Consider the following 144179-nt stretch of genomic DNA (forward strand, 5'->3'; position numbering starts at 1 on the left):
TTCGAATATCGAATGATATTCTAATTATATATATAGAATATCTATACATACTTCCAAAGATTCCGTGAATTACGGAGAAAATTAAGGAAACGTGTCAGATAAAGTCTACAGTGACAGGTACGCTAAGATATGGATTTTTTTTGTCTATACACTATTCATGCAATCATTGCAGTAAGATGTGTCTAGACTAAGAATGATAAGCAGGTAATTTCCTAAGGATGATAAGCTGATGATTTTCGACAAAAACGATAAGCACAACTTTTGACATGCAGACACGGTCAAAGTCCAGACTCACTAATGCATCCTAACGACTTATCAGTTAGACACACTAATGCAGACCCGGTTCGCTAAGACCACCGCTCTGATACCAACTGAAGCGACCCGTCCTAATCCATTCGGACGAAGTCTATATCGATTATTAACGATTCACAACAGTTGATTACATTGCGAGGTACTTGACCTCTATATGATACATTTTACAAACATTGCATCCGTTTTTGAAAAGACAATCTTTCATTACATCGAAGGTTGACAGCATGCATACCATTGAATAATATATCTAACTATAATTGATTCAATAATAATCTTGATGAACTCAACGACTCGAATGCAACGTATTTTGAAATATGTCATGAATGATTCCAAATAATATCTTTAAAATGAGCAAATGCTCAGCGGAAGATTTCTTTCGTACCTGAGAATAAACATGCTTTCAAGTGTTAACCAAAAAGTTGGTGAGTTCATTAGTTTAACATAAATAATCATTTCATAATTTTAATAGACCACAAGATTTCATATTTTCATTTCTCATAAACATACGTCCCATGCATAGAGGCAAAAATATCATTCATATGGATTGAACACCTGGTAACCGACATTCACAATTTGTATATAAGAATATCCCCATCATTCCGGGATCCTCCTTCGGACATGATAGAAATTTCGAAGTACTAAAGCATCCGGTACTTTGGATGGGGCTTGTTGGGCCCGATAGATCTATCTTTAGAGTTCGCGTCAATTAGGGTGTCTGTTCCCTAATTCTTAGATTACCAGACTTAATAAAAAGGGGCATATTCGATTTCGATAATTCAACCATAGAATGTAGTTTCGATCACTTGTGTCTATTTCGTAAAGCATTTATAAAAGCAGCGCATGTATTCTCAGTCCCAAAAATATATATTGCAAAAGCATTTAAAAAGGGAGCAAATGAAACTCACCTAATGTATTTTGTAGTAAAAATACATATGAGTATATTGAACAATGCAGGTTTGGCCTCGGATTCACGAACCTATAACATTTGTATATTTATTAAGACATTTAATCGTAATTGAACAAGTTCAAATCATATATCTTCTCATTATATTTTATATATATTTAGTTTGTGTGTTTATTTAATTTGATTAGTATTTATATTGTTATATTAATATATATGTTTGATTGGTATTATATTAAAACTACTTAATTTGTTATATATAAATATTTATATAGAAACTGTTAATATGTTTAATACATACATATATGTAATATTACTTTTGAGTGTATTTTTATATACAACATACTTATTTGGTAATATAATATTAATAATAATGATAAAAGTTGTTTTTGATAGTAATGATAGTATTAAATATCACAATACAGAAAATAATAATAATTATAGTAATATTAATAGTAATAATAATAATAATGATACTAATATTTATAAAGTGACACCGATACAAACATTTATGAAAATAATAATTTGTATTATGCTCAAACTGATAATAATAATAAACATATCCATGATAATAATATTATAGTTTTAAATTTAATAATAATATCATAATTAATACTTATAATTATAATAATAGATACAATACTTATAATTATAATAATAACATTTATGATTCTTATAATATTAATTTTAATACCAATTATAATACAAATTCTAACAATAATAAAGATTATAATGATAACCATAATAATTATTTTTATAATGCTTAATAACATAATAATAATCATAATAAATACTACTAATAATAATAGTAATAAAAAAATGAAATTTAGAATGCATACCCTTTTAAAGTATTTTCCAAAAAGGATTGTGCGAGATGAGACTTGAACTCTAGACCTCCTGCTCACACCCCAACACCCTTAACCATCAAACCATGTCTGTGTTTCAGACTTATAATCATACCTATATTTAATTAACCCATTATTAATCTGTTTTTCCTTCTCCTACAACACAGCTCATCCTACTTGCGATTATCATTATCGTCTGGCCTGATCAAAAAAACTAAGCAGGCCCTCGGCCCAAGCTGCGTTAATAGTTCACTAGTACAAGTGGCCCAATATAGGTCCAACAGAAAAAAAAATACGGCCCAAGTGAAAAGGGGTATCGGTTTAATTTCCTATTTGTAGTAAAGTATCATCATAACTTGTATGTATCTTTATCATTAAAAAAAAATTATCCAGCATGCCTTTACACTACATTTGGTCTGCCACATACTTGTGTCTTATTCCCTTTTACCTAATTTGTCTTCATATTTGATTATGTGATATATTTAATATTCACAACATCCAATTTGACAAACCACAAACTGTGAACGTCTTCTTCTCATTAATTTGTTCGAACAAGAAACATCAACGATGATGGTATTGCGGTATTCGAACGTGGGTTTAATGAAGGTGGTGGTTCAAGTTGTCATTTGAATATGTATATGTATTTTATATAGAAAGGTGGTGATTTAAAGTGGTGGTGGCTTTTGGGTTCACAAAAATAGCAGCAAGTAAGGTGGTGGTTTGTCAGATGGTTGTGATGAAACGAACCAGAAAACGCGGTAGTAGTTGCATTAGAATGAATGGAAAAGTGTTGCAGCAAGTTTCGAGATCAAGAAGTTAATATTAAATGGGTTTCAAAATAAAAGAGTGTCGTGCATAGTGACTGTAGTAGTAACAAAATTGTATTGGGTTGTCGATGGGTTTGTCTATAATGATGTTGGTGATCTTGATGGTCTCAGTTAATATCAATCACAAACAAGAAATGAAACTAGTGGTTTTCGAATGAACAATAATGGGTGGTGGTTTAATGGTTTTGGTTGTAGGTTGATCAAAATGGGTTGTTCATCGTACAAGAAAAAAAAATAAGATCCAAGGTATAGTTTGATTGTGTTGTTGTTTACATAATAAATATGATAGCGGTAGTAGCAAGTTAACAAGTGATCAAATGGGTTTGGTTTCAACAGAATTTAGTCATGTCCTTGGGGAAGTGATCATGGTGGAGGTCGATGCTTTTGCTACGGTTTAAGGGTGGTGGTTGTTTTGGTCTTGCATTTTAATTCATATAAGAAGTGAAAATGTTAACCAAGCAACAATGGTGAAGTAGATGGGTTTCGATGGTGGTTGTTGTAGTAGAGTGGTGGTGATGATTAAAGTGTAATGGTCTCATTGTTTAAAGATGTATGTATATATCTATATCATAGATAGATGAAGACAATTACATAAAAAGGGACAGTGATAGATATGGATTGATAACAGAAAGTGAGTAATCCATCTTGTTTGTATATATAAATATAGCATCTAGTACATAATAGATAGATAGTGGAATGGCCTCTAAACAAAAGCAATGACAGAATGGATTTGACAGGAAACAAGAAAAGGAGAAAGAGAATATTGTGGGGTTCATAAATCGAATAGAAAACAGTAATATGATATGAATTACATGGGTGATGACAAGTGAGCTTCATATATTTTGCCAGATGTATATGAGTAATATAGAATAGGTAGTGGAAGAGGATATAGATAAACACAGTAATATAACAAATAAATATCACGGAAGTAATATGCTCTGCCGACATTTTAACTTCACAGACAAGAACTAAAAGAAGAAAATATAACAGAATATATAAAAGTTGATCATGATTGATAATTATTACAGATAAATATAAATAAAATAATAATAATAATAATAATAATATTGATAACAATGTTAATAATTAATAGTGATAATGTTAATAAAAATTTTATTAATGATAATTGTGTTATTTTTATATTAATAATAATATTGATATATAGATAATGATTTTTAATGGTAATAATTTTATCTAATGATAATACTAGTAATAATATTAATATAATAAATTACATGTATTAAATCTTATATCTATAAATTATATATATTTATATTTATTTATATACAGGTGTGTACATATTTATTTACCAACAATGGTTTGTGAATCGTCGGGAATAGGTACAGGATAATTTATTATATGAACATGGTTCCATAAATTTCGAGACTCAACATTACAGACTTTGCTTATCGTGTCAAAATCATTCAAAGATTAAGTTTAAATTTGGTCGGAAATTTCCGGGTCACTACAATATTATATATTAAATAAATCGAGCAGCCCACATTTTAAATAAATGATTGAGTCTGGACAGCCTGTCCATGCGATCGTATGGCAGATGCAAAGGAAACCCATGCGATCGCATGGCCCCAAAAGCCTGGCTACATCTATAAATTCAGCAATTTTCGGACGAGTTTAGTACACCTTCATCATACATCTCTCTGATCACTCTCTCAATTATATTTATATTTATTTTATAATTATAATTTTAATATTACGTTAATAATAATAAGGTTATAATAGCTAATGTTTTAGGTTTGTAATTCGAAACTCTGTCCATGTAACACTATGCGATTAATACTTATTGTAAGTTATGTTCAACCTTTTTAAATTAATGTCTCATAGCTAAATTATTATTATGCTTATTTAAGCCGAAGTAATCGTGATGTTGGACAAAATATTAAGACTAGGTTATTGGACTTTGGACCATAATTGGGGTTTGGACAAAAGATCGACACTTGTGGAAATTGGACTATAGGCTATTAATGGGCTTTATATTTGTTTAAATGAATGATAGTTCGTTAATTTAATATAGAGATTTACAATTTGAGGTAATTATAAATAACCACATACACTCGATCGGACACGATGGGCGGGATATTTATAAATACTAATAATCGTTCATTTAATCGGACACGAGAATGGATTAATAGTCAATGGGCTCGTTAAAACAGGGGTGGATTACATACAAGGACACTTGGTGTAATTGTTAACAACGTATTAAAACCTTGGGTTACACGCAGTCGATAACCTGGTGTAATCATTAACAAAGTATTAAGACCTTGTTACAGTTTAAGTCCCCAATTAGTTGGAATATTTGACTTCGGGTATAAGGGTAATTTGATGAGGACACTCGCACTTTATATTTATGGCCGATGGACTATTATGGACAAAAAACCAGATGGACGTATCGAATAATCCAGGACAAAGGACAATTAACCCATGGTAATAAATTAAAATCAACACGTCAAACATCATGATTATGGAAGTTTAAATAAGCATAATTCATTTAATTTATATCTCATCGTACTATTATTTACCGTCATTTTATTTATCGTCATTTTAATTATCGTACTTTTAATTATCGCACTTTTATTTATCGTCATTTACTTTACGCTTTAAATTAAGTTATATTTATATTTAATATTTTACATTAGGTTTTAATTGTAATTTAAGACATAAAATCGACAAACCGGTCATTAAACGGTAAAAACCCCCTTTAATAATAATAATACTTATATATATATATATATATATATATATATATATATATATATATATATATATATATATATATATATATATATATATATACACAAATATAGTTTAAAATATATATAGCGTTAAACTTAGCCAGCTCCCTGTGGAACGAACCGGACTTACTAAAAACTACACTACTCTACGATTAGGTACACTACCTATAAGTGTTGTAGCAAGGTTTAGGTATATTCATTCAATAAATAAATAACTTGTGTAAAATTGTATCGTATTTAATAGTATTTCGTAGTAAAAAATAATAGTGTTACGTACCCCTTCGCTTTAACATCACCGGGTATACACTGTTATATAGTAATAGTGATACTTATTATTATTATATCAATATCAATGATATTCAAAGGTAATTGATTTAAAATTATGAGCATTTGCTAAATATCTTTCGGTTCTTAAGTAGCTTTTAATGTAGCATTAAAAAAAGATGTTACTTTTTCCTTTAACTTATTTTCTAACTTTTTTTAATCATATAAATATTACTGTACGTACTTGAATTCTATTCTCCTTATAGTGAGTAATGACTATGATGAGTTTAAGATTTATTTTGAAAACAAATACGAGTATATGATACTCCTATATTATCGTAAAGGAAAGGATAACTGTATATCAAGTCAAAGTATATATCATGTAAAAGAATCCTTATACGTACACAATTCTACCTATATATATATATATATATAGTCAACAAGTACGGTTAAAAGTGAAAACAAACCCTAACGAAAATTATTGAAAAAATTAGTAAAACAATGGCGAAAGAAAGTGGAAACGGCAACGTTTCAGCGATTGGGATTGATCTCGGAACAACGTATTCATGTGTTGGTGCATGGAAAGATGATCACATTGAGATCATACCTAATGAACAAGGAAACAGAACGACACCGTCTTGTGTTGCTTTCAATGATTCTCAACGTTGCCGCTAAAAACCAATCTCTTATCAACTCTTCTAACACCATATTTGGTAATTACTATTCCATCTCATACCATACTTCATTAATTTTTAGCTTATATATAATATCTGATCAATCATTAAATATAGGGTTTATAGTTTGATTATTATCAGAAACTGTCCCGGAATAATTAGACAGCCATTAATGCAGCGTGATCGAGCTTGTTTTGCTCCCATCACGCCCCCATAGCGCCGCTATGGGGCGCAATCGTTTATTTTTTTTTTGGTGGCGTGATTCGAGCTTCACGGTGGGTGATGGTGGGGAGTTGCGAATGACAAAGGGACACGTGGGGCATGGTGCAGGAAGGGTTGCATCTTCTATTTTATTTTCATTTTCTATTTTACGTAATTGAAATGAAAAATGAAGATCCGGTGAGTGGTGCGATGGTGAATTTCAAATACAGTACAGAATAAAATTGAAGAAGATGAAGTATTTAGAATATTTACAAATTAGTCCCTAGACTATGTATTGATTTATATAAATAGATTGTTTATTTGTAGTTTAGTCCATAAAGTTTTATTTTTGTAAGTATATAATTTTATAATTTATTAATTTTATATATTTGTGTATTTAAATTTACTCATATTTTATATAACTTATTTAAATATTAATTACAGTAATAAAAGAAAAATAAATAATATAACTTATTTAAAAAATGAAAAAGAAAATAAAAATGTGGGACCAATTACTCCATCACCCAACCATCACGCTATCCTACTACAAACTTTATCACGTCATCACACCATCACATTTGCCAAATCACCACTATACCCCACAAAAACACCCACACCCCATCACGCCCATCACCACTAAATAAGGTCTTAACAAAAGTAACTATTCATTGATAAACAAGAACAAGAATATTTAAGTTTAATATTTTGATGAACAAAGGCAAACATAGTAAATATTTTATACAGTATAAAGATCTTTAATTTGAACCCTGCTTCTGTTTGTCAGGGAATTGATATCTTTGTTACTTGTTTAGTTTTGTTTATTTATGTTTCCGCATGTTAATATAAAATCTTAACGATTAAGTCAACTAAAAGTTGTTTTAGAATATTGTTAGGCTCATTAACGTTAAACATTATTGTTAATCTTGAGCTACAGATAACACTTACCGTTACTTAAGTATTAGCAAAAGTAGCTTTAATTCCATAAGATATTTACTAGTGATATACTTGATGTTTAAGATGTCACATGTTCAAACCACATTATGAGCATTTTACCTGTGATATATGAGTGAATTGATATGTTACTTTAGCATCTTAACGATCAACTTTAGTTTTTCTTCCAGTATTTTCTCAAGAATTTAACTTTTTATCAGGGAAAAAAAAATCCCAAGTGGGTGTTTGTTAGGCTCATTTATAACCATGTTAAAAATTGTTAATTTAGACCCAAAGATAACATTTACAGTAAGTTAAGTATCAACAAAAGTGTAGCTTCAATTTACTTGTGATATACTTGATGTTTAAGATGCCAAGTTTACATACAGACATCATTATTAACATCTTACTTGTGATATACTTTATGTTAAAGCTACATACAACGAAAATATTAATCGTTGAGTTGGCTATTTTTATAAAAAAATTGTTACTTTTTCAGATGCAAAGAGGCTAATTGGAAGGAATTTCAGTGATCCCAAGGTGCAGGAAGACATAAAGTTGTGGCCTTTTAAGGTTACAGGAGGGTTAGGCGATACACCAACGATTGTCGTCACGTACAAAGGTCAAAAGAAGGAATTTGTGGCTGAAGAAATTTCGTCAATGATTCTTGCAAAGATGAAAGAAAGTGCCGAGGCTTATCTTGGATCTGATGTAAAAAATGTGTGACAACTGTCCCTGCTTATTTTAACGATTCACAACGTCAGGCTACAAAAGATGCAGGCACCATTGCTGGATTAAACGTTGTTCGTATGATCAACGAGCCTACTGCTGCTGCAATTGCATATGGTTTAGATAATAAGTCTTCTATTCATGGGAAGATAAATGTGCTCGTGTTTGATTTGGGTGGTGGTACTTTTGATGTTTCCGTAATGACCGTTGAGAAAGGTGATATTTTTGAGGTGAAAGGTGTTGCTGGTGACACTCATTTAGGAGGTGAGGATTTTGATAACCGAATGGTGGAACATTGTGTTGAGGAATTCAAAAGGAAATCGAATATGGATTTAACGGGGAATGAAAAAGCATTGGGGAGGTTGAGATTTGCTTGTGAGAAGGCTAAAAGGATTCTTTCGTCTACTACTCAAACATCAATCGATTTGGACTGTTTACACGAGGGGACTGATTTTTCTATGAAATTTTCTAGAGCGAAATTTGAAGAGCTGAATAGTAATTTCTTTAAAAAGTGCATCAATACTGTTGAGAATTGTTTAAACGATGCAAAGATGGAGAAGTCGTGTGTAGATGAGATAATTCATGTTGGTGGGTTGACTAGGATACCGAAAGTCCAACAAATGTTGCAAGACTTTTTTGATGGTAAGCAGCTATGCAAAACTCTGAACCCTGATGAAGCTGTTGCGTATGGTGCAGCCGTTATGGCTGCAAAGTTAAGCGGTATGGGTAATAGAAGTGTTCAAAATGTGGTGTTATCAGATGTAACTCCTTTATCGCTTGGTTTAAATACACTGGGAACAAATTTTTTAATTTTGATTCCACGAAACACACCAATTCCAACAAGTGATGCTCATATTTTCTATACAACCGTTGACAACCAAATTTCCGCAAGTATTGACATATATCAAGGCGAAAGATCGAAATCTACGGATAATCACTTTTTGGGCAAGCTTATAATTGAAGGAATACCACCTGCTCCTAAAGGAGTCTCTATAGGTAAGGTATACTTTGAGATAGATGCTAATGGTATCCTTACTGTTACTGCTGGGGTAGAAGCTACTGGTAAGACGAAGAAAATTACAATAAACAGTGAACAAAGATGGCTCTCTAGCGACAAGATTGAGAAGATGATAAGAGAGGCTGGGGAGTACAAATTTGAGGACATAGAATTTAAGAAGAAAGCGGATGCTCATTATGAATTAGAGGATTACTTATACGAGATGAGGAATAAAATCAACGATGGAAATGTTAAGAAGAAGTTGTCCGCTGAGCTGTTGAAGGCTATGGAGAATGCGATTGTTGATGCAACCAAGTGGCTTAAGAACAACCATGATGCACCTTTGTCTGAGCTTGAACTCAAGAAGGTTCACCTAAAGTTTGTTTGCAAACTACTTTAACAACATTTAGGCTTTTGTTTATAGTTTGGTATAATATGTTGATGACTTATGCTTTGAAAACATTTAGGCTTTTGTTTATTGTGTGGTATGATATGATATGATGACTTATGCTTTTAGCTTTATGGAGCTGTATTTTGAAGATTTTGATTTGTAGCTTTCTGGATTTGATGGTGTGACACTAGTGAACATATAAGAGTTTCCAAATTTTTGTTCATATCTACATGATTTCATAAAAAAGGTAGTCGATTCTTCATTCAAGGGCAGAGAATCGTCTTGACCTTTGATTTCATCTATCTAGAATAAAAAACCAACTTTAAGTTATAGACAACATGTCAAGTTCGATGGAACTAGAATAACCATTAGCATTAATTTCCTTAACTACTGCAAGATACAGCTAATTGGGACCACGGAAACCAACTTTGTTTCCTTGTATCAGTGTCTTTTTTGGAAAGTAAAGTGAGTTTATCAGCATTAGCAACGGCCCAGCTGTTGAAATCTGGTGAGCGCACCAGATTTTCAAGTGCTTTCTTGGTTGACTTTTTTGTGAACTCGTCCCATTCAACTTTCGATTAGTGTTTTCTTTCAGTTGTGCCGTGGAAGGTCGAGAAGAATGTGTTTGAATCTGATAGCTTGTGAAATTTAGGTTTATCTTCATAATAAGAATCTTCCACGGGTGAATAAACTGGTTTAATTATACGCTTTCCTTTTAAACGAGATTCTGGATATAGAAGATGAATTAACATTAAATGCTCTATGCTAATTAGTTCATAAGCTTATGGGCTAACTACCATTAGTAACAAATATACAATCGCCAATATACTTTAACTGCAGGCAATTCAACCCATCTATATAATAATGGGTCGTCGATATACTTCAACGTTAAGATCAAAATGAAATAGTGGTATTCATATGCGATCACTAGCAAGCACGGACATAAAATTATATTTTTTTTCTTGAGAGAATAAGTCAAAGTTGTACCTCTTTCTGGTCCTGTTAGATGACCCCAAAATACCTTCAATATTAACATGGATTTATTTAAATTTAATTTAATATTTTTTAAAATTTTAATTAATTTTAATTCAGATTTATTTAATATACATCATGGGAGCACCCTAATTTTTTTTTTTTTTTTTTTTTTTTTTTGTGATTTTGGCCCTAGTATAGAAAAAAGGAAGAAAAAAGAATATGATTTGATTGATACACGAAAGTGATGTGATCTCACATACTTCGCTTGATAAGGTGTAAATTCGCTTCAACGTGCTAGAAAAACAGCATGTATAATGTATAAATACGCTAAACTCACTTTCAGATTGTTAGTTTTGTATGATCGTGTAAACAGGATTAAACGATCAATACTTCAATATCGAGTGCGGAATAACTCGATATTGAGTTTATATCAAACAAACACTTAAAATAAAGATCTAAACTCGTTATTATGACTTTAGGATGTGTTAGATCGAACCATAAGAGTGCTAATACGTCTGAATCTTAGATACAAGGGTTGGAGTGGTTTAGAGTTCGTAACCTTAACAATGAACCCGAGATTAACATTAAATACTACCAGCACGTGCAACCGTGCGGTTGCAAAATGCAACCGTGCGGTTGACCGTTGAACCCATATGGATGCATGCTGCATCCGTGCGGTTGCACAACCAGTGTGTAAATTAAACAATAAACATATATTAACTCGAATACTATAACACACCGCATATTAACTATGATATAACTCCTATAATGAACTTGGGACTAACGTTATGCACCAACAAACTCCCCTAGGACCTAGTTCATTATCTAAACGATAAAATCAACATTAACCTGCATTAGTTAAACAAACACGCATTCAAATATTTCAAATAACGAATAGTTCACACGTTTAAGTCTAGTTATTACAACCAAATCAAAAGTAAAAGAAACGTTTAAATCCAAAGTTCACAAGTTCAAAATGTAAAGTGAAACATTAAGTGCAAAGAGCATATGCATAGCAAGTACGAACAGCCCTGTTGAACTGGATGGCTTGTTCCATGTTTTGTAACTCATGAAAGATCGGGTGTCGTCGCAACACCTTTATATCAGCCCTGCATAAGTTTCTGATCCACCTTGTATCGAAAATCCTAATCTGGTCCAAATCAACCCCAGATTCTAACAGAATTACCACCTCCTCGGTTCGCCCATCATAATACCACCACTTAAACCTTTTACCGAAGTTTTGTGGCATCTTGCGAACAGAAGCAAACTTCATCGTCTTTGCACGTTTATACTTAACAACCTTAACCCTCCTTCCAGTTTCTTTGTCGATTCGATTTGATGTCTTTGGAAACTGCGGAGCCAGGACTGACCATCCATACTTGAATTCTTTCTTAATCTTAAACTGCATCCACTGACCCCAACCATCAGTCTCATGGTAAAGTGGCCAACTCCATCATTTCAAAGTAAGGGAGAGACTTCATATCAACCGCATGCTTGAAATAGTCAACACCATTTTCCCTTCTTACCGCAAAACAATTAAGATCCTTGAGATACGCCCAGCTAAGAATCTTACCACCAGTAACCTTTGCCGTTCTATCATAAAACATTATATACTTCGGCTCCAGCGGTAGTTTCTTAAACCAGGACTTGGTTGTTTTCTGATATTCTCTCCATTCTTGATTCTTTTGTTTATTTACCGTATTAAGATTCTCACCATCCTTCTTTACACCCGAAGACTCACCCTCCTTAGCAGTTCGAATCTCATCAACCTTTCTATTCAAAACTTCATCACTTTGTTGTTTAAACAGATCGGCAAACTCTGGCAAGTCTTCCTCTTCCGCCTCATTTACAGAACCCACTTCATCAGAAGCATCTTCAATGATGATTTAACGACCCGTCAAAGTACACTTGACGACCATCGTTATCTTGGTCCCACAGCTTGATCATAACTCTATATGAATTTAATAAATAACCTTGCATTCTTTATTTAAAAATGATTTCCTATAAAGGAAACCTATCAAAATATGTAAGTTTAGAAAAAAACCATATATTATTACTAATCCAAAAGTTGACCAAAACAAAGTCAACAGCATCCACTATTAAATGTATCAAAAGAGAATGCTAGTTATTGTTTAACAAAAACTGCCATCATAAATATGCAGACTCTCTAAGCACAGCGGAAGCAATCAATCATGAACCTGAGAATAAAACATGCGAGTAACTGTCAACAAAAATGTTGAGTGAATTATAGGTTTAATATTGCAAACAATATTTAATTTAAACCGTAAAAATTTATGTTTGAAAACATAAAAACTCCTTTTTGGACCACAAAATTATATGCTAGAAAACATATAATAAAACATTATTCCATTTTTCGTGAGCCACCTGGTAACCACTTAACCATTTATTTACCCTTGCCAAACACAATAAATAATATACACCGAACAAGTGTATCTTCAACTAAATACGAAGTACTAAACATTCCGATTATAAATTGCTAGCGCGACTAGCTCGAAATGGGGTTGTCAAACCCGATAGATCTATCCGTAGGATTCGCGTTCACCAGTAGAAACCAGTGATTACAGTTACCAGACTAGGGAATATTTTTGTTCAACTCACAATGAATAATTTAACCAACTTTCACTTGTGTCCAAAATATAAATAAATTGCATGTATTCTCATCCCAAAAGATTTAAAATAGAAAAATGGGACTATAACTCACCTTAATAGCAACGAAGTAACCACACAAATATGCGAACAGCAAATGAAGTAAAGTGATCAGGAATGATCACAACGCCGACCTATAAATAAAGCAGGTCGATATAAATAACTAACTTAGGTCAAGTCTTAGTATGATAGCAATTGTACATGTTGCAAGTAGACATAGAACAACACTCAACATGCATCGGTTTGATCGAAACAGCTTACGGACACACACTTTCTATTTTTAGAAAGTTTCTATTTTTAGCAGGTTTCCATTTTTGGAAAGTTTCTATTTTTGAAAAGTTTCTATTTTTGGAAAGTTTCTATTTTTAGAAAGTTTTAAGTTAGGAAAGTTTCCTTATTTAGAAAGTCAACAAAAGTCAACTGAAAGTCAAAGTCAACCGAAAGTCAACTCAAAAGTCAACCTTGGTCAAACATAGTCAACGTTAATTTTAAAAGTGTAAGTTATAATAATAATGTAAGTTATAACGTTTAATAAAGTTAGATATGTCTAATCATGTCATAACATAAGTTTAATTAAATTAAAATAAATTATTAAAGTTAATATAAGTTTAAATGATATAATTAATATAACATAAGTATTTAATTAATTAATTAAATATTAGTCATAATGTAAGTATTATTAATTAATAATAAATTTTAAATCATATCATAAGTATTATTAATTAATAATGAATTATTAATCATATCATAAGTTTCTAATTATAATTATTAAATCATAAGTATTTAATAATTAAATTATAATTAAATAATAACTAAGCCTTATAATAATTAAATAATTAATTAATCCTTATTATAAGTCTTATAATAGTAGTATCATAATATAAGTTTAATACTTATCATAAGTATTTTCCATTAATAATGAAGTATCATTAATCATATGTTAATTAAATCATAAGTATTAATTAAATGATATAACAAATATATATCATAAGTTGTAAATAATAATAATTTTTTTTTTCATAAGTAATTAAATGATAATGAAATCCATTATTTATATCATAAGTTTAATAATTAATCACAAGTTTTAAATCAAAAGTTCATCGGGTCGTATCCTGAGCCCCGGGTGTCGGTTTTCGGCGAGCCTTACATATATCTCCGCCTAAGCAAACCACCCGACACTTTGGTACACTCAAGAACACAAAATGAACAGCTCACAAGTCGTGATGTACAGCCAATTCACTACTTGGAACTTCAATTCAACCAAAATCGTGTTTTAGACGCAACGGGTGATTCGTGGCTCGGATTGAGATGACCCGAACATGAAAGTTCGCCCCACCATCAGTCCTAACACACTAAAACACCCTAAAGTCACCAAATATGGTCACAAAGTCGGACCAAACCTGGTTCATACCAAAATCACATTTCAATCTTAACAAAATACCACTTTGATCATATTTAGGGCTCCGGGAATCGAAACGACATGAATCCGGAGTCTAAAATTAATGTCTTAATGAGAGGAACTCATCTAGATACTTTAATTTCACTTTTATATCAGTTTCATAATCAGAAATGAACGAATATGCTGCTGTCCCAAATTAATCAAACCGAAAACATGAGTTAACGAGCATTTCTACGCATACAATCAACAATACAATAACATATAAGTATCATACTATCAATATAACATATAAAAACAGAAAAATAATTGAAAAATTGAAAATCTAGGGTTAGGGTTTATACCCTAATCAACAATCAAGTAATATGAACGCGTAGAGATCGTTGTGTAGAATCCGATAATGATAAAAGCCCCAAATCTTCAAGATGAAAATCAAAAGATGATGATGATGATGTGTTGTGTAGGTGACGGCTCAAAAAAAGAAAAAGGGAGGAAGAAATAAGAGAAAAATGAAGTGAGAGGTTTTAGGTCTTGAATTAGAAAATGGGAAAAATTAATAAAATGAAAGTGAAATGGAAAATGAAAAATGGGATGGTGTATGGCCAAGTTCAGCCGAAAATTTGTTGGGTGGGCCCCTTAGTGGGCCAATTTCATAAAATGTGTAATTGCTTTTAGCCCGAACGCCCGATCGAAGCCCGAAACGCGAAAACGCTACTACGCGATTGATTTTTCGGAGAGATAACAAATACGCGACGAATAAAATATATAAACACTAAATATAATCATATGACATCAAAATATCATATTTAAAATAAATTGGATTTAAAAAGCCCAAAAGCTTGACCGTTGGTTTGAAAACCGAAAAGATTCGCCGGATAGAAATCCGCGACACGTAGAAACGTACAATTAAAGATATGAATACAAATATTCATATAACACATAATAATTAATATATTATTACAAAAATAATAATATAGGTCATAGAAATGACGTGGCACAAATAACAGTTAACGGTCGTTAAATAATTAACGGTAAAAGATAATGGAAAAAAGTAGGGTCGTTACAGTACCTTCCCGTTACGGAAATTTCGTCCCGAAATTTAAGCAGGTGCAGGGGTTTCCTCGTCATTTGGGAACAAATGCGGGTACTTCTGCCTCATCTGACCTTCACGCTCCCAAGTGAACTCGGGATCGCGTCTGACGTTCCATCTAACTTGAACAATAGGAATTCTACTCTGCTTAAGAGTCTTAACCTCTCGATCCATAATTTCAACAGGTTCCTCAATAAAATATAGTTGCTTATCAACACGAAGTTCCTCCAGAGGAATAGTCTTATCAGCCTCGGCCAAACACTTCTTCAAATTCGATACATGATAAACGTCATGAACAGCATTGAGTTCTTGTGGCAATTTCAAACGATAAGTCACGGGTCCAACTCTCTCAATAATCTCAAACGGTCCAACAAAACTAGGATTCAACTTTCCTCTCTTACCAAATTGTACCACACCCTTCCAGAGTGATACCTTTAACACGAAAAGATCACCAACTTGAAATCCTAAATCTTTTCTTCTAAACTCGGCATAACTCTTTTGTCGACTCCTGGAGATTCTTAACCTTCCTTTGATCTATACGATCTTCTCGGTAGTCTCATGAATAATTTCTGGACCTGTGAGTTGAGCATCCCCAACCTCATTCCAACAGATAGGAGACCTACACTTTCTACCATACAGAGCATCAAACGGTGCGGCTATAATACTTGCATGATAACTGTTGTTATAAAAAAATTTAGCTAGCGGCAAATATCTATCCCACCCATTACCAAAATCAATAAGACACGCTCGTAACATGTCTTCTAACGTTTGAATGGTCCTTTCACTCTAACCATCTGACTGTGGATGATAAGCGGTGCTCATATCCAAACTTTGTTCTCAAAGCTTCCTGTAAGGATTGCCAAAACCTCTATGTAAATCGACTGTCTCGGTCTGGAATAGTATATACAGGAACACCCTGTCTTGAAACAATTCCCTTCAAATACAAACGAGTAAGCTTCTCCATCGAATCTGTTTCCTTAATCGGAAAGAAATGAGCTAACTTTATGAGTCGGTCAACAATAACCCAAATGGTATCATAACCACCCACAGCTCCCGGTAGTTTCGTAATAAAATCCGTAGTAATACCTTCCCACTTCCACTCGGGAATTTCAGGTTGCACCAAAAGTCCTGACGGTTCTGATGTTCAGCTTTAACCTTAGCACAGGTCAAACACTTAGCCACATACGTAGCCACATCAGCCTTCAAATAAGGCCACCAATACAGCTCCTTAAGATCATGATACATTTTTCCTGAATCAGGATGAATAGAGTACCTAGACTTATGAGCCTCCTCTAGAACAAGTTGTCGCAGATCACCAAACTTCGGAACCCAAAGGCGTCCCGTAAAATACCTAGTACCATCGGTTCGTACCTCTAACTGTTTACTCAAGCCTCGGACCTTCCCGTTATAAAATTCTCCTCCTTCAAGGCTTCTTATTGAGCTGCAAGAATCTGCCTTGCAAGGTTTGTTCGAATGGTCATATTTAAGGCCCTAAACCTATGAGGTTCAGTCCTCTCTTTACGACTTAATGTATCGGCCACAACATTAGCCTTCCCCGGATGATATAAAAGTTCACAATCATAATCGTTCAACGTCTCAATCCATCTTCGTTGCCTCATATTCGACTGTTTCTGATCAAGGATATGTTGAAGACTTTTTTGATTAGTGTACACAGTACATTTGCCTCTATATAAGTAATGTCTCCAATTCTTAAGTGCAAACACAACAGCTCCAAATTCTAAATCATGGGTTGTATAATTTTGTTCATGGATCTTCAACTGACGTGACGCATAAGCGATGACTTTCTTTCGTTGCATCAAAACACAACCAAAGCCTTGACGCGAAGCATCACAATAAAAAAAACAAAATCATCATTATCATCAGGTAGTATCAATATCGGAGCAGTAGTCAACTTAATCTTCTAAATCTGAAAAGCAGTCTCTTGTTCATCCTTCCACTTATACTTGTTCCCCTTGTGCGTTAAAGCAGTCAGAGGTTTCGCTATACGAGAGAAATCTTGAATGAACCTTCTATAGTAACCTGCCAACCCTAGAAACTGACGAATCTGAGTAGGAGTTTTCGGAATTTTCCACCTTTCAATCACCTTAATTTTAGCAGGATCAACTTGTATTCCCTGTTCACTAACAATATGTCCAAGGAATTGAACTTCTCTTAACTAGAAAGCACACTTAGAGAACTTAGCGTACAACTCTTCTTTTCTCAATAAATCAAGCAGTAACTTCAAATGTTCTTCGTGCTCTTCATCATTCTTAGAATAAATAGGGATGTCGTCGATGAAAACAATAACGAATTTATCCAGATAGGGTCTACACACACAATTCATGAGGTCCATGAACACAGCAGGTGCATTTGTCAATCTGAACGGCATAACAAGGAATTCAAAGTGACCATAACGGGTGCGAAAAGCAGTTTTCGGAACATCAGATTCTTTAACACGCAACTGATGATAGCCGGAACGAAGATCAATCTTAGAATAAACAGACGAACCTTGAAGCTGATCGAATAGATCATCGATTCTCGGAAGAGGGTAACAGTTTTTAACAGTAAGCTTGTTCAATTCACGATAATCAATACACCATCGGAACGATCCACTCTTCTTCTTAACAAACAAAACAGAAGCTCCCCAAGGGGACGAACTGGGATGAATGAAATATAGTTGCAACAATGAAGGAAGAAATATATGGAGTAGTCACATAAGTGGCATAGATATTTAAGGCAATTCTCTCAAAGGAGATAACGAGGATCATGGATTTCAAAGTAAATTTTCATTACATTTCCGAAAGGAAGACGTACGAAAGGTGTGATATTTCAACGAGAGTGTACTTCCTTGTACAATGAGCGAGGAAATCTAGGATTCATCCATATTCTTAAATTTATGTGCGGATAAAAAGAACGCGAATCATGGGTTATAAATAATGGCCGCCTCCAGGTGAGATGAATCTCCAAAAATAATTTCGTGCACCTCAAAGTATTGAATCCTAGGATTGATGTTTATGAGGGTGTTGTGGTTGACAGTGAATATTGAGAGTAGAAACTCCTCAAACGGTCTAGTGAAATATATATCCATGATACCCACTATAACAACAGTTGGGGTAGAAACCCACCTAGCGCCTTTTCTACAATAGGATGACCACCGAATGCACCCCAGAAAATTGATTTATCGGTCTGCGTTTCGGCCATGTCCAATCTTAATAGGGGAAAATTTTATGAGCGCAAAGACTTTCCTACAAATTTTGTAAAACCGGAATCCAAAGTGGTGTAAGAGTTTCTATCAATGAACTCAAGGGTAAGTTTCATCCTTAAACGGAGGATGAGAAAAACTGTGATCCAAACACTCTGTAGGGTAATGCGAAAATTTGATAAAATCAATCAAAGGAGTTTTGAAAAAGCTTTAAATGTTTGATGTGACAACATAAACGAAACGAAGTTCTTAGTAAATTTAGAAGTATGTACAACGTGTACCATTTTATATAAAACAAATTGACTTAGTTAAAACAGCTCAATAAATGAGTGGTCTTAAAATAATTTTGTAGGTATAATTTAGTATATACTAGCCAAAATAGGTAAGGGTAAATTTATTCATTTGAATCCATATATACATATATGATTTTTATAAATTGTATACATGACGAAATATTTCATTACTTCTATTCACCCATAAATCCCGTGAGAACCGCCCAATTAAACAAATGTGTAAAACTCCCGATGATAAACAGAGTATCTGTGTATTTCAGAGGTTACAAGTTGAAGTAAGATTGTGAAAGATCGAGTAAATGACCTGAATCGTCGTGCGACATTTGACCAACAAATGTTACGAGGTCATGAAAACCAATGAGTTAAATGTTGTTTTGACTATTATCAGGACATAAGTCCTTGAGCCAAAACTGTTCCCGAGCGAAGCTATTGCTAACAAGCGAGTTATGAAAGGGTAGAGCATGAGATAGATTATCTAGTTAAGACGCGCTCCTCGTATATCAACAAATAAGATAATGAATATCTTCCCTACCCATGTAATACATTGGAATTTCTGAATGAGTAGTGTAAAAATTTTCTTTGACTTGCTTTCTATTCCTCATGTCACAATATTGGGACTTCTTTATGAATTAACGTAATATAATCACGTTGGCCTGACGCCATTATATTTCACTTATTCATATCTCCATTCCAATAGCACTACATAAGGTCAGGACACGCGATCAATCTTGGATTTCCACAAAATTTCTCTAAAACATTTTCTTAAACAACGTGCTAAGGATAGTACAAGAGACAAAACATCATAAGTAACAAATAGGAGTAACGATGACATAGAAATGTCTTCGAAGTGCTAAAAATCTCTAAAAGTCAAGAATGACGTCTTCCGGTTCAAAAACCATAGCACATAGGCACAACGGCACAAAGGCACGTAATATAACAAGAATGTTATATACCTAAACATAATAGCTGACATTGAAATGTCGAGCATTTAGAAGTCAAGAATGACATCTCGCGTAATATAACTCAAACGGTATATACATAACCATAATAGATGACATAGAAATGTCGAGAATTCCAGAAGTCAAGAATGACATCCCTCGGTTTCACCAACCGAGGTGTTTTTATAAAGATAAACTCGCATGAGTCGGAGAATACGTTTAAATCAGAATGGGAGTTCCTCCCTGATTCAGAACTTAACAGAGATGTATGTATGATAACAATATACATACCAATACGATACAAATAATCACATATAATAATATATAATAGGTCGGGCTGTAGATTAGACTCACTAATGCACCCTATTGACTCGGGTAACGACATCAATGCAGCCTAATTCCCTACAACCAGAGCTCTGATACCAACTTTAACGACCCGTCAAAGTACACTTGACGACCATCGTTATCTTGATCCCACAGCTTCTATATGAATTTAATAAATAACCTTGCATTCTTTATTTAAAAATGATTTCCTATAAAGGAAACCTATCAAAATATGTAAGTTTAGAAAAAAACCATATATTATTACTAATCCAAAAGTTGACCAAAACAAAGTCAACAGCATCCACTATTAAATGTATCAAAAGAGAATGCTAGTTATTGTTTAACAAAAACTACCATCATAAATATGCAGACTCTCTAAGCACAGCGGAAGCAATCAATCATGAACCTGAGAATAAAACATGCGAGTAACTGTCAACAAAAATGTTGAGTGAATTATAGGTTTAATACTGCAAACAATATTTAATTTAAACCGTAAAAATTTATGTTTGAAAACATAAAAACTCCTTTTTGGACCACAAAATTATATGCTAGAAAACATATAATAAAACATTATTCCATTTTTCGTGAGCCACCTGGTAACCACTTAACCATTTATTTACCCTTGCCAAACACAATAAATAATATACACCGAACAAGTGTATCTTCAACTAAATACAAAGTACTAAACATTCCGATTATAAATTGCTAGCGCGACTAGCTCGAAATGGGGTTGTCAAACCCGATAGATCTATCCGTAGGATTCGCGTTCACCAGTAGAAACCAGTGATTACAGTTACCAGACTAGGGAATATTTTTGTTCAACTCACAATGAATAATTTAACCAACTTTCACTTGTGTCCAAAATATAAATAAATTGCATGTATTCTAATCCCAAAAGATTTAAAATAGAAAAATGGGACTATAACTCACCTTAATAGCAACGAAGTAACCACACAAATATGCGAACAGCAAATGAAGTAAAGTGATCAGGAATGATCACAACGCCGACCTATAAATAAAGCAGGTCGATATAAATAACTAACTTAGGTCAAGTCTTAGTATGATAGCAATTGTACATGTTGCAAGTAGACATAGAACAACACTCAACATGCATTGGTTTGATCGAAACAGCTTACGGACACACACTTTCTATTTTTAGAAAGTTTCTATTTTTAGCAGGTTTCCATTTTTGGAAAGTTTCTATTTTTGAAAAGTTTCTATTTTTGAAAGTTTCTATTTTTAGAAAGTTTTAAGTTAGGAAAGTTTCCTTATTTAGAAAGTCAACAAAAGTCAACTGAAAGTCAAAGTCAACTGAAAGTCAACTCAAAAGTCAACCTTGGTCAAACATAGTCAACGTTAATTTTAAAAGTGTAAGTTATAATAATAATGTAAGTTATAACGTTTAATAAAGTTAGATATGTCTAATCATGTCATAACATAAGTTTAATTAAATTAAAATAAATTATTAAAGTTAATATAAGTTTAAATGATATAATTAATATAACATAAGTATTTAATTAATTAATTAAATATTAGTCATAATGTAAGTATTATTAATTAATAATAAATTTTAAATCATATCATAAGTATTATTAATTAATAATGAATTATTAATCATATCATAAGTTTCTAATTATAATTATTAAATCATAAGTATTTAATAATTAAATTATAATTAAATAATAACTAAGCCTTATAATAATTAAATAATTAATTAATCCTTATTATAAGTCTTATAATAGTAGTATCATAATATAAGTTTAATACTTATCATAAGTATTTTCCATTAATAATGAAGTATGATTAATCATATGTTTAATTAAAATGTTAATTAAATCATAAGTATTAATTAAATGATATAACAAATATATATCATAAGTTGTAAATAATAATAATTATTTTTTTTTCATAAGTAATTAAATGATAATGAAATCCATTATTTATATCATAAGTTTAATAATTAATCACAAGTTTTAAATCAAAAGTTCATCGGGTCGTATCCTGAGCCCCGGGTGTCGGTTTTCGGCGAGCCTTACATATATCTCCGCCTAAGCAAACCACCTGACACTTTGGTACACTCAAGAACACACCATGAACAGCCCACAAGTCGTGATGTACAGCCAATTCACTACTTGGAACTTCAATTCAACCAAAATCGTGTTTTAGACGCAACGGGTGATTCGTGGCTCGGATTGAGATGACCCGAACATGAAAGTTCGCCCCACCATCAGTCCTAACACACTAAAACACCCTAAAGTCACCAAATATGGTCACAAAGTCGGACCAAACCTGGTTCATACCAAAATCACATTTCAATCTTAACAAAATACCACTTTGATCATATTTAGGGCTCCGGGAATCGAAACGACATGAATCCGGAGTCTAAAATTAATGTCTTGATGAGAGGAACTCATCTAGATACTTTAATTTCACTTTTATATCAGTTTCATAATCAGAAATGAACGAATATGCTGCTGTCCCAAATTAATCAAACCGAAAACATGAGTTAACGAGCATTTCTACGCATACAATCAACAATACAATAACATATAAGTATCATACTATCAATATAACATATAAAAACAGAAAAATAATTGAAAAATTGAAAATCTAGGGTTAGGGTTTATACCCTAATCAACAATCAAGTAATATGAACGCGTAGAGATCGTTGTGTAGAATCCGATAATGATAAAAGCCCCAAATCTTCAAGATGAAAATCAAAAGATGATGATGATGATGTGTTGTGTAGGTGACGGCTCAAAAAAAGAAAAAGGGAGGAAGAAATAAGAGAAAAATGAAGTGAGAGGTTTTAGGTCTTGAATTAGAAAATGGGAAAAATTAATAAAATGAAAGTGAAATGGAAAATGAAAAATGGGATGGTGTATGGCCAAGTTCAGCCGAAAATTTGTTGGGTGGGCCCCTTTGTGGGCCAATTTCATAAAATGTGTAATTGCTTTTAGCCCGAACGCCCGATCGAAGCCCGAAACGCGAAAACGCTACTACGCGATTGATTTTTCGGAGAGATAACAAATACGCGACGAATAAAATATATAAACACTAAATATAATCATATGACATCAAAATATCATATTTAAAATAAATTGGATTTAAAAAGCCCAAACGCTTGACCGTTGGTTTGAAAACCGAAAAGATTCGCCGGATAGAAATCCGCGACACGTAGAAACGTAAAATTAAAGATATGAATACAAATATTCATATAACACATAATAATTAATATATTATTACAAAAATAATAATATAGGTCATAGAAATGACGTGGCACGAATAACAGTTAACGGTCGTTAAATAATTAACGGTAAAAGATAATGGAAAAAAGTAGGGTCGTTACAGATGACTTCCTCGGCATTATCATCCCATGTATGTCTATGTTCATGTGTTCCCGCATGATTAGGCGTTCTCTCGCAAGCAATCAACTGCTCAACCTCGATACCAAACATTCTAGGTACCTCCCCATCACTCATCGTATGTACAATTTCTCCCTCTTCGACATCCTAGTTAAGCGAGCTGATCACGATACCTTGATTGTTTAGAAAATAAGTTAACTTATGAATATCAAAAGATAGAGGTTTACTGACATGTACCTCACGAATTTGACTTACGTTCTCAGGACCATCAGAAGATGAGTCCGGGGAGAATTCACTTTCAGTGGAGACCATATCATCCCCAATGTGCTCAGGCTTTTGAGGAATGGTATTATCTTGAGGAACTGCCTCCAGTTTATTCTTAAAGTTACGATCACGACGATCCATGCGTCTGATCCTTCTAGCTTGTTTCTCGGTTAAAGCTTTCAAATCAGCAGCCTCCTTCCTCGACTTCTCAAGCTCAGTGGTCAAAGAATTCACCTTCGCTTCCAACTCACCAACCACCTTATTTTTCTCCTTATTCTGAGATTTTATCTTATCATACTTATCCACCAGACTCAGCACGGTAGCCTGAAGTCTCACCAAATCAGGATTGTTCAGTTGTGGAACGGATAGAGCTGTCGAGCTGCCAGCCTGAGTTGGTACTATCGGTGGTGGTGGAACCTGTTGTGTCTTCTGTTGAGTTGGTTGAACTGGAGGTGCTTGTGAGTTTTTAGTGGGTTGAACCGCAGGTCTCAGTGTAGTTGATTGAGTATTAGGAGCAGCAGCACCGGATGAAGACACATCGGTCCTGTTAACGTGATACCTTGTCCTCTTCAACCTACCTCTTATCGGTTCATCATCAGCAACCTCTCTCCATTTCAAAGAGAGCAAAATATCTCCACTTTCATTAACTTCAACTTCATCATTCAAGCTAAAGTTTTCCATATCATCAACAGTCCGAGCTGAGTGAAACCAGCTTCTTGATCATCCTCTTTATCTTCAGACTCAGTTAAAACCAGAGCAACATCCTCCTTACCAAAGTCACTATCCTCATTCCTCCATATTCTCGGGTTTCGAGCCACATAATCGGCTTTCAGCAGATGTCCAAACAACATACGGTTCGGAGGAGCAGACTTTCCCTTATAAAACATCATGCGTCTGACGACCTCATCGGTCATTTTGTTCAACTTGATGAGATCCTGATCATCCTTAACAAGTTCATCTTGTTGAGAGTTGATGATGAGCTGAAGAAAGCGAGGATACAGCAAATACGGATCAGACTTGAACTTCATGTTCTCCACCATGTAGTCAAAGATCATGCTGGAGAAATTGAACGGAAGATTCAGAATCAGTACGAGTATGAGAGATTGCATGACCGTATTCAGCTCATCATGTCCTTCTCTCCTTGAGCTCAAACAATGCATAACCACATGAGCCAAATATCTAAATGTCGGACAGAATCCCGACTTTAGCACCTTTGACTTCAACCCATATTCAACCTGCTACGCATATCAGCAGCATCATTAAAGTTCCACAGCCTTCAGATATACCCCTCAGTAACAACAATGGGCTTCCCTTGCACCTTACTAGTAATCACATCAATCCAATGATCACCTTCCATTGTCTTTGACAGTGTAGCGTATTTCTAGAATTCACACTAGTGCGAGATGTATAAAGGCACATCGGATGAGATAGCCTTGTAGATTCGGGACTGAGTCAGAAAGTCCATAATCTCATGATAGTCAGGCAAGTAGTTAGACTTGTTCAGATTAGCTAGCATGTTGTTGTTGCCACCCACCTAAAGCTCGTTGTTGTGCTCAATAGCTTTCTTAGATCGAGACTTGGTCACACGTTTCGATTTCGATATTTTCTCCGAACCAGCTCGTCATCTACCGGAACTAGAGCCAGTACCCTTAGTAGTAGGAACAGTAGAAGGAGGAGTTCCAGACATCTTTAATCTGAAAAATATGTAAAATTTTGCAAACACGAGTATTAAAAACACAAAATCAAAAATTAAGGTTTCTGTTGTGCATCCGTACGGTTACATGAAGATCATACACGGTTGCAGTTGTAACTGTATGGGTGGATTGCCAAATCACACGGATACACTTTAAAATTTAAAAATTTGAAAGAGGTGTGTAACCGTGCGGTCGCACGAAATATTAACCTGGATGCAAGTTCAACCGTGCGGTTGCTGGGTGCAACTGATGTGTGCAGCGATGTATATGAAATACGATGAAATATTACACAAGTTTTATTAATTTACGGATGGGATATACCTAAACCTTGCTACAACACTATAGGCAGTGTACGTAATCGTAGAGTAGTGTAGGTTTTAGTAAGTCCGGTTCATTCCACAGAGACTGCTAAGCGGTTATTTATTTATAATATAAATTTATTATATATATATATATATATATATATATATATATATATATATATATATATATAATATCGTAGTATTATTATTATTATAAAAAAGGGGTTTTACCGTTTAATGACCGGTTTGTCTTTTTAGCTTTTCTTTTTAATTTAAACAACAAGATAATAAATTTAAACTAGATTATAGCAATGAAGTAAATAAAATTACTGCGGTAAATAAATATTACTTTAACTAAACTAGATGAAGATACAATGAAAGAGTATTATGCTTATTTAACTTCCGTAGTTACGATGTTTGACTTTTACTTTTTTTTTTTATCCTGGGTTAATTTTCCTTGCACCCGTAGAATATTTAAGATGTCTACCTGGAGTTGTCCAGCGCAGTCCTATAATTACAAGCATCAAATGCGAGTGTCCTCGTCATTCTATCTTGTAACCACAGTTAAATATTCTAACTAATTACTATTTAGATGGTTTGACGCGGTTGTCACGTATGTCAATAATTACACCAGTTGTCACTGAATGTAACCCACCTTAATTTTAACTAGTCTTTTAACCATTAATCCATTCACGTGTCCGTTTCAATGAATAATTTACCATATATATAAATAACCCGTCTTCCGTGTCCAGTCAACGTATGTGATTATTTATACATATAGTAAATTATAAATAGTGGTAATTTAACAAGTTGTCACTTAATTATTTTACCAAACCCATTAATAGTTAAAACCTCAATCTCCCTTAAGGTCGTTCTTTATCTAAATATTAATCGTTATACAAATTAAATCAACCCATTTTCTATTTTTAGTCAAACATAAGAACTACTTGGGTTAAATAAGCATAATAACAAATTAGTTAACAAACATAATTAAAAAGGAGAAATATCTTACAGCGTTCATTAATTGCGGAGTGTTACACGGATAGAACTTCGACTTTTAAACCCGTAACTCAAGCGTTACAATAACCCAAACTAACTAATATACTACTAATATATACTACTAATTATTACTACAGAGAAAGATTGATAGAATTGATTGTGAAGGTGTGTTTTGAATTAAGTTTTGGTGTTGTATTTATAGTAGATGAAAAGCACTATTCCCATTTTGAATTGTAGATTGAAAGTTTGTTGTAGCTTGAAAGTTTGTTGTACTTTGAAATTTGGATGACTTGTTTAGGTTGATTGTACTTTGTGCTTGTTGACTTATACACTTACATTTATGCATTAAGGAACTTTGTACATCTTGGAGTATCACTTGTACGTTGAGCGTTTTACATAGCAGCACGTAATCAGGCATATCAGTTACAGCAGCCTAGATCGTTTACAGCAGCACGTAGCATGGCAATGGTAACAGTATCATGCCGAAGTAACATGCTAAAAGCAGATAGTAGCATGCAGTAGCGAGAGTAAGCAAAAGCATACAACGAGTTTACATAGCAGTAAAAGGAAACGGTAGCATGCAGTAAGTTCATACATCAGTAGAAGTAAGCAGTGGCATGCAGTAGTGAATCACAGTAGTATGCAGCAGGTTCCGCAGAAACAAGTAAACTAGCAAGTTGTAGATTAGTCCTATTAGTGAATCCTACTCGGGTCGGTCTTAGACTCACTAATGCAACCTAATTCCCTACAACCTAGCTCTGATACCAAATGTGATGCCCCATACTAAATCAACATGTACGGACCATCGACAACAGGATCATTACAAGGTCAAACACTATATGCTGTTTCAAAAGAGTTTGCATTCATAATAAAAGTGATGTCTTAACCAACATCAAATGTTTAACAACCCAAAAGTATGCTTCTACGAATAGCAAGCATAAGTAATAGTACGTGACCCATAGGTCGTTACAAATATATCGTTCAAAAGTATCATGTTTGAATGCAAAATAACGTTTCATGCGGTGACCTCTCTAATAAACGCAGTGGGTGTCTACAAAGCATGACTAGTACAGCGGAAGCAAGCAAACCTTAAGCACCTGAGAAAAACATGCTTAAAAACGTCAACACGAATGTTGGTGAGCTATAGTTTAAGTATAACAGTAATGTAAGGTAGGCCACGAGATTTTAGTGCTACAAATAGCGTTTCAAAACAGTATGATAAAGTATATGTTCAACCGTGGGCACTCGGTAACTAACTTAACGTTTAATAATATATCACCCCCTGAAAGTACACTTGGCAAGTGCGTATATTTGCGAAGTATTAAACACTCGTTAAATGCTAGCGCGACTAGCCCGAGTGGGGATGTCAAACCCTATGGATCCATATCTAAGATTCGCGTTCACCGGTTCAAAAACCAATGACTAAACGTTACCGAGCTAAAGGGAATGTTTATGCCGTTGTATAACCCACGCATATATAAGTTTAAGTACTCGTGCCTAGTATGTAAAACGTAAAATGTGCATGTATTCTCAGTTCCCAAAATAGTTAAAGTAAAAGGGGATGCTATAACTCACAGTTATAAAGTAGTAGTAAAGTCGAGTCGGGAAGTAAGCAAGTATGTAGGTCCGGAACGTCCTCAACCTAAGTCAAATATTACTAAGTTAGTAAATCTTCCCAATAGGTTTAAATGTATGTAAATTAGGTCTTAAGGGTCATCATCATTCATCATCAAACAAAAGGTGTAAAGTAAGTTTCATTCTAGAAAAGAGTTTAAAACAAAGGCTGATTCAATCAGTCACCACGGCCTCTATACATACTGAAATAAGGTGATACCAGTGGCCATGGCTCCGTATATGAGTCCTCTAATTGTGGTAAAAATTCCAGAAGCAAACTCGTCTTCGTTTGACCGTGGCGACGGTCTAAGTGCGAGTAGGTCAGAATTTTCAGCACAACGTTAAAAGGACATAGTGACGATCGGAGGGCCATAAATCCTAAACCGTAACTCGGATTAAGATGAGTCTTACACGAAAAATTATCTAATCGAACAGAGCTAACTGAAAATATACTTTACAGTAGCCCAGGTATTCGGGTCTGTTCCAGAAAACAGTAAACAGTAGGTTCCGGTGGGTTCTTGGTGCTCGACGCTTATCACGGTTCTCATCCTTGATGCATATAGCTTCAAGTGTACAACTCGTTGATGTGTTTGCATCATCTCAACCAAGGTTTGACCATCATAATACTTGTGTAAGTCTAAGACATGTAGCACAACTCATTTAAGTGTTGCAAGTAGCTTGATGAACCAAAGTTACATCAAAATCTTAGATCCGACACATACATGAACTATAAAGGTAATATTGAACTACAAACTTGAAAGTAAACTAACTAATCAAGATCTTAAGATGTAGAATATAGTTCTTAGTTAGATCTTGAAGATCCAAGACCTAAAGGTCTAGATCTAAAGTTATTAAGTTAAATCCTAAGTAATAATACTTGAATCTTTACTTTAATGAAACCATAAGCTACAAAACTTAGATTTTCATCTTGCAAAGTGTATGTAAGCTTACAAGCTTTTGTTTATAACAAAATAAGTAGACCATAAGCTATAGAACTTAGATCCATCACAAGCATATGAAGTTATAACTAGAAAGTTATACTTCCATGTTCTTGAAATCATAAAGTTAACTTTAGTTCAAGAAATATGAGATCAAGATTAACTAGTAATACTTGACCAAATCACAACTTTAAAGTACATAAAATGAAGAAATAAGTTAAATCTACAAGTAACAAGTTCATGGTTGTTCATACTTTAAAGATTCAAGCCAAGGCTTTGATCTTTAAGAATGTAAACTTTAAGTTTACAAACTTGAATCACAAGTATGATTATAACTCATGAACTTTCTTTAACAAGTTTTATGGAAGAATCAAAACATAAACTTGATTCTCTTAGGTTCTTTGTGTTTTTGATTAAACAAGATGGATTGAAGAATAAACTAGAAAGTTTGATTCTTTCAACTAGCAAGTAAGTAACAACTAAGAACAAGTAACCAAAACAACAAAGAACAAGTATTAAAACAAGCAAATGATGATGATTATGGGTGCATATGTTACGGTTTTTAAACAAGAAAAAGGAGGAAGAAAAGCCTTGAAAGAACTCACAATATGAGAGAAAACCTGAGAGAAAATGAGAAGTAAAGTGAAGTGCGTGAAAAATGAGGAAGTATCACTTGTAATTATTTAAAAAAAAAAGAACTCTCCCACCCATCCCATAAACCTACGGTTTCCAAGGGAGTCAAGGGAGGGAAAACCCCACTAGTTCCTTTCATGTATTTGTCTCAAAATGGTAATAAAGTGAGTGTGCATGGGAAAGAGTTGTAATGGAACAAGTAACTAGTCTTTCCTTTATCAACTAAACTAGTTTATTCCTTAATGTAATACTTATATGAAAGATGGGCTAATTAGTCCATTAAGTGTGTAGGGTGGGCTTCTAAGTCCATTAACATTAATAAAAGCCCAAGTTCAAGTAATTAACAAATTAATCCAATAAAGTCCAAGTAATTAACTAGTAACCTTAGTTAATTAAAATGATTAATAAAAATTAATCATGAATGCAAATAATATCCGAAATATTATTCGTGAAAAGTTCGTGTGTCACAAAGACGTGTCGGGCAATCAAAAGTCATGTATGATAACAAGTAAATGTATAGAAATACATTCATTAACACGCAAGCATTAATAATAATCATTATTAATTAAAGATGGAAAAACCAGGGTCGTTACATTACCCACCTGTTAAAGAAAATTTCGTCCCGAAATTTTAAGGAGTAACCAACAATGGTACCGCATATAAATAAGGAGGAGCGTATCAAAGTTCCATGAGTCTCGTGGCTCAGAAGTGAGTTATTTACCTTGAAAAGTACTTCGGCGTATGAAAGTGAGAACAGGTATATGCCGTTAATTAAGTCTCTTGTCCTAAGAGGTCAACAAATTGATTTCGTTTCTGATTAACAGGAATATGTCATCTGAATGTATATCCACAAAAGGAAAGATGGTGTGTTTAGCCTCACAGGCACCTTCAGTAAGCTGGATGCATGAAATGTATCATGAATGTTTCTAAGCTCATCTAAAACATCGAGCGCTTATGTCGTAATACAAAGCTGACAGGTAGGATGGAAAACATGGTGATCACAACCATGCGATTTGATGTCTGGATAGTGTTAGCCACGGATTTTACTAACCCCTTGATTTCGGAAGGAGACCTGATAATGCTAAAAACGAACATATATTTCATAGCATTATTCCTCAAGAAAGACAAGCTTTTAGTTGCAATTGTTCTATTTACAAGTGATATTCGTTTAAATAATAAAAGGTGAAGACAAAAGACAGATTCGACGAATTGAAGACGCAAACGACCAAAAAGCTCAAAAGTACAAAAGACAATCAAAAAGATTCCAATTATTGATAAGAAACGTCTCGAAATTACAAGAGTACAAGATTCAAAACGCAAAGTACAAGATATTAAATTGTACGCAAGGACGTTCGAAAATCCGGAACCGGGACCAGAGTCAACTCTCAACACTCGACGCAACGGACTAAAAATTACAAGTTAACTATGTATATAAATATAATATAATATATAATTAATTATATTAATTATATATATATTATATTTATAAATAAAAACCGTCGGCAGAGAAAGACTCCAAAGTGTGAGCTGGAATTTCAAACTCCGCGACTCGCGGAGTTTGAAGGCCAAAATGGCCGCGAGTCGCGGAGCCCCAAATTCAGAAACCCCCTATAAAGCTCGCGCATTCTGATCGTAAAATATCATCTTTTTTCTCCTCATTCATACGATATATTTATATTTATAATTTATATTTTAATTTTAATTTTAATTTTAATTATAATTCTAATAATAAGGGTATGTTAGCGATTATTGTAAGGGTGTAAGTCGAAATTCTGTCCGTGTAACGCTACGCTATTTTTAATCATTGTAAGTTATGTTCAACCTTTTTACATTAATGTCTCGTAGCTAAGTTATTATTATGCTTATTTAAAACGAAGTAATCATGATGTTGGGCTAATTACTAAAATTGGGTAATTGGGCTTTGTACCATAATTGGGGTTTGGACAAAAGAACGACACTTGTGGAAATTAGACTATGGGCTATTAATGGGCTTTATATTTGTTTAACTAAATGATAGTTTGTTAATGTTAATATAAAGATTTACAATTGGGCGTCCCTATAAATTACCATATACACTCAATCGGACACGATGGGCGGGGTATTTATATGTACGAATAATCGTTCATTTAACCGGACACGGGAATGGATTAATAGCCACTAGAATAATTAAAATAGGGGTGAAATTACATTCAAGGGTAATTGGTGTAATTGTTAACAAAGTAGTAAAACCTTGGTTTACACGCAGTCGATAACCTGGTGTATTCATTAAACAAAGTATTAAAACCTTGTTACAATTCGAATCCCCAATTAGTTGGAATATTTAACTTCGGGTATAAGAATAATTTGATGAGGACACTCACTTTATATTTATGACTGATGGACTGTTATGGACAAAAACCAGACGGACATATTAAATAATCCAGGACAAAGGACAATTAACCCATGGGCATAAAACTAAAATCAACACGTCGAACATCATGATTACGGAAGTTTAAATAAGCATAATTCTTTTATTTCATATTTAATTTCCTTTATTTTATATTTAATTGCACTTCTAATTATCGTACTTTTATTTATTGTTATTTAATCGCACTTTTAATTATCGTACTTTTTAATTATCGCAAGTTTATTTTATCGCACTTTTATTATTCGCAATTTCATTATCGTTATTTACTTTAAGTTTTAATTTAAGTCTTTTATTTATTTAATATTTTACATTAGGTTTTAACTGCGACTAAAGTTTTAAAATCGACAAACCGGTCATTAAACGGCAAAACCCCCCTTTATAATAATAATATTACTTATATATATGTTTGTATTTTTATAAAAGTAAACTAATATAGCGTTGAGCTTTGTTTAAAAAAGATTCCCTGTGAAACGAACCGGACTTACTAAAAACTACACTACTGTACGATTAGGTACACTGCCTATAAGTGTTGTAGCAAGGTTTAAGTATATCCATTCTCTAAATAAATAAATATCTTGTGTAAAATTGTATCGTATTTAATAGTTTTTCCTAGTAAAATATAAACTATTTCGTATACCTTAGCTTTGACATCAAGTATTTTTGGCGCCGCTGCCGGGGAAATCTCTTAAAAGCCGGAAGCGGAACGCTAATATAAAAAAAAGAAAAAAAAAGATTTTTATTTTACTTTTATTAAAAGTCGCTTTTGTAAAAATACGTTTTAAAAATTCGAAAATATAAAAAGAAAAACAAAAATTTATATATTTTTAAGAGTTTGTTAAAAGTTTTATAAGTTTCTTTATTTTTATTTTAGTTTATAAAAAAATATAAGTTTTATTTAAATATCTTTTATTTATATAAAAAACAGAAAAAAAAAATAAATAAATAAATAAAGAAAAACGCGTTGAAATTATAAGCTGTCATCTGAATTTCTGAACCCCGCGACTCGCGGGGTTTTCTTTATAAATTACCGCAACTCGCGGAGCTGCTCTGACACGCGAACAGGAAGCCCTAATCCTGCATTAATTACGAATAATTATTAATTATTATTATTATTTAACCCTAATAATTATTATTATTATTATTAGTTTTATTTTAACTTTTACTTTTTAATTAATTTGTATTTAGTATTAATTAGTTTAATTAAATTGTAAAATTAGTAGTTTTATTAAATAAATAATATAAAAATAATATTTTTATAAAAATTGTAATTTTTACAACTTTTTGTATATTTTTATATTTTGTCCCTTTTTAATCGTTGTAGCATAATATTTGTATTTTTCGCTCATATTTAATTTTAAACTTAGTTTTTGCTATAGTTATTTTTACTCCTAGATTTTTAGGCTTTGCCGTAGAATTCCTTAAGTGCTTTTTCTTTAGACTAAGATTTAGGTACTTTAAAATTTTGCGACGCCTTTTTAAGTTTTAGTTTCTTTTTAAGTTATTTCCATTTGGGATTTAGTTTTTCTTGTAAGCTTTAATATTTTTAGACGACTTTTTACCTATGTATCAATTATCATTCCAATTAGTAATTTTAATTTTCGATTATAATTTTAAGTTAGTTGTAGTAATAAGGTTAGGTTAGTCAAGTATTTTTAAGTTTTATAAGTTTCTTTTATTTTTCCGTCACCTTTTATTTTTCAACCATTTTTCTTTTTCAACCTTTTTCGACGAACTCTTTTTCTTTCTTATTTCTCGCTATTCTAGTTTTAGGACATAGATTTTTATTCTACTTCTTATCTAAATTTCTTAAAATTACGAAAATTTATTTTAAGTGGTTAAATTAATAGACATCAAAATTTTCTGGTTCGTAGTAATAGTTGGATTTGTACGTGGACCGGGTTATTGGAGCCAAACAGTCCTCAATTATATTGAGACCAAACGAATCCTGCCCCTCTGCTGCATCTTTTGGCTATTCGAAACGTGGGCAAAATCAGAAAAGTCTATTGGTTGGATAACTTATTATAATTTTTCTTTCCTTTTTAAAACTAATAGGATATTCAGTGAATGCACCGAGCAAGACGTTCACCACCTTTTGTACGTTCACCACCTGTAACTAGATCAAGACATTTAGCAAATATAACCGCCGTTGATTTTTCTTTAGAATCGTCATCCAGTCGACCAAGTACTTCAGTTCAAATTTCCGATAATCCATTTTTTGAACCCGACCTCACAATTGAGAATCCGGAGAATATTCAGGAACGGTTCGTAGATCCTGAACCATTAAACTTTCCTCCGGAGCCACCAATCATTCAAACAGAGATTGTTGAGGAACGAACCATTAAATCAGAATCATCTAGTGATACCGATTCAACAAATTCAATTATGGAGAATCTGGAACCTTTAAGTATGGAAGACCGAATGAGAGCTAAACGCACTGGCCAAGGTCACGCAATTGCTCATGCAGACATTAATGCGCCAGATTATGAAATCAAAGGACAAATTCTACACATGGTGACTAATCAATGTCAATTTAGTGGTGCGCCGAAGGAAGATCCAAATGAACATCTACGTACCTTTAATAGGATCTGCACACTATTTAAAATCCGAGAAGTGGAGGATGAACAGATATATCTCATGTTATTTCCCTGGACTTTAAAGGGGGAAGCCAAAGATTGGTTAGAATCGTTACCTGAAGGGGCGATTGATACATGGGATGTTTTAGTTGACAAATTTCTTAAACAATTCTTTCCTGCATCTAAAGCCGTAAGACTTCAAGCAGAAATTGTTACGTTCACACAGAAACCGAATGAAACTCTATATGAGGCATGGACAAGATATGGAAAGTTGTTAAGAGGATGTCCGCAACATGGTTTAGACACCTGTCAAATAGTACAAATATTCTACCAAGGATGCGACATCACTACAAGAAAAGACATAGATATAGCAGCTGGTGGTTCTATTATGAAGAAAACCGAAACTGATGCTTACAAAATTATTGATAATACTGCTTCCCACTCACATGAGTGGCACCAAGAAAAAGACATCATTAGATCATCTAAAGCAGCTAGAGCCGATTCTAGCCATGACTTAGATTCCATTTCCGCAAAGATAGATGCTGTAGAGAGACGAATGGAAAAGATGACTAAAGATATTCACTCAATACGAATTAGTTGTGAGCAGTGTGGAGGACCACATTTGACAAAAGATTGTCTCAGTATTGAATTAACAATGGAACAAAGAGAGAATATTTCATACATAAACCAAAGGCCTGGAAATAATTATCAGAATAATTATCAACCGCCAAGACCGATTTACAATCAAAACCAGAATTATAACCGAAATATTCCATACAACAACCAACAAGGTCCTAGCAATCAACAAGTATCCAATAATACTTACAATCAGCAAAGACCTAATTTTCAAAACAAACCACCACAACAAACCGATGATAAAAAGCCGAATTTAGAAGATATGATGACAAAGCTAGTTGAAACTCAAACACAGTTTTTCACATCTCAGAAACAAACCAATGAACAAAATGCTCAAGCATTTAGAAATCAACAAGCTTCTATTCAAAATCTGGAACAAGAAGTGAGTAACCTAGCAAGGTTAATAGGTGAAAGAAAACCGGGAAGTCTACCTAGTGATACAAATGCTAACTCCCGGAATGAAACAGCTAAAGCCATTACCACAAGAAGTGGTACAACACTTAAACCACCTGAAATACCTGTAACTTCTGATGAAACTATTCCTACTCCACAAGAACCACAACCTGATCAAGATAAGGAAAAAGAACCAGTAGTTGAGAAGGTTAATGAAGATAACAAAGTTAAGGATAAACCTTATGTTTAACCATACCAACCACCACTTCCTTACCCGAGTAAAATGAAGAAAGAGAAACTTGAAGCCGAGCAATCCAAATTTTTGGATATGTTTAAACAGATAAATGAAATCTTCCTTTCATTGATGTGATTTCAGGAATGCCAAGATATGCTAAATTCTTGAAAGATCTAATCTCAAATAGAAAGAAAATGGAAGAACTCTCGGCTGTTACTATGAATGCTAATTGTTCAGCAGTGCTGTTGAATAAGATACCAGAAAAACTATCTGATCCAGGAAGTTTCACAATTCCATGTTTTCTGGGTAGTCTTAGTTCAATAGAAGCATTGGCAGACTTAGGTGCTAGTATAAATCTAATGCCGTATTCACTATACGCTAAACTAGACCTTGGAGAATTGAAACCAACCAGAATAAGCATACAACTAGCCGATAGATCAATAAAATATCCTAGAGGGATAATGGAGAACATGCTAGTTAAAGTTGGTACTTTAGTATTTCCAGTAGATTTTGTTGTTTTGAACATGGAAGAAGATTCTCAAGTTCCTCTCATATTAGGAAGACCATTCTTAAACACGGCTAAAGCAATGATAGACGTGTTCGGTAAGAAACTGACCCTAAGTATAGAGGATGAGAGTGTTACCTTTTCAGTTGATAGAGCAATGCTACAACCACAATATGCAGATGATACATGTTATTATATTCAAACTATAGATGCACATGCAGAATTATTAGAAGAATTTCCAGAATTACAAGGAATAGGAGAATGTTCTTTAGGAGAAGGTAATGAACCAATTGATGAAGCTGAAATGTTAGCTACACTTATAGCTAATGGATATGAACCAACAACAGAAGAAATTCAAATGCTAAAAGAAGAAGACAGATATCGATATAAATCATCGATAGAAGAACCTCCGAAATTAGAGTTAAAGCCACTTCCAAACCATTTGGAATACGCTTATTTACATGGTGAATCTGAATTACCTGTAATAATATCGTCTTCTCTTACTGAAAATGAGAAATCACAACTCATTTCTGTGTTAAAAGCTCATAAACCAGCCATTGCATGGAAGATTCATGATATTAAAGGAATAAGTCCTTCGTATTGCACACATAAAATCCTTATGGAAGAAGGTCATAAAACGTATGTGCAACGCCAACGAAGACTAAATCCTAATATGCAAGATGTAGTTAAGAAAGAGATTATTAAACTGCTAGATGCAGGTTTGATATATCCAATTTCTGATAGTCCATGGGTAAGCCCAGTTCAATGCGTGCCTAAGAAGGGTGGCATGACTGTCATTACAAATGAGAAAAATGAGCTTATTCCTACTAGAACTGTAACAGGATGGCGTGTATGTATTGATTATAGAAAATTAAATGATGCCACCAGAAAAGATCACTTTCCCTTACCTTTCATAGATCAAATGTTGGAAAGATTAGCCGGAAATAGTTACTATTGTTTTCTAGATGGATTTTCCGGATATTTTCAAATTCCAATAGCACCCGAGGATCAAGAGAAAACCACATTCACGTGCCCTTATGGTACTTTTGCTTACAAACGCATGCCATTTGGACTTTGTAACGCCCCTGCAACCTTTCAAAGGTGCATGATGGCGATTTTTCACGACATGATAGAAGAATGCATGGAAGTATTCATGGATGACTTTTCAGTCTTCGGTGATACATTTAAATCATGTCTAGTTAATCTAGAACGAATGCTAATTAGATGCGAACAATCAAATCTAGTACTTAATTGGGAGAAATGCCATTTCATGGTTAAAGAAGGCATCGTTCTTGGACATAAAATTTCAAAAGAAGGAATTGAAGTGGATAGAGCTAAAGTAGATGTAATTGCTAAACTTCCACATTCCACCAATGTTAGAGGAGTTAGGAGTTTTCTAGGGCATGCCGGTTTTTACCGACGTTTCATAAAAGATTTTTCAAAAATTGCCACTCCTATGAATAAACTCCTAGAAAAGGATGCTCCATTCATCTTTTCAGATGAGTGTATCAAATCTTTTAATATTCTTAAAGAGAAACTCACTAATGCACCGATCATGATAACACCAAATTGGAATCTACCATTTGAACTAATGTGCGATGCAAGTGATTTTGCAATGGGAGCCGTTTTAGGACAAAGGATTGAAAAACGATTTCAACCTATATATTATGCTAGTAAGACGTTACAAGGAGCACAAACGAACTATACAACTACTGAAAAAGAACTCCTTGCTATTGTCTTTGCTTTTGACAAATTTCGTTCATATCTCGTTCTAGCAAAAACGGTGGTCTATACCGACCATTCTGCTCTTAGATACCTATTTTCAAAACAAGATGCTAAACCAAGATTAATCCGTTGGATCTTACTCTTACAAGAGTTTGATATTGAAATCCGAGATAAAAGAGGAGCAGAAAATCTCGCCGCTGATCATCTTTCTCGTCTTGAAAATCCCGAATTAGAAGTTCTGAATGAATCGGCCATACAAGACAACTTTCCTGATGAATATCTATTGAAGATAGATTATAAAGAAATCCCATGGTTTGCAGACTATGCAAACTACTTAGTTTGTGGATTCCTTGAAAAAGGATTATCGTACCAAAGACGAAAGAAATTCTTCAGTGATATAAAACACTATTTCTGGGAAGATCCACATCTGTTTAAAAGTTGTCCCGATGGAATAATACGCCGATGTGTATTTGGAGATGAAGCTAGTAAAATTTTAAACCATTGTCACACAGGACCAACAGGAGGGCATTATGGGCCTCAACTAACAGCAAGAAAAGTTTATGAAGCTGGATTCTATTGGCCTACAATTTACAAAGACGCACACCTTCTTTGCAAATCCTGTGATGCATGTCAAAGGGCCGGAAAAATAAGTCAACGTGATGAAATGCCACAAAATGTCATCCAAGTATGTGAAGTATTTGACATTTGGGGTATTGACTTTATGGGTCCATTTCCAAAATCTCATAATAATCTATATATACTCGTAGCCATTGATTATGTATCTAAATGGGCGGAAGCACAAGCTCTCCCAACTAACGATGCACGAGTTGTAGTCAACTTTTTAAAACGTCTTTTTGCAAGGTTTGGAACACCGAAAGCTTTAATAAGTGATCGGGGTACTCATTTCTGTAATAATCAACTTGAGAAAGTTCTTAAAAGATATGGAGTAACTCATAAAATCTCCACCGCATATCATCCACAAACAAGTGGACAAGTTGAAAATACCAACCGAGCTTTAAAACGTATTCTAGAGAAAACCGTAGGATCAAATCCGAAGGAATGGTCCATTAAATTGGAGGATGCACTCTGGGCTTTTAGAACAGCCTACAAAACTCCAATTGGAACCACACCTTTTAGACTTGTTTATGGAAAAACATGTCATCTTCCAGTAGAAATTGAACACAAAGCATTTTGGGCTTTGAAGACATGTAATCTTGATTTACATGAAGCTGGACGTCTACGATTAAGTCAACTAAACGAATTAGAAGAATTAAGACATGAAGCATACGAAAATTCGTTAATCTATAAAGAAAGAACGAAGAAATGGCATGTTAAAAGAATCAGAAGTTCAAAAGAATTTAAAGAAGGAGACAGAGTTCTTCTTTTCAATTCACGATTCAAGCTATTTCCTGGAAAATTGAAATCAAGATGGTCTGGACCATTCATAGTCAAAAGAGTTTTCCCATACGGAACGATAGAATTAATAAATTCAAATGGGATTGAATTTAAAGTTAATGGTCACAGAGTTAAACATTACATACATGGTCCGATAGAAGTCGACAACGAAGTTAATCACAATTTCGACACCACAGCTAACTAAGTGTGGGGAGAATCAAGTCTTTAAAAGATAATATGTATTTCTGTTAGAGTTAGATTGTCTGTTTTCGTGTAGTTCTCGAAAATGGAACCCGAATGGTCTTTCCCTAGCAGACCCTAAAGAACTAGTCTTCTCCCCCCATTCTGAATTTTTATTTTTTTTTAGGTTTTTACAAAATGAAGACTGCCTGTGAGCTAAACCATGGTCTAATGCTACACGCTTTGATCACTAAACGTAATAATGACATACTACCGAGTGAAATAGTATCAGTAATCAGAGAAAGAATGGACGGAGTTAGAAAAGAATCCAGATGCGAAGATAATAAGTTACAATTTGGTAAAGGAAAATCAAAATCCGCAGCGAAAAGAAGAGCACGACACCTAGAAAGATGTCACAAATGCGGAAAATGGTCACATGGAGGTAAATGTTCAAATAATCAAACCTATTCAAATACCGAATTTGTTACTTTATGCAGAGACGGACCGTTCATATGTTTAAAAGAAAAGACACTGAATGCTCGAGGTTACGCCTATGTAGCCATGGAAAATCAATTAAACCGACTATCTTATGAATGGGATAGATCATATAACTAAGAAATCTATTCCACAGGTATGTCTGTACAGTTTTTATTTTTATTTTTATTTTTAACCTTTTGATAATAAACGCTAATTTGTTCGCTAAAAAGTATTAAATTGGTATTAAATAAAATTAGGTTTGGCGACCGAAATTATTGATATCATTCAAAAATTTATTACATCACTGCGAAATTTAACGTTTATTCTTAAGGTATAAATATCTTTAATCAATCAACACAAAATATTTCAAAAATTCGTCATGAGTTAAATTAAGTCTTGGAACCGAAATTACTTTACCGAAAAGAGGGGCGCATATTTTTGATAATATTTGATTGATTAAAGTGGGATAAAAAGACAAAAAGATTTTTAATTTTATTTTTACCATGTTTTTTTTAAAAAAAATTAATATTTGAACCCTTTATAAATATTGTAAACTTTGTAAAATCAATATTTTTAAAATTGTAAATATTTGAAAAAATTAATATAAGTTTGGTGTGAATTTATAATATGAATTTTTAAATTAATATTGGTGTGAACTTTTAATTTTTAAAATATGAATTTTTAATTTTATGCATTTCAAATTTTGAGTTTGGTGTGAATTTTTAATATTAATTTTGAATTTTATATTTAAGTTGTGTGAATTTAAAAACAAAAATTTACTTTATCTCATTAAGTTAAGAATATGATTTTTAAAATTCATCGTAAGTTGAAGACTAGGTCTTTGAACCGAAATTGCTTTACCCGAGGGAGGGACGAGAACTTTTAATATCATTATTTTTAATCTTATTGAATTAAAGTATGCCAAAAACATTGAAAAAACCCAAAAATCTTAGCTTTTAAAACAATCGCTACAAAAAGACAAATTTTAAAATTTTGTCGAAGGACGGACTAGGACATCGATCCGAAACGACCTCGTCCTAAATAACAAGGGAAACAAAATTTTAAAATTAATTACTTAATTGTTTTAATAAGTTAATGATTATAAAAAAAAAAAAAAATACCAAACTCCGCGAGTCGCGGAGTTTGGAGGGTTAATCCCCGCGACTCGCGGGAGAGTCGGATTACAGAAAAAAAATAAAGAGCTGCAACAGCTCAGTTTCACACACCCAAAACAGAAAATAGCTGCGAAATACTCCGAAAATACCCGAGAAAAAACCCCCAAAATCACAATTTTTAACCGTTAATCACCAAATCTTTTGCTAAAATCATGTTGAGAAGGATGCTATCTAAGAATTACTCAAGAAAAATGGTAAATTTCTACACCTAAACACCATTTAATCCGAAATTTGGTGTTCTTGAGTCATTTTTTTCCCAATTTGATTTTGATGCTTTTTAGTGTAATTAAACTTAAATTGTTTATGTATTATGCTTGTATAACTTAGATTGATGCTGTTTAACATAATTAGAAGCCTTAAACTTCAAATTTTGAGTAATCTAGGGTTTGTGTTCTTGAGCAAATTTGGGGCTTTTTGATATAAACAGGTTATGGCCGATTTTTGTCATGAATTGTTGCTAAAATAAGTAGTGTAACATGTCTAGGTAGTTGAATGATCCAAACTTTGAGCCTAAACATGATTTTGAGAATTAAAGTGGACTTTTTCAAGTCTAAAATTCATGAACTTGATTTTTGAAAGATAATGCCATTTGAAACTTGTTTAATTGCTAGTAATGATTATTTTGACATGTTATTTGAGTTGAATGATTATGAACTTGGCGAACATTTTCGTATATGCTTATTTGAAAAAGTGTAGATTTGATGAAAATATGAAAATGAGCTTAAGTTTGATATAAATTGATAATGTCATTGTAATTATTTTGATTGATGATTTTGCTGAAACTAATGCATATTTGGATGCACAAAAAATTGTGTTTGATGTGTTTTGCAGAATGAAAGGGGTGAATCTTCATCCCAAGCCCGCAATGCTCCTGCTGAGAATTTGGAACAACAGGAGGTGGATAACTACTACAAGCAGGATATACCTCATCCAGTCATGACCTTTTCCGATATGCACTTGGAAGAGTTGCACCCGAACCTGAGATTTGACAGACTTTGGATAGATTATCCAAAATATCAACGGGGTTTGCATACTCTTCATTCTAAGGTTGTTGAGGTAACGAGGGTCATAGAATGGGGACCCTTAGAAGCTGTAGAATTGGCCGGGCCAATTAGGGAATTACTTGTACAGAGGTATGGTAATTCTTCTTTTAATGACTGGGTACGTTTATTCACCATGCATAGACCTGTATATAAAGTATGGTGTGAAGAATTGTTATGTAGTATAGAGTTGAATGATCGGGTAGCTAGTTTAACCGATCGTTCTTTTATTAGATTTTTGTTAGGCGGTTCGATGCGCCACATGTCTTTACTGGACATGGCTCAGGCTTTACGTATATATACGCCTGAGGAGTTAGCGTCTGCCGATTGTAGAGGATTGATACTAAACGGTAGAAAGATAGATGAAAATTTTGATACACACGGTGTGTGGAGTCAAATGACAAGCCATCACCGTTTCAAAGGGGGAAATTACTCTTATTTGGATATAGATAGAGCCGAATTAAGAGTGATACATAGGTTTTTAGCTAATTTGATTACACAAAGGGGTAAAAACAAGGAAAAGGTAAATGAACAGGATTTGTTTTACCATATGTGTATTCGAGACCCACAAAGCGCTGTAAGTATACCATATTGTGTGGGTTATTATTTATCAGCTATGGTTCGGGGGATGCGACCGCATAGCATAATAGGAGGTGGTATTTTTATTACTTTGATTGGTGAATATCTCGGTGTGGATATAAGTCGGGGGCGATTATTAGTAGAAGAACCAGAACCCCGCGATACTATAGGTTTAAATGTATACCATGGTGCGAAAGTTTTGAAAAGGCGAAATAACGCCGCAGTACGATACCATGGTAGACATCCACAGGTGGAGAGAAACCAACAACAAGGTAATGTAGGAGGGGGGAATGAGATGCAAGAAATGCATAGGTTTATAGCTTCTCAGGAATACGAAAATGCTAGACAGAGAGCATTTGAAGATTGGCAAGTTCATCAGAACCAGATCATAGCTCATTGCCAACATATAGGTAGAAACTATATTCCTACACCGAAACCCATCTTCCCTCCTTGGTCTATAGAGATGCAGCCACCATATCCTACGTATGACCCTGCCGAAGCATTCTATAGCACCTATGGTTATGCCTGGAACCCCTATTGGTACCAATATCATCCTTAGTTTACTTATTATTTTTTTTTATTTTGTAATTTGTAATTATTGATACGTTTAATACTTTTGTTAATATTGTAATCATTTTTATAATTATCTAACTTTTATTCTTAGATTTTAATAATTTTTGAATGTGGGGTAATATACCAAACTTCAAAAATATGTATATATGTTTGCAGTTTATCTTATGTACACAACAGGGTAAAACAACGCATTTTCAAAGACTGGCATTAAGTTCAGCAAAAGCAACTAATTTTGACGACAAGATGCAAAATATATGTGAAATAACAACAAGACGGAATGAACAAATGATGTGCACCATTTATCATTCAGCAAACAAACGCCAATATATTTGGAAACTTTGGTAAAAATTTAATCATTTTCACACAAATCACCCTCAATAATTTAAATTGTTACTGATTTCTTGCAAATGAGGGCATTGCAAGATCTTAAGTGTGGGAAGGGGTTAAATTCTTTCGGATTTTAAAATTTTTATCTTAAACACTTGGTTACCATTAAAAATACTAGTAAAGCAGTAGTTGTATTAGAATCTAGTGCTCTCTGATAATAAAGAACAGCCCTGGTCTTATATACTGACTACCCAATTCTAGTAAAAATTTTTCAAAATTTTCAATTAAATGAACTCAAAATCATGTTTATACATATTTATGAACGATAAAACTAGGTTTTAACACGAAATTATTGTAACCTCGGAAAGGACATAAATTGAGAAACAAACCAAAATGTTAAAATTCATTTAAAATGGAATAGAGGACGATAAAAAGGAAAATAAAAGCCAAGTGTGGGAAAATTCTCCAAGTTATTCAAAACATATATCACATATATCTGTAACAAATAACTGAAAATACTTTTGCTTTGGACTAAACTAAACTGTTTTACCCGATGAAAGAAAAGAAGATATGGATCTACACGATGAATCAATTCCATCATTAAAAGGAAGTAAAGTCTTCCGAAAAAGACACGCGCTTCTTGATTTAGGTCATGAAGTTGTCGTCCAGACCAGCTGTAGGTTGACGAAAAATCTAGAAAAGTCATCACTAAAATCAGCAGGAAATCCACGGACCTCAGCATTAAACAGGGTCGCCAAGTGGTCAGATTTATCCTAACCATGAGAAGGATTTATCTCGTACAATGGGGGGGCACCATGCAAATTAGCTGGATAAGACTAATGAATCAGATCCCCAGAAAGGATAATCTCCTTAAAGATTAAAAATCAGCTTTTAAGACTGATATTACTCAATCCTAGAGATTGACCTTAAAGATTGAGAATTACAAACTCATGGAATTCAATGATATCTAAACTCGAGCTTGAACGAGAAAATATTTTGATCAAAATTACAAACCGATTTGTTTTCTGAAAACCCTATTTTCAATGCGTTCATTACAATTGAACGTAAAATCCTAGTAATTCACCTGGAATTCATTAGGTCACCTGAACCAAATCGGGTGTCAACCGTAAGAACGGTGGTTGCATAGCATGGTCAAAGACAGGACCTTGTGCCATACCGAAAAATTATAAGGGTGAGCTTTACTATTGCTCCTACCAAGGATAGTAATTGCGTCCGACACGTTATAGACCATAATTAAAAGCATGTCAGGGGACATTTCCTTAACAGTTGCTTGTTCAACGCTTTCCTTTACAACCGGACGGTAGTTTATCGAAAGGTAATATACGGGACAAGTAAACTGGACGTGTTGCTTTCCAAATACAAGGTTAGCAAGTGGGTGACACAAAACAGCAAGTTTTGAGCTAAAATTTTCAATTCTGAAACCCACCAAACCCACAAAAATATTTTGCAAACACCGGTAAAGGGTTATCCCGGAAAACTTATCTAGGGTAAAAACTAGATTTAATTTTCAAAAGATCAAATGTTTTCATAAAGATCCAATTTCCTTAATGGATCTAAATTTTTATAGTCATGTGGGACTGTAAACCATATCGTTACTACCATTGTTTATACCGCCGTATAGAAAATCACTGATGTACAAAGTGTGAAGAATAAAGAAGTGATTCTAGTATTTCAAAACGATATTGCTTGAGGACAAGCAACGCTCAAGTGTGGGAATATTTGATAATGCTAAAAACGAACATATATTTCATAGCATTATTCCTCAAGAAAGACAAGCTTTTAGTTGCAATTGTTCTATTTACAAGTGATATTCGTTTAAATAATAAAAGGTGAAGACAAAAGACAGATTCGATGAATTGAAGACGCAAACGACCAAAAAGCTCAAAAGTACAAAAGACAATCAAAAAGATTCCAATTATTGATAAGAAACGTCTCGAAATTACAAGAGTACAAGATTCAAAACGCAAAGTACAAGATATTAAATTGTACGCAAGGACGTTCAAAAATCCGGAACCGGGACCAGAGTCAACTCTCAACGCTCGACGCAACGGACTAAAAATTACAAGTTAACTATGTATATAAATATAATATAATATATAATTAATTATATTAATTATATATATATTATATTTATAAATAAAAACCGTCGGCAGAGAAAGACTCCAAAGTGTGAGCTGGAATTCCAAACTCCGCGACTCGCGGAGTTTGAAGGCCAAAATGGCCGCGAGTCGCGGAGCCCCAAATTCAGAAACCCCCTATAAAGCTCGCGCATTCTGATCGTAAAATATCATCTTTTTTCTCCTCATTCATACGATATATTTATATTTATAATTTATATTTTAATTTTAATTTTAATTTTAATTATAATTCTAATAATAAGGGTATGTTAGCGATTATTGTAAGGGTGTAAGTCGAAATTCTGTCCGTGTAACACTACGCTATTTTTAATCATTGTAAGTTATGTTCAACCTTTTTACATTAATGTCTCGTAGCTAAGTTATTATTATGCTTATTTAAAACGAAGTAATCATGATGTTGGGCTAATTACTAAAATTGGATAATTGGGCTTTGTACCATAATTGGGGTTTGGACAAAAGAACGACACTTGTGGAAATTAGACTATGGGCTATTAATGGGCTTTATATTTGTTTAACTAAATGATAGTTTGTTAATGTTAATATAAAGATTTACAATTGAGCGTCCCTATAAATTACCATATACACTCAATCGGACACGATGGGCGGGGTATTTATATGTACGAATAATCGTTCATTTAATCGGACACGGGAATGGATTAATAGCCACTAGAATAATTAAAACAGGGGTGAAATTACATTCAAGGGTAATTGGTGTAATTGTTAACAAAGTAGTAAAACCTTGGTTTACACGCAGTCGATAACCTGGTGTATTCATTAAACAAAGTATTAAAACCTTGTTACAATTCGAATCCCCAATTAGTTGGAATATTTAACTTCGGGTATAAGAATAATTTGATGAGGACACTCGCACTTTATATTTATGACTGATGGACTGTTATGGACAAAAACCAGACGGACATATTAAATAATCCAGGACAAAGGACAATTAACCCATGGGCATAAAACTAAAATCAACACGTCGAACATCATGATTACGGAAGTTTAAATAAGCATAATTCTTTTATTTCATATTTAATTTCCTTTATTTTATATTTAATTGCACTTCTAATTATCGTACTTTTATTTATTGTTATTTAATCGCACTTTTAATTATCGTACTTTTTAATTATCGCAAGTTTATTTTATCGCACTTTTATTATTCGCAATTTCATTATCGTTATTTACTTTAAGTTTTAATTTAAGTCTTTTATTTATTTAATATTTTACATTAGGTTTTAACTGCGACTAAAGTTTTAAAATCGACAAACCGGTCATTAAACGGTAAAAACCCCCCTTTATAATAATAATATTACTTATATATATGTTTGTATTTTTATAAAAGTAAACTAATATAGCGTTGAGCTTTGTTTAAAAAAGATTCCCTGTGGAACGAACCGGACTTACTAAAAACTACACTACTGTACGATTAGGTACACTGCCTATAAGTGTTGTAGCAAGGTTTAAGTATATCCATTCTCTGAATAAATAAATATCTTGTGTAAAATTGTATCGTATTTAATAGTTTTTCCTAGTAAAATATAAACTATTTCGTATACCTTAGCTTTGACATCAAGACCATAGGCATAAGGAACCCGATATTTAAGAACGTTTCATTTGAATAAGTGAATTGAAATTTTAGCTAAGTGATCAATCGGACTTGCAAGCCATAATTATTCATAGTGTCTTCAGAACGGTCAGAACGAACAATGAGGGATATCACCTAGTTTACCATACTGCAGGTGAACCTATCCTTGGATGAAATGAAAACACAGTTTTTTAATGTAACTTCATCCTTTCAGTTACATGTTGAAGTTAGGATTAACGTTAACTAGAGAAACATACGGTTGCAGCCAATGAAGGAAGGAACATATAGAGTATCCACATCAGCGTCGTAAATGTTTTAAGCAGTCCCCTCCCAAGGGATAACAAGATTCATAGGTTCTCAAAGTATCTTATATTACATTTCCGAAAGAAAGTCGCACGAAGGGTGTGGTCTTTGAACGAGAGTGAACTCTTCGAGTGGTTCGTTCTGAATTTATCCATGTACTTAAGGGGATGTGTGGATGAGAAGATATGTGAACCCTTGGTCCTAACGAATGGTTTACTCCAAGTGAAAAGAATCTCCAAAAATGATTCTTGTGTCTCAACATACTGATTCATAGAGATGAGGTTTACGAGGGTGTTGTGATTTTCCGTGAAGTATTGAGAACAGTAACCCACCTAGTACCTTTCCTACAATAGGGTGACCAATGAGTGTACCTCAGAAAACTGATTTATCAGCCCGCATTTTTGTCATGTCTAGCTTTAAAAAGAACATTTTATGGGTGCAAAGATTTTCTAACAAATTTTATAAAACCGCCATCCAAAGTGGCTCAAGAGTTTTTAACAAAGATCTTAATAGTAAGTTTCATCTCTAACAGAGGGCGAGAAAAAGTGTGATCCATACATGGTGTAGTCTAATACGAAAACCTTTAATAAAATCAACTAAGGGAGTTTTGAAACGCAAAACCTTTAAACGTTCGTTGTGACAACGTAAACGGAACGAAGTTCCTAGTAAATTTAGAAGTAGGTACAACGTGTACCATTTTGCACAAAACTATTTGACTTAAGTTGAATAGCTCGGTAAAAGAGCGGTTTTTAAATAATTTGAAAATATAACTTAGTATCAAAATAAGTAAGTATAAATTTATACATATATGATTTTATAAATCGTATAAGTGACAGAAAAGTTTTTAGTATTTTCATTGTCTGTAAATCTTGTGAGGATCGCACAAATAAACAACGTGTAAAAATTTCGATAAACATAGTTTTTCGTATTTCAAAGGTTACGAGTTGGAAAAGATTGAGTGGAAAAGCTTTGAATCATCGGGTGACCAGTTACTAGGTAATGTAAACTAATGACATAAATGTAGTTTTGGTAATTATCAGGACACAAGTCTTTGGGCCTAAAATATTTACGTGCGAAGCTGTTGCTAAGAGTGAGGTATGAAGGATAGGGCACGAGGATGAGAAGTTAATTGCTTCTTGAATTTGCAAAGTGTCAAACAGGTTATGACTAGTATTAAAGTCGGAATAATGATGGTATTAATACCACTAAGTGAGAATCCCCTGGAATAAGTCAGGACTTAGAGTTATGTAAGAAAGAGCATTGTTCCAACAGGCATGGCAAATAAGATTCTTGGGGTAACGCAATGATTTTTAGATGGTTTAAGTGTCAGTGGATGCCCAAAGGCTCTGAATGACGTGGCAGAAGTGTCATACACACATGAATCTCTCGATTTCGACGATTGTAAAGTCTTCACGATGACTTGGGTACGAATGAGCAACGAAGAATTTTTATATAGCAAACAACGAAAAATTTTATAGAAATTGTTTGAGGTGACAATGTATGGAAAGAAACGAAGTTCTAGTAAACTAGGGTTATGTACAACCCGTACCATTCACAGTAAAATATATCTTGAACAAGAGATTTGATATGTAAGAGTGAAAGTAAAATTTCTACATGTATTTGTCAAAAAAAAAAAAATAAGTAATCATTTACTTTATTTTATATAATGTATATGATTTCAAAATTTGCGCGAATGATGAACAAAATAAATTTATTTTTATAAAGCTTTGAGAGGATAGCACAGTAAAATAATGTGTGTAAGATTTTTGGCAGACAAAATTTTCATATTTCGGAGGTTACAAGTTGGAAAAGGGTTGATAAGGATTGAGTAAAAGATTTTTTTTTTTTTTGAAAATTTCGAGTGATATTTAAGGTAATAAAAACCATTAAATTTAGATGTGATTGATTAGTAGGGCATAAGCCCTTTGACCAAAAATGCGTAAGTGTGAAGTTGTTGCTTATAAGTGAGATACGAATGGGAGAGTATGAGGATGAGAATGAACCACCCATTGGTTTTTGGAAAATTTTGAACTGTTATGACTAATATCGAAGTAAGAAGGATGATGGTGTGATTATCATCGAATAAGGAATCTCGGAATAAGTGAGGGTTTAGAGTCGAGTAAGAATTAGTATCAAATAAGATCCTTGGGTAGCCATCACTGAAGCGAGGGGATAAAATTCCCTTTATGTATCATTGTGCAAGTTTGTTCATTGTATCGGTTTCTTTCATGGCTAGGAAGTAAGCAGATTTGGTGAGGAGGTCAACAATAACCCAGATGGATTTAAGCTTGCCATTCTCGCGAGGTATACGAAAAATTTTCTCACTATAAATATCATTCGCTTTCATCCTTGAAAGTCGGTTCGTTCCAATCATTGCATCCAATTTCCCAAACTGATGGGTGTTAGGTTAATCTTAAGGTTCATTCCAACCAATCTTACTATACTGCCGTGAAAATTTTATCAACCTTCTCAAATAACATATGCATGTACGTAGGTAACTAATCCCTTTCAACTACTACATTAAAACTCCCAAGTTTGGTTAATATGAGGTCATCTCCAAATGACCCACCTGTTAATCTTAAAGTACTACCTTAAATTATTCCTCTATCTTTCTCAGCTTACCATTTGCTTGTCCTATAGAATACTTAACCCTCATGGTTGTTAATGGCTTATTAGTCATAACACTAAGGTGCTTAAATATAAGGTTTCTATCGCTCCAGTATTAAACAACCTTGAGACAATAAAACGCTGTGATGAAATGTACCCTAACTTAAAATCAAGATCCATACGAGTTTCCATAACTAAAATAACGATTGCTTTACCGCAGGTAAGTCTAAAGTTTTTCCTATATGGGAACTTTTTCCTTAAATGTCCAGGGTGTCAATATCTATAACAAATTTTTGGGTTATCAGTTCTGCAATCAAAGCCCTTCTTGTATAGTATCTGGGCTACATGGTTATTCCTTCCCTACCTTTAACAGACTATAATGCGTATGCTCAAGTGATCCCTGCCAAAATTTTCCCTGGATCACCCCATATTCCTCATGTAGTAACATTCGAACTTCTGTATGATTTACTTCAATATAATCACGCCGGCCTGGCGTCATTATATTGTACTAAATCGTACGTTCATTCCAATATCATTCCATATGGTCAATGTAACGTGATCACTTCCAATTATACACAATTTCATCTAACGGTGCTATATCTATGCCATCTCAAAATAGAATCTACACAACTAATCTCACAGTTTCTCGATGTGGGTGCGTAGGTTCCGTAGATCATGCATTAATGCCTAAATGTCCCGAAGTTTCTTCAAAGGTTTGGATTCAGGTAACGTTGTTAGGTTCCTTCTAGATATTCAATCCGGGTCTCGCGTCGGGGTGTACGTGTAGCAAGTAGTAATACGATGTGTTTGAGCATCAGTAGAAGATACTATGACCTTGTGAAAGGAGATGTCCTCCCGACTTATCCAATGTCTAGGAGTGTTAGGGACTTAAGTCCAAAAGTGTCGTTAGATCGTCAAGTAATGGTGAAGAATGAAAGAGATAAGTGACGGTCATGAAAGCGCACGGGATACAAATCAACTTGCAGAAACTGAATATCCTTCCAATGTTCATACGATGTAAGTGGCTAATTAGAGTGAGCTCGGAGTGCGGTTATTCCGACAAGTCCTCGCATGTCTCCTCCTCTAAGGATCAACATTAGTGAGCGTGTAATTCGAGGGGTACTCCTCTATGGTTGCGTGAAGTAATGTTTCGATCTCTGGAACGGTGGAACAGTAGTAACAGGTGGATTACACTACTAGTTCTTAGGATTAGACGAGTGGGAAAGTAGTTCAGGAAAACATCTGAACCGGGAAAGATAAGTTCTCCAAGTCGGTATAGCGAATAGTAGACATGTAGCAAGAGTGTAATCAGGCATATCAGTTACAGCAGCCTAGATCGTTTACAGCAGCATGTAGCATGGCAATGGTAACAGTATCATGCCGAAGTAACATGCTAAAAGCAGATAGTAGCATGCAGTAGCGAGAGTAAGCAAAAGCATACAGCGAGTTTACATAGCAGTAAAAGGAAACGGTAGCATGCAGTAAGTTCATACAGCAGTAGAAGTAAGCAGTGGCATGCAGTAGTGTATCACAGTAGCATGCAGCAGGTCCGCAGAAACAAGTAAACTAGCAAGTTGTAGATTAGTCCTATTAGTGAATCCTACTTGGGTCGGTCTTAGACTCACTAATGCAACCTAATTCCCTACAACCTGGCTCTGATACCAAATGTGATGCCCCGTACTAAATCAACATGTACGGACCATCGACAACAGGATCATTACAAGGTCAAACACTATATGTTGTTTCAAAAGAGTTTGCATTCATAATAAAAGTGATGTCTTAACCAACATCAAATGTTTAACAACCCAAAAGTATGCTTCTACGGATAGCAAGCATAAGTAATAGTACGTGACCCATAGGTCGTTACAAATATATCGTTCAAAAGTATCATGTTTGAATGCAAAATAACGTTTCATGCAGTGACATCTCTAATAAACGCAGCGGGTGTCTATAAAGCATGACTAGTACAGCGGAAGCAAGCAAACCTTAAGCACCTGAGAAAAACATGCTTAAAAACGTCAACACGAATGTTGGTGAGCTATAGTTTAAGTATAACAGTAATGTAAGGTAGGCCACGAGATTTCAGTGCTACAAAGAGCGTTTCAAAACAGTATGATAAAGTATATGTTCAACCGTGGGCACTCGGTAACTAACTTAACGTTTAATAATATATCACCCCCTGAAAGTACACTTGGCAAGTGCGTATGTTTACGAAGTATTAAACACTCATTAAATGCTAGCGCGACTAGCCCGAGTGGGGATGTCAAACCCTATGGATCCATATCTAAGATTCGCGTTCACCGGTTCAAAAACCAATGACTAAACGTTACCGAGCTAAAGGGAATGTTTATGCCGTTGTATAACCCAAGCATATATAAGTTTAAGTACTCGTGCCTAGTATGTAAAACGTAAAATGCGCATGTACTCTCAGTTCCCAAGATAGTTAAAGTTAAAAGGGATGCTATAATTCACAGTGATAAAGTAGTAGTAAAGTCGAGTCGGGAAGTAAGCAAGTATGTAGGTCCGGAAAGTCCTCAACCTAAGTCAAATATTACTAAGTCAGTAAATCGTCCCAATAGGTTTAAATGTATGTAAATTAGGTCTTAAGGGTCATCATCATTCATCATCAAATAAAAGGTGTAAAGTAAGTTTCATTCTAGAAAAGAGTTTAAAACAAAGGCTGATTCAATCAGTCACCACGACCTCTATACATACTGAAATAAGGTGAGACCAGTGGCCATGGCTCCGTATATGAGTCCTCTAATTGTGGTAAAAATTCCAGAAGCAAACTCGTCTTCGTTTGACCGTGGCGACGGTCTAAGTGCGAGTAGGTCAGAATTTTCAGCACAACGTTAAAAGGACATAGTGACGATCAGAGGGCCATAAATCCTAAACCGTAACTCGGATTAAGACGAGTCTTAAACGAAAAATTATCTACTCGAACAGAGCTAACTGAAAATATACTTTACAGTAGCCTAGCTATTTGGGTCTGTTCCAGAAGATAGTAAACAGTTGGTTCCGGTGGGTTCTTGGTGCTCGACGCTTATCACGGTTCTCATCCTTGATGCATATAACTTCAAGTGTACAACTCGTTGATGTAAAAACTAGAGCGTCGAAAAGAAAAAGAGTGCGTCGAAAAACAAAAATTCGAAAAATAAACGTCGAAAGAAAATCGTCGAAACATAAAAGTCTAAAAACTAAAAACTAAAAATTGCGTCTAAAAAAAAAACTTAAATCTAAAGGTAATGAAACTTAAAATGCAATTCTAAAAGGAAATCGGCAATTACTTAAATCGACACTAAAATCTAAAAAACTAAATTCTAAAGTGGTGTCATAAAATTCTAAAACTTAAACTAAGGCAAAATGATTTTTTTTACTTTTTTTTTACAAATTTTTTTTTTTATATTTTTAAAATTTTTTTTTAACGATTTTAATATTTTTAACTTTTTTTTAATTTAAATTTTTTTTCTTTTTTTTATTATTATTTTATTATTTTTTTAAGTTTTAATTTTTTTTAAATATTTTATAAAATTTTATTTTTATTTTTTTAAAAAAAAGATATTTTATTATTATTATTATTATTTTTTAATTTTTAATTTTTTTACTTTTTTAAAATTTTTTTTTATTTTTTTAAAAATTTTTTTAATGGTTTTAATATTTTTATTTATTTATTTATTTATTTTTTAAATTTAAATTTTTTTTCTTTTCTTTTTTTTTAAAATTTTTTTTGTTTTTACGATATTAATATTTTCTTTTTTTTTATTTTTTTTATTTTTTTTAATTTTTGTTTTAAATATTTTTTTTAAAATTTTATTTTTATTTTTTAAAAAAATCGAGATTTTTTATTATTATTATTATTTTTTTATAATTTTAATTTTTTTTAATTTTTCGATTTTATTTTTTTTTAAATAATCACGAGTCTCCGGCAGCAGCGCCAAAAACTTGATGTGTGCAGCGGTGTATACGAAATACTATTATTGTTTACTACGAAATACGACGAAATATTACACAAGTTTTATTAATTTACGGATGGGATATACTTAAACCTTGCTACAACATTATAGGCAGTGTACCTAATCGTAGAGTAGTGTAGTTTTTAGTAAGTCCGGTTCGTTCCACAGAGACTGCTAAGCGGTTATTTATTTATAATATAAATTTATTTATTATATAAATATATATATATATATATATATATATATATATATATATATATATATATATATATATATATATATATATATATATATATATATATATATATTTACAATATCGTAGTATTATTATTATTATTATAAAAGGGGGGTTTTACCGTTTAATGACCGATTTGTCTTTTTAGCTTTTCTTTTTAATTTAAACAACAAGATAATAAATTTAAACTAGATTATAGCAATGAAGTAAATAAAATTACTGCAGTAAATAAATATTACTTTAACTAAACTAGATGAAGATACAATAACAGAGTATTATGCTTATTTAACTTCCGTAGTTACGATGTTTGACTTTTACTTTTTTTTTTACCCTGGGTTAATTTTTCTTGCACCCGTAGAATATTTAAGATGTCTACCTGGAGTTGTCCAGCGCAGTCCTATAATTACAAGCATCAAATGCGAGTGTCCTCGTCATTCTATCTTGTAACCACAGTTAAATATTCTAACTAATTACTATTTAGATGGTTTGACGCGGTTGTCACGTATGTCAATAATTACACCAGTTGTCACTGAATGTAACCCACCTTAATTTTAACTAGTCTTTTAACCATTAATCCATTCACGTGTCCGTTTCAATGAATAATTTACCATATATATAAATAACCCGTCTTCCGTGTCCAGTCAACGTATGTGATTATTTATACATATAGTAAATTATAAATAGTGGTAATTTAACAAGTTGTCACTTAATTATTTTACCATACCCATTAATAGTTAAAACTCCAATCTCCCTTAAGGTCGTTCTTTATCTAAATATTAATCGTTGTACAAATTAAATCAACCCATTTTCTATTTTTAGTCAAACATAATAACTACTTGGGTTAAATAAGCATAATAACAAATTAGTTAACAAACATAATTAAAAAGGAGAAATATCTTACAGCGTTCATTAATTGCGGAGTGTTACACGGATAGAACTTCGACTTTTGAACCCGTAACTCAAGCGTTACAATAACCCAAACTAACTAATATACTACTAATCTATACTACTAATTATTACTACAGAGAAAGATTGATAGAATTGATTGTGAAGGTGTGTTTTGAATTGAGTTTTGGTGTTGTATTTATAGTAGATGAAAAGCACTATTCCCATTTTGAATTGTAGATTGAAAGTTTGTTGTAGCTTGAAAGTTTGTTGTACTTTGAAATTTGAATGACTTGTTTAGGTTGATTGTACTTTGTGCTTGTTGACTTGTACACTTACTTTTATGCATTAAGGAACTTGTACATCTTGGAGTATCACTTGTACATTGAGCGTTTTTGACCATTTAAGTCTTCAAATCTTCGTTTTCTTCTTTTGTCTTCGCACTTATTTATTTAAACACATATTACTTGAAAATAGAACAATTGCAACTGAAAACTTTACATATTGAAAGGATATTGCGCCTAAATATATGTTCATTTGGAACACTATCAGGAACCATCCTAAGACCTCCGACTAACTTGCTTTTAATAGTTATTTCAATCAAAATATCCTAATTCGACTTCTATTGATACAAAGTCTTTGAAAACTTAAAACTAATCATAAATAGATATTTACGAAATTGATACCTGATATGATGAGACTGATCACAACTGAAAGTAGGATGCGAAAAATAGCAGCAAAAACTCTTTCTAACACTTGATAAATTTTAAGGAATTTTACTCTTGAATATAATGAAAGCACAAGTTTACCCGGATCTGATTTTGGGTATTTATACCCACCTTGCAACCGTGCAGTTGCAAGGGTGTAACCGTCCACAGAGTCTGCAACCGTGCGGGTTCAAGTTGTACCCGTACGGATGTACTTTAAGTTCAAAATCCTCATACCACATTTAACCGTGCGGTTGCATGGTGTATATGTGCGGTTGTATTGTGTAACCGTACGGATGCACAACTCAAAATTAAAATTTTAAAATTTAAGTCCAAGCTTTCTCGCTGTTGTTAATCGCCAATTTCAACTCACACTTCTAACCCAAGACAAACCATTACTTAAAATTCTCAGTCTCATCAATTACTCGACATCCCGTTACCATTTATGAATGAATCAAGTAACCTAATACCCTATCATTGACTTTTAGGTTAATTACGGATCTATCAAACTTAATAACTCCCCCTATTACTCACACATGGAATTTAAGAAATAACCACCAACTGTCATGCAATACCTTACAATACGTTTACATGCAAAAATGCTAAAACACACTAAAATCTTTTTGTATTTTTCATATTGAGATGCATTCAATCTATATGTAAATGCAAACATATACAGTATGATGAAATAAAACGATAACATATCCACATATTGAACATTACAGGCTTACATTGAGAACTAATCAACTCGATATCTATATTACATAATCAAGAATAGATTTAGCAACTATCAAAACATAAACACGTATTTTTATGAGAAGATGAAATCATCAATTATTCAGGGATCGGAACTGAACCTTAATTAGCAGTTTTAACATCGTTAATTCCTTTTATTACGAACCTTTTAGTTCAGATTTGAAGTACGTACACTTTTAGTCTTTGAAAATCCATAAACTCGTTAGATTTTCCTTCCAGACTTTTTGAAGATCACTTTAGCTTACATCATTGACTCAGTCATCACTTGAGATCGCACATAATTATTAGGTAGTCAATTGAGCACAAATTATTGATGATGTCCGCTATCACCTCAATGTACTTTTGATTTAATCAAACAGGAAGGTTCTCACGTTGTTTCTAGCAAACCTGGAAGCCATGAGCTTCTACCTTAAACTCATACCTTTCGATTCAAACAGCTTTACTTGTCTCAATTTTATTGCATACTCTGAAAGAACGCATTTTAGGTACCAGCGGCTATAAACCCCATGCTTGAGCGGAAATCAAATAATGATGGAATGATATGATGTATTTGGGACTGATGGAATTCTAAGTCATAATACCCTCCAGAAAATATCCCTAGCTATCTAGGTCAATTGGAACAACCCATACCACAGACAATAGAAACGAAGTCTTTCTAAATGATAGCTTCATGGACAGAATGATTTGAGTTCTCTAGATCTGAAACTCTGTCACTTACCACCTCGGATAAAGATAACTTCATTCATTATGATCAGCACGTTGTTTGATCATCTCTGTAGTTCAATCTTTGAAGGCATTCGATGAAAAGACGTCGATTACCAATTGAGATCCCTAATTCTTTGTTGTTGATATGGTGCACCATTTTTTTTTTTTTTGAATTTTCTGATGTTGCACTTTAACTTTTGCAAACATAATGGAAAAAAAACGTAAAGTGAATAAAATTACATATATGATGACGATGAACCACTTATTTCAATTGAAGATTAATCACACTGCCGCCTTAATCTTTGGTGTTGAAGTAGTCTCCTTCCACTGTTGACACATTCTCAAACCAATAATTGTCTGTGATACAGAATTGCACTTTTCAACCCGTTCATAGTGAGAGCACCCCCGTTGGATACTTGACTGACCTACTAGGAGCGTTTCGGCCCAAGCATTCAAGGTAAATAGAAACTGGTTTGCATTCTAGATAGAGTAAACTCACCTTGTGGACTTACTTGGCAATCCTTCACTAGAGTATAAATCATAGTAGGGGATACCCCAACCGTCTATTGAGTTCCTGAACGATTATTTCCTAGTACATTCTCAGTGATAGTTGGGTGACTACCATCAACCACAGTAAATCTTTCCATAAGTTCCTTGTCAAGATTATTTACTTTATATTTGTGTGATCATCTCATTCCAAAATTCAATCATCAAAGTTTATCAACTTATCATTAACTAATCATGCATTACTTACTTTGTATGCAAATTGATAAACATGCAAGTTCAGTAATACAATCATTTCTCATTTTCACATAACAACTTCTCATTTTCTCGTTTTTCTGATTTTTATGGTATTTCATTTTACCATTTTTTTGTATTTTTTGGTGATGCCATTTCTCTACTAATCTACTAAAACAAAAAGCTAACTAACATAATCTTTTTGTTTTTTCATAATAAAATGCATAACAAAAAATAAAATGATCATGCAGAACAGAAAATAAGCTAACTAAACAGCAAAACAATGCAACATGCAGATGCAAATGTACAAATGTTATAGACTGGATGGTTACTTCAGCAACTCCTTATCGGACACAACCTCCGCCCTATCTTTCACTCCTAGCACATTTAATAAAAATAGGAAACGGGGTCGGTCAAAAGCCTTAGTAAACAAGTCAGCATATTGGGTTGTGGTACCTATTTGTAGGACATCTATTAATTTCTTTACATAGTTGTCCCTAATAAAATGATACTTAATCCCTATGTGTTTGGTCTTAGAATGGTTAACAGGGTTTTTAGTCACAGCAATGGCAGCAGTATTATCAATATATATAGGAGTGTTAGAAATATGCAAACCGTAATCCCGCAGTTGTTGTTGAGTCCAGACAACCTGAGACGTACAACTTGCAGCAGCAATGTATTCGGCTTCACACGTTGATTGTGCGATAGCAGTTTGTTTCTTACACTACCAACTCACTAACCTGCTACCTAGAAACTGACAACCACCTGATGTAAATTTGAAATCTCTTTTGCAACCTCCATAGTCAGAATCACTATAAGCTGTTAACTCGAACCCATCTTTCCGTGGATACCATAAGCCCAAACTAGGAGTTCCCTTTAGATAATGCATGATCTTCTTTGCAGCTAGCATATGATTCACATTCGGATGTCCTTGATAACGAGCACATAAGAAAGTCGCGAGGCGCGATGCTATAAGATACATCAATGATCCAATTATAGCTCTATATAGGGTTTGGTTGACGTTCTCCCCTGTATTTTCTGGCGTAATCCCGTGATTCACCGATAGAGGATTCTTAGCAATTCGTTCATCTTCCATCTTGAACCGGCTCAAGATGTCAGCTACATACTTCGTTTGATGTAGAAAGATGCCTTTTCCTGTTTGATCAACCTGCAGCCCTAAAAAGAAACTAATTGTACCCAGTGAACTCATATGGAATCTTTTCTGCATAACATCTTGAAACTCATCTACCATTTTCTAATATGTAGACCCAAAGATGATATCGTCCACATAACCTATACCAGCATAATATCATCGCCCTTTTCTTTGATAAAGAGAGTCTGATCGATGACTCCTCTCCTAAAACCTTTCTCTATCATATAGTATGACATAGTTGCATACCAAGCTCTCGGGGCCTGGTGAAGAGCATATTGCGCTTTTTCCACGAGATACACCTTTTCCGAATGATGCGGATCAGCGAAACTCGGTGGCTGAGTCAAATACACAGTTTCTTAAAGAGTGCCATACAAGAATGCACTCTTAACATCCATCTGATAAAACTTAAATCCTTTTAATGAAGCAAGAGCCAAAAACATACGAATAGCCTCCAGCCTAGCAACCGGAGAATAAACCTCATCATAATCAATTTCTGGAATTTGCTGATAACCCCTGATAACCAATCTTTCTTTGTTCCGGATCACGATACCTTGGTCATCTTTCTTATTTTTTAACACCCAATTCAGGCCATACGGTTTACAGCCTGATGGTAGAATCACTAACCGCCAGACACCCAAATGATTGAATTAAAGTAGTTCTTCCTGCATAGATGTAACTCACTCATCATACAGTAATGCCTCTTTGACATCCTCAGGTTCGACTTGCGACACAATGCAAGAGTGCGCAGTCCTGAAGATTCTTTCGGTCTGATCCAAATGAGTATAAAAAGCAGTAACAACATTTGTAGAGGATGTGACACACTCATCTTAGGTAGAAGATCAGTCTACTTTAGCACCTGAAACACATGCAGGGTCAAATACATAATCATCAAAATGTTTAGGAGAGATACCGTTCTACTTGACCGTTGAAACCCCACGGTCTCAGTAGGTTCTTCCGTCATGGTCTGAATCAGTTCCTCAGTCATGGTCTGAATTATTCCTCATCCACCACTTCATCATTTACTTCCTCTCCCTCATATTGTAACACAGTCTCCTCCAATTGTAGGATAGAATCATCAGAATCTGATTCATCATTATTTGTCTCAATTTCAGGAGCACTTTCCTCAGCTGCAATCGGAATATTAGTGTGCACTCGCAGATCAGACATGCGTTCAGTGGAGATACGCATGTTATACATCATTTATGCGACAATCTCCTCGTCCTTAGAGTTATCCTCAGGAAGATGGAATGACTCAAATATATCATCATAATCAAACTTCCATGAATACCCTTTACCAGCTGGAACAATTGCATGTCTTTGAATATCGATTTCAGTATGTTCTTCAACACACCGAGAATCCAAATTATATACCCTTTTACATGCATTTCCATAACCCAATAACCTTCCTGTGACCGCTTTCGGATTGAATTTTCCACCTGTATCCCAAACCATAATGGTACAAAGAGCACCAAACGGTTTAAGATGTTTGATATTCAGTTTTCTTTTCAGTAGCAGTTCATAGCATGTCTTGTCGTGATGTTTAACAACAAGAACCATATTCATAGTATAGCATGCATTTGAAACTGCTTCACTCCAAAAAGTAACAGGTGATTCTGAGTCAACCAACATTGTTCTGGCAGTCTCAATTAGAGTTCTATTGTTCCTCTCAGCTACACCATTCATTTGCGGAGTATAAGGTGAACTGAATTGTTGTTGAAATCCTCTCTCATTACAGAACTCTTCCATCTTCTGATTCTTAAATTCGGTCCCATTATCTGTCTGAATTTTTCTTACTTTCAACTTGTATAATGTTTCCAGTCTCGTGATCAACAACTTGATTTGATTAAAAGTCTCATCTTTACTCCTCAACATAACTACCCACGTGAAACGCGAGTATTCATCAGTAACCACCAAACAATAGGAATGACCAGTGATACTCTTCTTGTTAATTGGACCAAAAAGATCCATATGAAGAAGCTCAAGAGGAGTATCAATGGAATGATGTTTCTTAACTTGATGTGGCTTTTTGGTTTGCTTTCCTTTCTTACATGACAAACAACCTTCAGGAACATGGAACCCTTTAACATTAACCCCTTAAACTAAATTGTTGTGAACTAAGTGGTTCATATTCTGAAAGCTTAAATGACCCATTCGTTTATGCCATAATATAAACTCCTGTTCAGTAGCTTTGGACACAAAAGCTTGTTGCCCCGTATCTACTTTAACATAATCCTTTGACATATCCAGAATATACAGGTCTTGACTTCTTAGTGCCGTCATAAGAATTATATTTTTAGGGACTTTATATTATTTTCTGATATTATAACACTGCTGCTCGTCAAATAGAACTTTATGCCTTTTATCACCGCTTGAGAAACAGACAGCAGGTTATTCGACAACTCTTTAACATAACTCACTTTATCAAAAATGATCGAGGAGTTAGAAATCATCCCTTGAGCAGTAATAAACCCTCCTTGATCACCTGCAAAAGAAACAGGTCCTCCTTTGATAGATTTAACATCGTGAAGCAGGGACATGTTTCCTGTCATGTGCAGGGATGCCCCACTATCAACAATCCATATATTTTTGTTTGGATTGTAGGCGACCTGCACGATAATAGAAAAATGATTATTTTAAAGGGGCTACCCATGCTTTGTCAGCAATGGGTTTCCCATTGACACTAACATCCTTTTCATCTTCCCTGTCATTATTAGTACCCGAGCTGCTAGCCCCATTTAATCCCTCCTTTGTTTTTCACATTTGATTTTTATGTAAATGTTTCTTAAAATAAACGTTGTTTTGATCAACCTTTAAATCATTTCCAGATTTGGACGTATGGGGAGGAATCACCTGTTTTTCAGACTTACCAGAGGTAGGTCTGGAAAACACATGATTCTTCGGAGGAGAATCTGATCTATAGTTATGAAATCGCTTGGGTGGACTCGGCGCAATTCTCCTCCTGGGTGCAATAAACCTTTTAGGAGAATGAATGGCCTTGTGACCTCCCAACCCACAATGAAAGCATGAATGTGTAGTTTCCACATTATCTTCCCTATAGTAAGAGTTAAACTGAGTGTTATATCCCGGTGGGGATCTAGGTCTTTGAGGTATGGGTGGGGACCTCCTGTGCACCGGCGATCTTTCAGGAGTCCTAACCAGAGACCTTTTAGGTGGAGGAACATACTTTGGTGGTGAATTACATGCGGGTCTCAAGAAATCCTCCTCTTCAAAACTAGGACCTTTAAAAAACTTAATTGGGAAACGGTTCCTAATTCTGATTGGTCTCTGATTAGCAGGGTTTTTCAAAATAGTCATTTGCTTGGGATTAGGTTTGCCAGTACTATCCTCCTTTGAGTTTTCTACCTTTTCAGTCTTTTTCTACTCCTACCTTAGGAGTCTCAGAACTATCTATCCATTTTCCCTTATCCTGTTCAGACACAATGGGTTGAATCGGAACATAGTCCTCTCCAAACTATTTCTCAGGTGGTGCGAAACTATAATCATGCTCAAAAGGTGGAGGACACTGCTTATAGTCAACACTAGATTCCTTACCTCCTACCGTCTGACAATACTCTAACACAAACGTAGACCTTTTAAAGATATATGCCTTGTCTCTTTCGGTTTCAAAACTAATCCTTAAATATTCTTTTTATCTCTTAAGGGAATCTATCTCAGCAATGTATTTCATTATGGTTTGAGTATTGAGCATCACATTCGACTTCAAGTCTGTCATGGTTCTCTAGAGCTTTAATGATTTCCCTAAACTCTTTCTCTCTACTTCTATAGAACATATTGTCCTCATACCATCTCTTAAGAGTCTCATTACCATTCTTAAGTAATTCAATTTCATATTCTAAGGCAGTACAATTATTACAGTTTAGACAAATCTCAGTCAGCTTCTTAACCTGTTCTTCTAATTTAACACATTTAGGATAGGCAGTAACAGATTCTCTAAGTTCTTTAAGTTTCAGTTCTAAACTAACATAATTTCCACAAACAGTATTAGTTTCAGATAGTACCTTTGATTTATTAGAAGAATATACCATGAAAGCATAGAGATGCGTGACTTTTTCCTCAGCTAGACCAGATTCTGATTCTGACTCCGATTCGGATTCTAAACTCGAGCTATCAGACCCAATAACCAAGCTACCTATCATTTCCAAATTTTCCATATCAGCAACATTATCAGCCCTACCTCGTCATTACCAGAATTGGTTCCTGATGACTGACCTCCATTCTCACAAGACTTCCAGGATTCATCATTAGAGGAAGACGAATCACTATCAGTCCACACATCACCATCATTATACTTAGCCTACTAAAACTTCTCAGTGACTCTCTTGTTCACAATACCCCTATGCAGAAAGTTTGCCCAGTACCATGCTTGCTCAATTTGATGTTCCATTCGGCACCCATAGCACTTGCAGAACTTGTCTCGACCAATGCACCCCATACTTTCTCTCTTAGCCTTCTCTTTATCAACTTCTTCCTATGTCATCTGAACTTTCACAACATTAGCATGATTGATAATGCTAAAAAGGAACATATATTTAGTATCAATATCCTTCCAATATGTAAAGCTTTTAGTTGCAATTGTTCTATTTTATGTAATATTCGTTTAAATAAATAAGTGCGAAGACAAAAGAAGAAAACGACGATTTGAAGACGCAAATGACCAAAAAGCTCAAATGTACAAGATATAATTCAAGTGGTTCAATTTATTGATGAGAAACATCTCAAAATTACAAGAGTACGAGCTGCAAAACGCAAAGTACAAGATATTAAATTATACGAAAGGACGTTCGTAAAATAGGAACCGAGACCTGAGCCAATTATCAACGCGCGACGCAACGGAGCTAAAATTACAAGTCAACTATGCACAAGAATATAATATAATATTTAAATAATTATATAAATTATTTATATATTATATATTATATTAAATAACGTCGACAAACTAGCAAACAAAAAATATGTGAGCTGGATCTGACGGCCATGCGATCGCATGGGAAATAGGCATAAAACTCATGCGAGTGCATGAGCCCATGCGAGTGCATGAGATTTGCACTAAAATCTCATGCGACCGCATGAGTTACTGTAGCAGGCCACAACCTTTAAATCATTTCCAGATTTGGACGTATGGGGAGGAATCACCTGTTTTTCAGACTTACCAGAGGTAGGTCTGGAAAACACATGATTCTTCGGAGGAGAATCTGATCTATAGTTATGAAATCGCTTGGGTGGACTCGGCGCAATTCTCCTCCTGGGTGCAATAAACCTTTTAGGAGAATGAATGGCCTTGTGACCTCCCAACCCACAATGAAAGCATGAATGTGTAGTTTCCACATTATCTTCCCTATAGTAAGAGTTAAACTGAGTGTTATATCCCGGTGGGGATCTAGGTCTTTGAGGTATGGGTGGGGACCTCCTGTGCACCGGCGATCTTTCAGGAGTCCTAACCAGAGACCTTTTAGGTGGAGGAACATACTTTGGTGGTGAATTACATGCGGGTCTCAAGAAATCCTCCTCTTCAAAACTAGGACCTTTAAAAAACTTAATTGGGAAACGGTTCCTAATTCTGATTGGTCTCTGATTAGCAGGGTTTTTCAAAATAGTCATTTGCTTGGGATTAGGTTTGCCAGTACTATCCTCCTTTGAGTTTTCTACCTTTTCAGTCTTTTTCTACTCCTACCTTAGGAGTCTCAGAACTATCTATCCATTTTCCCTTATCCTGTTCAGACACAATGGGTTGAATCGGAACATAGTCCTCTCCAAACTATTTCTCAGGTGGTGCGAAACTATAATCATGCTCAAAAGGTGGAGGACACTGCTTATAGTCAACACTAGATTCCTTACCTCCTACCGTCTGACAATACTCTAACACAAACGTAGACCTTTTAAAGATATATGCCTTGTCTCTTTCGGTTTCAAAACTAATCCTTAAATATTCTTTTTATCTCTTAAGGGAATCTATCTCAGCAATGTATTTCATTATGGTTTGAGTATTGAGCATCACATTCGACTTCAAGTCTGTCATGGTTCTCTAGAGCTTTAATGATTTCCCTAAACTCTTTCTCTCTACTTCTATAGAACATATTGTCCTCATACCATCTCTTAAGAGTCTCATTACCATTCTTAAGTAATTCAATTTCATATTCTAAGGCAGTACAATTATTACAGTTTAGACAAATCTCAGTCAGCTTCTTAACCTGTTCTTCTAATTTAACACATTTAGGATAGGCAGTAACAGATTCTCTAAGTTCTTTAAGTTTCAGTTCTAAACTAACATAATTTCCACAAACAGTATTAGTTTCAGATAGTACCTTTGATTTATTAGAAGAATATACCATGAAAGCATAGAGATGCGTGACTTTTTCCTCAGCTAGACCAGATTCTGATTCTGACTCCGATTCGGATTCTAAACTCGAGCTATCAGACCCAATAACCAAGCTACCTATCATTTCCAAATTTTCCATATCAGCAACATTATCAGCCCTACCTCGTCATTACCAGAATTGGTTCCTGATGACTGACCTCCATTCTCACAAGACTTCCAGGATTCATCATTAGAGGAAGACGAATCACTATCAGTCCACACATCACCATCATTATACTTAGCCTACTAAAACTTCTCAGTGACTCTCTTGTTCACAATACCCCTATGCAGAAAGTTTGCCCAGTACCATGCTTGCTCAATTTGATGTTCCATTCGGCACCCATAGCACTTGCAGAACTTGTCTCGACCAATGCACCCCATACTTTCTCTCTTAGCCTTCTCTTTATCAACTTCTTCCTATGTCATCTGAACTTTCACAACATTAGCATGATTGATAATGCTAAAAAGGAACATATATTTAGTATCAATATCCTTCCAATATGTAAAGCTTTTAGTTGCAATTGTTCTATTTTATGTAATATTCGTTTAAATAAATAAGTGCGAAGACAAAAGAAGAAAACGACGATTTGAAGACGCAAATGACCAAAAAGCTCAAATGTACAAGATATAATTCAAGTGGTTCAATTTATTGATGAGAAACATCTCAAAATTACAAGAGTACGAGCTGCAAAACGCAAAGTACAAGATATTAAATTATACGAAAGGACGTTCGTAAAATAGGAACCGAGACCTGAGCCAATTATCAACGCGCGACGCAACGGAGCTAAAATTACAAGTCAACTATGCACAAGAATATAATATAATATTTAAATAATTATATAAATTATTTATATATTATATATTATATTAAATAACGTCGACAAACTAGCAAACAAAAAATATGTGAGCTGGATCTGACGGCCATGCGATCGCATGGGAAATAGGCATAAAACTCATGCGAGTGCATGAGCCCATGCGAGTGCATGAGATTTGCACTAAAATCTCATGCGACCGCATGAGTTACTGTAGCAGGCCACATCCTATAAATTCGCCAGTTTTCTGCGAGTTTTAATACATCATTTTCTATTTTCTTTCTCTTATCTCTCAATTTATATTTATATTTATATTTTAATTATAATTTTAATTTAAATTAATAATAATAAAGTTATGGTAGCGAATGTTGTAAGTTTGTAAGTCGAAACTCTGTCTGTGTAACGCTACGCGATTAATCACCACTGTAAGCTATGTTCTTCCTTTTTAAATTAATGTCTCATAACTAAGTTATTATTATGATTATTTGAGCCAAAGTAATCATGATGTTAGACTAAATATTAAGACAGGGTTATTAGATTTTGTACCATAATTAAGGTTTGGACAAAAGACCGACACTTGTGGACATTGGACTATTGACTATTAATAGATAGGGGGTATTGTCTAATCGAATGACAACTCATTAGAATCTGTCGAACCTATCTTCAAATTAGTTAATCTAATAATTATTAAAATGATTATGTATGTTCTATTTAGTGACGTTCATACGACATCTTTTACGATCATTTAATTAATTATTCGGGTTGGGTAATTGATTATTCATTCTGATCAAGTGGGTAAATTAATATTCATATCTCATTAAAACACGGGTGGATTACATACAAGGATAATTGGTGTAATTTTTAACAAAGTAATAAAACCTTGGATTATACGCAGTTGATAACCTGGTGTAATCATTAAACAAAGTATTAAAACCTTGTTACAGTTCGAATCCCTAATTAGTTGGAATATTTGACTTCGGGAATAAGGTTAATTTGACGAGCATTTTATAATTATGATCGATGGACTATTATGGACAAAAACCAGATACGTATCAAATAAACCAGGGCAAAGGACAATTAACCCGGGTAATAAATTAAAATCAACACGTCGAACATCATGATTAAGGAAGTTTAAATAAGCATAATACTTTTATTTCATATTTCATCGTACCTTTATTTACTGCCATTTTAATTACTGCAATTTACTTTATCGAAATTTAAATTCTGTCATTTATATTATCATCATTTATCTTTACGCTTTATTTAAAATCGACAAACCGGTCATTAAATGGTAAAACCCCCTTTTATAATAATATTACTATATATAATTATATATATTATAGTTGTTAAAGTTAAACTCAGCTAGCTCCCTGTGGAACGAACCGGTCTTACTAAAAACTGCACTACTGTACGATTAGGTACACTGCCTATAAGTGTTGTAACAAGGTTTAGGTATATCCACACTATAAATAAATAAATAACTTGTGTAAAATTGTATCGTATTTAATAGTATTTTGTAGTAAAAATATAACTATTTCGTATACACCTCTACGCACATCAATGATGATCATAAGTATCGGTCACATCAATTGGCCAGTCATACACTTCGTCTTCATACGTTGCAGCCAAGGCTTTGGAAGACTCGTCTGCAATAGGTATGTTGATCTTACTTTTAGGTTCTCGATTCTTATTGTGAAATGGATTGTGAAAACTCTGCTGCTTTGGCTTACTACAGTTTCTCTTGAAATGACCCAACTCATTACAATGGTGACATATCACTTTATTCATATCAAAGCCAAACTTGGTGTTCTTGTTGACACCCAAATTCTTCTTACCAGTCTTCTGCAAATACCTTTTAGCTCTACGAATAACACTACCCATAGCCCAGAGGATGTGCATCCTCTCCATTTCATTCTCTTCAATCTGATCATAATCCTCTTATTCCAAGTGACTGTTCCCGATATGTCCATTTAGTAAATCATTTTATGAGTTCACAACCATCGTAACCAACGCCATATTTTCCTCGACCCCCTGAATAGTTTCCAAACCGATGTTATCAGTTTTGAGAATATCAGAACTCTCGTGTTTGCTTGAGGTAGTATGATGAAAAATGCTTTGAGGAGCGGGAGAAACAAAACTAGACGTCAATTTCTGATTGTTGGAAGTGAAAGTAGTCTGAAGAGGTGCATGTTTCTTGTTTGAAGCAATAGCTGGAGCTTTGTAAACCGTTGGGTTTTGTACCACTTCCAATCTCTTCAAATGTTCATGTAGTTTAAGTTCCTTTGCTTGCAACTTGATAACGAAGCTACTAAATGAATTATCGAAGATAACGCACGACTGCTCAATTTGATGAACAAGTGGATCCCACTTGACAGGAAAACCCTCACAGAAACATTGGACAATCTTCTTGTATGTGAAGGTAATATCAAACCTCTTTAACTCTGTCATCAGATGACAGAACCTGGCAACAGCTGCCTCTAAAGTCTCATCAGGCTGAACTGCGAATTGCTTCCATTCTTTCTTCAACACTTTTCCCTTAGTATTCCTATACTCAGCACTACCCTCAACGCCACTTTCTATCACATTTCAAACCCCTACGTAGTCGTATGCGTCTCAAACTGATGAAAAATCTCCTTTGAGAGAGCCTGTGTAAGATGACTGTAAGCCTTATATTACAAATTATAGTCCTCTCTTTCTTGAATTGAAAGTTCCATAAGAGTCTTTGGTTCACCATGATCCTTGAGAGGGAACTTGTATTCGATCTTTAAACTATTGTATAGTCAATAATCAATTCCATTCAGCGAAATCAAGAACCTATGTTTCCATTCAGCGTAGTCATCAATAGATTCAAGCCCAGGTACTTTATAAGAACTCCCAATCTCATTCTCAGTTTGGAGTAGTTTCTGTAGACCAGACGAAGAGGCACCAACTAAAGAGGATTGTGTTTCGAAAGTTTATGGTCTAACATTGTAACCGTACGGTTGCAGTATACGGTTGCACAAAAATTGGAGAGATGCAAGTTTAACACGGTCAGAGAAACACGGTTATAAGTTACACGATGCAGGTGTAACCGGGTGAAGATTATACGGTTGCACTATGTATCCGTACGGTTACAAGTTATATCCGTACGGTTGCAAAGGTTCACGGTTGTGGGTAAACGAATGGAGTATAACACATATGCACGGTTGTACCCGTGCGGTTGCTGTATCCGGGTTGTGTATCCATACGATTACAGTGTGTAACTGTATGGTTGTGTTCTTGAGGAACTCTAGGCAGAAAACTGCACCAAAATTAGGGTTTGGGTTTGATAGGATCTAGCACTCAATCTGGATCAAATTTAATAAATGTTTACCGTTCAAAACAACTCTTTTGACCAGATTAACACAATTGAATAACAAAAACATAGATTAACACGTCGATTATTTAAGATTTGATGATTTCTTCACAAAAACATCAAACCCGAACTTTTAAACACAATTTTGACACAAAATCCGATCGTATAATCACACCTACAGCTCTGATACCACTTGTAGGATCGTGTAAACAGGATTAAACGATCAATACTTCAATTTCGAGTGCGGAATAACTCGATATTTGATTTTATATCAAACAAACACTTAAAACAAAGATCTAAACTCGTTATTATGACTTTAGGATGTCTTAGATCGAACCACAAGAGTGTTAGTACGTCTAAATCTCAGATACAAGGGTTGGAGTGGTTTAGAGTTCGTAACCCTAACAATGAACCCGAGATTAACATTAAATACTACCAGCACGTGCAACGTGCGGTTGCAGGATGCAACCGTGCGGTTGGCCATTAAACCCGTACGGATGCATGTTGCATCCGTGCGGTTGCACAACCAGTGTGTAAATTAAACATTAAACGTATATTAACTCTTATACTATAACACACCGCATATTAACTATGATATAACTCCTATAATGAAGTTGGGACTAACGTTATGTACCAACAAGTTTTGCATTGAATCGTTAAGGTCCGTCTCATTTAAGCCTTTTTAACCAAGCCTTTAAACATCATCATTTCTCATGGGCTAACATTTAGCACAACAACCTGAATATTTTCTGCATTGCAGACACTAACGGAATTTAGTAGAGACAGGCACAGGCATCCGTCCCATCTGGATTCCAAAAAAATTATGTACACTATTAAAATTACATAAATGAAGATTGTTATTAGTGTTTACCCCACTATAAATGAAAATTTTATTAAGTTTTTATTCTCGTCTCATCTGTATTCGGGTTCAAGTTCTGCCATTGTGCGCCCAGAAAGTTGAGTCATGTGCTGCCGCACTTGTTGCACACCCAATTAGATGAGCGAGAATCATCTATCTATCAGAGGGCATATAGACCTTCTAATTTTCTCAATCTATACCTCAAAGACATTGAAATCAGTTTATTGTTAACATGTTGAAACCAAAATGTATGAGTCTTTTAAGTTCAAAGTACACAAAATTAAGGTAAAGCCAACGTGTCAAGTCCATTGGCACTTGAACAAACAACATTTAAAATTTTCTACAATCAAAATGTTACTTGGGTGGAATAATCATACTAAAAATGTATATAACAAATCGTTAGCATTTTCTTAACTACGGCCACAACTACTAAGACCACGAGAGTCAATTTTGTTTCCTACTCTTAGTGTCTTTCTTGGGAAGTAAAGTGAGTTTATCAGCATTTGCAACATCACGGCTCTTGAAATCCGTTAAGCACACAAGACTTTCGAGAGTTCTCTTAATGGACATAGAATTTTTGATTATTATTTTTCGACTTTTATTTTTCAACGTTTTTCAACGCGCTCTTTTTCTTTCTTATTTCTCGACGCTCTAGTTTTTAGGACATAGAATTTTCTATTTCTTCTCTAAAATTTCTTTAAATTTCAACGAAAAATTATTTTAAGCGGTTAAATTGATAGACATCCAAAATTTTCTGGTTCGTAGTAATAGTTGGATTTGTTAGTGGCGAGTTGTGGGCTACCGATTTAAAGGGTCCTGGCTACCTGCTGCATCTATTGGCTATTCGAAACGTGGGTAAAATCAGAAAAGTCTATTAATTTGATAACTTATATAATTTTTATCTTTTATAACTAATAGGATATTCTGTGAATGCACCGAGCAGAACGTTCACCACCTTTCATACGTTCACCACATGTAACTCGATCAAGACATCTAGCCAATATTGTCACCGTTGATTTTTCTTTAGAATCGTCATCTAATCAACCAAGTACTCCAATTCAAATTTTCGATAATCCATTTTTTGAACCCGAATTCAAAATTGAAAACCCGGAGGATATTTAAAGACAATTCCAAGATCCAGAACCACTAATCATTCCTCCTGAACCACAAACCGTTAAATCAGAATCCTCTAGTGATTCGTATTCAACAAATTCAATTATGGAAGTAACTGAACCTCTAAGTATGGAAGACCGAATGAGAGCCACACGCACTGGCCAAGGTCACGCCATTATTAAGCCAGACATTAATGCGCCAGATTATGAAATCAAAGGACAAATCCTACACATGGTAACTAATCAATGCCAATATAGTGGTACGCCGAAGGAAGATCCAAATGAACATCTTCGAACCTTTAATAGGATCTGTACTCTATTTAAAATCTGAGAAGTTGAGGATGAACAGATCTTTCTCATGTTGTTTCCCTGGACTTTAAAGGGAGAAGCCAAAGATTGGTTAGAATTGTTACCTGAAGGGGCGATTGATACATGGGATGTCTTAGTTGAAAATTTTCTTAAACAACTCTTTCCGGCATCTAAAGCCGTGAGACTTCAAGGAGAAATTGTTACGTTCACGCAAAAGCCAAATGAAACTCTATATGAGGCGTGGACAAGATTTGGAAAATTGTTAAAAGGATGTCCGCAACATAGTTTAGATACTTATCAAATAGTACAAATATTCTACCAAGGATGCGACATTGCTACACGAAAAGACATCGACATAGCAGCTGGTGGTTCCATTATGAAGAAAACTGCAACCGAAGCTCACAAAATCATTGATAACACAGCCTTCCACTCACATGAGTGGCACTAAGAAAAAGATATCTTTCGTTCATCTAAAGTGGCTAGAGCCGATTCTAGCCATGACTTTGATTCCGTTTCTGCAAAAATAGTTGCTTTCGAGAGACGAATGGAAAAGATGAATAAAGATATTCACGCAATACGAATCAGTTGTGAGCAATGCGGTGGACCACACTTAATGAAAGATTGTCACATTGAGCAAACCATGGAACAACGAGAGAATGTTTCCTACATGAACCAAAGGCTGGGAAATAATTATCAGAATAATTATCAACCGCCAAGGCCAAACTTCAATCGAAATCAAAACATTCTTTACAATCCAAATGGGCCAAACAATAACTCGTATAACCAACAAGGTCCGAATAACCAACCAACTCAAAACAACACTTTCAATCAACAAAGACGTAGCTTGTATAAACCACCACAATAAATCGAAGAGAAAAAGGCAAATCTAGAAGAAATGATGGCAAAGCTAATGGAATCTTAAACACAATTTATTACATCTCAAACCCAAACAAATGAGAGGTTTGATCAGTCATTAAGAACTCAACAAGCTTCCATTTTGAATCTATAAAAACACGTAGGTACTCTTACTAGCATGATGAGTGAGAGGGAACAAGGAAAGCTACCGAGTAATACTGAAGTAAATTCTCGGAATGAGAATGTTAATATGGTATCAACAAATTCTGAAAAACCAGCATCAGAAGATGGGAAGGTTTTAGATGTGAGTAACAATGAAGAAGTTACAACACCACCACCACCCGAGTATGTAAAGCCAGTGGTGGCACCATACAGACCACCCATCCCGTTTCCAAGAAAAGGAGTTGAGTATGAGCAAGTAATAGGTAATAAAGTTTGTGATACCTCTGGAAAGAAGAAGAAGAAGAAGAAGAATAAGAAAGTACAAGAAACAAAAACCGTAAAGATAAACCCGGTGAAGACAGTTCCACCAAAACCTCCACCCAGGGTGGGTGATTCGAGTGAATATATTGTTCCTTGTCTACTTAGTGATTGTGTCATGTATGATGCACTAGCAGATTTAGGTGCGAGTGTGAGTGTTATGCCTCTTTCATTATATAAGAGATTAGGAGTAGGTGAGTTAAGTCCAACGGAGATGAGTGTTCGACTCTTTGATCAAACCATTAGGCACCCAGTTGGAATTGCTGACAACCTACCCGTTTAAGTGGGTAATTTAACCTTTTTAGTCGAATTTATTGTCATTGACATAGAAGAGGATTCAAACATTCCTCTAATTTTAGGTCGACCATTCTTAGCATCCACCAGGGCATTATTTGATGTAAAAGAGGGTAGAATGACACTTAGTAATGATGAAAAATCGATCACCTTTGTAAGTCGAAAGTCTAAATCTCCACCAACCAAAACTGTTGAACCAACAAAAACGATTGATAAGAACCATGTTGTTTTACCAACTCCAACGGTAGTGCTTAACAATAATAAAACGCCTAAGTGTGGGGAAGATGAAGTAACACCTAATGATGACCTGATAACAAAGAACCCTGTTGTTGATACAAAATTAAATGACCCCGTTATTAATAGTTCAATGAAGAAACTTATTAAACGGATTCGCGATGCTAGAACCAATGGGAACTTTAAGTTATGTAACCGGTTAGTATCTAATCTATCGCCTAAAGAAAAGGCGAAACTAGTTGAATTTGTGGAAATTACACAGGAATCTGACCAATGGCTTAAAGCAAAAGTCACAGATATGCAGGTTGATTATGGTCCAAAAGAAATTGACGATGAAGTTAATCACAATTTCGACACCACAGCTACCTAAGTGTGGAGAGATTCAAATGTTCTAAGAAAAAAATACTGTCTAGAGTTAGTTGTTCTGTTTTCGTGTAGTTCCGAGAATGGAATCCGATTGGTCTTTTCCGCTAGCAGACACTAAAGAACAAGTTTTCTCCCCCCATTCTGAATTTTATTTTGTTTTGTAGGTTTTGTATGAAATTAATACGCATTTTTAAATTTAATTTTTGTGTGATTTTAAAAAAAAACAAAAATTACTTTATTTCATTAAGTTTAAAAAAATGATTTCTAAAATTCATCGTAAGTTAAAGACTAGGTCATGGAACCGAAATTGCTTTACCCGAGAGAGGGGCGACAAATTTTGTTATCATTATTTTTAATTTTATTGATCTAAAGTATACCAAAAAAATTAAAAAAAAAATTAAAAAACCCAAAAATCTTTACTTTTAAAACAATCGCTTTAAAAATGATAAATTTTAAATTTTGTCGAGGGACGGACTAGGTAAACATACCGAAACTACCTAAAGTAAAAGGAAACAAAATTTAAAAAAAAAATTATTCATTTAAATTGTTTTAATAAATAAAGGTTATATATATATATATATATATATATATATATATATATATATATATATATATATATATATATATATTATATATGTTTGTAGTTTATCTTATGAACAAAATAGGGTAAAACAGCGCACTTTCAAAGAATGGCATTAAAGTTCAGCAAAAGCTACTAATTTTGAAGACAAGACGCAAAATATCAAATGTGATATAAAATAATATGTTTGCAAACTCGGTATTTTTAATCACTTTTCTGCACTAATCACCCTCATGAATTTATAATTATAGTCTGATTTCATGCAAATGAGGGCATTGCATAATCTCAAGTGTGGGGAAGGGTTATAAATTCTCTCGGGTTTAAACTTAGTTTAATTGCCAAATTTTGTGAAAATTTGAAAAATTTCAACTAAATGAATTCAAAATCATGTTTATACATATTTATGAACGATAAAACTAGGTGTTAATGCCGAAATTATTGTTACCTCGGAGAGAACATAAATGGAGAAACAACCCAAAACATTAGAATTCATTTAAAATGGAATAGAGGAGAATAAAAAGGCAACAAAAAAAAAATAAATAAAAGCTAAGTGTGGGAAGACTTTACTAATTTCTTTAAAACACATATCACATACTTGGTACAGATTATTGCAGGTACTTTTGCTTTGGACTAAACTAATCAGTTTTACCCGATTTATTGTAATACCTTTGAAAGAATAGATGGATCTACACGATGAATCAATTCCATCATTAAAAGGAAGTAAAGTCTTCCGAAAAAGACATGCGCTTCTTGATTTAGGTCAGGAAGTTGTCGTCCAGACCAGCTGTAGGTTGACGAAAAATCTTGAAAAAATCATCTCTAAAATCAGTAGGAAATCCACGGATCTCAGCATCAAACAGGGTCGCCAAGTGGTCAGACTTATCCTAACCATGAGAGGATCTGTCTCGTAAAATGGGGAGGGCGCCGTGTAAATTAGCTTGATAAGTCTAATGAATCAGACCCCCAGAAAAGGATAATCTCTGATGTTATGCTAGGTGTATACGAAATACTATTATTTTTATTACGAAATACGATACAATTTACACAAGTTATTTATTTATTTATATAGATGGGATATACTTAAACCTTGCTACAACACTTATAGGCAGTGTACCTAATCGTAGAGTAGTGTAGTTTTTAGTAAGTCCGGTTCGTTCCACAGGGAGCTAGCTGAGTTTAACACTATATTTTTAACAACTATATTTATATAAAATATATATAATTATATATAGTAATATTATTATAAAAGTTGGTTTTTACCGTTTAATGATCGGTTTATCGATTTTAAATAAAGCGTAAAGATAAATGACGATAATATAAATGATAGAATTTAAATTGTGATAAATTAAATTGCAGTAATTAAAATGACAGTAAATAAAGGTACGATGAAATATGAAATAAAAGTATTATGCTTATTTAAACTTCCGTAATCATGATGTTTGACGTTTTGATTTTAATTTATTACCCTGGGTTAATTGTCCTTTGTCCTGGATTATTTGATACCTATTTGGTTTTTGTCCATAATAGTCCATCGGTCATAATTATAAAATGCTCGTCAAATTAACCTTATTCCCGAAGTCAAATATTTCAACTAATTAGGGATTCGAACTGTAACAAGGTTTTAATACTTTGTTTAATGATTACACCAGGTTATCGACTGCGTGTAATCCAAGGTTTTATTACTTTGTTAACAATTACACCAATTATCCTTGTATGTAATCCACCCCTGTTTTAATGAGATATGAATATTAATTTACCCACTTGATCAGAATGAATAATCAATTACCCAACCCGAATAATTAATTAAATGATCGTAAAAGATGTCGTATAAATGTCACTAAATAGAACATACATAATCATTTTAATAATTATTAGATTAACTAATTTGAAGATAGGTTCAACAGATTCTAATGAGTTGTCATTCGATTAGACAATACCCCCTATCTATTAATAGTCAATAGTCCAATGTTCACAAGTGTCGGTCTTTTGTCCAAACCTTAATTATGGTACAAAATCCAATAACCACATCTTAATATTTTAGTCCAACATCACGATTACTTCGGCTCAAATAAGCATAATAATAACTTAGTTACGAGACATTAATTTAAAAAGGAAGAACATAGCTTACAGTGGTGATTAATTGCATAGAGTTACCCGGACAGAGTTTCGACTTTAAAACCTGTAAAACATTTCTTACAATAACCCAACTAAACCATAATTTATTATTAATCTTAAATTAAAATTAAAATTATAATATAAATATATTACATAGAGAAGAGAGATTGATTTTTGTGTAATTAAAACGTCGAGCAAACTGCCTTTTTATAATACTTGGCCTGCTACAGTAACTCATGCGGTCGCATGAGATTTTAGTGCAAATCTCATGCACTCGCTTGGGCTCATGCACTCGCATGAGTTTTATGCCTATTTCCCATGCGATCGCATGGCCGTCAGATCCAGCTCACATATTTTTCGTTTGCTAGTTTGTCGACTGATAATGCTAAAAATGAACATATATTCTCATAGCATTATCCCTCAAGAAAGACAAGATTTTAATTGCAATTGTTCTATTTACAAGTGATATTCGTTTAAATAATAAAAGGTGAAGACAAAAGACAGATTCGACGAATTGAAGACGCAAACGACCAAAAAGCTCAAAAGTACAAAGTACAATCAAAGAGGTTTCAATTATTGATGAGAAACGTCTCAAAATTACAAGAGAACAAGACGCGAAACGCAAAATACAAGATATTAAATTGTACGCAAGGACGTTCGAAAATTCGGAACCGGGACCAAAGTCAACTCTCAACGCTCGACGCAACGGACTAAAAATTACAAGTCAACTATGCACATAAATATAATATAATATATAAATAATTCTTAAAATTATATATATATATATATATATATATATATATATTATATTTATATTTTAAAAACCGTCGGCAAAGCTAGGATCCAAAGAGTGAGCTGGAATCCACAGATCCACACTCGCGGTACTTTTGTGAAGGAAACCACCGCACTCGCGGAACTCTACAGTACAACGTGGGCCTATAAAAGCCATCGAATTCTGCACGAATTTTACACATCTTTTCTTCTTCTTACTCATACGTAAACATACATACATACATATATATATATATATATATATATATATATATATATATATATATATATATATATTATAATTTTAATTTTAAAATTATTTTTAATTTTAATTCTAATAATAAGTGATAACACCATTTTCATACATATATTTTGGGCGTTATCTTGTTCCAATTATTGGTATTTTGAAGACTTTGATTAAGATATCGAGTTATTTGAGTTTAAAATGAAGAAAGTGTCAAGATATGGTTCGTTGGCTCATTATTGTTGATTTTATTGAAGATATAGCCAAAACGAAGTTAGAGTTGAAGATAAACGTGCCTCGGGTGAAAAAATCAGTTTCCATCGCTTCAGGATACAGTTTATCGCGTTTTGGTCATCATGATACGTGATGAAGTGCATCAGAACACGACATGGAAAAAAGGGCATTCTGACCAATCTGTCGCGTTTCAAGCAGCTTTGTCGCGTCCTGGTCATCGCGTTTCGCGATGGGATGTCACGGATCGCGACCATAGTCGGTTTCATTTGTTTTCCCTGCTTCTATAAATAGACGAATTTTACCCCAATTTAAGGTATGCAGTTTTATTTACGAATTTTCTTTCACAGCAACATTAGTTACGAATTTCTTTGTCTTTCTTCATTATTTTACAAGGGTTTAAGCTACAATATCATTCTTGGTTAGTTTAATCTTTATATTAACTTTTATTACTTTTATTAATTTGTTCTTCATTCAATTCAATGATTATGTTTAATTGTTCTTCTTATTTATTTGTTATTTGTTTTACCATGAGTAGCTAAATATTTAATATTCACTTAGATGCATGAACCTAGGTGATGGATTGCGAGCTTTTGGTTAACGACAATTAATTAAAATTACACAAGTTTATGTCTAGCTAAGATCCACCGTTATTAAAGCTTATTGATTGTTAAATCACGGAAGTTATTGATCAACTAACGACAGTTAAATTGATTAATAGCTTTTACTAGATTATTGAACGTGAATAATTTAGGAATACGTGAGATTTTATGAGGGACACCGATAATAAAATTAATCGTATAGTGGTTGAGCTTGAAATTAGTCACAATAATTGTGAGGTTGTAAGGGACACCAAACCAACCTAAGTTAGATTATAATCTTGAGTAATATCATTGTGAATTGGTTAGTAATTCTAGGTTAACGACAGTTATACTTAGGTTGCTAGTCTTAAACTGTAGGAATCGACAGATAAATACAGTGTCACATCATTATAATTGTTTACTTAACGAGTTTAACCGAGCTATCCTAGCCTAGGGAATTGTAGCTAAGTGGATACCTTTGTTTCTTATTGAGTTAAGTTTAATTTACTTTCGCGTTTAATCAGTTTTACAATAAAACTTCCCTTTTAAATCTTAGAATAATTAATAGTTCAAGTTTTCAATTACCTGCTCTCTGTGGAACAAATTGGTCAAGTACTTGTTTAATTACTACACGAACTGGTTATAGTTGACTGTATTGTGTGATAATCGATAGGTATTTAGCTAATAATTTAGAGTACGAAATTACACATCAACTTTTTGGCGCCGCTGCCGGGGAGCGGTGTAATTATTGGGAATTTGGTTAAGGTTTTGATTATTCGATCCTTTTGTGAGAAGCAATTCTTGCAAAAGTTCCTTTTCTGTTATTTTTGTTTGATTTTACGTACGGTTTTGTTGTGGTGTGATCTGAGATTAGGTACAAATAACTCTGGAACCGTCTAGAGTTTACTACACACACAGCAAAGCTAAAGAAGAACAGGAAATCGCCGAGGATTTCGCTGAGTTACCTTTTTATATTTCGGATTTTGAGTATATTAAGGAAGAAGTTAACATGGCTGAAGGAGCAGCAGGACAGACTATGGAAGCATTGATGAAAGCCACAAGGGCTGGTAACGGACATGCCATCAGGCAACCACCAGTCACTACAGATTTTGAAGTCAAGGGATAGATTCTTAATATGATAACTCACCAATGCCAATTCAGAGGTACACCGAAGGAGGATGCATTTGAGCATCTTCGTTCCTTTAAAAGCATTTGCAACTTGTTCAAGATTGCAAATATTGCGGAGACAGTTATCTATTTGAGGGTTTTTCCTTGGTCTTTGAAAGATGACTCCAAGGATTGGTTAGACTCATTGCCTGAAGGTGAAATTGATAGTTGGACTACAATGGAAGATAAATTTTTGCAACGTTTCTTTCCAGTTGCAAAGGCCGCTCAACTTCAGAGCGACATTAATCACTTTGTTCAGAAGCCACATGAGATACTTTATGATGCTTGGACACGGTTTGGAAAAATGTTACGTAATTGTCCTCAACACGGGTTGAACAACTTCAATAAGGTCCAAATTTTCTACAAAGGTGTTAATGTGCCGACAAAGAAAGAACTTGATATTGCTGCAGGTGGTTCTTTGATGAAAAAGACTCCGGATGACGCTTATGAAATCATCTCAGATACTGCCACGCATTCGTATGATTGGCATCAAGAATTAGATCTTTCTCGCTCTTCTTATGTTACTAGTACCGAAACTAGTGACGAGCTTGCTGCAGTTAAGGCTCAACTTGCAACTTTTAAGAGACAGATGGAGTCAATAACTAAAGAGATGTACGCTATGAAAGTGGGTTGTGAATTATGCCAAGGACCGCATGTTACCAAAGATTGTGATCAAGCATCAATGGAGGAACAGGCTAATTATCTGGGTGACGTTAAGAAGGATGATTTTGCCCTTAGTGAATTTTCGGGTGGGAGACAGTTTTTCAATCAGGCGAATAACATGGGCGGTAACAATTATCAGAGTGGTAATCCGGTTTATCAGGGTAATCAGAAGGTATATCCGTACAGGCCACCTGGGTTTAATAACAGAAATCAGCAAGCACCACCTAGGAATTTCCAGTAGCCTGTGCCACCAGTTCAGCAGCCAGAGAATAAGATGCCTCCTTTGGAGGAGTTGCTACGGGGTTTTATTATAAAAACGGACGAAAGTATCACTGCTTTGAGGCAAGATGGGGAATCTACAAAACAGCAAGTTAGAAATCAGCAGGCTTCGATTCAGAACTTGGAACGGGATGTGGGGCGTATTGCTCAATCTTTATCGGAGAGACCACCGGGTGCTCTCCCAGCTAATACGCAATCTAATCCCAACAACAAGATGCCGGCTTGGAATGAGCACGTGAATGCTATAACCACTCGAAGTGGTTTGGTTATTAACAAGGAGACTCCGAAGTCTTCTCCTATTGTTTCTTCTAATGTTTTGCAGGTACCTATTAATGAGGAGCAAAAGGAGGAAGAGCCTGAGTTAGAAAAGTCTCTTGACGAAGAGAAAAAGGAAGATGATTCACCGGAGATCATAACTAAATCACCGCCGTTGAAGGAATACAAAGCACCAATTCATTACCCGAAAGCGTTGAAAAAGGATAAGCTCGCTAGTCAATATTAGAAATTTGCAAACATGATTAAACAGATTAGCTGAACATGCCACTCGCGGAAGTACTCCAGGGGATGCCTAACTATGGGAAGTTTCTCAAAGATCTTATCTCCAAGAAAGGTAAGTACCATGAGGTATCCGCCGCATTCCTCCATAAGGAATGTTCGGCCATCTTGAAAAAGAGCAAGATGCCTCCAAAATTGGGCGACCCGGGTAGTTTTCTTATTCCTTGCGCTATGGGTAATTCGGAATTGTATGATGCACTTGCCGACTTAGGTGCTAGTGTTAACCTTATGCCATATTCGTTATATCTTAAACTTGGCTTAGGAGACTTGAAACCTACAAGAATGGGGATTCGCTTAGCGAACCACTCTTTTGATACCCCCATTGGAATAGCCGAGGACATATTGGTAAAGGTTGAGTCACTTGTATTCCCAGTTGATTTCATGATCTTAGAGATGAGAGAGGACAATAAGGTGCCCATTATTCTAGGTCGACCATTCCTTAACACTGCGGATGCTATCATCCACGTTCAAAAAGAACAACTTAGCTTAGGTGTTGGGAATGAGAGAGTGATTTGTCACATTAATAAAGCCATGAGACACCCTATTTCAACCGATAATGAATGTTTTGCTATTGATGTTATTGACGATTGTGTTGAGCATGATTTGCAGGAATTTTTAAGTGTAGACATGTCAGATGTAATCATGATAGGTGAAGTCAACGGTGACTTCGACCCGGAAGTTGAGTTGGAAGAGTTGCTTAAAGAGGATGAGCTTAAAGCATCGGAATCATTTGAAACTATCCGGTTGAAAAATGAATTCCGTATCAAAACATCTCTCGAAGAACCGCCCACCTTGGAGCTTAAGGAGCTTCCACCTCACATGGAGTATGCTTATCTTCAAGGTACGTCCCAATTGCCGGTTATTATTTCTTCGACACTTACCGGCGACCAAAAGGGTCGGTTGGTTTTCGTTCTTAAATCCCACAAAAGGGCAATAGCTTGGAAAACCTCGGACATACCGGGCATCAATCTGGCCTTTTGTACTCATCGGATCCTAATGGAAGATGATTTTAAACCTGTGGTACAAAGGCAACGTTGTCTAAACCCGAATATGAAAGAGGTCGTTAAAAAAGAGGTGGTTAAATTGCTCGATGCCGGGTTAATTTATCCCATCTCGGACAGCCCGTGGGTAAGCCCTGTTCAAGTTATGCCCAAAAAGGGAGGCACGACTGTTGTTCTCAACGAGAAGGATGAACTTGTCCCTACTCGTACCGTCACGGGATGGAGAGTTTGTATAGATTATCGTCGTTTGAACGACGCCACTAGGAAGGACCACTTCCCGCTTCCATTTATTGATCAAATGCTTGAGCGTTTAGCGGGAAGGGAGTTCTATTGTTTCCTAGATGGATTTTCAGGCTACTTCCAAATCCCCATTGATCCGAAGGACCAAGATAAAACCACATTTACTTGTCCTTTCGGTACCTTTGCTTATCGGCGAATGCCATTCGGGCTATGCAATGCCCTGAGCACCTTTCAAAGGTGTATGGTTGCCATCTTTCATGACATGATTGAGGACTTCATGGAAGTTTTCATGGACGATTTTTCTCTCTTTAGAGATTCTTTCGATTCTTGTCTTGCTAATCTTGAAAAAGTGCTCAAAAGGTGCGAGGAATCAAACCTTGTTCTTAACTGGGAAAAATGCCACTTCATGGTGAAGGAAGGCATTGTCTTAGGGCACAAAATCTCTCGTGCAGGTATTGAGGTTGATAAGGCCAAAATTGATGTTATTTCGGGCCTTCCCAAACCTACAAATGTTAAAGTCATTCGTAGTTTTCTCGGTCATGCGGGATTCTATAGACGGTTCATTAAGGACTTTTCTAAGATTGCCCGACCATTGACTAAACTCCTTGAGAAGGACGTTCCTTTTGACTTTAATATCTAATGTGAGAACGCTTTCAACTTCTTAAAAGAGAAGCTCACACACACTCCTATCATGGTATCTCCTGATTGGTCTCAACCTTTCGAGCTTATGTGTGATGCTAGTGATTTCGCGCTAGGCGCGGTTTTAGGTCAACGCCACGTTAATCACTTTAAAATTATTTATTACGCGAGTAAGACACTTACGGGGGCTCAATTGAACTATACCACCACGGAAAAGGAGCTCCTTACGGTCGTCTTTGCGTTTGATAAATTTAGGTCATATTTGGTGTTGTCTAAAACGGTCGTTTACACCGATCATTCGGCCCTTAAGTACTTGTTCTCTAAACAAGATGCTAAGCCTAGACTCATTCGTTGGATTCTTCTTCTCCAATAATTTGACATTGAGATCAAGGATAAAAAGGGTGCTGAAAATTTAGCCGCGGATCATTTATCTCGTCTTGAAAATCCAAACCTAGAGGAACTCAATGAATCGGACATTCATGATACATTCCCCGATGAGTACCTTATGGGTATCGAAATTGAATCCGAAACTCCTTGGTTCGCCGATATTGCTAATTATCTAGCCGCGGGCATTCTTTCCAAAGGTTTAACTTACCAACAAAAGAAGAAATTCTTTGCGGATATTAAGTTTTACTTTTGGGATGCCCCGCATCTTTTTCGAATTAGGGCAGATCAAGTGATTCGTCGTTGTGTTTATGGGAAGGAAGCTCGACAAATTCTAGAGCATTGTCACCAAGGACCCACGGGTGGGCATCTTGGAGCTAATTATACGGCTAAGAAAATCTTCGATTCAGGATTCTATTGGCCTACCATTTTCAAAGATGCTAGTGCCTTTATCAAAACTTGTGACGCTTGCCAAAGGGTGGGAAACATCTCCAAAAGAGATGAGATGCCTCAAACGAGTATTCAAGTTTGTGAGATATTTGACATTTGGGGGATAGACTTCATGGGACCCTTTCCCGCATCTAACAAATGCAAATACATCCTTGTGGCGGTTGACTACGTGTCAAAGTGGGCGGAGGCCAAAGCTTTTCCTACTAATGATGCAAGAGTCGTTGTTGACTTCCTAAAAAATCTCTTTTCGCATTTCGGACTTCCAAAGGTCTTGATTAGTGATCGCGGTACGCACTTTGCAAATCAACTACTCGAGAAGGTGCTCAAGAAGTATGGAGTAACCCACCGTTTCTCCACGGCTTACCACCCTCAAACGAGTGGCCAAGTTGAGAATACTAACCGCGCACTAAAACGCATTCTTGAAAGAACGGTGAAAAACAATCCTAAGATTTGGAACCGGAAGTTGAATGACGCGCTATGGGCATTTCGAATTGCGTATAAAACGCCCATTGGTACTACACCATTCCGTCTCATTTATGGAAAAGCGTGTCATTTGCCGGTTGAAGTGGAGCATAAGGCATATTGGGCACTTAAACAGTGTAATACGGACCTTAAGGAAGCGGGAGAACATCGGTTTTTGCAAATTCATGAACTTGAGGAATTGCGAAACCATGCTTATGAGAATTCGCGCATTTATAAGGAGAAAACGAAGTTATGGCATGATGCGCGTTTGAAGATGAGAAAAGAATTTGAACCAGGCGATAAAGTTTTGTTATTTCAATCTAAGTTCAAATTCTCCGCCGAAAAGCTTAGGTCACGATGGTCCGGTCCATTCGTGGTAAAGAAAGCTTTTCCTGCCGGGCACGTGGAATTGTTAGATAACGAGGGTAGAAGCTTTAAGGTGAATGGTCATAGGTTAAAATTGTATCACGAGGCATTCGATAACACCGAGAGGGAGGACCTCACCTTCTACCCGAAAGACACATGAGCATGTGGATGAGTTGAGAAAACGACTCGTTAAAAAATCAATTTTGTAAAGTTTGTAATTGTTAGGTAATTTGTGTGTATTTTTGCTTTAATTGGTAAACCATGAAAAATCCAAAAACAATATAAAATCTGGAAAAAAAATAAATAAATAAAAAATATTTGTCGCGAAACGCGACACCTTGTCGCGAAACGCGACACGTACCAGCAGATCAGGTTAAATACCTTTTTTCAGCTTTTTCATCACCACCACTTAATTCTCTTTATCTATCTCAATTTTTCTGCTCTAAATACACCATAACCCATCAATTAAACCTTCAATTTACTCACGAATCTTCATCTAATCCACAATAACAACATGGCTAGGGTATGATTAACATCTTCTTACTTGTTTTCATCTTTTTCTCATGCTTAATTTCAATCTTAATTAGGGTTTAAGTGAAAAACAAGTATGGGGGTGTGTTTATGTGTTATTATTCGATTTTTATTGGAGATTATGTATGCTTAACATGTTATTACTTCGATTTTCATGCCTATTGTTCTATAATTTCATTCTTTGATTTCTAGGGTTCTTAGGTATGATTAATTGGGGGTTTTGGATTTGTGAGTTAAATTGATATGTTTTGAATGTTGTATGATTGTTAGTTGAGTATGATTATCTTGAATTCATGTTTAAATTGTCTAGATTTTGATTTTGATTTCTAGGGTTCATGTGTAATTGGGGATTTTGACTTGGTTGACTGGGTTTGACTCAGTTTGACTTTTGGGATTGTGTTTATCAAGTGTTGATGATATGTATACTATGACTATATGTTTTACTTGTTGATTTATTTGGTTATAGTTACATATCTTGTTGAGAGGATGCAGTTATTGCATTGATGTATGTTGACTTGCTTTGACGTCCATGTTTTGAAATTGCTTACATGGTTTTGTGCTTATGAAAGTTGAGAAATTGGTTCTAAGTGCATGATAGTTGTTGGAGTCTTATATGATTTATGCTTTTGGAATGTTTTTAAGTGACCATTGACATTGTGTGCCTTAGGTATAGTTTTGAAAGAATGCAAGTTATTGCTAACGCTAACATGTCCTTTGGGATATTTTTTTTTTTTTGTTTGTTTGTCATTGTATGTGTTTTTCAGACAGGAGGACGTGGTAATGCTAGGGGTGCTTCAAGTTCTGGTACTGCAGCCGGTGCAGCTCAGGAGGTTCAACCACAACCTCCAATTCCTCAAACAGAATTACATGTGAATTTAAGGTTTAATGGTCGATCGGAGGTTATTAAGCAAAGAAAGGCGGATGTTCAAGAATTGATTCGGAAAGAATTTGAACCGCATCGGGTGGTTGATTGGAATATTTTGCAACGGGGAGGTTTACATGCTATGGTTATGGAATATTTGCAATTGGAATGGCGAAGTTCTGTGTATAATGATTGGGTTGCTTTCTTTGGTATTCATGAAGTAGTTTACCGGGAGTTGGTTATTGAATTTTACGCTACATATGTGATGAACCTTCACCCTGAAAACGTTGATGATCCAACGTTTATGACTTTTTGATTGGGTGGAGTTAACCGCTCTATGTCATTATTTCAGTTGGCTACTTGTTTGGGAATTTATACCGATGAAGAACGCACACGAGTTAGTTTTCGAGATTATCTTTGGGGTGCTGAAACGGTAATTGATATGATTGATCCTCGTGAATTTGATGCAGCTAGAGTTTGGGGGGAGATTGCTTCTGATTCTGAATGGAGCCCGAGTAACTGTCCTTGTGTTCATATCATGGATCTCGCTCTTCGTGCAATTCAACGAATGGTTTCGCATACTATTACACATAGAAGAAGTGGGAACGAGAAGGTCTCTTTACCGGACCTTTGGTATGTAAACCAATTCCGAACCAAAACACCTACTTCGGTTACTTATGGAGTGGCTTATTTTCTAAAACATCAGGGTAGTGGACTTCGTTCTGCGGGAAGCCCGATTCGAGGTGGTCATTTTATCGCGAGGATTGCGTCGGTTTTTGAGATTGATAGATCGGATATGGAGCGAATTGTTACTGAGGCGGTTGTGTTAGGAGAAATTTTTTTTCGAGAGGCAAGAGTAATATCTATTGAGCATGGTCAGGTTATTCCATATAGGGTTCGTCGTCGTCCCCGAGATGCACAGGGGGCACAGGAGGAGGATGAAGAGATGGCCAAGGGTGGTCAGGATGCGGGTCAAGGTGTCGGGGGTCAACGTTTTACAAACCGGGATTTAATGGAACAGATGCGTAATATGCATCTTTATAATGAGGAAACCTGAGCACGCTCGGAAAGTCAGATTGCATATGGCATTAGTGAGGTTACGTATCATCACGATTGGCATTGACACAACATGGAGCTTGTTTCTCCTAATACCATCTTTACTCCTTATGGCACTCGTATTCCATGGACTCCAGAGTCGACAGGTCCTTATCGGGTGTATGATCACACAGCAGCTCAGGAAGTTTGGGAGGATATGGTCCGACGAAGAGGAGCAGGTTCTAGTTCTCAGTATGATGAAGGTAACCAGGGAGGTCAGTCAGGTGGTGGAGGTCCTTATGGTGGGCAGTATGATGGATCTTATGGAGGGTATAACCCTTGGTGATTGGATGCGGGGGTGATCGTGTGGTGACAAGAAAAACAAAACTTTTTAATTTCGTTTATTTGTTTTTATTTGGGATGAATGTAATCTTAATTAGGATGATAGTAATTGTTAGTCGTACAACTTAATACTTTGGATTTTAAATGGGGCGTTTCGGTACCGTGGTGGTACCACCCCATTAGTTATGGTATGTATGTTTTCGTTTCAGGTTCCACGGTGGTTATGCTTTAATTTTTCAAATTCTGGCATTAAGTTCAGCACCTTTCTTGATTATGATGTTTTGGTGATCGAGTGGATGCCGATGTTATTATGCTGGCAGTAAGTTCAGCGCCATCGTGCACCATGTTTCCGCGATCTACGGATCTAAAAATCCGGGTTTTTCTTTTCTTTTCTTTTCCCTTTTTCACTATTTTGTCCTCTCGAATTTATTTTTGATTTTCTGATTTCATGTAAATGGGGGCATTACATGATCTTAAGTGTGGGGGGAGAGATAAATTCTCGCGGATTTTGAAATTTTTGCATGTTTTAATTGCCTAGTGGTCAAAATTTTTGGAATTTTTAAACTTTTTAAGGTTATAATTGAGATGTTTACCCATGAGAGCACCTGTAGTGATTAGGGATTGACTTGGAATTTTTGGTTTTGGCCGGTGAGGTTTTTTAGTTTTAAACAAATTGTTAGTGGTTTGTTAATTATTAATGAACTTTTTGACCATGACTTAGGAATTTTGAGTATATAAGTGCTTGGGGAAAGACAATTGATGAAAGGTGAAAAGTAAAAAGGAATAAATGTTGGATAAATTTGGTTAAAAATGTTAAAAATTTAATCTTATTTTATCTAGTTTAGTATTTGTTTCAAAGATGACAATGCAACTTATTTGTGTCAAGAAATGAAGAATAACGGTATTTAGGGCTTTAGGTTAAAATGCGAGAAAAATGGTTTAATTAGAGATTAGGATATAAATGGCTTCATATTTTGTGTTTATGGCTTTTTGACTCTCTTAAAGAAGTGTTATACTCATAAGTACTAGGTATGTAAGCTTGAAGAGGAAAAATCACAAATCTCTGACTCCAATGGACCCTTTAAGGGGTGGCTGTTGCTGACTATGGTGAGAATGGTATTGCTTTATGTCATAAGTTAAAGACTTCCTACAACAAATCATTCATCATCGATCACATCATTATCCATCTGCTACATCATACATTGCGGGTTCTACAAAGTCACAAATTGAAGACGAGGAAGACATTCAAAGAGAGTATTATGCTTAAAAAAACAGAAAAAGAAGAAAAAAAAAAGAATGCTTATGAGATCCGAGCTTAAGTAGTAGTTTCTAAGACTCGAACTGATAGATCCTTTGGGGTGCTAGATCACCTAACCACCTAAGACCTTTTTCCGGTTTGGGATCGGTTGGTTGAAGGTTCGCTACACGGGTCAAGGATGTTACTATCTCAAGGCAAGGTGATCATCTTTAGGTACTCGTCTCATACTTATGCAGCAGTGATCATCTTTGGCTCATGATGTGAGAAATACCTAGTAAGACTAGACCTTGGGGAGAGTTATCTTTGCGGGGTACGTTGGATAAGAGAGATGTGACCAGTATGTGGATAGCTTGCATATTTAGAAATTATAAGCATGAAATGGAATCAAGAGAGTTAAAAAGTTAAACGGGTTTCTCTACATAAACACAGGTATGAATCTGTTTATTACTGGATCTTTGATTAAATTGTGAAGTATTGGTATTTGCAATAGCGCCTTAAATATTGTTAGTAGGCTATCTTGATGCGAATAAGAGTCATGTTACAAATACTAAACCTTATAACGTAAGATTGTTTTTATCATTTGTAATCATTTTACACCAATTGTATTTGAATGTTTATTGATGATTAGTTATTGAGGTTGGAAAGTTAAGTCTTAAAGGTTGATTGATGCAAAGAAAAGAAGGATATTGAAAGCCTAGTAATGTGATTTTTAGGGGAAGCTAAGTGAAAAGAATTTAGGCTTTGAGATGAAAGGTTTGAGTTAAGAAGTAAAGTTGTGGAAATTTTTGAAGTTTGAGTTCTCAACCCAAATTGTCTTTACATCTCAATTCATGACCTAGGAAAAAATGTTTTATGAAAATTTGTTTGCAATAATGGCCACTTAGGATATTGTTTTTGAAATGTGTTTGAATGAAAATGGAGGAAAGAAGGGGGTGCGTTTGATGGTTTATATGTTGTTTTTTATAAGTGACAGGAATGTGAGGAATTGTTTTGTGAGGAAATAAGCTTATTCGTGAAAAGATGAAGAGTACGAGAGCTTGTGGAGGATTGACTTGAAGGCTTGAATCTTGCGAAAATTTGTTGAAGATTATACGTACAGTTATTGTTTCGAGATTGACTTGCTTGAGGACAAGCAAGGTTCAAGTGTGGGGGATTTTGATAACGCCATTTTCATACATATATTTTGGGCGTTATCTTGTTCCAATTATTGGTATTTTGAAGACTTTGATTAAGATATCGAGTTATTTGAGTTTAAAATGAAGAAAGTGTCAAGATATGGTTCGTTAGCTCATTATTGTTGATTTTATTGAAGATATAGCCAAAATGAAGTTAGAGTTGAAGATAAACGTGCCTCGTGTGAAAAAATCAGTTTCCATCACTTCAGGATACAGTTTATCGCGTTTTGGTCATCATGATACGTGATGAAGTGCATCAGAACACGACATGGAAAAAAGGGCATTCTGACCAATCTGTCGCGTTTCAAGCAGCTTTGTCGCGTCCTGGTCATCGCGTTTCTTGATGAGGTTGTCGCGTTTCGCGATGGGATGTCGCGGATCGCGACCAGAGTCGGTTTCAGTTGTTTTCCCTGCTTCTATAAATAGACGAATTTTACCCCAATTTAGGGTATGCAGTTTTATTTACGAATTTTCTTTCACAGCAACATTAGTTACGAATTTCTTTGTCTTTCTTCATTATTTTACAAGGGTTTAAGCTACAGTATCATTCTTGGTTAGTTTAATCTTTATATTAACTTTTATTACTTTTATTAATTTGTTCTTCATTCAATTCAATGATTATGTTTAATTGTTCTTCTTATTTATTTGTTATTTGTTTTACCATGAGTAGCTAAATATTTAGTATTCACTTAGATGCATGAACCTAGGTGATGGATTGCGAGCTTTTGGTTAACGACAATTAATTAAAATTACGCAAGTTTATGTCTAGCTAAGATCCACCGTTATTAAAGCTTATTGATTGTTAAATCACGGAAGTTATTGATCAACTAACGACAGTTAAATTGATTAATAGCTTTTACTAGATTATTGAACGTGAATAATTTAGGAATACGTGAGATTTTATGAGGGACACCGATAATAAAATTAATCGTATAGTGGTTGAGCTTGAAATTAGTCACAATAATTGTGAGGTTGTAAGGGACACCAAACCAACCTAAGTTAGATTATAATCTTGAGTAATATCGTTGTGAATTGGTTAGTAATTCTAGGTTAACGACAGTTATACTTAGGTTGCTAGTCTTAAACTGTAGGAATCGACAGATAAATACAGTGTCATATCATTATAATTGTTTACTTAACGAGTTTAACCGAGCAATCCTAGCCTAGGGAATTGTAGCTAAGTGGATACCTTTGTTTCTTATTGAGTTAAGTTTAATTTACTTTCGCGTTTAATCAGTTTACAATAAAACTCCCCTTTTAAATCTTAGAATAATTAATAGTTCAAGTTTTCAATTACCTGCTCTCTGTGGAACGAATTGGTCAAATACTTGTTTAATTACTACACGAACTGGTTATAGTTGCCTGTATTGTGTGATAATCGATAGGTATTTAGCTAATAATTTAGAGTACGAAATTACACATCAATAAGGGTATGTTAGCGAATGTTGTAAGGGTGTAAGTCGAAATTCTGTCCGTGTAACGCTACGCTATTTTTAATCATTGTAAGTTATGTTCAACCTTTTTAAATTAATGTCTCGTAACTAAGTTATTATTATGCTTATTTAATGCCGAAGTAATCGTGATGTTGGGCTAAATATTAAAATTGGGTAATTGGATTTTGTACCATAATTGGGGTTTGGACAAAAGAACGACACTTGTGGAAATTAGACTATGGGCTATTAATGGGCTATATATTTGTTTAACTAAATGATAGTTTGTTAATTTTAATATAAAGATTTACAATTGGACGTACCTATAAATAACCATATACACTCGATCGGACACGATGGGCGGGATATTTATATGTACGAATAATCGTTCATTTAATCGTTCATTTATATGTACGAATATTTATATGTACGAATAATCGTTCATTTAACCGGGATATTTAAATGTACAAGGACACTTGGCATAATTGTTAACAAAGTATTTAAACCTTGGGTTACACGCAGTCAATATCCTGGTGTAATTATTAAACAAAGTATTAAAACCTTGTTACAGTTTAAGTCCCCAATTAGTTGAAATATTTGACTTTGGAAATAAGGATAATTTGACGAGGACACTCGCACTTTATATTTATGACTGATGGACTGTTATGGACAAAAACCAGACGGACATATTAAATAATCCAGGACAAAGGACAATTAACCCATGGGAATAAACTAAAATCAACACGTCAAACATCATGATTACGGAAGTTTAAATAAGCATAATTTATTTATTTTATATTTAATTACACTTTTAATTATCGCACTTTTATTTATTGTCATTTTATTTAATTGCACTTTTTAATTATCGCAATTTTTTTTACCGTTATTTTATTTATCGCACTTTTATTTATCGCAATTTCATTATCGTTATTTACTTTACGCTTTAAATTAAGTTGTATTTATTTTTTATATTTTACATTAGGTTTTAACTGCGACTAAAGTTTTAAAATCGACAAACCGGTCATTAAACGGTAAAAACCCCCTTTTATAATAATTATATTACTTATATATATATATATATATATATATATATATATATATATATATATATATATATATATATATATTGTATTTTTACAATTAAAACTAATATAGCGTTGAACTAGTTTAAGTCTCCATGTGGAACGAACCGGACTTACTAAAAACTACACTACTGTTCGATTAGGTACACTACCTATAAGTGTTGTAGCAAGGTTTAGATATATCCATTCTATAAATAAATAAATATCTTGTGTAAAATTGTATCGTATTTAATATTATTTCGTAGTAAAATTAATACTATTTCCTAGTACACCTCGCATAACATCAAATATTTTTGGCGCCGCTGCCGGGAATTAACACTTAACGCCGAAGCGAGACCTTATAGTAAAAAAAAATATATTTTAGTTTTTACGTTATTTTTGTAAAAATATATTTACATAAGTTTTAAATATCAAAAATATAAAAACATAAAAACTATATATCTTTAAGTCTCTAAAAAAAAGTATTTTTAGTTATAAAATACTAATAAGTGATTTTTATTTAAAATATAAGTTTTAGTTATAGTATAAAACATTTTCTATAAAATAAAAACAGAAAATTAAAAACAAAACATAAAAATAAAAAAAAAACCACTGAACGACCTGCACCTCATCTGAATCTGTTGCATCCGCACTCGCGGTACTTTTTGTCAGCTGGGTTCCACACTCGCGGAGACCTCTGACATCTGCAACATCAGATTGCATTAATTACGAAATTAGGGTTAAAATAATTATTATTAATTAAAATTAGGGTTTTAATTTAATATAATTAGTATAAGTTTAGTTTTAATTAATTTTAAGCTTTAATTAGTTTTATTAATATATAAAACTACTATTTTTATAAAATACTTAATATAAAAAATAATATTTTTATAAAAATTGTATTTTTTACAACTTTAAGTTTTATTTTTAAATTCCGTACCTTTTTAATCGTTTATTCGTAATATTTATATTTTTCGCTCGTAATTAGTCTTAAATCATAATATTTGCCGTAGTTTATTTTTATTTTTAGATTCTTAGGCTTTGCCGTAAAATCCCTTAAGTGCTTTTTCTTTAGGCTAAGATTTAGGTGCTTTAGAATTTTGCGACGCTGTTTATAAATTTTAATTCCTTTTTAATTTTCGACGAGCTACATTCTTTTTATTATTTTTCGACCTTTTATTTTTCGACATTTTTCTACGTGCTCTTTTTCTTTCTTATTTCTCGCCGCTCTAGATTTTAGGACATAGAATTTTCTATTTCTTCTCTCTAATTTCTTTAAACTTCAACTAAAAATTATTTTAAGTGATTAAATTGATAGACATCCAAAATTTTCTGCTTCGTAGTAATAGTTGGATTTGTTAGTGGCTGAGTTGTGAGCTTCCGATTTAAAGAGTTCTGGCTCCCTGCTACATCTATTGGCTATTCGAAACGTGGGCAAAAGCAGAAAAGTCTATTAATTGGATAACTTATATAATTTTTCTTTCTTTTTAAAAATTAATAGGATATTCAGTGAATGCACCGAGTAAAACGTTCACCACCTTTTGTACGTTCACCACCTGTAACTCGATCAAGACATCTAGCAAATATTGTCGCCGTTAATTTTTCTTTAGAATCGTCATCTAGTCGACCAAGTATTCCAATTCAAATTTTCGATAATCCATTTTTTGAACTCGACCTCACAATTGAGAATCCGGAGAATATTCAGGGACAATTCATAGATCCTGAACCACTAATCTTTCCTCCGGAACCACCAATCATTCAAACAGAGATTGTTGAGGAACCTACCATTAAATCAGAATCCTCTAGTGATTCAGATTCAACAAATTCAATCATGGAGAATCTGGAACCTCTAAGTATGGAAGACCGAATGAGAGCTAAACGCACTGGCCAAGGTCATGCAATTACTCAACCACACATTAATGTACCAGATTATGAAATTAAAGGACAAATCCTACACATGGTAACTAATCAATGCCAATTTAGTGGTGCGCCGAAGGAAGATCCAAATGAACATCTTCGTACTTTTAATAGGATCTGTACTTTATTCAAAATCCGAGAAGTTGAGGATGAACAGATATATCTCATGTTATTTCCCTGGACTTTAAAGGGAGAAGCCAAAGATTGGTTAGAATCGTTACCTGAAGGGGCGATAGATACATGGGACGTTTTAGTTGAAAAATTTCTTAAACAATTCTTTCCTGCATCTAAAGTCGTGAGACTTCAAGGAGAAATTGTTACGTTCACGCAGAAGTCAAATGAAACTCTATATGAAGCATGGACAAGATTTGGAAAGTTATTGAGAGGATGTCCGCAACATGGTTTAGACACTTGTCAAATAGTACAAATATTCTACTAAGGATGCGACATCACTACACGAAAAGACATCGATATAGCAGCTGGTGGTTCTATTATGAAGAAAACCGCAACTGATGCTTACAAAATTATTGATAACACTGCTTCTCACTCACATGAGTGGCACCAAGAAAAAGATATCGTTAGATCATCTAAAGCAGCTAGAGCCGATTATAGCCATGACTTAGATTCCATTTCCGCAAAGATAGATGATGTCGAGAGACGAATGGAAAAGATAACTAAAGATATTCACTCAATACGAATTAGTTGTGAGCAGTGTGGAGGACCACATTTGACAAAAGATTGTCTCGGTATTGAACTAACAATGGAACAAAGAGAGAATGTTTCATACATAAACCAAAGGCCTGGAAATAATTATCAGAATAATTATCAACTGCCAAGACCAATCTACAATCAACAAGGTCCAAGCAATCAACAAGTATCCAACAATACTTACAATCAGCAAAGACCTAATTTTCAAAACAAACCACCACAAACCGATGATAAAAAGCCAAATTTAGAAGACATGATGTCAAAGCTAGTTGAATCTCAAACTCAGTTTTTCACATCTCAGAAACAAACCAATGAACAAAATGCTCAAGCATTTAGAAATCAACAAGCTTCTATTCAAAATTTGGAACAAGAAGTAAGTAACCTAGCAAGATTGATAGGTGAAAGAAAACCGGGAAGTCTACCTAGTGATACAAATGCTAACCCCCAGAATGAAACAGCTAAAGCCATTACCACAAGAAGTGGTATTACACTTAAACCACCTGAAATACCTGTAGTTTCTGATGAAGCTATTCCTACTCCACAAGAACCACAATCTGAACAAGATAAGGAAAAAGAACCGGTAGTTGAAAACGTTAATGAAGATAACACAGTTAAGGCTAAACCTTATGTTAAACCATACCAACCACCACTTCCTTACCCGAGTAAAATGAGAAAAGAGAGACTTGAAGCCGAGCAGTCCAAATTCTTGGATATGTTTAAACAAATAAATGTCAATCTTCCTTTCATTGATGTGATTTCAGGAATGCCTAGATATGCTAAATTCTTGAAAGATATGCTAAATAGAACTCTCAGCTGTTACTATGAATGCTAATTGTTCTGCAGTGCTGTTGAATAAGATACTAGAAAAATTATCAGATCCAGGAAGTTTCACGATTCCATATTTTCTGGGTAGTCTTAGTTCAATAGAAGTATTGGCAGACTTAGGTGCTAGTATAAATTTAATGCCGTATTCACTATACGCTAAACTAGACCTTGGAGAATTGAAACCAACACGAATAAGTATACAACTAGCCGATCGATCAGTAAAATATCCTAGAGGGATAATGGAGAACATGCTAGTTAAAGTTGGTACTTTAGTATTTCTAGTAGATTTTGTTATTCTGGATATGGAAGAAGATTCTCGAGTACCTCTCATTTTAGGAAGACCATTCTTAAACACGGCTAAAGAAATAATAGACGTGTTCGGTAAGAAACTGACCCTAAGTATAGAGGACGAGAGTGTTACCTTTTCAGTTGATAGAGCAATGCAACAACCGCAATCTGCAGATGATACATGTTATTATATTCAAACTATAGAATCACATGCAGAATTGTTAGAAGAATTTCCAGAATTACAAGGAATAGGAGAATGTTCTTTAGGAGAAGGAACTGAACCAATTGATGAAACTGAAATGTTAGCCGCACTCATGGCTAATGGATATGAACCAACAACAGAAGAAATTCAAATGCTAAAAGAAGAAGACAGGTATCGATACAAATCATCGATAGAAGAACCACCGACATTAGAGTTAAAGCCACTTCCAAACCATTCGGAATATGCTTATTTACATGGTGAATCTGAATTACCTGTAATAATATCGTCTTCCCTTACTGAAAATGAAAAATCTCAACTCATTTCTGTGTTAAAAGCTCATAAACCATCTATTGCATGGAAAATTTATGATATTAAAGGAATAAGTCCTTCGTACTGCACACATAAAATCCTTATGGAAGAAGGTCATAAAACGTATGTGCAACGCCAACGAAGACTAAATCCTAATATGTAAGATGTTGTTAAGAAACAAATTATTAAACTGCTTTATGCAGGTTTAATTTATCCAATTTCTGATAGTCCATGGGTAAGCTCAGTTCAATGCGTACCTAAGAAGGGTGGCATGACTTTCATTACAAATGAGAAAAATGAGCTTATTCCTACTAGGACTGTAACAGGATGGCGTGTTTGTATTTATTATAGAAAATTAAATGACGCCACCAGAAAAGATCACTTTCCCTTACCTTTCATTGATCAAATGTTGGAAAGATTAGCCGGAAATAGTTACTATTGTTTTCTTGATGGTTTTTTCGGATATTTTCAAATTCCAATAGCACCTGAGGACCAAGAGAAAACCACGTTCACGTGCCCTTATGGTACTTTTGCTTATAAACGCATGCCATTTGGACTTTGCAACGCCCCTGCAACCTTTCAAAGGTGCATGATGGCAATTTTTCACAACATGATAGAAGAATGCATGGAAGTTTTCATGGATGACTTTTCAGTCTTCGGTGATACATTTGAAACATGTCTAGTTAATCTTGAACGAATGCTTATTAGATGCGAACAATCAAATCTAGTTCTTAATTGGGAGAAATGCCATTTCATGGTTAGAGAAGGCATCGTTCTTGGACATAAAATCTCAAAGGAAGGAATTGAAGTGGATAGAGCTAAAGTAGATGTAATTGCTAAACTTCCACATCCCACCAATGTTAGAGGAGTTAGGAGTTTTCTAGGGCATGCCGGTTTTTACCGACGTTTCATAAAAGATTTTTCTAAAATTGCCACTCCTATGAATAAACTCCTAGAAAAGGATGCTCCATTCATATTTTCAGATGAATGCATCAAATATTTTAATATTCTTAAAGAAAAACTCACTAATGCGCCGATCATGATAACTCCAAATTGGAATCTATCGTTTGAACTTATGTGCGATGCAAGTGATTTTGCAATGGGAGCCGTTTTAGGACAAAGGATTGAAAAATGATTTCAACCTATTTATTATGCTAGTAAGATGTTACAAGGAGCACAAACAAATTACACAACTACTAAAAAAGAACTCCTTGCCATTGTCTTTGCTTTTGACAAATTTCGTTCATTTCTTGTTCTAGCTAAAACGGTGGTCTATAATGATCATTCTGCTCTTAGATACCTATTTTTGAAACAATATGCTAAACCAAGATTAATCCGTTGGATCTTACTCTTGCAAGAGTTTGATATTGAAATCCGAGATAAAAAGGGAGCAGAAAATCTTGCCGCTGATCATCTTTCTCGTCTTGAAAATCCTGAATTAGAAGTTCTAAATGAATCGGCCATACAAGACAACTTTCCTGATGAATATCTATTGAAGATAGATTATAATGAAATTCCATGGTTTGCAGACTATGCAAATTACTTAGTATGTGGATTCCTTGAAAAAGGATTATCGTACAAAAAACGAAAGAAATTCTTTAGTGATATAAAACACTATTTCTGGGAAGATCCACATTTGTTTAAAAGTTGTCCCGATGGAATAATACGCCGATGTGTATTCGGAGATGAAGCTAGTCAAATTTTAAACCATTGTCACACAGGACCAACAGGAGGGCATTATGGGTCTCAGCTTACAGCAAGAAAAGTTTACGATGCTGGATTCTATTGGCCTACAATTTTCAAAGACGCACACCTTCTTTGCAAATCCTGTGATGCTTGTCAAAGGGCCGGAAAAATAAGTCAACGTGATGAAATGCCACAAAATGTCATTCAAGTATGTGAAGTATTTGACATTTGGGGTATTGACTTTATGGGTCCATTTCCAAAATCTCATAATAATCTATACATTCTCGTAGCCATTGATTATGTATCTAAATGGGAGGAAGCACAAGCTCTCCCAACTAATGATGCACGAGTTGTAATCAACTTTTTAAAACGTCTTTTTGCAAGGTTCGGAACACCGAAAGCTTTAAGAAGTGATCGGGGTACTCATTTTTGTAATAATCAACTTGAGAAAGTTCTTAAAATATATGGAGTAACTCATAAAATCTCCACTGCTTATCATCCACAAACAAGTGGACAAGTTGAAAATACCAACCGAGTTTTAAAACGTATTCTAGAGAAAACCGTAGGATCAAATTCGAAGGAATGGTCCATGAAATTGGAGGATGCACTATGGGCTTTTAGAACAGCCTACAAAACTTCAATTGGAACCACACCTTTTAGACTCGTTTACGGAAAAGCATGTCATCTTCCAGTAGAAATTGAACACAAAGCATTTTGGGCTTTGAAGACATGTAATCTTGATTTACATGAAGCTGGACGTCTACGATTAAGTCAATTAAACGAATTAGAAGAATTGAGACATGAAGCATATGAAAATTCATTAATCTATAAGGAAAGAAAGAAGAAATGGTATGATAAAAGAATCAGAAGTTTAAAAGAATTTAAAGAAGGAGACAGAGTTCTTCTTTTCAATTCACGATTCAAGTTATTTCCTGGAAAATTGAAATCAAGGTGGTCTGGACCATTCATAGTCAAAAGAGTTTTCCCGTACGGAACAGTAGAATTAATAAATTCAAATGGGATTGAATTTAAGGTTAATGGTCACAGAGTTAAACATTACATAGATAGTCTGATGGAAGTCGACAACAAAGTTAATTACAATTTCGAAACCACAGCTAACTAAGTGTGGGGAGGTTTGAATCTTTTTAGGGTAATATGTATTTATGTTAGAGTTAGATTTTCTGTTTTCGTGTAATTCTCGAGAATGGAACCCGAATGGTCTTTCCCTAGCAGACCCTAAAGAACTAGTCTTCTCCCCCCATTCTGAATTTTTATTTTTTTTTTAGGTTTTACAAGATGAAGACTTCCTGTGAATTAAACCATGGTCTAATGCTACACGCTTTAATCACTAAACGTAATAATGACACCCTTCCAAGTGAATTGGTATCATTAATCAGAGGTAAATTGGACGGAGTAAGAAAAGAATCTAGGAACGAAAATAATAAGTTACATTTTGGTAAAGGAAAATCAAAATCCGCAGCGAAAAGAAGAGCACGACACCTTGAAAGATGTCACAAATGCGGAAAATGGTCACACGAAGGTAAATGTTCAAATAATCAAATATATTCAAATACCGAGTTTGTTACTTCATGCAGAGATGGACCGTTCATATGTTTCGAAGAAAAATCGTTGAATGCTCGAGGTTACGCCTATGTAGCTATGGAAAACCAATTAGTCCGACTATCTTATGAGTGGGCTAAAACAGGTCACTAAGAATTCTATTTCACAGGTAAGTATGTACAGTTTTTATTTTTATTTATTTTTATTATTTTTAACCTTTTGATAATAAACGCTAAATCGTTCGCTATAAAGTATTAAATTGGTATTCAATAAAATTAGGTTTTGCGACCGAAATTATTGATATCATACAAAAATTTATTACATCACTGCGAAATTTACCGTTTATTCTTAAGGTATAAATATCTTTAATCAATCAAACCAAAATATTTCAAAAATTTGTCATGAGTTAAACTAGGTTATGGAACCGAAATTACTTTACTGAAAAGAGGGGCGTATATTTTTGATAATATTTGATTGATTAAAGTTGAAAAAAAAAAACCAAAAAGATTTTTAATTTTAATTTTTACCATGTTTTTAAAATTAATATTTAAAAATTAAATTAATATTGTGAACTTTTTAAAATCAATATATTTAAGTTTGTAAATATTTGAAAAATTAATATTTTTAATATAAGTTTGCATGTATAAAAACAAAAATATAATAAAAATTTGGTGTGAATTTTTAATTTTAATAATATGAATTTTTAATTTTATGCATTTTAAATTTAAGTTTGGTGTGAATTTAAAAACAAAAATTTACTTTATTTCGCTAAGTTAAAAATATGATTTTTAAAATTCGTCGTGAGTTGAAAACTAGGTCGTTGAACCGAAATTGCTCTACCCAAGGGAGGGACGAGAACTTTTATTATCATTATTTTTAATCTTATTGAATTAAAGTGTGCCAAAAAAAAAAACAGCACTCGCGGTACTTTGTGGGTACCCACATCCGCACTCGCGGAGGTCTGGAATCCCAGACCAGATAAATTGGTCGAACAGACCAGTTTCCACACACCACACCCAAATTTTTTTTATTTTTCTGAGAAAAAACCCACAAAACCACTCCCAAAATCGCGATTTTTCACCGATAAACATCAAATTTTTTGCTAAAATCATGTTGAGAAGGATGCTACCAAGAAGTTTGTCAAGAAAATCGGTAATTTCTACACCTAAACACTCTTTAATTCGAATTATTAGCGTTCTTGAACAAAAATATTCCTAATTTGATTTTGATGATTTCTAGTGTAATTGTGTTTAAATTGATTGTATATTATGCTTGTATAACCTAGATTGATGCTATTTAACATGATTAGAAGCCTTAAACTTCAATTTTTGAGTAATCTAGGGTTTGTGTTATTGAGCAAAATTGAGGCTTTTTGATATAAATGGGTTATGGCCGAATTTTGTTGTTAGTTTATACTAAATTGAGTAATGTAACATGTTTAGGTTGATAAATAATCAAAACTTTGATCCTAAACATGATTTTCAAGAATTAAAGTGGACTTTTTGAGTAAAAAAATGCATGAACTCAATTTAATTGATATGAATGTCATTTGAAACTTGTTTAATTGCTAGTAATGATTATTTTGACATGTTATTTGAGATAAAAGCTAAAGAACATTGTATACATTCTCATATATGTTCATTTGTAAAAGTATAGAATTGTTAATATTATGAAAATGTGTATAAAGTTTAATATGGATTAAACATGTCATTATGATTGTTTTGGTTTATGATTTTGCTAACATTATTGCATATTTGGATGCACAAAAATTGTGTTTAATGTGTTTTGCAGACTGAAAGGGGTGAATCTTCATCCGCATCTCAGGCTCACAATGCTCCTCCTGAGAATGCAGAAGAACAGGAGATTAACAACCTATATAGACAAGATCTACCACATCAATACATTCCATATTCAAATATAGAATTGGCAGATTTACATCCTAATTTAAGGTTTGGTCGACATTGGATAGATTATCCAAAATACCAGAGGAACCTACACACCCTTCAGTCTAATGTTGTTGAAGTACCTAGAGTCATAGATTGGGAACCGTTAGAAACAGTTGGATTGGCCGGTCCAATCAGAGAATTACTTACACAAAGGTATGGTAATTCTACTTTTACTGATTGGGAACGTTTGTTTAATATACGTAGGCGTGTATATAGAGAATGGTGTGTAGAATTATTATGTAGTGTTGAAATAAATGATCGGGTATCTACTTTAACCAATCGTAGTTTTATTAGATTTTTATTAGGAGGTGTGATGCGCCATATGTCTCTACTAGACATGGCTCAGGCTTTGTGTATATATACGCCTGAGGAACTAGCATCTGCTGATTGTCAAAGGTTGATAGTTGAGGGTAGGAGAGTTGATGAGAATTTTGATATGAATGGCGTATGGAGTAGAATGACTAGGCATAACCGATTTCGTGGGGGGAATAACTCTTATACTGATATTGATAGAGCTGAGCTAAGAGTAATCCATAGGTTCTTAGCAAACTCGATTACACAGCGAGGTAAGAACAAAGAGAAAGTAAATGAGAATGATTTATTTTATCTCATGTGTATTCAAGACCCACAGATCGCTGTAAGTATACCTTATTGTGTGGGTTATTATTTATCATCTATAGTTAAGAGTATACGGCCTAATGGGATAATAGGAGGTGGTATCTTTGTTACCCTAATTGCTGAGTATCTCGGTGTCGATAGAAATTGGGGGGATTAATAATTGCAGCACCGGAACTCCGTGATACAATTGGTTTGAAAGTATATCATGGTGCTAAGGTTTTAAAGAAAAAACATAACGCTGCAGCACCATATGATGGCTCGCATCCACAGGTCGAAAGAGATCAGCAGCAAGGTAACGCGGGAGGGGGGAATGAGATGACATAAATGTAACTTTTTATGGCTCATCATGAGTATGAAATGGCTCGACAACGAGCATTTCAAGATTGGCAGTATCATCAAAACCAAATCATAAGTCATCGTGCACATATAAATGCAGCTTATATTGTGACTCCAATGCCCGTATTTCCTCCCTGGACTATACAGACCCGACCACCGTACCCTACATATGACCCAGCTCAAGCATTCTACAGTACATACGGCTATGAATGGGATCCCTACTGGCACCATCCTTATCAACCCTGATTTTCTTTTACTTATATTTATTTGGTAACTTGTAATTTTATACTTTTAATATTTTTTTTTGATACTTTAATAGTTTTTATTTTCTAACTTTTATTATTAGATTTTTAATAATTTTTGAATGTGGGGTGATATACCCAACTTCAAAAATATGTATATATATGTTTGTAGTTTATCTCATATACAAAACAGGGTAAAACAGCGCATTTTCAAAGACTGGCATTAAGTTCAGCAAAAGAAACTAATTTTGACGACAAGATGCAAAATATATGTGAAATAAACAACTGAAATAAACAACTGCAGGAATGAACAAATGATGTGCACCATTTATCATTCAAAGCATACAACAATATGATTGAAAACTTTGGTAAAATTTTAATCATCTTTTTATGCTAAACACCCTCAATAATTTAAATTGTTACTGATTTCTTGCAAATGAGGGCATTGCAAGATCTTAAGTGTGGGAAGGGGTTAAATTCTTTCGGATTTTGAAAATTTTTAAATTTATACACTTGGTTACCATTAAAAATACTAGTAAAGTAGTAGTTTTATTAGAATCTAGTGCTCTCTGATAATAAAGAACAGCCCTAGTCTTATATACTGACTACCCAATTCTAGTAAAATTTTTCAAAATTTTCAATTAAATGAACTCAAAATCATGTTTATACATATTTATGAACGATAAAATTAGGTGTTAACACCGAAATTATTGTTACCTCGGAAAGGACATAATTTGAGAAACAACCCAAAATGTTAGAATTCATTTAAAATGGAATAGAGGACAATAAAAAGGAAAATAAAAGCCAAGTGTGGGAAAAATTTATCAAGTTATTTTGAACATATATCACATATTTTTGTATAAATAACTGAAGATACTTTTGTTTTGAACAAAATTAAATGTTTTACTCGGAAAACTGTAATATATTTGGAAGAAAGATGGATCTACACGATGAATCAATTCCATCATTAAAAGGAAGTAAAGTCTTCCGAAAAAAACACGCGCTTCTTGATTTAGGTCAAGAAGTTGTCGTCCAGACCAGCTGTAGGTTGACGAAAAATCTAGAAAAGTCATCACTAAAATCAGCAGGAAATCCATGAACCTCAGAATCAAACAGGATCGCCATGTGGTCAGACTTATCCTAACCATGAGAGGATCTGTCTCGTAAAATGGGGAGGGCGCCATGCAAATTAGCTTGATAAGACTAATGAATCAGATCCCCGGAAAGGATAATCTCCTTAAAGATTAAAAATCAGCTTTTAAGCCTGATATTACTCAATCCTTGAGATTGACCTTAAAGATTGAGAATTACAAACTCATAGAATTCAATGATATCTAAACTCGAGCTTGAACGAGAAAATATTTTGATAAAAATTACAAACCGATTTATTTTCTGAAAACCCATTTTCAATGCGTTCATTACCATTGAACGTAAAATCCTAGGAATTCACCTGGAATTCATTAGGTCACCTGAACCAAATCGGGTGTCAACCGTAAGAACGGTGGTTGCATAGCATGGTCAAAGACAGGACCTTGTGCCAGACCGAAAAACTATAGGGTGAGCTTTACTATTGCTCCTACAAAGGATAGTAATTGCATCCGACACGTTATAGAACATAATTAAAAGCATGTCAGGGGACATTGCCTCAACAGTTGCTTGTTCAACGCTTTCCTTTACAACCGGATGGTAGTTTACCGAAAGGTAATATACGGAGCAAGTATACTGGATGTGTTACTTTCCCAATACTAGGTTAGCAAGTGAGTGACACAAAACCGCAAGTTTTGAGCTAAAATTTTCAAATCTAAAACCCACTAAACCCACAAAAACAATTTCGCAAACACCGGTGAAGGGTTATTCCGGAAAACTTATCTAGGGTAAAGGCTAGATTTAATTTTCAAAAAGATCAAATGTTTTCATAAAAGATCCAATTTCCTTAAGGGATCTAAATTTTATAGTCATGTGGGACTGTAAATCACAACGTTACTACCATTGTTTATACCACCGTATAGAAATCACTAATGTACAAAGTGTGAAGAATAAAGAAGTGATTCTAGTATATTTTTTTTTCAAGACTATATTGCTTGAGGACAAGCAACGCTCAAGTGTGAGAATATTTGATAATTCTAAAAACGAACATATATTTCATAGCATTATCCCTCAAGAAAGACAAGATTTTAGTTGCAATTGTTCTATTTATAAGTGATATTCGTTTAAATAATAAAAGGTGAAGACAAAAGATAGATTCGACGAATTGAAGACGCAAAAGACCAAAAAGCTCAAAAGTACAAAGTACAATCAAAGAGGTTCCAATTATTGATGAGAAACGTCTCAAAATTACAAGAGTACAAGACGCGAAACGCAAAATACAAGATATTAAATTGTACGCAAGGACGTTTGAAAATCCGGAAACGGGACCAAAGTCAACTCTCGACGCTCGACGCAACGGACTAAAAATTACAAGTCAATTATGCACATAAATATAATATAATATATAAATAATTCTTAAAATTATATATATATTATATTTATATTTTAAAAACCGTCGGTAAAGCTAGGATCCAAAGAGTGAGCTGGAATCCACAGATCCGCACTCACGGTACTTTTGTGAAGGAAACCACCGCACTCGCGGAACTCTACAGTACAATGTGGGCCTATAAAAGCCATCGAATTCTGCAGGAATTTTACACATCTTTTCTTCTTCTTACTCATATATATATATATATATATATATATATATATATATATATATATATATATATATATATATATATATATATATATATTATACTTATAATTTTAATTTTAATTCTAATTCTAATAATAAGGGTATGTTAGCGAATGTTGTAAGGGTGTAAGTCGAAATTCTGTCCGTGTAACGCTACGCTATTTTTAATGATTTTAGGTTATATTCAACCTTTTTAAATTAATGTCTCGTAGCTAAGTTATTATTATGCTTATTTAATGCCGAAGTATTCATGATGTTGGGCTAAATATTAAAATTGGGTAATTGGATTTTGTACCATAATTGGGGTTTGGACAAAAGAACGACACTTGTGGAAATTAGACTATGGGCTATTAATGAGCTTTATATTTGTTTAACTAAATGATAGTTTGTTAATTTTAATATAAAGATTTACAATTGGACGTACCTATAAATAACCATATACACTCGATCGGACACGATGGGCGGGATATTTATATGTACGAATAATCGTTCATTTAACCGGACACGGGAATGGATTAATAGTCTATGGAATTATTAAAACAGGGGTGAAATTATGTACAAGGACACTTGGCGTAATTGTTAACAAAGTATTAAAACCTTGGGTTACACGCAGTCGATATCCTGGTGTAATTATTAAACAAAGTATTAAAACCTTGTTACAGTTTAAGTCCCCAATTAGTTGAAATATTTGACTTCGGATATAAGGATAATTTGACGAGGACACTCGCACTTTATATTTATGACTGATGGACTGTTATGGACAAAAACCAGACGGACATATTAAATAATCCAGGACAAAGGACAATTAACCCATGGGAATAAACTAAAATCAACACGTCAAACATCATGATTACGGAAGTTTAAATAAGCATAATTTATTTATTTTATATTTAATTACACTTTTAATTATCGCACTTTTATTTATTATCATTTTATTTAATTGCACTTTTTAATTATCGCAATTTTATTTACCGTTATTTTATTTATCGCACTTTTATTTATCGCAATTTCATTATCGTTATTTACTTTACGCTTTAAATTAAGTTGTATTTATTTTTTATATTTTACATTAGGTTTTAACTGCGACTAAAGTTTTAAAATCGACAAACCGGTCATTAAACGGTAAAAACCCCCTTTTATAATAATTATATTACTTATATATATATTTGTATTTTTACAATTAAAACTAATATAGCGTTGAACTAGTTTAAGTCTCCCTGTGGAACGAATCGGACTTACTAAAAACTACACTACTGTTCGATTAGGTACACTGCCTATAAGTGTTGTAGCAAGGTTTAGGTATATCCATTCTATAAATAAATAAATATCTTGTGTAAAATTGTATCGTATTTAATAGTATTTCGTAGTAAAATTAATACTATTTCCTAGTACACCTCGCATAACATCATCGACGTTATTTAATATAATATATAATATATAAATAATTTATATAATTATTTAAATATTATATTATAATCTTGTGCATAGTTGTCTTGTAATTTTAGCTCCGTTGCGTCGCGCATTGATAGTTGGCTCAGGTCCCGGTTCCGATTTTTCGAACGTCCTTTCGTATAATTTAATATCTTGTACTTTGCGTTTTGCGGCTCGTACTCTTGTAATTTTGAGACGTTTCTCATCAATAAATTGAACCACTTGAATTATATCTTGTACATTTGAGCTTTTTGGTCATTTGCGTCTTCAAATCGTCATTTTCTTATTTTGTCTTCGCACTTATTTATTTAAACGAATATTACATAAAAATAGAACAATTGCAACTAAAAGCTTTACATATTGGAAGGATATTGTGCCTAAATATATGTTCATTTGGAGCACTATCAATCTCCTTAAAGATAAAAAAAATCAGCATTTAAGCCTGATATTACTCAATCCTTGAGATTGACTTTAAAGATTGAGAATTACAAACTCATGGAATTCGATGATATCTAAACTCGAGCTTGAACGAGAAAATATTTTGGTCAAATTACAAACCGATTTGTTTTTTGAAAACCCATATTCAATGCGTTCATTACCTTTTCTGGGGGTCCGATTCATTAGTCTTATCAAGCTAATTTGCACGGCGCCCTCCCCATTTTATGAGACAGATCCTCTCATGGTTAGGATAAGTCTGACTACTTGGCGACCCTGTTTGATGTTGAGGTCCTTGGATTTTCAGCTAATTTTCGAGAAAACTTTTCAAGGTTTTTCGTAGACTCTACAACTGGTCTGGACGACAACTTTCTGACCTAAATCAAGAAGCGCGTGTTTTTTTCTGAAGACTTTACTTCATTTTAATAATGGAATTGATTCATCGTGTAGATCCATCTTTTCTTTCAAATGTATTACAATAAATCGGGTAAAACTGATTAGTTTAGTCCAAAGCAAAAGTACCTGCAATAATCTGTACCAAATATGTGATATGTGTTTTAAAGAAATTGATAAATTCTTCCCACACTTTGCTTTTATTTATTCTTTTCTTTGCCTTTTTATTCTCTACTATTCTATTTTAAATGAATTCAAGCGTTTTGGGTTGTTTCTCCATTTATGTTCTCTCCGAGGTAACAATAATTTCGGCATTAACACCTAGTTTTATCGTTCATAAATATGTATAAACATGATTTTGAGTTCATTTAGTTGAAATTTTTTTAAAAATTTTCACAAAATTTGGCAATTAAACTAAGTGTAAACCCGAGAGAATTTATAACCCTTCCCCACACTTGAGATCATGCAATGCCCTCATTTGCATGAAATCAGACTATAATTATAAATTCATGAGGGTGATTAGTGTAGAAAAGTGATTAAAAATACCGAGTTTGCAAACATATTATTTTATATCACATTTGATATTTTGCGTCTTGTCTTCAAAATTAGTAGCTTTTGCTGAACTTTAATGCCATTCTTTGAAAGTGCGCTGTTTTACCCTATTTTGTACATAAGATAAACTACAAACATATATATAATATATACATAAGATGAACTTTAATGCCATTTTTTGGGTTTTTTAATTTTTTTGGTATACTTTAGATCAATAAAATTTAAAATAATGATAACAAAATTTTTCGCCCCGCCCTCGGGTAAAGCAATTTCGATTCTATGATCTAGTCTTTAACTTACGACGAATTTTAGAAATCATTTTTTAAACTTAATGAAATAAAGTAAATTTTGTTTTTAAATTCACACAAAACTTAAATTTAAAAAGCGTATTAATTTCATACAATCCTACAAAACAAAATAAAATTCAGAATGGGGGGAAGAAAACTAGTTCTTTAGTGTCTGCTAGTGGAAAAGACCAATCGAATTCCATTCTCGGAACTACACGAGAACAGAACAACTAACTCTAGATAGCATTTTCTTTTTAGAACATTTGAATCTCCCCACACTTAGGTAGCCGTGGTGTCAACATTGTGATTAACTTCATCGTCAATTTCTTTTGAACCATAATCAACTTGCATATCTGTGACTTTTGCTTTAAGCCATTGGTCGAATTCCTGTGTAACATCCACAAATTCAACTAGTTTCGCCTTTTCTTTAGGCGATAGATTGGATACTAACCGGTTATGTAGTGACCCGAACTTTTCCATGTTTATATATATATTAAATGAAATTGTTATTTACATGATTAAGTATTTCCAACATGTTAAGCACTCAAACTTGTTACGACTTGATTAATTGAAATAAGTTTCATATAGACAATTGACCACCCAAGTTGACCGGTGATTCACGAATGTTAAAACTTGTAAAAAAACTATACGATGATATATATATGGTTATATATATAGTTAACATGATTTTATTATAAGTATGTATCTCATTAGGTATTTTAACAATGAGTTATATACATAAAATGAGACTATTAATTTAAGAAACTCGAAAACGATATATATAACGATTATCGTTATAACAACGTCTTACTAGGTACATATGAATCACATTAAGATATTGATACACTTGGTTAATTATGTTAAATGATAAGTAAATATATTATTAAGTGTATTAACAATGAAATACATATGTAAAAATAAGACTACTAACTTAATGATTTCGAAACGAGACATATATGTAACGATTATCGTTGTAACGACATTTAACTGTATATATATCATACTAAGATATATTATATATCATAATATCATGATAATATAACAATTTAACATCTCATTTGTTATAATAAACAATGGGTTAACAACATTCAACAAGATCGTTATTTTCAAAACAACACTTACATGTAACGACTAACGATGACTTAACGACTCAGTTAAAATGTATATACATGTAGTGTTTTAATATGTATTCATACACTTTTGAAAGACTTCAAGACACTTATCAAAATACTTCTACTTAACAAAAATACTTACAATTACATCCTCGTTCAGTTTCATCAACAATTCTACTCGTATGCACCCGTATTCGTACTCGTACAATACACAGCTTTTAGATGTATGTACTATTGGTATATACACTCCAATGATCAGCTCTTAGAAGCCCATGTGAGTCACCTAACACATGTGGGAACCATCATTTGGCAACTAGCATGAAATATCTCATAAAATTACAAAAAATATGAGTAATCATTCATGACTTATTTACATGAAAATAAAATTACATATCCTTTATATCTAATCCATACACCAACGACCAAAAACACCTACAAAAACTTTCATTCTTCAATTTTATTCATCTAATTGATCTCTCTCAAGTTCTATCTTCAAGTTCTAAGTGTTCTTCATAAATTCTAAAAGTTCTAGTTTCATAAAATCAAGAATACTTCCAAGATTGCAAGTTTACTTTCAAGTTTTCTAAATCCATTCCAAGTAATCATCCAAGATCAAGAAACCTTGTTACTTATAGTAGGTTATCTTTATAATACAAGGTAATAATCATATTCAAACTTTAATTCAATTTCTATAACTATAACAATCTTATTTCGAGTGGAAATCTTACTTGAAATTGTTTTCGTGTCATGATTCTGCTTCAAGAACTTTCAAGCCATCCAAGGATCCTTTGAAGCTAGATCCATTTTTTTCATTTCCAGTAGGTTTATCCAAGGAACTTGAGGTAGTAATTATGTTCATAACATCATTCGATTCATACATATAAAGATATCTTATTCGAAGGTTTAAACTTGTAATCACTAGAACATAGTTTAGTTAATTCTAAACTTGTTCGCAAATAAAAGTTAATCCTTCTAACTTGACTTTTAAAATCAACTAAACACATGTTCTATATCTATATGATATGCTAACTTAATGATTTAAAACCTGGAAACACGAAAAACACCGTAAAACCGGATTTACGCCGTCGTAGTAACACCGCGGGCTGTTTTAGGTTAGTTAATTAAAAACTATGATAAACTTTGATTTAAAAGTTGTTATTCTGGGAAAATGATTTTTATTATGAACATGAAACTATATCCAAAAATTATGGTTAAACTCAAAGTGGAAGTATGTTTTCTAAAATGGTCATCTAGACGTCGTTCTTTCGACTGAAATGACCCATTTTAGAAAACATACTTCCACTTTGAGTTTAACCATAATTTTTGGATATAGTTTCATGTTCATAATAAAAATCATTTTCCCAGAATAACAACTTTTAAATCAAAGTTTATCATAGTTTTTAATTAACTAACCCAAAACAGCCCGCGGTGTTACTACGACGGCGTAAATCCGATTTTACGGTGTTTTTTGTGTTTCCAGGTTTTAAATCATTAAGTTAGCATATCATATAGATATAGAACATGTGTTTAGTTGATTTTAAAAGTCAAGTTAAAAGGATTAACTTTTATTTGCGAACAAGTTTAGAATTAACTAAACTATGTTCTAGTGATTACAAGTTTAAACCTTCGAATAAGATAGCTTTATATGTATGAATCGAATGATGTTATGAACATCATTACTACCTCAAGTTCCTTGGATAAACCTACTGGAAATGAGAAAAATAGATCTAGCTTCAAAGGATCCTTGGATGGCTTGAAAGTTCTTGAAGCAGAATCATGACACGAAAACAATTTCAAGTAAGATTTCCACTCGAAATAAGATTGTTATAGTTATAGAAATTGAATTAAAGTTTGAATATGATTATTACCTTGTATCAGAAAGATAACCTAATGTAATTAACAAAGGTTTCTTGATCTTAGATGATTACTTGGAATGGATTTAGAAAACTTGGAAGTAAACTTGCAATCTTGGAAGTATTCTTGATTTTATGAAACTAGAACTTTTGGAATTTATGAAGAACACTTAGAACTTGAAGATAGAACTTGAGAGAGATCAATTAGATGAAGAAAATTGAAGAATGAAAGTGTTTATAGGTGTTTTTGGTCGTTGGTGTATGGATTAGATATAAAGGATATGTAATTTTGTTTTCATGTAAATAAGTCATGAATGATTACTCATATTTTTGTAATTTTATGAGATATTTCATGCTAGTTGCCAAATGATGGTTCCCACATATGTTAGGTGACTCACATGGGCTGCTAATAGCTGATCATTGGAGTGTATATACCAATAGTACATACATCTAAAAGCTGTATATTGTACGAGTACGAATACGGGTGCATACGAGTAGAATTGTTGATGAAACTGAACGAGGATGTAATTGTAAGCATTTTTGTTAAGTAGAAGTATTTTGATAAGTGTCTTGAAGTCTTTCAAAAGTGTATGAATACATATTAAAACACTACATGTATATACATTTTAACTGAGTCGTTAAGTCATCGTTAGTCGTTACATGTAAATGTTGTTTTGAAACCTTTAGGTTAACGATCTTGTTGAATGTTGTTAACCCATTGTTTATTATAACAAATAAGATGTTAAATTGTTATATTATCATGATATTATGATATATAATATATCTTAGTATGATATATATACAGTTAAATGTCGTTACAACGATAATCGTTACATATATGTCTCGTTTCGAAATCATTAAGTTAGTAGTCTTATTTTTACATATGTATTTCATTGTTAATACACTTAATAATATATTTACTTATCATTTAACATAATTAACCAAGTGTATCAATATCTTAATATGATTCATATGTACCTAGTAAGACGTTGTTATAACGATAATCGTTATATATATCGTTTTCGAGTTTCTTAAATTAATAGTCTCATTTTTATGTATATAACTCATTGTTAAAATACCTAATGAGATACATACTTATAATAAAATCATTTTAACTATATATATAACCATATATATGTCATCGTATAGTTTTTACAAGTTTTAACGTTCGTGAATCACCGGTCAACTTGGGTGGTCAATTGTCTATATGAAACCTATTTCAATTAATCAAGTCTTAACAAGTTTGATTTCTTAACATGTTGGAAATACTTAATCATGTAAATAACAATTTCATTTAATATATATATAAACATGGAAAAGTTCGGGTCACTACAGTACCTACCCGTTAAATAAATTTCGTCCCGAAATTTTAAGCAGTTGGAGGTGTTGACGTATCTTCTGGAAATAAATACGGGTAATTCTTCTTCATATGATCTTCACGCTCCCAGGTGAACTCGGGTCCTCTACGAGCATTCCATCGAACCTTAACAATTGGTATCTTGTTTTGCTTAAGTCTTTTAACCTCACGATCCATTATTTCGACGGGTTCTTCGATGAATTGAAGTTTTTCGTTGATTTGGATTTCATCTAACGGAATAGTGAGATCTTCTTTAGCAAAACATTTCTTCAAATTTGAGACGTGAAAAGTGTTATGTACAGCCGCGAGTTGTTGAGGTAACTCAAGTCGGTAAGCTACTGGTCCGACACGATCAATAATCTTGAATGGTCCAATATACCTTGGATTTAATTTCCCTCGTTTACCAAATCGAACAACGCCTTTCCAAGGTGCAACTTTAAGCATGACCATCTCTCCAATTTCAAATTCTATATCTTTTCTTTTAATGTCAGCGTAGCTCTTTTGTCGACTTTGGGCGGTTTTCAACCGTTGTTGAATTTGGTTGATCTTCTCGGTAGTTTCTTGTATAATCTCCGGACCCGTAATCTGTCTATCCCCCACTTCACTCCAACAAATTGGAGACATGCACTTTCTACCATAAAGTGCTTCAAACGGCGCCATCTCAATGCTTGAATGGTAGCTGTTGTTGTAGGAAAATTCTGCTAACGGTAGATGTCGATCCCAACTGTTTCCGAAATCAATAACACATGCTCGTAGCATGTCTTCAAGCGTTTGTATCGTCCTTTCGCTCTGCCCATCAGTTTGTGGATGATAGGCAGTACTCATGTCTAGACGAGTTCATAATGCTTGCTGTAATGTCTGCCAGAATCTTGAAATAAATCTGCCATCCCTATCAGAGATAATAGAGATTGGTATTCCATGTCTGGAGACAACTTCCTTCAAATACAGTCGTGCTAACTTCTCCATCTTGTCATCTTCTCTTATTGGCAGGAAGTATGCTGATTTGGTGAGACGATCAACTATTACCCAAATAGTATCAAAACCACTTGCAGTCCTTGGCAATTTAGTGATGAAATCCATGGTAATGTTTTCCCATTTCCATTCCGGGATTTCGGGTTGTTGAAGTAGACCTGATGGTTTCTGATGCTCAGCTTTGACCTTAGAACACGTCAAACATTCTCCTACGTATTTAGCAACATCAGCTTTCATACCCGGCCACCAAAAATGTTTCTTGAGATCCTTGTACATCTTCCCCGTTCCAGGATGTATTGAGTATCTGGTTTTATGAGCTTCTCTAAGTACCATTTCTCTCATATCTCCAAATTTTGGTACCCAAATCCTTTCAGCCCTATACCGGGTTCCGTCTTCCCGAATATTAAGATGCTTCTCCGATCCTTTGGGTATTTCATCCTTTAAATTTCCCTCTTTTAAAACTCCTTGTTGCACCTCCTTTATTTGAGTAGTAAGGTTATTATGAATCATTATATTCATAGATTTTACTAGAATGGGTTCTCTGTCCTTCCTGCTCAAGGCATCGACTACCACATTTGCCTTCCCCGGGTGGTAACGAATCTCAAAGTCGTAATCATTCAATAATTCAATCCACCTACGCTGCCTCATATTCAGTTGTTTCTGATTAAATATGTGTTGAAGACTTTTGTGGTCGGTATATATAATACTTTTGACCCCATATAAGTAGTGCCTCCAAGTCTTTAATGCAAAAACAACCGCGCCTAATTCCAAATCATGCGTCGTATAATTTTGTTCGTGAATCTTCAATTGTCTAGACGCATAAGCAATCACCTTCGTTCGTTGCATTAATACACAACCGAGACCTTTCTTTGATGCGTCACAATAAATCACAAAATCATCATTCCCTTCAGACAATGACAATATAGGTGCCGTAGTTTGCTTTTTCTTCAATAACTGAAACGCTTTCTCTTGTTCATCATTCCATTCAAATTTCTTCCCTTTATGCGTTAATGTAGTCAAGGGTTTTGCTATTCTGGAAAAGTCTTAGATGAACATTCTGTAGTAACCAGCTAGTCCTAAAAACTGGCGTATGTGTTTCGGAGTTTTCGGGGTTTCCCACTTTTCAACAGTTTCTATCTTTGCCGGATCCACCTTAATACCTTCTTTGTTCACTATGTGACCGAGAAATTGAACTTCTTCCAACCAAAATGCACACTTTGAAAACTTAGCGTACAATTCTTCCTTCCTCAATACTTCTAACACCTTTCTCAAATGTTCACCGTGTTCTTGGTCATTCTTTGAGTAAATAAGTATGTCATCAATGAAAACAATGACAAACTTGTCAAGGTATGGTCCACACACTCGGTTCATAAGGTCCATGAACACGGCTGGTGCATTAGTTAAACCAAACGGCATGACCATAAACTCGTAATGACCGTAACGTATTCTGAAAGCAGTCTTTGGAATATCATCTTCTTTCACCCTCATTTGATGATACCCGGAACGTAAGTCAATCTTTGAATAAACAGACGAGCCTTGTAGTTGATCAAATAAGTCGTTGATTCTCGGTAGTGGGTAGCGGTTCTTGATGGTAAGTTTGTTCAACTCTCGGTAGTCGATACACAACCTGAATATACCATCTTTCTTCTTGACAAACAAAACAGGAGCTCCCCACGGTGATGTGCTTGGTCGAATGAAACCACGCTTTAAATGTTCTTGTAATTGGCTTTGCAGTTCTTTCATCTCGCTGGGTGCGAGTCTGTAAGGAGCACGATCTATTGGTGCAGCTCCTGGTACAAGATCTATTTGAAATTCAACGGATCGATGTGGGGGTAATCCCGATAATTCTTTCGGAAATACATCGGGAAATTCTTTTGCAATGGGGACATCATTAATGCTCTTTTCTTCAGTTTGTACTTTCTTGACTTGTGCTAGAATAGCATAGCAACCTTTTCTTATTAGTTTTTGTGCCTTCAAATTACTAATAAGATGTAGCTTCGTGTTGCCCTTTTCTCCGTACACCATTAAGGGTTTTCCTTTTTCTCGTATAATGCGAATTGCATTTTTGTAACAAACGATCTCTGCTTTCACTTCTTTCAACCAGTCCATACCGATTATCACATCAAAACTCCCTAACTCTACTGGTATCAAATCAATCTTAAATGTTTCGCTAACCAGTTTAATTTCTCGATTCCGACATATATTATCTGCTGAAATTAATTTACCATTTTCTAATTCGAGTAAAAATTTACTATCCAAAGGCATCAATGGACAACTTAATTTAGCACAAAAATCTCTACTCATATAGCTTCTATCCGCACCCGAATCAAATAAAACGTAAGCAGATTTATTGTCAATAAGAAACGTACCCGTAACAAGCTCCGGGTCTTCCTGTGCCTCTGCCGCATTAATATTGAAAACTCTTCCGTGGCCTTGTCCATTCGTGTTCTCCTGGTTCGGGAAATTTCTAATAATGTGGCCCGGTTTTCCACATTTATAACAAACTACATTGGCATAACTTGCTCCGACACTACTTGCTCCGCCATTACTCGTTCCGACACCATTTGTTCCTTTCGTTCTATTAACCCCTAGTCCGTAGACCTCACACTTCGCCGCGCTATGACCATTTCTTTTACACTTGTTGCAAAATTTGGTGCAGAACCCCGAGTGATACTTTTCACACCTTTGGCATAGCTGCTTCTGATTGTTGTTGTTGTTGCGGTTATTATTGTTGTTGGGATGATTGTTGTAGTTGCTGTTGTTGTTGTTGTTGTTGTTGTTGTTGTTGTTGTTGTTGTTGTTGTTGTTGTTGTTGTTGGGCCGTTTTTTGTAGTTGCGATTGACGTTGCGATTGTTGGGATAATTGTTGCGATTATTGTTGTAATTGCTGTTGTTGTTGTATTGGTGATTCTTATCACCGTTTTCCTCCCACTTTCTTTTGACTTGCTTCACATTGGCCTCTTCAGCAGTCTGTTCTTTAATTCTTTCTTCAATCTGGTTCACTAGTTTGTGAGCCATTTTACATGCCTGTTGTATGGAGGCGGGCTCGTGTGAACTTATATCTTCTTGGATTCTTTCCGGTAATCCTTTCACAAACGCGTCGATCTTCTCTTACTCATCTTCGAATGCTCCCGGACACAATAGGCACAATTCTGTGAATCGTCTTTCGTACGTGGTAATATCAAATCCTTGGGTTCGTAACCCTCTAAGTTCTGTCTTGAGCTTATTGACCTCGGTTCTAGGACGGTACTTCTCGTTCATCAAGTGCTTGAATGCTGACCACGGTAGTGCGTACGCATTGTCTTGTCCCACTTGCTCTAGATAGGTATTCCACCATGTTAACGCAGAACCTGTGAAGGTATGCGTAGCGTACTTCACTTTGTCCTCTTCAGTACACTTACTTATGGCAAACACTGATTCGACCTTCTCGATCTACCGTTTCAATCCGATCGGTCCTTCTGTTCCATCAAATTCCAAAGGTTTGCAGGCAGTGAATTCTTTGTAGGTGCATCCTACACGATTTCCTGTACTGCTAGATCCAAGGTTATTGTTGGTATGTAGCGCAGCCTGTACTGCGGCTATGTTTGAAGCTAGAAAAGTACGGAATTCCTCTTCATTCATATTCACGGTGTGTCGAGTAGTCGGTGCCATTTCCTTCAAAATAGTCAAATGGAACAAGTTAATCATACAGAATATTAAGAGTAGTTAATAGTATTTCGTAGCATAATATGAACTCATTTATAAAAGCTTTTTCTTCATATTAGCGTTTTATAAGTTTAAATTCGGGTAGTAGCTACCCGTTAAGTTCATACTTAGTAGCTAATATACAATTCAACTACTACAATTCTATATGAAAAACTGATTATAATAATATTTCACGTTCAAACTTTTATACAATATTTTACAAACTTACAATACCTCTTATTTTACATATAGCATGAAATATAGCACACAATAAATTTGATACAAGATGGTTGTGAAGATAATTCTAGCTAGTACACAAGTCATTCAACAAAGGCAATAAAGACACGTAATTCATACGTCTAGAAACAAGTCATGCATTCTGGTTTTACTAGGATTACTTCCCATCCTTGGTCTTGTGGAACATAACCGTTATGGCCGTTGATAAGACAGTGTGTTGTAATGTCGTCAAAGGGACGAGGGTTACGTAATGTCCAACAGTCCCGTAACAATCTAAAAACCTCATTTCTTACCCCAATTACCGACTCCGTCACTTGTGGGAACGTTTTGTTTAATAGTTGTAGCCCGATGTTCTTGTTCTCACTTTGGTGAGAAGCGAACATTACTAATCCGTAAGCATAACATGCTTCTTTATGTTGCATGTTAGCCGATTTTTCTAAATCACGAAGTCCAATATTCGGATATATTGAGTCAAAATAATTTCTTAACCCATTGCGTAAAATAGCATTTGGGTTCCCCGCAATATATGAGTCAAAGTAAACACATCGTAACTTATGGATTTCCCAATGTGATATCCCCCATCTTTCCAACGAAAGTCTTTTATAAACCAAGGCATTCTTGAAACGTTCTTCGAATGTCTTACAAACTGATCTCGCCTTAAATAGTTGTGCCGAAGAATTCTCACCGACTCTAGACAAGATTTCATCAATCATGTCTCCGTGTAGGTCTCTTAAAATATTGGGTTGTCTATCCATTTTGTGTTTTTATACTGTAAAATAGACAAGAGTTAGATTCATAAAAAAATACTTATTAATACAAGCAATTTTTACATATATCATAAAGCATAAGCACACTATATTACATATATTACACCACACGAATACAACTATCTTATTCCGACTCGCTTGTTTCTTCTTCTTCGGTTTTAGTTCGTTTTACCATGTTTCTAGGGATATATGATGTTCCCCTAATACGAGCCGTCGTTTTCCACATTGGTTTAGAAAAACCTGGTGGTTTAGAGGTTCCCGGGTCATTGTTACAACTTAAGGACTTCGGGGGTTGACGATACATATAAAGTTCATCGGGGTTGGAATTAGATTTCTCTATTTTTATGCCCTTTCCCTTATTATTTTCTTTTGCCTTTTTAAATTCAGTTGGGGTAATTTCTATAACATCATCGGAATTCTCGTCGGAATCCGATTCATCGGAGAATTGGTAATCCTCCCAATATTTTGCTTCCTTGGCAGAAACACCATTGACCATAATTAGCCTTGGTCGGTTGGTTGAGGATTTTCTTTTACTTAACCGTTTTATTATTTCCCCCACCGGTTCTATTTCCTCCTCCGGTTCCTCCTCTTCCGGTTCTGATTCTTCTTCCGGTTCTGATTCTTCTTCCAGTTCTTCTTCGGGAACTTGTAAAACAGTCCAATATATATTTGACTCTTCGTTATTATTAGGTGAGTCAATTGGATTTGTGCTAGAGGTAGACATCTATCACACAATATCAAACATGTTAAGAGATTAATATATCACATAATATATACATGTTAATAATATATAGTTTCCAACAAAAATGTTAAGCAATCATTTTTAAAGAAAACACGGTCGAAGTCCAGACTCACTAATGCATCCTAACAAACTCGGTAAGACACACTAATTCAAATTTTCTGGTTCTCTAAGACCAACGCCCGGATACCAACTGAAATGTCCCGTTCTTATTGATTAAAAACGTTCCATATTAATTGATTTCGTTGCGAGGTTTTGACCTCTATATGAGACGTTTTTCAAAGACTGCATTCATTTTTAAAACAAACCATAAAGGTTATGGTTTGTTTTAAAAATGAATGCAGTCTTTGAAAAACGTCTCATATAGAGGTCAAAACCTCGCAACGAAATCAATTAATATGGAACGTTTTTAATCAATAAGAACAGGACATTTCAGTTGGTATCCGAGCGTTGGTCTTAGAGAACCAGAAAATTTGCATTAGTGTGTCTTATCGAGTTTGTTAGGATGCATTAGTGAGTCTGGACTTCGACCGTGTTTTCTTTAAAAATGATTGCTTAACATTTTTGTTGGAAACTATATATTATTAACATGTATATATTATGTGATATATTAATCTCTTAACATGTTTGATATTGTGTGATAGATGTCTACCTCTAGCACAAATCCCATTGACTCACCTAATAATAACGAAGAGTCGAATATCTATTGGACTGATTCACAAGTTCCCGAAGAAGAACCGGAAGAAGAATCAGAACCGGAAGAAGAATCAGAACCGGAAGAGGAGGAACCGGAGGAGGAAATAGAACCGGTGGGGGAAATAATAAAACGGTTAAGTAAAAGAAAATCCTCAACCAACCGACCAAGGTTAATTATGGTCAATGGTGTTTCCGCCAAGGAAGCAAAATATTGGGAGGATTACCAATTCTCCGATGAATCGGATTCCGACGAGAATTCCGATGATGTTATAGAAATTACCCCAACTGAATTTAAAAAGACAAAAGAAAATAATAAGGGAAAGGGCATAAAAATAGAGAAATCTAATTCCAACCCCGATGAACTTTATATGTGTCGTCAACCCCCGAAGCCCTTAATTTGTAACAATGACCCGGGAACCTCTAAACCACTAAGTTTTTCTAAACCGTTGTGGAAAACGACAGCTCGTATTAGGGGAACATCATATATCCCTAGAAACTTGGCAAAACGAACCAAAACCGAAGAAGAAGAAACGAGCGAGTCGGAATAAGATAGTTATATTCGTATGGTGTAATATATGTAATACAGTGTGCTTATGCTTTATGATTGATAACGAAAAGACCTTTGTCAAACATGGATTGCTTGCCCCTAGGTTTAAAACTTCGACCCTTCTTTCTAAATGGGGGTGCCCGATTGACGAAGCAATTGATTGATCTAAAATCAGGGAATCCGCAAGTCTTCCATCCCTACCCTTTCTCGTACCTCTATTGAAACAGAATGGTTTTTTTATGAATCTAACTCTTGTCTATTTTACAGTATAAAAACACAAAATGGATAGACAACCCAATATTTTAAGAGACCTACCGGGAGACATGATTGATGAAATCTTGTCTAGAGTCGGTCAGAATTCTTCGGCACAACTATTTACGGCGAAATCAGTTTGTAAGACATTCGAAGAACGTTCCAAGAATGTCTTGGTTTATAAGAGACTTTTGTTTGAAAGATGGGGGATATCACATTGGGAAACCCATAAGTTACGATGTGTTTACTTTGACGCATATATTGCGGGGAACCCAAATGCTATTTTACGTAACGGGTTAAGAAATTATTTTGACTCAATGTATCCGAATATAGGACTTCATGATTTAGAAAAAGCGGCTAACATGCAACATAAAGAAGCATGCTATGCTTACGGGTTAGTAATGTTCGCTTCTCACCAAAGTGAGAAAAAGAACATCGGGCTACAACTATTAAACAAAGCGTTCCCACAAGTGACGGAGTCGGTAATTGGGGTAAGAAATGAGGTTTTTAGGTTATTACGAGACTGTTGGTCATTACATAACCCTCGTCCCTTTGACGACGTTACAACACGCTGTCTTATCAACGGCCATAACGATTATGTTCCACAAGACCAAGGATGGGAAGTAGTCCTAGTAAAACCAGAATGCATGACTTGTTTCTGGACGTATGAATTACGTGTCTTTATTGCCTTTGCTGAACGACTTGTGTACTAGCTAGAATTATCTTCACAACTATCTTGTATCAAAGTTATTGTGTGCTATATTTTATGCTTTATGTAAAATAAGCGGTATTGTAAGTTTGTAAAATTTTGTATAAAAGTTTGAACGCGAAATATTATTATAATATGTTTTTCATATAGAATTGTAGTAGTTGAATTGTATATTAGCTACTAAGTATGAACTTAACGGGTAGGTACTACCCGAATTTAAACTTATAAAATGCTAATATGAAGAAAAAGCTTTTATAAATGAGTTCATATTATGCTACGAAATACTATTAACTACTCTTAATATTCTGTATGATTAACTTGTTCCATTTGACTATTTTAAAGGAAATGACACCAACTACTCGACACACCGTGAATATGAATGAAGAGGAATTCCGTACTTTTCTAGCTTCAAACATAGCCGCAGTACAGGCTGCGCTACATACCAACAATAACCTTGGATCTAGCAGTACAGGAAATCGTGTAGGATGCACCTACAAAGAATTCACTGCCTGCAAACCTTTGGAAATTGATGGAACCGAAGGACCGATCGGATTGAAACGGTGGACCGAGAAGGTTGAACCGGTGTTTGCCATAAGTAAGTGTACTGAAGAGGACAAAGTGAAGTACGCTATGCATACCTTCACAGGTTTTGCGTTAACATGGTGGAATACCTATCTAGAGCAAGTGGGACAAGATGATGCGTACGCACTACCGTGGTCAGCATTCAAGCACTTGATGAACGAGAAGTACCGTCCCAGAACCGAGGTCAATAAGCTCAAGACAGAACTTAGAGGGTTACGAACCCAAGGATTTGATATTACCACGTACGAAAGACGATTCACAGAATTGTGCCTATTGTGTCCGGGAGCATTTGAAGATGAGGAAGAGAAGATCGACGCGTTTGTGAAAGGATTACCGGAAAGAATCCAAGAAGATATAAGTTCGCACGAGCCCGACTCCATACAACCGGCATGTAGAATGGCTCACAAACTAGTGAACCAGATTGAGGAAAGAATTAAAGAACAGACGGCTGAAGAGGCCAATGTGAAGCAAGTCAAAAGAAAGTGGGAGGAAAACGGTGATAAGAATCACCAATACAACAACAACAGCAATTACAATAATAATCGCAACAATTATCCCAACAATCGCAACATCAATCGCAACTACAACAAACGGCCCAACAACAACAACAACAACAACAACAACAACAACAACAACAACAACAACAACAACAGCAACTACAACAATCGTCCCAACAATAATAACAACCGCAACAACAACAACAATCAGAAGCAGCTATGCCAAAGGTGTGAAAAGTATCACTCGGGGTTCTGCACCAAATTTTGCAACAAGTGTAAAAGAAATGGTCATAGCGCAGTGAAGTGTGAGGTCTACGGACCAGGGGTTAACAGAACGAAAGGAACAAATGGTGTCGGAACGAGTAATGGCGGGGCAAGTAGTGTCGGAGCAAGTTATGCCAATGTAGTTTGCTATAAATGTGGAAAACCGGGCCACATTATTAGAAATTGTCCGAACCAGGAGAACACGAATGGACAAGGCCGCGGAAGAGTTTTCAATATTAATGCGGCAGAGGCACAGGAAGACCCGGAGCTTGTTACGGTTACGTTTCTTATTGACAATAAATCTGCTTACGTTTTATTTGATTCGGGTGAGGATAGAAGCTATATGAGTAGAGATTTTTGTGCTAAATTAATTTGTCCATTAACGTCGTTGGATAGTAAATTTTTACTCGAATTAGCAAACGGTAAATTAATTTTAGCAGATAATATATGCCGGAATCGAGAAATTAAACTGGGTAGCGAAATATTTAAGATTGATTTGATACCAGTAGAGTTAGGGAGTTTTGATGTAATAGTTGGCATGGACTGGCTGAAGAAGGTGAAAGCAGAGATCGTATGTTATAAAAATGCAATTCGCATTGTACGAGAAGAAGGAGAACCCTTAATGGTGTACGGAGAAAAGGGCAACATGAAGCTACATCTTATTAGTAATTTGAAGGCACAAAAACTAATAAGAAAAGGTTGCTATGCTGTTCTAGCACACGTCGAGAAAGTACAAACTGAAGAAAAGAGCATCAATGATGTTCCCGTCGCAAAAGAATTTCCCGATGTATTTCTGAAAGAATTACCGGGACTACCTCCACATCGATCTGTTGAATTTCAAATAGATCTTGTGCCAGGAGCTGCACCAATAGCTCGTGCTCCTTATAGACTCGCACCCAGTGAGATGAAAGAACTGCAAAGCCAACTGCAAGAACTATTAGAACGTGGTTTCATTCGACCAAGCACATCACCATGGGGAGCTCCTGTTTTGTTTGTCAAGAAGAAGGATGGTACATTTAGGTTGTGTATTGACTACAGAGAGTTGAACAAACTTACCATCAAAAACTGTTATCCACTGCCGAGAATTGACGACTTATTTGATCAACTACAAGGCTCGTCGGTTTATTTGAAGATCGATTTACGTTCTGGATATCATCAAATGCGAGTAAAGGAGGATGATATTCCAAAAACTGCTTTTAGGACGTGTTATGGTCATTACGAGTTTATGGTTATGCCGTTTGGATTGACTAACGCACCAGCTGTGTTCATGGACCTTATGAACCGAGTGTGTGGGCCATATCTTGACAAGTTTGTCATTGTTTTCATCGATGACATACTTATTTACTCAAAGAATGATCAAGAGCACGAAGAACATTTGAGAAAAGTGCTAGAAGTATTGAGGAAAGAAAAACTGTACGCTAAGTTTTCAAAGTGTGCATTTTGGTTGGAAGAAGTTCAATTCCTCGGTCACATAGTGAACAAAGAAGGTATCCAGGTGGACCCGGTGAAAGGACCCGTTCATATACATTATAAACGATTCACAATAGTTGATTACATCGCGAGGTATTTTGACCTCTATATGATACATTTTACAAACATTGCATTCGTTTTTAAAAGACAAACTTTCTTTACAACGAAAGTTGACGGCAAGCACACCATTTCATAATACATCCAACTATAATTGACATAATAATAATCTTGATGAACTCAATGACTCGAATGCAACGTCTTTCAAAATATGCCATGAATGACTCCAAGTAATATCCTTAAAATGAGCTAATGCACAGTGGAAGATTTCTTTAATACCTGAGAATAAACATGCTTTAAAGTGTCAACCAAAAGGTTGGTGAGTTCATAGGTTTATTATAACAATCATTTCCATATATTAATAGACCACAAGATTTCCGTTTATAAATATATGTACACTCGCAAGTGTATAAAAGTATTCTATAAGTTGTAGGCACCCGGTAACAAGCCTTAACGTTCATGTTTTACCCTCTGAAGTACACCAGATCAGGTGTGTTTAAAATAACCTCGAAATACTAAAGCACCCATAGTCAGGATGGGGTTTGTCAGGCCCAATAGATCTATCTTTAGGATTCGCGCCTACCGTACATAGACAAGTAGTTTAATGTTACCAAGCTAAGGGTATATTTCTGGTTTAAACCCACATAGAATTAGTTTTAGTAATTGTGCCTATTTCTTAAAACATTTATAAAACAGCGCATGTATTCTCAGCCCAAAAATATATATAAAAAGGGAGTAATGAAACTCACCATACTGTATTTCGTAGTAAAAATACATATAACGTCATTTAACAAGTGCAAGGTTGGCCTCGGATTCACGAACCTATATTAATTATATATATTTATATGTTGGTCAATATTTGTCTAACAATTTTTGGTCAAGTCATAGTGTACCACAATCCTAATGCTCGAGACTAATATAGTAGCATATGTATCTAATTCAGGATTCAACAAACCTATCTAAGGACAATATCGAATGTACAAGCATGCATAATCCGATATACTCGAGCACTAGTTAGGGATACACTATTGATATATAAAAGTTAAGTTATGAGTGCTCACGTATCAATATTGAGATTCAATATTGCAGGAAAGTACGTAGACGCAACGGAGATGATAAACACTAGATTGACCTCGCGAGCATACCCATGAACCATACCCATCACCTCCATAGTTATAACCCATAATTTCCTTAGCTTCGACTCATTCAAAAAGCTATTTTGAAATCACTCGGACATCACTCCGTCGTAATAATTTTTGTATACTAATAATATCTTGAAATAATACAGAGCAAATATATATATATATATATATATATATATATATATATATATATATATATATATATATATATATATATATATATATATATATATATAAATCGATTGAGAGAGTTTAGAGAAATATATTTTCAAGTTTCTATGAAATAATGAAACCTATTGAATTCTATTTATAATAGATTTTTGAATTATTAAATTGAATTATTAAATTATGAATTATTAAAGTAAATTATTAAAGTATGAATTATTAAAGTGAATTATTAAAGTATGAATTATTAAAGTATGAATTATTAAAGTGAATTATTAAAGTATGAATTATTAAAGTGAATTATTAAAGTATGAATTATTAAAGTGAATTATTAAAGTATGAATTATTAAAGTGAATTATTAAAATTAAAGTAAAGTAAAAGTAAAGTAAAGGTAAAGTTAAAGTATAGTAAAAGTATAAAAACTATGTATGTATAATACGCGTATAAATATATATAATATTAATTTAAATCGTTATATATATTTAATGAAATAAAATATAAATATCGTTATATTTATTATACTGGTTAAGTAATGAGTTGTCAAAAATGATTCTAGATATTTATAAAAGTTATATACGTTTTAATAATAAAGTTCTTTTTAAACTGAAAACGTTTTTGTACGTTTGAAAATAGATTAATAGAATATTATGGAAACCAATTCTCCACTAGCTTTTGTCTAACTTTCATAAATGACACTTTTTATTTTTATTTATAAATAGCTTTACAAATTATTCCGAATATCGTTAAGAGGAATAGATTTTCTCAAATCATAGTAGACTTCTCAACAGAGACTTGTAATCATAATTCAATGTTTCTGATAATTCAATCATTTAATATATTTTTTTTAATTTCGTCGAAAATCATATTGAAACAAATACGTTCGTGTAAAGTATTATACGTTTAATACTTTATTAATATTCTCAAGTTATAATATATATATATACATATACATATCTATTTATATATAACGGTTCGTGAATCGTCAGAATTTGGTCTAGGTTATAATGAATGTATGAACACAGTTTAAAATTCTTGAGATTTAACTTAACAAACTTTGCTTATCGTGTCAGAATAATATAAAGATTAAAGTTTAAATTTGGTCGGAAATTTCCGGGTCGTCACAGTACCTACCCGTTAAAGAAATTTCGTCCCCGAAATTTGATAGAGGTCGTCATGACTAACAATGAGAATGCTATTATAACGATTATAGAGTTTTATCATGTTCAAGAAGCATGGATAAAATAATTCCATTACTCGAAGCGTGTGAGTGAAGTTATCGTAAATGAATGAAATAAGATAATAGTGATTCGTCGTATCTTTTGACGTCATCACGATTGATCTCCGAAAAGAAAATCTTTGTAATCTATATTGGATTTGATTATTCGGCGATTAAGGAAATTATGATCCTCTTCGAATTAATGCGATAATCCATTTTGATTTCTCTGTCGAATATTTCACTATAAATCCACCTCCTTTGTTTTCTTACAACTCACACCTTCTCAACTCATATTTTAAAGTATTTGTCAATATGCTTCATCCAGTGCTGATTCTTGATATACTCCTCACTTTCATATCTGTCGCTCTTCTTTTTCATCTGCCTCCGGAAGAATCTATTTACTTCTACTATACTCTTGGTTTTATAGTGTTTTTAGTTCTCCCGTGTCTTTATATTGCTATATGCATTGATATATACGGTTTGTGATTTCTGGGTTGTTGTTTGGTTTTATATCTTCCCTTATATTTCAAAGTCCTTGCTTCTTCTATAATCATTGTCATCCACAGTTAATGCTCTCTTCTATTTGCTATGATTTATACTCCCATTTCTAGTTCGGAGCTTTGTCCTTTCGTTTCTTCTTCTTGCGATTAAGCACCGCTTGTAATGGTCCAGAATTCGCAGATATAAATTTCGGAATGAACATTGTTAATGTTCTAGGAAGGAAATTGTAATGGCACGATCTTGACTTGTCAAATTACCAGAATACCTCGGAAAAGGCCGAATCATCAAGAAATATTTTCTTGATATTTAGAGATCAAAGAGAATACAAGAGTCGTGTAACATAGCACATGATGACGTTATGATCTGTGAATCATCATGTTCCATTTAGAAACTCAGCATGAATTACTGTAATATAATCACGTTGATCAAGTGTCATTATATTATACTAACTCATGCTTCAGCTCCCAACACTTCTTCAAGAATATTCCTATTTTAAACTAGAATGTTTCAGAATTTAGAAACTAAAATAGTTTCTTTTATGATATAATACAGATAGCGCGAAGAGGTAAATGATTTCAGATAAGAATAATTATAAAAATATCTTCAGAAGTATAGATGATATTTATAATGAAAGATACGATGATATCTTTGAATGTCTAATATCAGAGGATGATGAAGGATATTGTCCGCAGGGGTTTAGAGTCAGGAGCAAGGTATTCGTTAATGACTTCAGCAAGTACTGAATCATTTGGATTCTTTGAAGGCAGGTTCAGCCTTTGTGATTTGTCCACAGCCTCCTTCATACTTTGCTCAATCCGTTTTCCAGTTCCAAAACTTCTCTTTTTCTGAGCTTTGCCAATATACTATCCTTTATCATCCAACTTTTTACTGTTAAGGTCGTTTACAGTTTTTGCTGCTTCATCAGCATTTTTCAAAATTTTGAGAACTTATTCGCAATTTAGGGTGTTTTTCAGAAATTTCTCATTCAAAGAATGTAAGTCTTGGAGGTAGACGTTGTGTGTATATGTAATTGTTTATGTAGACATGCTGCCAGGCTTCAAAATACTGATTGTTGATTCTCAATAATTGGTATGACAATTCTTGTTATAAGGTACGAATGAGTATATGATAGGGTTTCGATAATTATAATGATTTTTTTTTTTTGGAAAGTCAAAGATCAGTGAAGTTGTTGGTAAGTTTATTGCTAATGTGGTGAATATAAACGATTCCCCGGTAACATTGGCGAAAGGGCGACGTATCTATCGAAGTTATAATAAGACTGTTTTGATTGAGAAGTCGAAGTTGACTTGCTGGAGCTGTGACAAAACTGTCTATTTTGAAACGGAATTGAAAAGTTATTTTAGCTAGTAAATGCCAAAGGGTCTAACACGGATACGTGTCGAACTATGACTTGGGTTTTGAGAGTTTTTCAGGTGTATAACTGTGGGTAACATGTGGTTGGATCATCATCTCGATTGTTCCTTAGTTGAAGTGTCTTCAGGAATTTCGAAGGGTTTGAGCACATATTGTAATCGTTAATACATATGATGTTCTAACACAGTTTTGAAGTCAAAGTATAGCTTTGAAAGATATAGGAATCTAAGAGTGATGATACTGGTTATATTTCGAATTGAATTATGCGATTTCAAAATCAGAATATGTAATTGAATTTGAATGAGTATGATTGTTTTGATTTATATGAAAGAATGGATATTGTTGTGAAAGTAGGGAGTATAGTTGATGATTGCTGAATCAGTTTCGAAAAATGTAATATATTAATTGTGAATTTATATATCTCTCGGGTATTACCTACCCGTTAAAAAAATTCACAATTAATATTTTGTACAAAAAGAAGTTTATTACAGTCTTTATGAAAATATATGTGTATATTTTCTTTAGATGTAATATAGATTTAATGAGTTAATATTAAATTAAACTCATTTGTTTTATGGTTGGAACTAGAATTGAGTAATCCCTAAAACTTTATAAATTGCAAAAGTATTTCTTCAATAATATTGAAATTATGAATCATTACTTTGTTATTTGTTGGTTTTCGTGAAATTCTTGTGAACTTCGCAAGATACGAATGATGTTATTTGAAAAGTTTCGAGTACATCGATGATGAAAGTGTAAAATCAAACATATATTCGAATAATACACTTGATTTATTATGAATTAGAATTTTATTGAATTGAGACAGAGATTGTAATTAACGATGGTTAAGTTGCGGACGAAGGACGTACATCATTGCATATTTGTAATATAAATTAACTGAGTAGTTAAGATTCACACATAATAGCTTAGTACGGGAAGATTTATTATAAAAATTTATACATATAAAATATACATATAAATCTTTCGATTGGAAATGAGTTAATACTTCATAACTCGTTGATACAATATATTTGTTGTTGATTGGTAATGATGTCCACAATGATTCTTGAACTAACAGAGTTTGTGATGTTACAGGTGTTGTTGATTCTGACGATACTGACGGCACTGACTGTGTTGATGATGCTATGGTCCTGTTGATGCTGTTGGTAAAACAATTCTAGCTTGTAAATCGTACACTATTTTCAATCAAAGTTTCTACTCTACCATCTCCGTTCACTCATCCGATTTACGGTCAGAATTAAATAATCTCTAAGATTTTGGAGATTACATAACTGCCGCAGAGATATCTCTTCAATGAAGTTTATGAATTAATACTTCATCGTTTGTTGTTGTTGATATTCCTGGATATTTACAGGGCGTATGACATTGATGTTTGAGATACAGATTGTGATGTTGCGGTGTGGGATGTGGATGTTGTTGTTGGTAGTGGTGATGGTACTGTTGGTGTTGCTGATGGTGGTACTGTTTATGCTGCTGGTGCTGCTGCTGGTGTTTGTAACCTTTGCACCATATTCTCCAAAGCCACTACCCGAGCGCGAAGCTCGTTGACTTCTTCTATTACACCGAGGTGATTGTCGGTTCGGACGAGCGGATAAATAAAATATAGAATTTGGTGTAGTATGTAATCGTGACGAGATACTCTAGAAATAAGAGAGAAAATGGTGTTTCGGATAGGTTCGCCGGTAAGTGCTTCAGGTTCTTCGCCAAGAGGGCAATGTGGTAGATGAAAGGGATCACCTTCTTCTTGTCTCCAATGATTAAGGAGGCTACGAACCCATCCCCAATTTATCCAGAATAGATGATGACTAATTGGTTGATTCATTCCGGTCACACTGCTTTCGGAACTTGAGTGGGATTCCATTTCGAAATCCGAGGGACTTGAATTAATGACGAATTCTATTTCGTACGATTGAATAAAGAATTTTTCGATATGAAATGATTTTCCAGCTATCGGGTGGTATTCTAATTATATAGAGCAAAAGGTTTCATAGATTACGGAGGAATTTACGGAATATGTCAGGCAAAGTTTACAGTAACACATACGCTAAGATATGAATTAGCAGATACGCTAAGATATGTATTTTGTCTATACACTATTCATGCAATCAATGCAATAAGATGTGTCTAGACTAAGAATGATAAGCAGGTAATTTCCGACAAAAATGATGAGCAAAACTTTTGATATGCAGACACGGTCGAAGTCCAGACTCACTAATGCATCATAACGACTATCAGTTAGACACACTAATGCAGACCTGGTTCGCTAAGACCATCGCTCTGATACCAACTGAAAGGACCCGTTCATATACATTATAAACGATTCACAATAGTTGATTACATCGCGAGGTATTTTGACCTCTATATGATACATTTTACAAACATTGCATTCGTTTTTAAAAGACAAACTTTCTTTACAACGAAAGTTGACGGCAAGCACACCATTTCATAATACATCCAACTATAATTGACATAATAATAATCTTGATGAACTCAATGACTCGAATGCAACGTCTTTCAAAATATGCCATGAATGACTCCAAGTAATATCCTTAAAATGAGCTAATGCACAGCGGAAGATTTCTTTAATACCTGAGAATAAACATGCTTTAAAGTGTCAACCAAAAGGTTGGTGAGTTCATAGGTTTATCATAACAATCATTTCCATATATTAATAGACCACAAGATTTCCGTTTATAAATATATGTACACTCACAAGTGTATAAAAGTATTCTATAAGTTGTAGGCACCCGGTAACAAGCCTTAACGTTCATGTTTTACCCTCTGAAGTACACCAGATCAGGTGTGTTTAAAATAACCTCGAAGTACTAAAGCACCCATAGTCAGGATGGGGTTTGTCAGGCCCAATAGATCTATCTTTAGGATTCGCGCCTACCGTACATAGACAAGTAATTTAATGTTACCAAGCTAAGGGTATATTTCTGGTTTAAACCCACATAGAATTAGTTTTAGTAATTGTGCCTATTTCTTAAAACATTTATAAAACAGCGCATGTATTCTCAGCCCAAAAATATATATAAAAAGGGAGTAATGAAACTCACCATACTGTATTTCATAGTAAAAATACATATAACGTCATTTAACAAGTGCAAGGTTGGCCTCGGATTCACTAACCTATATTAATTATATATATTTATATGTTGGTCAATATTTGTCTAACAATTTTTGGTCAAGTCATAGTGTACCACAATCCTAATGCTCGAGACTAATATAGTAGCATATGTATCTAATTCAGGATTCAACAAACCTATCTAAGGACAATATCGAATGTACAAGCATGCATAATCCTATATAATCGAGCACCAGTCAGGGATACACTATTGATATATAAAAGTTAAGTTATGAGTGCTCACGTATCAATATTGAGATTCAATATTGCAGGAAAGTACGTAGACGCAACGGAGATGATAAACACTAGATTGACCTCACGAGCATACCCATGAACTATACCCATCACCTCCATAGTTATAACCCATAATTTCCTTAGCTTCGACTCATTCAAAAAAACTATTTTGAAATCACTCGGACATCACTCCGTCGTAATATTTTATGTATACTAATAATATCTTGAAATAATACAGAGCAAATATATATATATATATATATATATATATATATATATATATATATATATATATATATATATATATATATATATATATATATATATATATATATATATATATATATATATCGATTGAGAGAGTTTAGAGAAATATATTTTCAAGTTTCTATGAAATAATGAAACCTATTGAATTCTATTTATAATAGATTTTTGAATTATTAAAGTGAATTATTAAAGTATGAATTATTAAAGTAAATTATTAAAGTATGAATTATTAAAGTGAATTATTAAAGTATGAATTATTAAAGTGAATTATTAAAGTATGAATTATTAAAGTGAATTATTAAAGTATGAATTATTAAAGTGAATTATTAAAGTATAAATTATTAAAGTGAATTATTAAAATTAAAGTAAAGTAAAAATAAAGTAAAGGTAAAGTTAAAGTATAGTAAAAGTATAAAAACTATGTATGTATAATACGCGTATAAATATATATAATATTAATTTAAATCGTTATATATATTTAATGAAATAAAATATAAATATCGTTATATTTATTATACTGGTTAAGTAATGAGTTGTCAAAAGTGATTCTAGATATTTATAAAAGTTATATATGTTTTAATAATAAAGTTCTTTTTAAACTGAAAACGTTTTTGTACGTTTGAAAATAGATTAATAGAATATTATGGAAACCAATTCTCCACTAGCTTTTGTCTAACTTTCGTAAATGACACTTTTTATTTTTATTTATAAATAGCTTTACAAATTATTCCGAATATCGTTAAGAGGAATAGATTTTCTCAAATCATAGTAGACTTCTCAACAGAGACTTGTAATCATAATTCAATGTTTCTGATAATTCAATCATTTAATATATATTTTTTTAATTTCGTCGAAAATCATATTGAAACAAATATGTTCGTGTAAAGTATAATACGTTTAATACTTTATTAATATTCTCAAGTTATAATATATATATACATATACATATCTATTTATATATAACGGTTCGTGAATCGTCAGAATTTGGTCGAGGTTATAATGAATGTATGAACACAGTTTAAAATTCTTGAGATTTAACTTAACAAACTTTGCTTATCGTGTCAGAATAATATAAAGATTAAAGTTTAAATTTGGTCGGAAATTTCCGAGTCGTCACACCCGGCAAAGATCGAAACCGTTAAAAAGTGGAAAACCCCAAAAACTCCGAAGCATATACGTCAATTATTAGGATTGGCTGGTTACTACACAAGATTCATCCAAGATTTCTCCAAAATAGCAAAACCCTTGACTGCATTAACGCATAAAGGGAAGAAATTTGAATGGAAGGATGAACAAGAGAAGGCGTTTCAATTATTGAAGAAAAAGCTAACTACGACACCTATATTGTCATTTCCTGAAGGGAATGATGATTTTGTGATTTATTGTGACGCATCAAAGCAAGGTCTCGGTTGTGTATTAATGCAACGGACGAAGGTGATTGCTTATGCGTCTAGATAATTGAAGATTCACGAGCAAAATTATACGACGCATGATTTGGAATTAGGCGCGGTTGTTTTTGCATTAAAGACTTGGAGGAACTACTTATATGGGGTCAAAAGTATTATATATACTTACCACAAAAGTATTCAACACATATTTAATCAGAAACAACTGAATATGAGGCAGCGTAGGTGGATTGAATTGTTGAACGATTACGACTTTGAGATTTGTTACCACCCGGGGAAGGCAAATGTGGTAGCCGACGCCTTGAGCAGAAAGGACAGAGAACCCATTCGAGTAAAATCTATGAATATAATGATTCACACTAACCTTACTACTCAAATAAAGGAGGCGCAACAAGGAGTTTTAAAAGAGGGAAATTTAAAGGATGAAATACCCAAAGGATCGTAGAAGCATCTTAATATTCGGGAAGACGGAACCCGGTATAGGGCTGAAAGAATTTGGGTACCAAAATTTGGAGATATGAGAGAAATGGTACTTAGAGAAGCTCATAAAACTAGATACTCAATACATCCTGGAACGGGAAAGATGTACAAGGATCTTAAGAAACATTTTTGGTGGCCAGGTATGAAAGCCGATATTACTAAATATGTAGGAGAATGTTTGACGTGTTCTAAGGTCAAATCTGAACATCAGAAACCATCAGGTCTACTACAACAACCTGAAATCCTAGAATGGAAATGGGAAAACATTACCATGGATTTCATTACTAAATTGCCAAGGACTGCAAGTGGTTATGATACTATTTGGGTAATAGTTGATCGTCTCACCAAGTCAGCACACTTCCTGCCAATAAGAGAAGATGACAAGATGGAGAAGTTAGCACGACTGTATTTGAAGGAAGTCATCTCCAGACATGGAATACCAATCTCTATTATCTCTGATAGGGATGGCAGATTTATTTCAAGATTCTGGCAGACATTACAGCAAGCATTGGGAACTCGTCTAGACATGAGTACTGCCTATCATCCACAAACTGATGGGCAGAGCGAAAGGACGATACAAACGCTTGAAGACATGCTACGAGCTTGTGTTATTGATTTCGGAAACAGTTGGGATCGACATCTACCGTTAGCAGAATTTTCCTACAACAACAGCTACCATTCAAGCATTGAGATGGTGCCGTTTGAAGCACTTTATGGTAGAAAACGCAGGTCTCCGATTTGTTGGAGTGAAGTGGGGGATAGACAGATTACGGGTCCGGAGATAATACAAGAAACTACCGAGAAAATCATCCAAATTCAACAAAGATTGAAAACCGCCCAGAGTCGACAAAAGAGCTACGCGGAAAGTAAAAGAAAAGATATAGAGTTTGAAATTGGAGAAATGGTCATGCTTAAGGTTTCACCTTGGAAAGGCGTTGTTTGATTTGGTAAACGGGGGAAACTAAATCCAAGGTACATTGGACCATTCAAGATTATAGATCGTGTCGGACCAGTAGCTTACCAACTGGAGCTACCTCAACAACTCGCGGCTGTACATAACACTTTCCACGTCTCAAATTTGAAGAAATGTTTTGCTAAAGAAGATCTCACTATTCCGTTGGACGAAATCTAAATCAATGAAAAACTTCAATTCATTGAAGAACCCGTCGAAATAATGGATCGTGAGGTTAAGAGACTTAAACAAAACAAGATACCGATTGTTAAGGTTCGATGGAATGCTCGTAGAGGACCCGAGTTCACCTGGGATTGTGAAGATCAGATGAAGAAGAAATACCCGCATTTATTTCCAGAAGATACGTCAACACCTCCAACTGCTTAAAATTTCGGGACGAAATTTATTTAACGGGTAGGTACTGTAGTGACCCGAACTTTTCCATGTTTATATATATATTAAATGAAATTGTTATTTACATGATTAAGTGTTTCCAACATGTTAAGCACTCAAACTTGTTAAGACTTGATTAATTGAAATAGGTTTCATATAGACAATTGACCACCCAAGTTGACCGGTGATTCACGAACGTTAAAACTTGTAAAAAAACTATACGATGACATATATATGGTTATATATATAGTTAACATGATTTTATTATAAGTATGTATCTCATTAGGTATTCTAACAATGAGTTATATACATAAAAATGAGACTACTAATTTAAGAAACTCGAAAACGATATATATAACGATTATCGTTATAACAACGTCTTACTAGGTACATATGAATCATATTAAGATATTGATACACTTGGTTAATTATGTTAAATTATAATTAAATATATTATTAAGTGTATTAACAATGAAATACATATGTAAAAATAAGACTACTAACTTAATGATTTCGAAACGAGACATATATGTAACGATTATCGTTGTAACGACATTTAACTGTATATATATCATACTAAGATATATTATATATCATAATATCATGATAATATAACAATTTAACATCTCATTTGTTATAATAAACAATGGGTTAACAACATTCAACAAGATCGCTAACCTAAAGGTTTCAAAACAACATTTACATGTAACGACTAACGATGACTTAACGACTCAGTTAAAATGTATATACATGTAGTGTTTTAATATGTATTCATACACTTTTGAAAGACTTCAAAACACTTATCAAAATACTTCTACTTAACAAAAATGCTTACAATTACATCCTCGTTCAGTTTCATCAACAATTCTACTCGTATGCACCCGTATTCGTACTCGTACAATACACAGCTTTTAGATGTATGTACTATTGGTATATACACTCTAATGATTAGCTCTTAGCAGCCCATGTGAGTCACCTAACACATGTGGGAACCATTATTTGGCAACTAGCATGAAATATCTCATAAAATTACAAAAATATGAGTAATCATTCATGACTTATTTACATGAAAATAAAATTACATATCCTTTATATCTAATCCATACATCAATGACCAAAAACACCTAAAAACACTTTAATTCTTAAATTTTCTTCATCTAATTGATCTCTCTCAAGTTCTATCTTCAAGTTCTAAGTGTTCTTCATAAATTTCAAAAGTTCTAGTTTCATAAAATCAAGAATACTTCCAAGATTGCAAGTTTACTTCCAAGTTTTCTAAATCCATTCCAAGTAATCATCCAAGATCAAGAAACCTTTGTTACTTACAGTAGGTTATCTTTCTAATATAAGGTAATAATCATATTCAAACTTTAATTCAATTTCTATAACTATAACAATCTTATTTCGAGTGGAAATCTTACATGAAATTATTTTCGTGTCATGATTCTGCTTCAAGAACTTTCAAACCATCCAAGGATCCTTTGAAGCTAGATCTATTTTCCTCATTTCTAGTAGGTTTATCCAAGGAACTTGAGGTAGTAATGATGTTCATAACATCATTCGATTCATACATATAAAGCTATCTTATTCGAAGGTTTAAACTTGTAATCACTAGAACATAGTTTAGTTAATTCTAAACTTGTTCGCAAATAAAAGTTAATCCTTCTAACTTGACTTTACCTTTAAACACGAAAAACACCGTAAAACCGTAAAACCGGATTTACGCCGTCGTAGTAACACCGCGGGCTGTTTTGGGTTAGTTAATTAAAAACTATGATAAACTTTGATTTAAAAGTTGTTATTCTGGGAAAATGATTTTTATTATGAACATGAAACTATATCCAAAAATTATGGTTAAACTCAAATTGGAAGTATGTTTTCTAAAATGGTCATCTAGACGTCGTTCTTTCGACTGAAATGACTACCTTTACAAAAATGACTTGTAACTTATTTTTCCGTCTATAAACCTATACTTTTTCTATTTATATTCATAAAATAGAGTTCAATATAAAACCATAGCAATTTGATTCACTCAAAACGGATTTAAAATGAAGAAGTTATGGGTAAAACAAGATTGGATAATTTTTCTCATTTTAGCTACGTGAAAATTGGTAACAAATCTATTCCAACCATAACTTAATCAACTTGTATTGTATATTATGTAATCTTGAGATACGATAGACACATATACAATGTTTCAACCTATCATGTCGACACATCTATATATATTTCGGAACAACCATAGACACTCTATATGTGAATGTTGGAGTTAGCTATACAGGGTTGAGGTTGATTCCAAAATATATATAGTTTGAGTTGTGATCAATACTGAGATACGTATACACTGGGTCGTGGATTGATTCAAGATAATATTTATCAATTTATTTCTGTACATCTAACTGTGGACAACTAGTTGTAGGTTACTAACGAGGACAGCTGACTTAATAAACTTAAAACATCAAAATATATTAAAAGTGTTGTAAATATATTTTGAACATACTTTGATATATATGTATATATTGTTATAGGTTCGTGAATCAACCAGTGGCCAAGTCTTACTTCCCGACGAAGTAAAAATCTGTGAAAGTGAGTTATAGTCCCAGTTTTAAAATCTAATATTTTTGGGATGAGAATACATGCAGGTTTTATAAATGATTTACAAAATAGACACAAGTACGTGAAACTACATTCTATGGTTGAATTATCGAAATCGAATATGCCCCTTTTTATTAAGTCTGGTAATCTAAGAATTAGGGAACAGACACCCTAATTGACGCGAATCCTAAAGATAGATCTATTGGGCCTAACAAACCACATCCAAAGTACCGGATGCTTTAGTACTTCGAAATTTATATCATATCCGAAGGGTGTCCCGGAATGATGGGGATATTCTTATATATGCATCTTGTTAATGTCGTTACCAGGGGTTTACCATATGAATGATTTTTATCTCTATGTATGGGATGTGTATTGAAATATGAAATCTTGTGGTCTATTGTTACGATTTGATATATATAGGTTAAACCTATAACTCACCAACATTTTTGTTGACGTTTAAAGCATGTTTATTCTCAGGTGAATACTAAGAGCTTCCGCTGTTGCATACTAAAATAAGGACAAGGTTTGGAGTCCATGTTTGTATGATATTGTGTAAAAACTGCATTCAAGAAACTGATTTCGATGTAACATATTTGTATTGTAAACCATTATGTAATGGTCATGTGTAAACAGGATATTTTAGATTATCATTATTTGATAATCTACGTAAAGCTTTTTAAACCTTTATTTATGAAATAAAGGTTATGGTTTGTTTTAAAAATGAATGCAGTCCTTGAAAAACGTCTCATATAGAGGTCAAAACCTCGCAACGAAATCAATTAATATGGAACGTTTTTAATCAATAAGAACGGGACATTTCAGTTGGTATCCGAGCGTTGGTCTTAGAGAACCAGAAAATTTGCATTAGTGTGTCTTATCGAGTTTGTTAGGATGCATTAGCGAGTCTGGACTTCGACCGTGTTTTCTTTAAAAATGATTGCTTAACATTTTTGTTGGAAACTATATATTATTAACATGTATATATTATGTGATATATTAATCTCTTAACATGTTTGATATTGTGTGATAGATGTCTACCTCTAGCACAAATCCCATTGACTCACCTAATAATAACGAAGAGTCGAATATATATTGGACTGATTCACAAGTTCTCGAAGAAGAACCGGAAGAAGAATCAGAACTGGAAGAAGAATCAGAACCGAAAGAGGAGGAACCAGAGGAGGAAATAGAACCGGTGGGGGAAATAATAAAATGGTTAAGTAAAAGAAAATTCTCAACCAACCGACCAAGGTTAATTATGGTCAATGGTGTTTTCGCCAAGGAAGCAAAATATTGGGAGGATTACCAATTCTCCGATGAATCAGATTTCGAAGAGAATTCCGATGATGTTATAGAAATTACCCGAACTGAATTTAAAAAGGCAAAAGAAAATAATAAGGGAAAGGGCAAAAAAATAGAGAAATCTAATTCCAACCCCGATGAACTTTATATGTATCGTCAACCCCCGAAGCCCTTAAGTTGTAACAATGACCCGGGAACCTCTAAACCACCAGGTTTTTCTAAACCGTTGTGGAAAACGACAGCTCGTATTAGGGGAACATCATATATCCCTAGAAACTTGGCAAAACGAACCAAAATCGAAGAAGAAGAAACGAGCGAGTCGGAATAAGATAGTTGTATTCGTGTGGTGTAATATATGTAATATAGTGTGCTTATGCTTTATGATATATGTAAAAATTGCTTGTATTAATGAGTATTTATTTTTTTATGAATCTAACTCTTGTCTATTTTACAGTATAAAAACACAAAATGGATAGACAACCCAATATTTTAAGATACCTACCCGGAGACATGATCGATGAAATCTTGTCTAGAGTCGGTCAGAATTCTTCGCACAACTATTTACGGCAAAATCAGTTTGTAAGACATTCGAAGAACGTTCCAAGAATGTCTTGGTTTATAAGAGACTTTCGTTTGAAAGATGGGGGATATCACATTGGGAAACCCATAAGTTACGATGTGTTTACGTTGACGCATATATTGAGGGGAACCCAAATGCTATTTTACGCAACGGGTTAAGAAATTATTTTGACTCAATGTATCCGAATATAGGACTTCATGATTTAGAAAAAACGGCTAACATGCAACATAAAGAAGCATGCTATGCTTACGGGTTAGTAATGTTCGCTTCTCACCAAAGTGAGAAAAAGAACATCGGGCTACAACTATTAAACAAAACCTCGCAACGAAATCAATTAATATGGAACGTTTTTAATCAATAAGAACGGGACATTTCAGGTTACATAACTTATAATTCCCCTTGGTTCTAGCATCGCGAATCCGTTTAATAAGTTTCTTCATTGAACTATTAATAATGGGGTCATTTAATTTTGTATCAACAACGGGGTTCTTTGTTATCATGTCATCATTAGGTTTTACTTCATCTTCCCCACACTTAGGCGTTTTATTATTGCTAAGCACTACCGTTGGAGTTGGTAAAATAATATGCTTCTTACCAATCATTTTTGTTGGTTCAACGGTTTTGGTTGGTGAAGATTTAGACTTTCGACTCACAAAGGTGATCGATTTTTCATCATTACTAAGTGTCATTCTACCTTTTCTTACATCAAATAACGCCCCGGTGGACGCTAAGAATGGTCGACCTAAAATTAGAGGAATGTTTGGGTCCTCTTCTATGTCAATGACAATAAATTCGAGTAGAAAGGTTAAATTACCTACTTGAACGGGTAGGTTGTCAGCAATTCCAACTGGGTGCCTAATGGTTTGATCAAAGAGTCGAACACTCATTTTCGTTAGACTTAACTCACCTACTCCTAATCTCTTATATAATGAAAGAGGCATTACACTCACACTTGCACCTAAATCTGCTAGTGCATCATACATGACACAATCACTAAGTAGACAACGAACAATAAATTCACTGGGATCACCCACACTGGGTGGAGGTTTTGGTGGAACTGTCTTCACCGGGTTTACTTTTACGGTTTTTGTTTCTTGCACTTTCTTATTCTTCTTCTTCTTTCCAGAGGTATCACAAACTTTATTACCTATCACTTGCTTATACTCAACTCCTTTTCTTGGAAACGGGATGGGTGGTCTGTATGGTGCCACCACTGGCTTTACATACTCGGGTGGTGGTGGTGTTGTAACTTCTTCATTGTTACTCACATCTAAAACCTTCCCATCTTCTGATGCTGGTTTTTCAGAATTTGTTGAAACCATATTAACATTCTCATTCCGAGAATTTACTTCAGTATTACTCGGTAGCTTTCCTTGTTCCCTCTCACTCATCATGCTAGCAAGAGTACCTACGTGTTTGTTGTGGTGGTTTATATAAGCCAGGTCTTTGTTGATTGAAAGTGTTGTTTTGAGTTGGTTGGTTATTCAGACCTTGTTGGTTGTACGAGTTATTGTTTGGCCCATTTGGATTGTAAAGAATGTTTTGATTTCGATTGAAGTTTGGCCTTGGCGGTTGATAATTATTCTGATAATTATTTCCCGGCCTTTGGTTCATGTAGGAAACATTCTCTCGTTGTTCCATGGTTTGCTCAATGTGACAATATTTCATTAAGTGTGGTCCACCGCATTGCTCACAACTGATTCGTATTGCGTGAATATCTTTATTCATCTTTTCCATTCGTCTCTCGAAAGCATCTATTTTTGCGGAAACGGAATCAAAGTCATGGCTAGAATCGGCTCTAGCCGCTTTAGATGAACGAAAGATATCTTTTTCTTGGTGCCACTCATGTGAGTCGGAGGCTGTGTTATCAATGATTTTGTGAGCTTCGATTGCGGTTTTCTTGATAATGAAACCACCAGCTGCTATGTCGATGTCTTTTCGTGTAGCAATATCACATCCTTGGTAGAATATTTGTACTATTTGATAAGTGTCTAAGCCATGTTGCGGACATCCTCTTAACAATTTTCCAAATCTTGTTCACGCCTCATATATAGTTTCATTTGGCTTTTGTGTGAACGTAACAATTTCTTCTTGAAGTCTCACGGCTTTAGATGCCGGAAAGAATTGTTTAAGAAATTTTTCAAATAAAACATCCAATGTATCAATCGCCCCTTCAGGTAACGATTCTAAC

General features: G+C 34.1%; 1 protein-coding gene, 1 non-coding gene and 1 pseudogene across 2 annotated transcripts; 1 reads left to right on the forward strand and 2 right to left on the reverse strand.

Annotated features, from left to right (window-relative positions):
* Positions 1 to 6400: 6400 nt before the first annotated feature.
* LOC139871113 (heat shock cognate 70 kDa protein-like) lies at positions 6401 to 11041 on the forward strand (annotated as a pseudogene).
* A 14915-nt stretch (positions 11042 to 25956) lies between these two features.
* LOC139871114 (uncharacterized mitochondrial protein AtMg00810-like) lies at positions 25957 to 60620 on the reverse strand. The gene is made up of 2 exons (XM_071858851.1): positions 60109 to 60620; positions 25957 to 26029 (listed from the first exon to the last, which is right to left on the reverse strand). Exons 1-2 carry the CDS (start codon positions 60618 to 60620, stop codon positions 25957 to 25959), a joined length of 585 nt encoding a protein of 194 aa, XP_071714952.1.
* Positions 60621 to 96189: 35569 nt separating this feature from the next.
* On the reverse strand, positions 96190 to 96296 carry LOC139873765 (small nucleolar RNA R71). Its single transcript, XR_011767488.1, has one exon. It is a non-coding gene; the product is annotated as a small nucleolar RNA R71 (small nucleolar RNA).
* Positions 96297 to 144179: the final 47883 nt, after the last annotated feature.

The sequence above is a fragment of the Rutidosis leptorrhynchoides genome, chromosome 10 (assembly GCF_046630445.1).
Source record: "Rutidosis leptorrhynchoides isolate AG116_Rl617_1_P2 chromosome 10, CSIRO_AGI_Rlap_v1, whole genome shotgun sequence".
Lineage (NCBI taxonomy): Eukaryota > Viridiplantae > Streptophyta > Magnoliopsida > Asterales > Asteraceae > Rutidosis > Rutidosis leptorrhynchoides.

Bases quoted from the DNA above. Each gene is read 5' to 3' on its own strand.
- LOC139871114 (XM_071858851.1), bottom strand. From the start codon at position 60,620: ATGGTAGATGAGTTTCAAGATGTTATGCAGAAAAGATTCCATATGAGT. The intron at 26,030-60,108 runs GTTAGTGAGTTG...CATATTTTTCAG, and splicing joins TGTCAGTTTCTAGGTAGCAG to ATTAAAGATGTCTGGAACTC.